General features: G+C 49.3%; 1 protein-coding gene across 1 annotated transcript; it reads right to left on the bottom strand.

Annotated features, from left to right (window-relative positions):
- Positions 1–50,026: 50,026 nt before the first annotated feature.
- On the bottom strand, positions 50,027–134,479 carry FAM78B (family with sequence similarity 78 member B). Its single transcript, XM_026517271.3, has 3 exons — positions 134,167–134,479; positions 62,269–63,197; positions 50,027–53,057 (listed from the first exon to the last, which is right to left on the bottom strand). The coding sequence occupies exons 1-2, from the start codon at positions 134,427–134,429 to the stop codon at positions 62,675–62,677; spliced, it is 786 nt and encodes a 261-aa protein (XP_026373056.1). The 5' UTR covers positions 134,430–134,479; the 3' UTR covers positions 50,027–53,057; positions 62,269–62,674.
- Positions 134,480–143,480: the final 9,001 nt, after the last annotated feature.

Raw genomic sequence — 143,480 nt, 5'->3', positions numbered from 1 at the left:
TCTAGTGTTTTGTGGAAGGTAGAACTGGGGAGCAACGAAATTGGGTATTTAACTGAGGAGGTTCCTATGCAAAGTGCTCAGGAAGTAGGTTTGTTCCTCCTGAATGCTGAGAGTGAAAGGGGAAAGGAAAGAGGTGAATTAAAGAAGGAACTTTTCAGCAAAAGGGAACCAACATTTGGAGATTTGGAAAATTCTCAGCCTATCCATATTGCAGAAAGTGAGAAAGTTTGTGAAGAGAGCAGTGTGGCTGAACAACCATTTGATAAACAAATCATGGGTGTGACTCATGGACTTAATCAGCCATTTCAACAGAAGCCAGGAATAGAGCTGGGATTATGCCAGCAAAGACACTGCCAGTTTGAACTAAAGGGATAGAAGAAATGTGACAACATGAAGGCAGATTGTCAGCCTTCTTAGATCATGTGGGACAGGACCGTAGAGCCAGTCATTGGGGAACATGGGCTACTCTTCAGGAAATAGGAAGGACTTTGAAGGTGATGGTCAGAGATGATCAGGACTACCGCATGTGACAAATAAACACCCAGTTTGTGGTGTTTCGTGGCGTTTTGTTACAGCAGCTCAAATAGGCTAATACAGTCATTTACAGCTTGGAAGAGGGAAGGTGAACTCCATACAGCTGGTGGGCCCTGGGCTTTCATCCTGGTCATTTTCACTGTATTCTCTAGAGCAAATCAACTATTCATAAACTGCCACATTTCAACAGCTGGATTCAAACAATATATTTCTCTGCAGAGCCATTCCTCACTCTTACTGGATTTAAGGCCAAGACTTGTCTCATAGGCTAGAGGAAAATAACAAAACGTGGGCCCCTGATGTGATGTGTGTGTGAGCAGAGGACAGCACATGGGGTTTCACTGAGCTGACCTTTCAATTGATGCAAATTAATTGTACCCTTTTTATCCCCAAGTTCTGTCTAATGACCATGATGCTGGGAAATGCTGACCTAGCTGAGATCCTGAGGCCTCCAGTAATGGAAAAGATGGACATGCTGAGATTACTCACTGTTTCACTTGTATAATAGTGTGTCTGTTGGGCCTCCTGTTGGTCAACTTGCTGAACTGATCATTTCTGCTTTTTGGTGGGGGATTGAAGGGATGACCATTTTAGGATTTCTCACTGTCTGTCCTTGGACTAAGAGGTGTCTATGACTAGTGAGAGCCTCCCTGTTTCCTTTCCACCAGCCCCACCTTCCCATTCCAGATCCATCAATGTTGGCCTGATCTCACTAGAGTAATGTCATTGGTGAGGGGCATTCACCATGCTCTCTCTGTTGGGTCTGGAGCCTGAAGCACAGCAATGGATCAAAGAAGCAAGAATTATACACCTACTGTGCTCTCCTCCCAGCAAGGCACTGTGAGGAATAATAGCTATCAGTTTATAGAGTGTTTGTGTATATATGCAAATGTGCATGCCAGGCTCTGAGCACTTAAATTAATTAATTACATGCATATTCTCATTTAATTTTCACAACTCTGTGGAATAGGAATGTTATGCCCAATTTACTGATGAGGAAGCTGAAGCTCAGAGATTTTGAATAATGTATTTGAGGCCATTCAGCTAGGAAGAGGCAGTACTGGGATGTGAATGCAAGTCTTGCTGACTCCAGAGACCTCTCCCTTGACCAGTTTGATGTCCTGCCTCCCTGATACTAAAGTAGTACAAGCCTTGGTCCTTGCCCACAAAGACAGACACTGTGCTAGTTTTTTAGACTCTTAAAGGGTAAACACCTGCAGGTTCTTATAAAGGGAAGTGGTTTAACTGGACACCGAGAGAGTTAGGAACTAAAGAAATGCTTCCAGGGGTCAGTCTGCAGGGACCTGGCGTTGGGAGAGGTGTTGTATTGTACCACATGGCTGCAGGCCTGCTTCTCAGAGAGGGGTTGTGACATGGGCAGATGCCCTGCAAGGTGGCTACTGAAGAGGACACCAAAGTACCCGGTGCTCAGGTAGCACTCGTACTTCCTCTGAATGGAGGCTCAAGTTTAGAAAAGAGGAGTCGTGGAGTCCTGGAAAGTTCTTAGTGATCACTCGGTATGACACTTCTCATTTTACAACTGATGGAATGCTGGTTCAGAGGAGGTGACCTCTGAAAAGTCACACAGCACGTGTTTGGGAAGCAGCCAAACAGGGTAAGAAGCTTGAGAAGGGGCCACACCGAGACAGGGCTTCAACCCCAGGACCGTCCTCAGATGAGTAGCAGGGAGGTCCAGGAACCAGTCTCTTGAAAGACAGTCCTTTGGTTAGACCTTCACCAAACTCTTCTCACATTCTAGAGACATAAGTCAGGGCAGGAGGCAGCTGGTTCTCTGCCCATGAAAGAGTGTCTACAGCGTTTGAGCCACTCCCTGGTCACCTGCAAGCAGTCTCAAAAATCACTTTGAGGTGGAGGGCTGGTGATGGTGTGTGTGTGTGTGTGTGTGTGTGTGTGTGTGTGTGTGTGTATGTGTATGTAGAGGGTAAGGACTCAGGCTGGGAAGGAGGCAGCATAGCATAGAGAAGTGGCTAACGGAATCAGTTCTGGGAGTGGAGACGTCTGTGTTCAGACCTGTCTTGCCACACGCTGACACTTAACCTTACCGAGTCTAGGCGTCTTCATCTGTAAACCTGGAGTGCCACTAGTGACTTCTCACAGTTGTCATGAAGGGTGGCTGAGATCATACGTAAGGCCCTAAGCACAGTACCTAAGTGTTCAGCGAATGGTTTTGCAGAAATATCAGTTCAGTTATCACAGGAGAGTTTATGAGCTGACATCCTAATCCCAGCCACCACTGCACTGGGTTGGGAAGGACCTCCCCGCCAAGGGTCACAGCCAGTCATAGCAGAACACTGATCTACATGTGCTTGCCCTGAAACATAGTTAGAATTCAAATAGTACAAAAATGTGAAGAGTGGAAGGTACGTCTCTCTCTTACACTATAGCCAGGAGCAAACTCTGTATCCTCCCAGACATCTCTGCAGCTGATGTGTTTGCCTTTGGAATCTCCCTACATCATTATAGTATTTTTTAGGGTATGAGTGGAGAATACTACCTGAGACTTTTGGCATCAGGTCAGGTGCCTCCTCTCTGAAGAGCCCATGTCTCCCTAGATGGTGTTCATCTAGGAAAGACTGGCTTTCCCTTTTCTCCCACGAGGAGGGTCACTGGGACTTCCTGTAAGAGCAGTTGACATCAGACTTTGGAACACTGAGAAGAAATCCAGGCCCTGGGGCAGCCCCTTATTCCTGCTTGTCTCCTTCTTCCTCAGTGTAAGGACAAAGCAGGCCTAGAAGCCCAGACCTGTATGAGATTCTAGCTGTGTAGATACAGTGTCAGAGAGAAGAGTGTGGTTTAGAAATCTGTGAAGTAGGATGAAGCAAGAACTGACAGGCTTGCTGCTTGGGGCTAATGGCAGAGAAAGACAGATGGACTCATGGGAGCATTTGTATAGATGGCTATAGATTTCTCCTGATTTAATTGTCACAAAATGACAAGAAGTAGGAAGTAGGTAGCTATGCATGCTACAGACAATGAACCTGAGGTCTTTGGAGAGGTGAGGAGATTTTGCAAGGGTTGTCCACATGGTAGACCCATTGTGCATGCCCTAAGCATCCCACCTGCTTGCCACTTACTCAGCAGCCAAAGATGCTTGGAGGGTGAGGAAGAATGTGTTTTGCAAGAGAATTGTTCACCTGACCAAAGTGGCTTTAAAAATTCAGGGATAAGGAGCAAAATACCAGACTATTAATTGTTAAGTGTAGAGAACAAGGGTCCTGACCCTGAAGGAAGGATAGTGGAAGTGTATAGCTATTGTAAGGAGGGAGAAATAGGGGTGTTTGACACGGACAATAACTAAGATCTCTTGTACAGATCTAGTGATATGCAGGACACAGAGAATCAGTAAGGAAATTCTAGCATTTTAACAAAGAAAGATCGCAGAATATCTCAGATACAGAAACTTGATGAAGAAGCAAAAGTGCACGTATAGCCTGGGGGAGACTTGGGGGCAAAGCGACCCCACAGAGGGGTCCTGCATGAGTTCAGATATATAAAAGCCTTACGTAAAAGAACAATTGCCAAACAACTCGGAAAACACAACAGAAGTATGAATATACAAAAACCATATCAGAGTAGGTAAAGCCCAGGATGAGATGCAGCTTGCAGAAGTTGTTCTGGACCAAAAACAACAAACAACAACAACAACAACAACAAAATTGAAGCTACCTCTGAAGCAAGAAACTGAAAACAAGGGCTTAAATGCTAGGCCAGGGCTTGGAGCCAATAGGATGGTGTAAAAAGATGATGGAGAAAGCAGTTGGTTTTGCTTCTGTCTTCTCTATCAAGCAGGATGACCTTAAAACTGCAAAGGGTAGAACAAACATGATTAAGAGGAATTGAAATCTAAGACTAGGTCAAGGAATTGAAATCAAGACAGGTCGAAGTGATAGTACAAAGCAGCTTTAAATGAGTTCAAACCCATGTGAATTACTTCCAAGGGAGCTGCAAGAAATTGCTGATGTGACCATAGAAATGCTGCCCTGAACTCTGAAGAATCATGGAGAATGAGGAGGCCACACAACCGTGGGCTTCCTTCTCTTTCCTAAAGGGAAAAGTTAGGTTCCCAAGACTTGATACTGGCACTTGGCAAGATCCCAGAGCATACCATGAAGTCGAAACAGTGTGCCTGTGGATCTGGCATGAGTTCACTGAAACAAGGCGAAGTAAGTTGAGGTAACCACAAGACCTCTCTTTGGGATGGGAACTAGAATGGTGGATGGGAAGAGCACATGGTCAGAGATGGGTGCTGCTCCTCAGAATGAACCTGTAAATGAGAAGAAGGAGTGTGGTTTGAATGATGTCCCCAGGAGGAAGCAGGTTGAATGCCCATTCCCAGAATGTGTTGGTAAAGGGACTGATGGTGCTGGGGTCTCTGAGAAGGCTCCATGATGAGCACTTCCCTTCCCCTCCTGCGTTCTGAACAGAATGGAGAGATATAAGACAAGAGAGTCAGCAGATGAGAGCTGAAACATCATCTTTATTAGTGATAAAGCCTAAGTTGAAGGACTTAGCTTGGTGTGAGAGCCAATTAAACCCCTCAACTGAACAGACCTATCCATTCAGCCACAGGCAGCATGGACCCCATGAGAAGCACCTCTCTTCCCCACCTACATTCTGAACATGGTGAGATAGAAGACAAAAGAGTGAGCAGATAAGAGCTAAACATCATCTTTATTAGTGATAAAGGCTAAGTTGGAAGACTTAGCTTGGTGTGAGAACCAATTAAACTCCTCAACTAGGCAGATCTGTCCAGTCAGCCACAGGCAGCATGGACGAGAGCTGGCCTCCTGGAGAAGAGCAATGAGAGGTGGGGGATGGTAGGAGTGTCACAGCCACACATGGACAGAAACAACAGGAGCTGGAAGAGGTGTTCCCCCCACCCCCCAACCACCATGTCATTCTTTAATTCTGTACCAGTCTCACTGTGACTTCCATTTACTTGTCTTTCTCCTTCATCAACTACTTCCCTCAATCACTTCCTGGCATATGGAATGTCCTCCATTAAATATGGAATAGCGTAATGTTTTTTGAAATATTAACTGATTTATTTTTCATTCGTGGTAAATCTTGTTTGTTCCTAGTTCCTACTTTCCTCAAGGGCCTCTCCACATTAAATTAATAGTAGTCATTGTTCCTAGAGAAAAATAAACATGGCCTAGACAAAAGAATCACTGCTTAGTTTTGCTTCAGAATAACATTTGTTGGAAAATAGAGTTTAAGTCCATAGCAGAGACAGCAGTCTCAAAACTGATTTGCAAGAGCCAGGCTGACAAGACGCTGTTGGCATCCAGAGAAATAAATGTGGCCTATTTTTATTTATTCGGTTTGCAAATTGGGTAACTTGAACTTGAATTGTTCCTTAACTCAGGGTATCAGGGATCCCAGGCCTCCTGGGTTAGTTTGGTTGTATGAAGCACTTTGCCAAGATGGAGGTGGAGGATTATGTTCTCCTATAGTTCAGCTGAACGAGGGTGGGGGAAGCTAGCAAAAAAAACCCTTTGCTTCAAAATCATATCCAGTTAATGGTGGAAGCTTCCAGGTTGGAATTTAAGCTCTCTTGGTATGACCTTGGGCAACCTGCTTAACCATTATGAGTTGAATGCTCTGTCATGGCTCCCTTGACTAGTGCCAGCCTGCCCAAATCAGTAGCTGTGGGCACATGAATCCAGCCCCAAACTCCAGCTTAGGGAACCCTCCAGACATTGACTTGTTGGCATCCTCTTCAAATGTTCTCATGAAGAGGGTCCCCTGGGCCACTCACTCTCTTGGCTGGATATCTGTCTTTTCTTGGTTAGCCTAGTGGGATTTGGCTACCTTATATCAATCAGCCTGTCACTTTGGTTCAGGCCAGATACCCTTACAGAATAGGCCCAAAACCCAGCAGGTTTCCTTGGACGCAATTAGCCAAGCCACTAGGGCAATGTGAGCCAGGCTTTCTGAATGCTCTGGCTTCTGCCTTTCTAGGAGGGAAGTCAGACAATTTATAGGACTGTCATGAAGAGTAAGTAAGATTTTACAAGTGTCTGGCACTGTGTTTGGTATATAGTGGGTGCTTACGAATGTTGGTTCCCATCATTTCATAGTGCATTCCAAGGGGCTGTCTCAGTGAGGAGAAAGATGATGGCTTTTCTTATTTAAAATTCATAATTTCAAGAGAAATGGAGAGCAGAGAGAGCCAGTGTGGGAGAAGGGCCGGAGAAGCAGGGCATGTTGCTCTTTACCTCTGCTGAGATGTATCTCATAATAGCTACTTGGCCCACTGACGCTTAGTCACTTAATTCATAGTCACCTCCATTAGTCACTGCTCCTGGGCTAATTCTTATCACAATTATGATTCCTTTGCTTTATTTTTAAACCCAATCTTACTGCCATTGGAAAAACCAAGTTGGAACCCAGCAAAGCCAAGTGGGCAAAACCTGCAGGAGAGATGAAATCCTAGGATCAGAGGGACTTAATCAGTGAAGGTTTTTGAAAGTAAAGACAGGGTTTTATTGAGTAGGAGATTAATTGGGAAGTCAAAGGAAGGTAGGCTAAGCTTTGGTCATAAAGAATCGAGCAGGGCACAGACCTTGATTTGATGTCCATAAGCGAAGGGTCTGATGGAAGAGCCCCAGGCCAAGCTCTTTATCTCGATGGAGTTCTTCAAGGTGGACTCACATGGTAGGGCTGCAAAACTGACACTGAAGGATGTCAGAGGGTTTCTGGAAAACTCGAAGAATAATGTTAATGCTGCTGTCTTTCTCAGGTTGGGGGAGGGGCTGGCCATATGGGTGTGAGACCTGCACTGTCTACACTCAGAAGGAGCCAGGCTCTTGGTGATGCTCTGCTGTTACCGTCTTGGAATTTGTAATGATTTTATCACTGAACCTGTGTTTTGTAAGAAAGTCTGATGGTACAAAGGAGCACATATGTGAGCAGAGACGATATGCCAAGCAGCATACATGCAAGTGTAAGCCAAGCCTCCAAACACGGCAGACAGTGGGCAACACACATGCTGAACAGTTGGCCTGACCATCTCCTGTGCATGCCTGGGGCAGTCCAGGGCACTGAGGCCAGACGGGCGGTGATGATTGTTGCAGCCACAGTGGTGGTGTGTGACTGTGGGAGACAGGAGGAGCTCCCCGTTGGCCAGTGCTGGAGTCTGCAGTGGGAGCCTGTCCTGGTGGCCTCTGCGCAGATATTAACTCTGTGCGCCTGGTAAGGAACTGCAGGCACAGGCAGTAAACTTTGTGAGCAAATTATTACAGAATAAAAGCGTCCATATGGGCATTGCAATAAAGCGTACAAGAGAGCTATTACAATTCTTCAAAGACTTTAAAACCTCTGGGTTTGAAAGCTGTTGCAGCATTGCAAAGTAGACATCCACAGGCTTTGAAATAGAAATTAAATTTAAAGATCATCACATTCAATGGAAAAGAACCATATTTTCTTTTTTTAAAAAAAGATTTTATTTATCTGAGAGAGAGAGAGAGCGCGCGCGCGCGCGCGCGCGCGGGAATGGGGGAGGGGTAGAGGGAGAAGCAGGCTCCCCACTGAGACATCCCAGGGCTCAGTCCCAGGACCCCAGGATCACGACCTGAGCCGAAGGCAGATGCTTAACTGACTGAGCCACCCAGGCACCCCTAGAACCATATGTTCATATGATGCTTTGGATGAACCAATTATTAATGAAAAAGACATTTGATAAATTATTTTTCCCTTGTAATTGAGATCCAGCCATATAATGCATGTGCAGACATTTTGAATGATATACAAACTATGATGCCACTTTTGGTTTGTTGTACATCTTCCATAAGTTACAAGAAATGTCATAGGAAACATTAAAATACCATTGTATAAATTTGTATTTAAAGTTAAATTCAGACTTACACAAAACTGAATTATATGAAAAGTTAAATCTTTTTAGAAAAATTATTTTGCAAGAATTATCAGCTCTAGATGGACTAACATTTCTATTTTGAAATTATTTATCAGAAATGCATCCCAGTGTTGTCACAGCTTGTAAAATACTCTTAATAGTTCCAGTAACAGTTACATCATCAGAAAGATCCTTCTCAAGATAAAAAAAATTACCAAAAGTTATTTGCAATCTTGCATTTGCCAAGAGAGACTATTCAGAATAGTCCTACCTAAAGCAAAAATGAAGTTGCTAAAAGTATAAATTTTGATAACCTAATAAATGAATTTCTAGTAAAGCAAGCCAGAAAAATCTCAACCAAGGTATTACATTAAGATTGTTTATTAATTTATATTTATTATACTTATATTTAATTTATATTTATTAATAAATAATAAAGTATTTTTTAATGTGTTATGTAAAATTATGATGCCAAAATATTAATTTTGTAATTTATAAATTTATGTTATTCACATATCGCTATTCTGCCTATAATGTTTATAGGTAATACAATATTTTTAAAGGAGAAAGCTTTATATTCTAGTACCTTTAGTTGCACTCCCCCCTGCTTTTTGAATAAGGGTCCCTGCGTTTTTATTTTGCACTGGCAGACGAATTATGTAAATAGCCCTGCTCTGAGGGCTACTTCTCAGCCAGCCTTAGGACTCATTGTGGAAAAATGATCACTTTTCTCATCTGCTTTGTTAAAAGTCTTGAGTTCATTCTTATAAAAGAGAAAACTCTGGAGATTCTCTCGGGGCAACAGGTGGCCTCCTTCTCTGAGGTGAACACCAGGAGCCAAGTGGTCAAGAGCCCATTCATTCACTGCTGACTTGCCAGTCCTATTACATGGCCTGGCACAGCTCAGCAAATGTCAAATGGAGGAATTGTGAATGCCATCGTCAGAATGGGGAGGCTGAGTTTCAGAGAGTGTGGGCACAATATTCAAGGTCACAGAGCAATGGGGGTACGGGTGGAGTGGGGAGGGGTGAACTGACTTGAGACCTGACGAAAACTAAGGTATCCTGACTTATTCACGCGTGGGATTTTCACGTTTGTTCCTCAGAACACTAATTCTGGAGACGTTAATGGGCAGTCATAAAATCAGTACAATGGCAGAGCAGATTTAGGAAATGCCACATTAAATAAAAATAGATGGGTTTTGTTTTGTTAAATGACAGTGTTATCCACATTGTTAACATTCCAATGTGCATTGTGATTTTCCAAGAAAAGAATATACTATGTAGTCTTTCTTCAGGTTGACGACTTTATTTGGTCATCACTGTTCCTCAGACATAGCCTGGGAAGTGATCATCTGGTATCTTCCTTTTTGGTTTCTTCTAGGTGGGGTCTCTAGCAAAAGACTAAAAAGCGGTGCTGAAATCCTTCAGCAGCCAAACTCTGGGACCCAAGCTGGAGTGCCAGATTAGCTTTTGAGTCTTGAGCCAGGCAACATGGTGCCGGGGGAATGAGCATGGACCCAGAGCCTGGGACCCCAGTGCTTCCCCTCTCCTTAGCTGTGTGATATTGGATAAGTCAACTCACCTCTCTGAGTCAGTTTTCCCAGCTCTAAAATGGCAACAATAAAACCTATATCCTGGGTTACGGGAAGCTTAAATGCAATAACATATGTGACACAGTGGAATATGAGACCTGGCACTTGATAGCTGTCCAGTAAGTACTGGATCTCAAGTTTCTGAAGCCAGCCTATTTTCACTGGTAGGTGTTTTGCAAATACTTCCAAGGTGGCAGAATCATTAATTCAGATGACATCTTTCTAGGAGACCGACCTAGAGAATGGGTATAAATTGGTATAAAGCATGTTACTCTTATTGCAGTGGGGGTGGGAGGCAGAGTGCAGGGACATTTTCCAGAAACTCAACCTCTGTTTCTAACTGTCTACTTGGCAGTTCCATTTTGATTTTGAATAAGCATCTCAAAACAAGTTTCTTGATTCTTTGCCCTCAAAGCTGAGGTTTCCCCCGTCATTCCCATTTCATAAGGTGGCTCCAGTATCCACCCAATTGCTTATTAGGTTCCCACTCCGAGAGCCATCCTTGACTTCTCTCTCCCTATCACTCCCCACACAGCCAGCAAGCTATGTCAGCTCAAGTTCAAATCGATCCACTCCCTGCCATCTGCAGCACTGTCTCCTATTTCAAGCCATCGTTACACTTGACCTGGTATAGCAGATAATGTTGATATCCACTCTTCTCCCTCAGACTTGGTATCCCAGTGCCTGAGGGCTGTCCTCCTCCAGTCCTGAAAGGCCACTCTGCCCACCTGCTGTAGGCTGGAAGTGCTGGGGAGTTAATACCCACTGCCCCATAAAAGCAACCTCAATTTTAGGTGTGACTATTCTGAGGTGTGTTTTAAAGCATTTCCTGAGATTCTCTGACAGATAAAGCTTCAGCTATTTACATGGTAATGGTTAATAATGAGCCCTTTGTTGCTTGCCTTCCCTTCTCTGTATCACTTTCCCACAGTCCTACCAAGCTATTGCTTCTGGGGGAACCCAAACTAAGATTGTGTTTTGTTGAAACAGCTTCATCTCTCCTACAAATCCTTCTCTGTATATTAGCCAGACTGAAACTCTAAAAATGTGACATGGATCATGTCTTCCCTTCTTATAAGTCTTTGTTCATTTCTCACGCCACTTAAATTAATATTCTCAATCCTTCCGATAGCTCAAAATGGTACAGATTCTGACACCATTGCATATCATCCTTTCTCTCCTTCATTTCACTCCAGCCACACAAGGTTATTGTTTGTATCTTGAACTTAACAACACACTTCTGCCTGAGGCCATTTGCACCTGTTCCTTCTGTCTAGAAAATGGATTCTAGAACTTCAGGGGCCAAGCTCTCTTTTAAAATTCCAATCCCAGATTAATATCATCTCCTGTGAGAAGTCATTCTAAAGTAACTGTACCTTCCCTCCATGACAACTGTTTCCAGTTATCTTGATATCTGTGTATTTACTCTTTGTCTTCCCCTTCTATAAGGCCCCTGCTGTTAGGACAAGAACCTATGTGTCTTGTTCTTGTCTTCAGCACCAAGGACAGGGCTTAGCACTTAGCACCGACTTGGTGTGTATTTATTGATGCATGCGTGTATGTACAATATAATATCTCATTTGTCTTTATGTCAAACGATGGCCCATCTGTTAATAATTATCATTTGTATGAATTATAATTTTTTTACTTAAAACCTATTTAATAATTAGAAATAAAACAAATAATCACTAATAATGAACAGACTCATTCACCCAACAGTTATGGAATGTCAGAGATGGACCAGGCACTGAAGATATCAGATGAATAAGAGAGTCTCTAGTCTTTCATGGAAAAACTTGTGACATAATTGAGAATAGAAAACTGGAGAAGCAGAAGTTGTCTTATGTCTAACAACCACAAAAACAGCAATAGCGACCCCCCCTCCCCGAGGATGATTTTCAGTTTTTCCCAGCACATTCACTTCACTGTTGTGGTCAGTCCTCATGGCAGTACTATGCTTCAGGCAAGGAGACTAAAACTTAAAGGGGCGGAGAGCCTTGCCAGAGCTCAGGCAGCTCCCGGGAGATAGCAGTGGGACAGGAATTGGATTTAGAGATTCCAGAAGCCAAGCCTCTCACTGCATCTCCTGCTCACGCACAGCCAGGGCACAGAGCATATGTCCCTCATGTGCTCGTTGTTGGGTGGAAGGATGCTTACAAACACCATAGGGAGCATCTTCTACATGGGAGCCCCTTGGGTGGCTTGACCAATAGATATGCCATCTGCTGCTGCTGATGATTGTCCAAAATTATCTGAGAGGTGATTGGCTTCTCGTAAAGCAAATTTACTATTGGTAATGACTAGTTGGGGCAGGTGCACACCTGCTAGGTAGATAAGTTATGTTTTTGTGTATTGTTAGTTGAACTCATTAATGAAATACGTTGGTAAAATAAATAATATGTGTAGTCCGATAATGTGTGCGCCTGGTGTAGTAAGCCAATCTTAAAGTAACAACTATTGAGAACCAAACTGTTTAAGGCATAGATTTGCTCTATTTGAGGACAGGGAATTAATAGATTTCTTCTTCTTCTTTTTTTATAAATACTAGATTGACCTTTGCTTTACAAAGTTAAATCTGTGATGTAGCATTTGCCTTTCTATCTAGTGCTCAAACAAAGCCCTGCCACATGTTTGCGTGGGCTGAGAATGGTATTTTTTGTGAATCAGGTAACATATACACTACAAGGCAGGGACACAGGAGAATGTAGAGAAGAATGTACCAGGGCGAAGTCAGGTGGAATCAGAAAGGGCCATTTGCTCGCTGATTGCTAGGTGAGATATGAAGGTGAGGATAGGTGTGGGAATTTAACTCTTTTTGAGGGATGAGATGCTACAGTGGAAAGTCAGTGTGCTGTCCAGAAAGGAACCTTACACTGGGGAATTACATGCTTCTCTGGTTCACTGATCCCTTTATTTAGAGGGGAAAACCCCTTAACAGTCCCTACAGGCCACCTGGTCTATCACAAACCTCACCCAAAAGAAATGAAGACCAGGGACTGTTTTGGTCATCAAAGGATGATGTCTTGCTTTCATTAAGTGTGCCGTAAAATATTTGCCAGAAATACACAATCAAAGGATCGTTGGACTCATAGAACTGTATCTATTCCCACTCTTTAGAGCCCTAAGAGATGTAGGGATTTTCCCAGAGCCCCACAGAACCAGGCCTTGACTCTGCCTATTTTCCTGTCCAGCTCCTTCTTTCATATCACTCTCTCTTGCTTTGCAGCCCTTGTCTGTCCTCATAGAGCATGCTCATTTGGGACCTATGTGGTCCCAGGGAAGCCAGAGCAAATTCCCTCCTCAGTTTTCTGGCTCTGGATGCACTAAGTCAGGTAAATAATTGCAGTCTTTCCCAAAGAACACAGCATAGAGCAGGTAGAGTGTGTTACATGGTGTGTCTTGGGGCATTCTACCCGTCCCAGGCATTCCATTTATACTGCCAGGTGTTGAACTTTTCTTGTTTTTATCCATAAGCCTAAATTGAAGGGGCTCTGTGTCAATACTGGCGGACAAAGTGACTTAGTGCTACAAAAATTTAGAAACAAGAGAAACAGGAGAAACAGGAATGCCCTCTGAAAGGTTAAACAGTGGAATGAGCATGTCCTGCATAAACAGCATCCCCCTCCCCCTCCTCCTACCTTCCCCTTCAGCCTCATCTGCCAGCACTTTGCATCCAGACCTCAACCAACATCTTTCCACTTGCTGTCCCTATCTAGGACATGTTCCTCCTTCTGCCTGAGATACTTTCCTTCCCTTCTCCCCCTTCCCTTCATTCCTTCTCTTGACTGGGTCCCATATCCCTGGAGGTGGACACTGTAGGGCTCTACCCCGATCCCCTTTTTGGAGTCAGTACACTCACCCCCAGATGCTGGGCATGGCAAAAACTGCTGCAGCTGTCACTGAGATCTGCTTTGAGCCACAGGGAACCACCTCCCCAAGGTCGTGCCCCTTCCCAGGGGCAGCACACAGCCAATGACCAGCTGGTTTGGGAATTCAGGAGCTTAGCTCCCTTGCCTCAGTTCGGGCCTGCTCTGCAAGGCTGTCTCGGCTCCTGAGTCCAGCCTCACCTCTGGCCAGCTTCTCCCTCTCCCAACCCTGCCTTCCTCATTTTCTCACACCTGTATCTCCTTCGAGAACTCTCCACTCAATTTTCTGTACACACCTGTCCATCTTAGTCTGTTTCCCTGAAATCCAAGCTAAGACAGTTGGTGTCAGGCATAGTCCTCAAAGAAGATACTAAAATGCCATCTTGGAGCTCCCACTAACCAGTCATCTGGCAACGAGGACCTCAACACTGATGGCAGGAGGAGGAAGGAGGGCCCCAGATGTGTGCAGCAGTGCAGTTGTCAAGCCTAGGATAGGATACTCATGGAAGGGGCTGCATTGGCTCATGTAGTATCTTGGGCACCAGAGAGGTTTGAGGGCAATAGTAACTAGGAGAACTATGGAACTGGTGTCAGTCACTGAATGCCATTGTTTCATTGAAGAGAGATGATGGCAGGCTCAGAGTGGGATTAATCACCAATTCTAGGCAAAATGTGAGAGCCAGAGGCCTCCTTGGCAGCATTTAAGACAATCCTAATCTCTGTAGAAGGGCCAGGAAGAATGGAGAATCAGGCTCAGGATTCAGTTGGAGGAGGAACAGATCTTCAGAGAAAGATGAATTCTAGCCCTGGCGGGTCTGTAGTGCCAGAGTCAGGGCCCTAATAGAGAAGAGAGTGGTCCCTGAGACTCAAGAATGGGAAATTTGGGTAGATGCAGTTGGGAATCTTCGGCTTACAGATTCCCCTGGAGCCACAGAAGTGGCCCGCTCCCCTGTTGGGTGGATGCTGATGATCACGTGGAAGCTTCCATTGAGGCAGGTGTCTTCCAAGATGATGCTTGTGTCTCTCAGAATCTACCTCCAGCTCCTCTCTTGGCAACCAGACCAATCACAAGGGCCAAATCCCAGCACAACCTCACAGAGGGTATACTGGGCCCACTAAAGAGGAGAGGGACTGACTCTACACTGAAGTTGCTGTGGGTCTGTCTGACGTGTACCAGTAGGAGCTGGAAGACTGCACTTGGGACTGAATCCTGAGGTGCTGGGTCAGGGCACCAGAATGTAAAGTTGGGTGAAGAGGTGTTTATTTAGATACAGGAGCACTCTGAAGGGTCTTCTCAATTTCAGAGCTCCCTGTAGGATCACCTGAAGCTCAGCTTCTCTCTCTGCCCAGTTATACCATTGTCACTTCCTTACAGATCCTTCAGCCTTCTCTAGGTGACCCTCTAATCAACTTTCTCATGCAGCTCGCCATCCCAGAGTCTGTTCCAGGTTCTCTTGTGTGCCTCCAGTCCATTCTGTGCTTCCTCCATTGTAACACTTGTTGCACTTGCTCATTCTCCTGCCTCTAGTGCCTACCGTAGTGCCTTGAGCCCTGGCATATAGTAGTAGTTGCTCAATTAGTGATTGATTGTTGAATGAATGGTGAAATGGATATGAGTTGGAGAGATAGAATTCCTCTCAGGCCAGAGTAAGACCTAATGGAAATAAGGACCATATCTAAAGAAAGAAGGGGGCTGGGCCGCCTCAGAATAATAATGAAAGGCAAATCTTTGAACAGTGCCCATCCAAGCAGCATACAGGAGGAGATACCTTAGCCATAGAATTTTGCTTATTCTGATCCCATTAAGCAAGGCTGTGTCTAATGTGGAGATGTAAGAAAAAGTCGTGGCCACTGGTTTTATAGAATTTCCATAAGGTAAGACCCTGCTATGGAAGTAGGTGCCTCAGAGGCGACCTTAACCTATTGCCATTGCACATTCGATCCATCTAACACCTTTTTCTACTTCCAGGCTCAATAATAGCTCCAACTGTGGTGTGGTTTCCCACATAGGTCTCTCCCATTGGTCATGGGGACCGACGTATTCCAGTCCATGGAGCTGTTATAATTACTATTATAAGTGAGTGAACTTACATTCTGATTTTATACAGTGAGTCTGTTCTGTCTGTACTGGCAAGCCATGTTTCTGGCCCTGGGAGGGCCAAGGCCAGAGCCCGGATTGCAGGTGAACTCACTTAAGTAATGATGCACCTTTCAACTATCCATGTTGACTTTGGGGATCCTGTTGGCTTTTTCCAGAGAATACCTGAGCTCACTATATGCTAAGAACCTATTCTCTATTTTGGGATTTCCATGAAGAGTAGGGCATGGACTGGTCAACTTCCTTTTCACCTCCAATAATATTACCTGGTGCTGGACTCCTGGTCATTATTTAACAAAGACCAGATGAACTAGATGTCCCTACAGTACATGGCGTCCCTTGGAATGAGGAAGTTCCTACATCAGGGTGACTGGTGGACTGATGAGGAGGTCTCAAGGGAGTGGGTCCTCTGCAGGATTTCATATTGGATCTGGGATGCTTATTGCTCTCAGGGACCCTGGGAAGGCAATTTGGGTCTACAGGAGAGCTGTGAGCCTCAATTTTGGAAATACTGGTTAGAACTAAATTTGTTTCTTATGGCTTGGAATAAAATCATTTGTATACTTTATAAAATCCTTTGTATTTGTATGTAGGATTTGTACATTTGCTCCATTTTACTTCAGGAGAAACGAAGCTTAAAATTACCATCACCATAATCATGATCAAAAGTCTTTGGAAGCAACTAACTGTTCTCTCCTCTGACTATATGGAAAATTTCACATTGTAATCCCCACTCTAGCGCAAGGATGGTATTATGTCAGACCATGGCAGCAGCTGAGACATATTGACCCAATCAATGTATAGGTGTTATACTTCATGATTTTAAGATGTACATTTTTTTCACATATATCATCTCTGAAATTGGCATAAATCTTATATTCGATGTCATGTCATAGTTTAAACTGGAAACAATTTTTCTTTCATAGTATTACATAAAATTATGATGTCTTACAATTGATGATGTCTTAGATTAAATGAAATATGGGAGTAAAATTTTACACAGCATTCTTGGTTGAGGGGAAGCTAGGAATTGCAATTTTTTTCCTCATTTTTGTCTTTCATACGTTAAATATTTTGTCTTATGGGGCGAAAGATAATATGAAAGGAAGAAACACTTCTCAAAATAAAATTAAGAGGAAGACAATCACTGCTCCGGGATGAAGGGTGCTGGCCTTCTTGCTGCCACTGCTCTCACCTGGGGAATGCCAATCCTGTGTTTACCTGGATCTTCCTTTACCTGGGTGTCACAAGGAACCTTTTTATCCCTTCTCTCAGTCATAAAACCTTACCTCTCCTGTCTCCTAGCTTCACAGACTTGGCCAATCTGAGCAATAATTCCATGAGTATACTCCATAGCAGTTACTGCTAATAACTCCATGGTTTATCCTTTTCCCTTCCTTCTCCTGAAACATGTGCATTTTGATAGTGGTTTACTGGAGTCATATACTGTCAGTCCAAGGGAGCAGCTCTCATGGTGGCCCTTAGAGGCACCAGTGACAAGCTGATAGAAGTCAGGTTTTAAGTTATAGCTTCCCTAAAATCACATAATCTATTATGGGAACTCAATTTCTATACTGCCTTGTAATTTACAAAACATATATTGGCAAACATTTTCTTTTTTCTTTTTTTTTTAAGATTTATTTATTTGAGAGAGAGAGAGAGAGCAAGCGAGCAAGCATGAGCATGAGCATGGGGAGGGGCAGAGAGAGAAGGAGAAAATCTCAAGCAAACTCCTGGCTGAGCATGGAGCCGACACAGGGCTCGATCTTATGACCCATGAGATCATGATCTGAGCCAAAATCGTGAGGCAGACACTTAACTGACTGAGCCACCCAGGCACCCTGGCAAATATTTTCTTATTAGAGGCTTACAAAACCTGGTGAAGTAGGCAGGGTAGACTTCACCACTGTTTTTCAGATGAAGAAGCAGAAGACTGGAGAGATGAAGTGTTTTGGTCAATGACACTCTGTTGGCTAATGGAGGAAATAGGACCAAAACCCAGATATTCTGATTCTGGAGCCATTATTCCTTTTTCTAGGAAAGGGACCCCTCCATACAGCTGCTTCCCTTGCCTCTGACTAGATGGGCTTCAAAGAAGGCTAGATTATTCAGAGCCTGGTAGGTTAGGTCAAAGGTGTGTGTCTATCCCAAGAACCCTGGGAAGTCATTGAAAGATTTTAGATGGGAGAATAAGATGAACAGATTTTTGTTTATTTGTTAAAGAGCTGTCTGGGTGCAGCGGGGAGAATAGATTGTGGCAAGGCAGGAGTGGTAACATTTAGGAGGCAGTAGTTCAGGCAAGAGATGATGGTTCTTGGTCTAGAACCATGACAGTGGAGTGGAGATGATTAGAAGGAATTCTGGGAAGTTGGTGGCTGGAGCAATTCTCCTACTGCCTTTCTGTCTTAGCTCCAGTCCAACTACCAGCTGGAGGTGTGGTGTTCTGGGAATAACGTTCAGATTTCTGGGCACATCAGGAGTACATTGGGAGATAGAGGAAAAGCCACAGGGCAAAAAGTAGAGTTATTACAGGGAGCTTAATCTATGGAGATCCACTGCCCATAGAAAATCAGTGCCAGCCTGGTGTGGTTCTAAGAGCACCTGCTGGCATACCTGCTTCTAAGGAGCTGAGGAAGAACTGCAGCAAGGACTGGGCTCTTCCATCCCTGAGAGATGTGGTCTTTATTGCTGAGGAGATGAATTGCAGAGACCTTTCTCCAAAGGTTTCAACAGGTGAGAGACAACTCGTCACCTGGGTCAGGGGCTGCTGTGCTTTCCAGTGCTTCCAAATTCATTGCCATCCTTGATAGGCAATGACCTGGGTTCTAAGAACAAGCTGAGAACTCACAAAGGAAAATGCAAGGAGCCCAAGGATTTGCAACAGCCACAGAGAGCAATAGTGAGTAGAACATTCAGAGAGGTAACTCCTTTGGAATAAAACTGGTAGAGGAGATAGATATCGATCTTAATTTAAAAGTAATACAAGCACTTAAGGAGAATCGTATAACATTAAAAAAAAGAAAGACCTCCTGGAATCGGGGAAAAAAAGAGAACCAAAACAAACGACAGTTATAATTTTTGAATTTAAAAATTAAGGAAGGGATGATCACTGTTGAAAACAATATTAATGACCTAAAAGTTCAAGTGAAAGAAATATCTTAGTACAAGATCAAAAATACAAAGAGACAGAAATCATGAGGGGAAAGTGAGATTTGGAGAGCAGATACAGGAGACTTAACATGGGAATGATAGGAGTCTGGAGGAGACAAACTAGGGAGAGTTTGGTGATCAGTGCCAGCAGGAGTGGATGGAGAAGAAATGTCAAGCATGTCTCTCTCTTGAGGCTTCTGGTTTGGTCAGTTGGGTGGACAGCAGTGCCACTACCTGAAATGGGCTGTCCTGGAGGTAAAGTGGGCTGTGGGAAAGCAGGCAGATGGGGGAATGATGGGTTCAGTTTAAAAGTATTGAGCAGAAAGTGTGTATGGATACAAAAGTGGAGACATTGAGTGGCTGTTAGTTATGCGTTCTAGAGAAGAGTTGTCTGAGATGGAGACAGATTTGGAAACCACCAGCCTATCATGGCAGATGGAATAGAAGGCAGAGACAAGAGTGCCTTGAATGAGAGAAAAAGAAACTGTCAAGAGACAGGTGGCCATGTGTTTGTTCTCTTCTCTCCCTTTCCTTTGTACTCCCCACTTCTGATGCCGCACTGTGCCTGCATTCCATTTCCTTTCTTATCACATGACATGGGACTTGGTGAGGAAAAGGGAAAGAAAGAAGGAGAAAACGGAGAAGGACTTGAGGAAGTCATGGGAGGAGTGCCTGGAAATGGAGAAGCAGTGTCACATCTACACAGAGTTACCAGGTTTGATCTCCTGAGGAGAGGGCTGATCTGTGAGAATATAGTCTATCGACGGGAGTGGCTTCACAGTGAGGTTCCATGGACATAAAGGGAAAGGTGGAATTAGCATTTATTGAGCAACTACTATGTACGGGGCACTGGATATATTCTTTAACATTCACTCTCTTATTTAATTTCCTCCAAGAGCCTTATAAGTAAGGAAAGTGAAGCTCAGAGAGGTCAAGACACTTCCCCAGGTTCAAAGAGTTGGTGGCAGAATTGGGTGAATCTGTGCAACTCCAAAGCTCTTGCTTTTTCTGCTGTACCACGAAACATCTATACAGGAGAGACACTGGCAGCCAGGAGATTCAGATTCTGACCCGTATGACTTTACTTGTATTTTCACTGGGACTCTATTATCTCAGGACTTTCAAAGATTTACCTTTTCTCTTCACACAGAATTGAGTACACACAGCCAGCCTGACCTTTCAATCTGGACTGGTTCTTCCAGGTTACTGGCCAGCTTAGACAAAGGGAGAAAAATGAGCTATAATTCTTTCTGGGAGTCGAATGGCTGCTTCCTGGTAAATACTTAGAAAATCAATCCTCTGTGAATTAAACTCTTTCATCAGCTATCAGCCAGCTTCTAAATCATTGATAAGACGGAAAACCTCCCAATTCATTGATCAAAATCTTGAGGTTTTATCAACTCAAATAAAATAAAAGCAGTAACCTTTGGGACAATACTCAGCAGTTACTCACTTTGAGAGAAGAAGAAATTCTTGCTTTCAACTTGGAAAATGCCTGATATTCTCAGGATTGACACAAATGACGCTTCTTCTAACTTCATGTATCATCCAAAAAAGCTACTTTAACAAGGTTTCTTGTAAGTAGAGCATACTGTATTAGGTGCTGGAGAGTCAGGGGAGTAGCAGTTAAGCCAAAGTGCTAGATTTCTAGGATCATCCAGATTTAAAATATTCACTTATGTGGCCCTTATCAGCACACTGGAATCTGTCAGAAATTTCATCCTGACTTTAGTTTGGAAACTCAGGTTATTATAGGCATATTTTTGTAAGTTTCCTGAAGGACTTGGCAATTATCTGAGGGTGCCTGAGCATGCATAATATGCACGGGGCGATCCTATTCAATTCAGCAAACCTTAAAGGAATGATGTTTAGCCACATGTGCTAGGCACTCAAGTTAGAGACGGAAGGAAAAAACATGTGGTAGGTGTTTGTTTACTGCCCTATAGTAGGCAAACTGGTAAGGGAATAGAAGCTGAGCTTCCAAGTAAAGATAGGAGACTGAATACAAAACTTTATCTCCTCTCCCCCAAGACCCCTGAAAATAATATTAAATCACAAAAAAGTTATTATCTCTCTGCAATAAAGAGAGGGATTTCAGCACTTCCTGGAAGATGGATAATAGGTGGAAAAGGGGGTACCAGATGAAAGAGAGGAAAGGAGGGGCTCCAAGGAAGGGGAAATCTTAGATGCCCACAGGCACTGGAAGGACATCAGGCGTAACAGAGGGGGGCGTGCTATGTGGGTCTGTGAGGCGAGGAAGTAACTGCAGCTACATACAGAAAGTCAGCCTCTCCCTTACTCCCTACACTGAATGCCTAGCATCGAGGCACATATTCCCTCAACTCAGGCAAACACACACCCAAAAACAAAAAATGGGAATTGTTAGAGAAATTAAGTGAACTGAAAGGCAGATCAATCAATACAGGAAGCTCAACATCTGATTCCTAGGAGTCCCACAAAAAGAAAGCAGATAAAATCGAGGAGAGAAAATTGTCAAAGAAATAATAGACGCAAATTTCTGGAGTCAAAGAGTAATGCCTCCATATTGAAAGAGCCCGCCACATTCCCAATGCCATCAATGTAAAGTGACTCAAACCTGGACTTGTTATCATGAAACTTAAAACTGAAGGAGCTCCTAAAAGCTTCCGAAGAGGAGAGAAGCAAACAAAAACAGAAGGGCCACAAGGAAACAAGAAATAGCCTGTCATCTCCTTCTCATCAGCGACCTGGGATGCTGGTAGTCTATGGAGACATGTCCTCAATGTTCTGAGGGGAAAAGAATTTTAAACCTAACTTCCTGTATCTCGACAAACTAATAGTCAAACGTGAAGGTAAACTTATTTTTTGACTTGTAAGTACTGGGAAATAGCATCTCCCATGCATGTTTTCTCTGCAAGTTGCTTGAGAGGGCTCCACATCTGAGTGTAGGGCTCCGTTAAGACAGGAGATGGTGTATGTAGCCCTGGAGAGTGGTGGAGTCCATTCAGCAGGCCTGGGGTGTGGCTCAGGAGATTGGACTCAGAGAGGCCTTTTGAGGGGGAAAGTTGCCAACTCTATGGTATGATTATATGGTATGGTATCTTTTTTAAAATAAAGATTTACTTATTAATTTGAGGGGGGCACAAGTGGGGGGAGGGGTAGAGGGAGAGAATCTTCAAGCAGACTCCCCGCTAGTGCAGAACTTGACATGGGGCTCGATCTCACAACCATGAGATCATGACCTGAGCCAAAACCAAGAGTCCAACACTCAACCTACTGAGCCATCCAGGCATCCCTGGTATGGTATCTTTTCTAATACACCAGTGGTTTCGTTGAATCCCAGAAGTGTTGATATGCAGTATTTTTTTTTTACTGTTATTTAAACTATATTCTGATTTTTATTGTGATTTCTTCATTGGTTATTTAGATGGTATAGTTCTTTCTTTCTAAACATATGGAGACTTCCTGTAATCTTTCTGTTATTGATGTCTGGCTTTATTGCATTATGGTTAAAGATACTCGGTTTGATTTCTATCCTTTGAAATGTGTTGAGACTTGCTTTATGGCTTAGCATATGGTTAATTTTTCTAAGTGTTCTGAGTGTGCCTGAAAAGAATGTGTAATTTGTGGTTGCTGGGTGCAGTGTTCTAAATATGTCAATTAGGTTCGGTTTGTTAAACATGTTTTTCAAAGTTTCTATATCCTTACTGATTTCTGCCTGCTTGTTCTATCAATTTTTGAGAGAGGTGTATTTAAACATCCCCCTGTTTTTATAGGTTTGTTTATGCTTTTAGCAGTTTAGTTCTTGCTTCATTTATTCCTTCCTTCCTTCCATACTCTTTGCCCTCATGTACTCTACGCCGGGCCTCATGATAAGGGAGCAGACACAAAGACATGGGGCACTCACAGTTTAGAGCAGGAGACCTTACACAGAAGGGGCATCCTTGTCAGCATATAAGTTAGATCTGGGTTTGCGGTGTCTGCAGTGTAAACCCATCACTGTAATCGAATGTAATAATAGGGTAAAAATAAAATGAGTAGGAGCAGAGAGGAAGGGATGGTAATTCCACCTGAGGACATTAAGGAAAAATTTCCTGTGCAAAGTTTTGGTGTATAAAGGAGTATTTCCTTTTTTTTCCCCCTCCAAGTTTTTATTTAAATTCCAGCTAGTTAACATACAGTGCAATATTAGTATCAGGTATAGAATTTAGTGACTGATCACTTCCATACAACACCCGGTGCTCATTGCAAGTGCCCTCCTTAATCCCCATCACCTGTTTAACCCATCCCCCTCCCCCCGCCCTTGGTAACCATCAGTGTGTTCTTTATAGTTAAGAGTATTTACTTGGAAAATTCTCTTACATGTAGAAAACCTCATTTCCCGAGTGTGTTCTATAATTGAAGTCCTAAAATACACAGATGTCTTATAGAGATCACCTAAGTTGAACGAACATTGATTGGCTCCACATGTTTGCTAGGCACAGCTGCTGCCCTGAGGAATTTGTGGTATAATAAGTGAGACAAATAATAAGTAAGACAAACCGTATCTCCTATGAGATAATTCCATATATATGTAACAGAAGGCCTGGTGACAAGACATAGCTTCTGTTGTATTGAATTATTCTTTTTAGAGAAATATTGGTCCCTGGACCAGAAAATTCCAGGCATCAAAAACCATTTACAAGGGAAGGCAGATAGCTTTGTTATGCAGAACACTGCAAAATCCTGATGCTCACATGATGGGACTTTTTCATTTACTTTCAGAACATTTCCATTCATCTTTCCAGGCTTCTCATCCTTCTGAAGAGAAAGAGAGAGAGAGGGTGAGGGAGGGAGAGAGAATCTCTTATTTTAAAATTAATTCCACTTAAATGGTTTAAGATGGATCTTTCAAAATAGAGGATATGAGTTACAGGAAGACAAATGTGTACCTAGTTATGGGACACACACCGTATGTCTTTCCCCCAGTCAGAGTGGCTGATTCTGTTGGCCTGGCTTCAAGATCACAGTCAGACCCAGATCAAGAGGTGCAAGACCAAGTCTGCGGTCCTAGCCCTGCCTCTTGCTAGATGTATGACCACGGGCAAGCCATCTGTGTGACCCTCTCTACCCACACCTGACATACGGCCTAATAGGGAGTAGATCCTCAGTGAAGTTGAACTAAGTATCTCCAAGTTTATTTTCTATACCTGGAACACAGGACTAAGTGCTGCTGTCAGGGCAAATTAAATGAGAGCACAAGACAAAACTCTGTAAATGATGAAAGGCATTACAGATTTGAAAGGGTTGACTTAATCCATACATGCTCATGTCAGCTCTGAGTTGGTTTCCTCATCCCTAAGAGATTTCTAATGAAAGCGAGTCTTCTTGTTGTCATTGGTGTTATGAACTTAGGTGAGGTCCATGGTATTTTTCGATGGAGGGGGATATTGAAAGAAATAGCATACTCTTTAGAGCCCCGATGAAATGAATGGAAAACAAACCATCTCCACCAATAACCTTAGTGAGGACTAATGAAAACCAAGGGTCATCTCTGACTCAATGATCATATTTTCTCTCTGGTCCTAACCTGATTTTGTTATTGAATGTTCTGGAGCCCTCCTCACTTATTTAAGTATTATGACCCTTTACTTATGGGCTTCAAGATATAATTATGGTCTCCTCCCCCTAATAAAATGAGAGGTTTTAACTGAATTAGCTCATCAACAGCCCCTGCTGAAGCCTGACAGATCTCTTTTTGGATGACATGCACTTGATAACAGTAATTCCAGGGCCCTTTCCTTCCCCCACACTCACTTTCCTGTGCTGGATGAGTGATAAGAAAACCTTTATGACATCCTCAGATAGAATGGAATTAGTGCTACTTATGGGTCTGCCTTCTAGAGACCCATACTGGATCTAATAGTCTTGGAAAATTCTTTGTATGGATGGAGCCAAAGGAATCAGCTTTCTGAGTGGGTGGTATAGGGGGTTTGATCTGGAGACAGGCAGGAAGGTGGGGGCTGAGCAGTATCTTCTTGAGGTTCCCTGGGAGAGGTATGCAGGTGGCTGCTACACTATACAGTTGGGGGTCTGTAAGTCCTTCTGTGAAGGGAAAGTCCTAAAGGGGCCACCAGTCAGAAGTCAGTTTCCTAATAGGGCTGGAAAAAGCAGATAATTTTTCCGGCCTTGGGCTAGGAGTGATGGTATTGCAATGCGCTGGTTGGTGGGGCCGCAGGTAGATTCTGGTGGTGGACGTGGCAGCAGTGAAGGTTGAAACTGGAGAGCCCCAGTGGGGAGGTGCTGCCAAGGCAAATATTAAGCAGCTGGAGGGCAGTGGAAGGGATTTTTGAATCTACCATATGGCCTTCTCCTTACAAAATTCACCTTCCACAGATGCCAGTGCTTTTGAAGCATTCATAGAAACAGAAGGAACCTGCATTCCAGCCATCAAGGATACTGATGAAGTGTCCTTCTGTTGAATCAATGTAGTGATTCTTCTTTTTGTGGGTACATCCTCTCTTCTAGACTTTCTGCTAAAGGCTTGATAAGCATTATTGTGTTTTATAATTATTATAATCCTTCTGGGCTAATTACTATTTATAGATAAGGAAATTCAGGCTCAGCATGGTTAAATAACCTGACCATGGTCACACAGCTCATTTCCACTTCACACAAAAGAAAAGGCCCATTATTCATTTATTCATTCCACAAATTCTCCTTGAGATACTTAGTGTGTGCAAGACAGAAATTACCAAAAGCTCATCACCTGGTTTCTTTCAGACTTAGCTTCATTTCTTTCTAATTTGTTCAGCTAGCCTAAGAGCTCCTAGACAGATAGGTATTAACATTATTTTGAAAAGCCTCTAGGGAAGAAAGTTTCTTATGTTCTCTTGGTAACTGAAGTTTCCCAGAACTTCCAAGGATTTCTTAAGGCTAACCTAAGACCCTCTTGCTACAATTGAGGCCAATTCCTTATGAGGAGATGGAGAGCAACTAGAGCCAAAGGGAAGTCTTTGAGAACAACCTGCCCGAGAAGGAAGGTAGACACAGTGAGATGGGGCCACAGGGTCAAAGAATATTAGTGCTAACTGGAACCTTAGGGGCTAAAGACTCTAATTTCCTACTTTACAGGAAAGAAAATGAACCTAGAGAGCATGAACAATTTCCCCAAATTACTGAGCTATTTAGTGGCGGAGCTAGAACCAGAGTCTGAGGCTGCTTATTTCCAGGGAGGTAGAACATTGTGAGAGAAAGCTGGAACTTTTTGAAGCAGACAGGTCACAGTTCAAACCTTGGCTCTGCGTTCCCTAGCTGTGGGACTAGGCAGGTTTTGCAGTCTTGCAGAGTTGGTGCCTTGGTTTTCTGATCTGTAAAATGGAGCTGACATCTACCTCATAGAGGTATTGTGGGGATTAAATGAGATAATATATGTGAGTCCCTGAGGTGAAGTAGTCTGAGGTATAGTAGTAGGGGCTCAGTTACTAACCTTCCTTTCCCTATCCTGAACCCAGTCTTTTATCTGCTGTATTAGTTCATGTAACAAATTACACCAAATCTCAGTGGCTTGGGACAACAGTAATCATTGATTACTGCTAACAGATACTGTCAGGCAGGAACTTGGCAGCCACTTCCCTGGGTGGCTCTGAGGTCACGTCAGTTTCCACTCAGGTGTCAGCTGGGGCTGCATCATCTGAAGGCTTGACTGAGGCTGGGCTATTCAACATGGAGGTGTCTAACTTACATGACTGGCTGTTGGCTGGTGGTCTCAATTCCAGACTACATGGGCCGCTCGAGTGTCCTTACAACATGGTATCTGAGTGAGCAAGCCAAAAGAAGTGGAATCTACACTGTTATTTATCATCTAGCTTTGAAAATCATACCCTTCTGTTGTGTTCTATTGGCCATGCAGGGCTAGCCCCGATTCCCTGAGGGAGGGAGCCACACAAGGGCACCAATCCTAGGAGGTGAGAACCACTGGGGGCTAGCTGGAACACTGTCTCACGGATGAGGTTCTACTTCTAGGTCCACAATTGTGCCAAAGTGTCATTTCCTCTCTTCTCTTCCTGTGTCCTCAGTGTTGAGTTGATACAATTCAATAATTACTCCTGGCTTCTTGGGGCAGACAGGGTCTGTGCCCCCCTCAGTGTCTTCTGGAGTTCTGAGAATGCTGTTTATAATTAGCCAAGCAATAATCCCCACCGCTGAGCTAACTCCAAGGCTCATCTGCTTGCTTCTCTGGAGGTTTTTAAATAGACAGGGATGTGTTAATGACACAGTACATTATCTGTCTGTTACCGTTTTGGCAGGCAGCGTGGAAACGTGACTTTTTTAAGGAGGAGTTAATCAGTATTTAAAAAGCAGCTCCTGTGGCAGAGGCATGATGCAGGTATCAAAAGGCTGCCTGGGAGGGCTGAGGTTTCAGAACCCTGGGCCCTGACATCATGCCCTTTGAGTCGCTAGTGGGCATGACCAGCTGGGCTCATTACGACTGACATCTTCCCACTTCCTCTGCACTTTGAACACATTCAATCTGCTCCCCAACTCAGCATCATTCTCACAGAGGAAGCCTATGAAGTGTGATTGCTGCTTTCTTGCTGATAACTCTCGAATCTATTTGCCCTGCCCCCTACCAAACCTATTTCCTGAGCTCCAGAACACCTACTGCTCATTTTCATTTGGATGTTCCACAAGCATGTGGTAAACTGAACTCCAAACTTCCTTCCCACCCAGACTCATGAGTCCTCCTGTTTTCTACCTCAGTCAATGGCACCACCATTCTCCCTGTTGCCCGAGCCAAACACCCAAATACTATGGTGCGATGATCAAGATTCGGCCCAGGCTGAGTCTCAGCTCTGCCGTTTACAAGTTGGGTGGCCTTGGGCAATTGGTTCCACTTGATGTCTCAGTTTCTTCTTGAAAACTGGAGATGATAATAATAGAAACAATCCAGGAGGACTGTTGAGGGAAGTAAATGAGATAGTTCCTGCCTGGCATACAGCAAGAACTCAATAAGTGCTCTAAGAATCCTTAAGTTCTTTGCATTCCCTGTCCTAAACATTTCCCGAAATTGTCAACATCTTTCCATTCACCACCCCCCAGCCGGGGTGACCATGATGCTCAGCTGGACGAGGGCTTCCTGATGTGATCTCTCCTGTCAGAGAGCTCTTTCAAAAGTACAAATGTGAGTGACATCACGTCCCTGCTTAACCATGACCCCTTTGTTCTTAGGATTTGGGGCAAATTCCTTACTTGGACAGAAGGCTATGCAGGCTTTGCCTCTGCCTGCCTCTCTAGCCACATCTCCCCTGCCTCTTACTGAGCTGCTCTCAGTCCCTCTGATGGACCCCACCATCTCTTACCTAGCGGCCTCACACAGGTTTTTCCCTCTTCAAAGAAAAATTTCTCTGTCAAGCCCCTTCTCAGCATACACTATGGATCTTATTGTTGAAAAAGAAAGGGAGAGGCAGGTAGAGGTGAATGAGATCAAGGTGTTTTATCTCTTCCTTTCAAACTACTCCTCGGCGTTCAGTAGACTCAAGGATGTAGGCAATGTTCGCCTCCCAGGTGTCAGCTGTCTGAAGAGCTGTGGATGGAAACTTTCCAGCCAGAGCTCGAGTGTCCCCAGGTGTGTCCCGTAACACCTCCAGTTGCACCCCGTTGCCTGGCCCTCAGTTCCTTTCATCCTTTAATCCCAGTGACACATCACTCTGCTGGGAAACTGTTTGCAGACCTGGACTGGGTGGGCCAACCTCCCTTCACTTCCTCCCTCAGTGATGCTGGCTAATCTTCCCTCCCCTACCTACTCCCTCCGTGGATTAGATTTTGTTGAAAGTACATGTCATCCAGCAGAGACCAGGCTCCCCTCTGCACCCTCCTTGCCTGTGGAGTGCTGGGTGCTTAACAATGACGTGTTGGATTAACGTAGGAAGGGTTGCTACAGTTTTCAAGTATCTGTATGCTCCGAGTATCTGAAAGACCTCCAAAGCTTCCTCTTTGCTAATAGTTTACTCTTATTTGCAGAAGCAGGTGCATAAATCAGATTCTTAGCTTGAATATGTTTGGCACTTCTTTGAAAAGCAAACAAACAAACCAAAAAACAGAATTCCTGTTTTCACCCAGCAAATATTTATTGAGCATTTCACATGTACAAGGAGATGCTGGAGATGCAGAGGTGAATGTGACATGGTCCCAGGCTTCCTATTATCATGGAATTTCCAGTCTGGAGTTAAATAAGGTGCTGAAAAAACATTTGTTGGGTGGATGAATAAATAATGAATATGAGTATTTAATTTAAAAAAGCAAAGCTTTTAGGGGCCTCTGGGTGGCTGGGTTTGTTAAGCATCTGCCTTCAGCTCAGGTCATGATCCTGGGGTCCTGGGATCGAGCCCCGCATTGGGCTCCCTGCTTAGTGGGGAGTCTCCTTCTCCCTCTGCCCCTCCCTCCCGCTCATTCTCTCTCTCAATAAATGAAATCTTAAAGAAAAGAAAAGCTTTTAAACTTTGTAATTGCTTAGAACACCTTCATGTGTGGCTACTGTGCGGTGGGAAACCTAACTTTAAATTCATTTTCTTCATTCATTAAAACTATAGTTATTGAGCATCTATTATATATTTTTAAGAGATTTTATTTATTTATTTAAGACAGAGAGAAAGAGAGATGGAGAGAGAGAGAGGAGGGGGAGGAAAGGGGACAAGCAGACTCTACACTGAGCCCGGAGCCCAACCTGGGAATTGATCTCAGGACTCTGAGATCATGACCTGAGTTGAGACCAAGAATCAGACACTCAAACAACTGGGCCGCCCAGATGCCCCTCTATTATATTTTCAGCACATGAATATCTGCTCATTTCTGAATGGGAGCCATTAACCCCACCCAAAATATTATGGGCCTTTCAAGACCAAATGAAATGTCAACACAGAAGAGCTATTTGCAATGCAGATATGAAGTCACCAGCCTCTATAATAAACTGGCTGATGAAACAAACCCCAAGAGCTTCTGGTGAGAAGATCAGGTTTAGCAGTTTTAATGAATTACAAAGGCAGTGAAAACTGCTTCTAATTTGTTTATCGTCCATGCCTGAGGTCAAGGCATCAATCTGTACTTGGGCCGGACTGCCAGAGTGCTGGCCCTGTTTGTAAACCAACACATCTGCCTACAGAACAACGATTTTTAACCTTTGTGGGGGACACATTGCCTTTGGAGAATCTGCTGAAAGCAGTGAACTCTGTCCCCAAGAAAATGTAGGCCCAGCGTGCTTTGCATTCAGGTCTAGGGATGAGTCCCTGGGAACCCAGAGTCAGGGTTGAGGTCTCTGGAGCAGAGTCACATGTCTGATTCCAAAAATGATTCCCCAAAGCTTGCTTTCATTCCTTTGGAGACGCAACCTGGGTATATATGAGGGACTTCGGAAACCGACGGAATGCTTAGGTGCATTTGGGCATATGTCTGCTGTGGTTCCAGGAGCATGTTAGGAGCACCTCGGGAAGGGGCTGCAGCCCGGGACCCAGCATTACAAAGAAAAACTTTCTCACTGTGTCCATTACATTGCAGCTGGATCTTGTCTGCTGGAGCACAGAGACCCAGAACTGAAACCCAGAGAGGCCTTTCCGTGGGCTCTGAGGGGGATCCTGGGTGTCTGGTTAGGGCTGGCGATGAGCAGCACCTGGGGGCGGGTTGGGCCGCGGTAGGCCAATAGCCACGGCCTTGCCGTCTATTCTCCTGGTGGTCTCTCCTGTAACGGTCTTGCTCCTCACTCCGAGGGGAGGTGGGAGAACACCATCCTCCCATCATTGTCAACAGAGATCTCTGTGTCTTTGTGAGTCAGGACCTTTCTCTCCCAAGGAGCCGGGCGCAGTTTCCTTGAGGGGCTGAGCTAGAAGCTCATGGAAGGGGGACGGTTTCTCCATTTATCTGACTCCATGTCACCCCAGGTTCCTTCTCAGGGGCATTAGGGAGTTTGGGGACCCATTTCCCCGAGGTCCTGGTGGAGGAGGAGTGCCTCAGGAGGATGCGGTTCGATGCCAGCCCAGCCTGTTGGTTGCTGTCTCAGGCAAACCCCCCAAGCCAGGTCTGGCCCACCCCTCCTCCCGGACAGACACAGCGGGCATGCCGGGCGTGGGTCAGAGGTGCACAGACATGTCAGTGTTTATTAAAAACCCTGGTTGCTCCATGCCTATTTGGGTCTGAGCCCTCCTGATGTCCTTCTGTTTCCGAAATCCCTAGGAGTTTCCAGGGCTGACACGAGATGCATGGCAGCTTCGGTGACACGCTGCTCCTGGCCAACACTCTGACACCTCACTCCAGGTGGGGGACCTCGGGCCAGGGCTGGTGAAGAGCTGCTCACAGCTGGAGCTGCGGGGCCAGGGCCTGAGAGCGTGCCCACCCGGACCATGCTGCCCCAGGCTTCTAGCTCACGGTTCATTCATTTGCTTCCCAGGGTTTGACAAAAACCCAGCTTTTCCACGGCCAGTGTTGCATGAAACTGGCTGTTTGAAATATATTAGCAGCTGCTGTTATATCCAGCTGGCAGGGTGCCAGGGAAGGAAATTAAACTTTGCATCTCCCCAGCCCTCCCTCCCCACTTCCTACGAAACCATCGATTCTGTTCAGAGTGTGCCCGGGAGTGCCAGCTCTTGCCATGCGCCAAGACCATGGCACTTGGATTTCTCGGAGAGTTCAGATATTCATTTAGCCCCTGCCAACCCACTGATGGGCTCTGAGATTCTAATGTTCTTCCAGAGAAGGGTCGTCGCCTGCCCAGTGTCTGACCCTGAAGTGGGTATAGCCTGTGGGGAAGATGGAGTGGGTGGTTGCCGAATCTCAATTTGGCTTTTCAGTGACAGAGAGCAAATAATTTACAAAAGTCAGAAAAGCTATATATGTCAACAGTTTAAGAAACCAGCATGTGAAAAATAAGTATGGTTCTATTTATTTTATGATAATAACCTGTAATCTTTCATTGGGAGAGAACACAACGAATGGACTGTCTTCTTATGGAGATACTTCCCGCCCCGGGCCCAAGGAGCTCTGCCCCTCACCCCAGCCATTTTACCCAGACTGCCTCTCGGCTCATGTCTGGGGCCAGAAATGTAGAAGGCCTTTCCTAGCCACTGGGGAGCTCACAACCCACTAGGGGAGATAGCAGACCTGCTCCTCATCTCCGTAACACAGGCCGTGATGAACACCCGTGGAAAAGGAAGAGTCTCTACAGTGAACATGGTACACAGCTCACAGCTGGTCCCTTATCCAGCAAACACTGAGCTCTTACCATGCTCCAGAATGCTTCTTGCGCTTGAGATTCAAAGACTAAAAAAGTATTTCTATCTTGGCGGAATTCACAATGAGTAGACAGGGAAAAACATGACTTTCGTAGAGAGAAGATAGGTTCAGGTCTTGGCTCTGACAAGACACTTCCCCACTCTGAGCCTCTGTTTCCTCTTTCCAACAAAATGGAGGCCGTTGAAGACCATTTCAAAGGGATGGCGAGGCTGGTGGACATGAGATAAGGCATGCGAAGAAGTTTTCTCAGGAAGCAGTAAAGCACTAAATGGGAATTGTTCTGAGACAGCGCGGTGGGTTGCGAGGGGTACACTAATTGGGACCCCTTGGTGGTCCTCTCTCCTCAAGACCTGACTGCTCCCCCTGCTGGTGCTCCTCGGGATCCTGCCGTCTCAGGACTCCCCACTTCTGCTTCTCTGCCTGCAGGACTGGCATTTGCAGGGGATGAGGCCTCCTATCTGTAGAGCTCACCCACCTCTCCTCCCTGCCAAGCATCTGGAACCCTGGGCGGAGGGGTTGCTACCAAGATGTGGTGTGATATCTGCTGAAAGCTTTGCACCTAATTTATTTGTTTATTATTTTTAAGTTTTATTCTGGAAAATCTCAAACATATACAAAAGTAGAGTATCATAATACAAAAGTATTATGAACCCTAGGTACTCATTCTTCAAGGTCAACAATTATCAATACATATCCGGTCTTGTTTCATTCATAACCCCACCTACGCCTCTGGTCCCCTGGATTCTTTTAAAGGAAAGCACTTAATACACACACACACACACACACACACACACAGACAGACACACAATCACAATACCACTATCACACCTAAAAATTTAAAGATCGTTCCTTAATATTATCAAACATTTAGTTGGAGTTCACTTCTCACCGACTATCCCAAAAAATGTTTTTGTGGAGTAGATTTCTTCTAATCCGGATCCGAACCAGACCCACACCCCGTGCTGCTATTTAGGCACGTGTGTGCTCCCCTTGTAGGGAGGGCAAAATGGTTTATGCGGGAAAGGGAGAGAGTGGTTGCAGGACCAGCGTGCTCCAGTGCACGCAAGGCACGGAGCACGAGTAGAGAAGTTGACTTTGGAGAGGCGTAGAGGTACTTTCCCACCTGAACACAGGAGGAGGCAAGGGTGTGTGGTCTTAGAAGCCGGCAGTAGGTAGGTGAGGTGATGCTTGTCTGGTCGCTTCTGTTTTCTCAATGAAGTACGAAGATAGGCAAATCGCTTTGGGCTGGGGAGAATCTGAGGACTACTCTGAACCATCATCTTCAAATCATAGGTAAGAAAAGCAAGACCCAGAGAAGAGATTTGCCTAAGTTTCCCTGGACAGTTAATAACCGGCTTAAGAGCAGAACCTGGATCTCCCGGTTCTGAGTCCTGTGTTCTTTTTACTCTGTCAGTCAACAGGAGAACATGTCTCTGGTTTCCCTCTAGAGATGGTTGGCTGGACTCTGGTGAGCTACCAGGGAGGTGTGTCCCTGGGGATTATTACTGATGTTTCCACAGTGGCTTTGGTGAGTCTGGATATTGGACTGCATGATTTATTTATTTGTTTATTTTAAAGATTTTATTTATTTGTTTGAGAAAGGGAGAGCGAGAGGGCAAGCATGAGCCGGGGGAAAGGGGAGAAGGACAGAGGGAGAGGGAAAAGCAGGCTCCCCACTGAGCAGGGAGCCTGATATGGGGCTCGATCCCAGGGTCCCAGGGTCATGACCTGAGCCGAAGGCAGACACTTAACTGGCTGAGCACCCAGGAGCCCCTGGGTTGCATGATTTAAATCCAAGAGTTTGGTGAAGGAGGAGACTCACAATTACAGAATTTCAGACTTAACGATGCACCTCTAGGTGCCTACAAGATCCATGTTCATTACTAAGATATCCCCCAGAGCCCCTTACAATTCTCCAGTAAGTCATTGCTCAGCCACTTTTTTTTTTTTTTAGTTGAGAGAGAGAGAGAGAGAGCGAGAGCGCACAGGGGTAAAGGGACAGAGGCAGAGGGAGAGAGAATTTTAAGCAGGCTCTGTGCCGGCGTGGAGCCCGACACGGGGCTCGATCTCACGACCCTGAGCTGAAATCAAGAGTCAGACGCTCAACTGACTGAGCCACCCAGGCCCCCCTCAGCTACTTTGTTTTGATCACGTGCAGTGACTGGGCGCTCCCCACCTCTCAAGCAGTGAACCCTACTGTGGGACATCTCTAATGGCAAGAAAGCATCAGGCTAATGTGGGGTTGAAATCTGCCTCTGTATAATTTCTACCCACTGAGTCTAATTCTGCCTCCGGAGCTGTACAGTGAGACTCATCTCCCTCCTTCTTGACAGCCTTTCAGTTACTTGGAGCTTCCTCCCAGGTCCCCCTGCTGAGAAGTGACACTGCTTCCGAACCTTGAGAAGCAGAGCTGCCCCAGAACAGCAGCCTCACCCCAAAGCTTGGAGGGCCAGATTCTCTTGAGAGCTCAATTTCTGTTGCTTGTTCTGCTGGATGCCAGGAAGTCAACTCTGCTGCTGATCCCATTTTCTATTTCCTAAAAATGCTTTCTCTTTTCATTTCAGTGCCCTGGGACCTCAGTCAGAGCTCTCTGGTACACCCCACTTGTCTTGCCTGCACCCTCGCACGTACCCCAGGCACAGTGCAGGCAGGGCCGGCTTGCTCCTCCTTCTTCCGTTAGAGTCCCACAAGGAGGTCCAGGGCTCCACGCCCCAATCAGGAGGCTTCTCCACGGACTCACTGATGCATTACCGATAGGAAGTCTTCGGCAGGGAAGGTGGTGATGCTTGTCAATGCGGCAGACACGGGAGTAGAATCTTGTCTGGAATCCCGACACTTATCCCTCACTATTTGAATTCTTCCCACACATCAAGGTTCACCCTCAGACCTTCCTCCTCTGTGAAATCTTCCCAAACTGCTCTAACTGATGCCAACTTCCCCTTTCTTGGGAATCTTCATCTAACAGCAGTGGCATATAGGTAGGAGCCATCCTTACCTGTGGAGAGGAATATTTTAAGACAGGGATTGCTTTGAGTTACAGCAGGGATGGTAATAAAAAGCAGATCTTCTTTTAGTCCATCTATTGTTTGTAAATCCTCTGTGCACAGTGCACCTCCTCATTGCTCGCCTGGGAACGGATGCACCAGCGCACCCCACTTTGGTGCGCTGCTGCTTAACAGTGACTTGCAGCTTGCCGTATGGTTTCTCTGGTTGTCGCATGAGCCTTAGTTTTCTCCCCCAACCCAGGCATCAGCTGCTGATGGTCGGGATGAGTCTTACTAATCTTAGCCAGCCCTTCTGAACCCGGGCACGTTCTCGTGGCTTAAGGAGTAACTGCCTGATTTCGCGAGTGAGTAATTCGAGTGGGTCCCCATTCCCAGCATCCACAGCAGAGCATTGTGGTTCTCCTCTCCCCTGGAATCATCCCTTCTGACTGGCTCAAGGAGAAGAGAGATGGGAGTGAGTGGGCATTCGTGTGTATGTGAAGGGGGAGGGAAGCACAAGGGGAGAACCCTGCACGCCCACCACGCCGGCTGTGGGAGAAGGCAGAACTGGAATGTTTTCTGCCCCACTGGTCTGCACCTACCCAGAATCCCCCACTCTAATCAGGGGCAGGAATCCTACTTTTGCTCTTCGTCTCTCATCCTTCCCCCTCCTCACTCCCACCTTCCTTTTGTAATTACTCTGATGGGATTTCAAAGACTAGAGCATCCCTTTCCTGACCTCAGCAGTCCATATGATTTCATTTTGATTTTGCTTTGGCTGAGCCCTTGACCTATTGTAATTATTTTCCCAAAGTGCCTGCAGTCCCCGGTGCACACAGCTCATTATCTGCAGAGCCATGTACACAGTGATCTCTCAGCCCCTGTGGATATGGGGCTCTGCAGCCCTCGCCTGTTGGTTAAGTCCTGGAAGCTCTGGCTGGACAGCTTTGAACTTCCCATTCAGGGTTTTGGCATGGGGGAGGTTCAGTAGGGGCCCCGTTCCTTCCGGGGGCTGGCTGGCAATGAGTAACGCCCAGTAATCAAGAGCACCCTTTTCCTGGATATTCATTCTGACCACATGGTGGCTAGCCTGCTTTCTGGGAATGAGGCCACCATGGGAAATCATTTCATTCAATTACTACTCAATTCATTCCTTCAGCTATTCAACATCTTTTGAGACCCTACTGCATGGTAGACATTATGCCAGGTGCTATGTATCTGATGAATGAATGAGACACGGCCTTTGCTTTCAAGAAGCTTGGTCTAGTCAAGGAAATGACAAGCACACAGGAGAGTCTTATATGCTCTGAGAGAGGCACAAATCAAAATGCCACAGGAGTTCACACAACAGTAGGGGAAAAGCACTTTTAAATGAGGGGACAGGGAGGTCTTCTGGGGAAAGGATGTGGTTCAGTTGGACTTAGAAGATGGGTTTAATTTGGCTATTGGGAGGCAGAAAGTAGAAGCAGCCCGTTGTGTGAGTAGGTCTTTAGGACTTTCTCCTGAAGGCCTATCAGGGGACCCCAGGTTCCTCAAGGCCAGTGACAAAGTGTCTCCAGAAACCTTGCTAGCCCCCATCCTCACTCCCTCCCATCGGAGCAGTGATCCTCTGGAGACTGGCGCTCAAGGTCACATTTGTGAAGTGTCATAGGTTTATGGCTCCACAGTCTTCTTTCTGGACCATCTCACAGAAGCTGAGGAATTTCCCCACTTCCAACTTCTGCCACCTCCTTGCTCCCCTCTGTGCCCTCTCCAGGGTCTGGATAAATCACTCTAAGTGTCAAAGATTCTGCCACCGTAGACTGAAGGCCTGAGAAGCGCACCTGCCGTGTTCCCAGGCCTGCCACTCCCCGATGCTTCCTCATCTTTGTTCCTTTGCTTAAGCTGATCTTCCCTCCTTCCCCTTCCTCCCAGGGCTGACTCCTTGCATCCTTCTAGACTCAGCTCCAGTGCTGCCTCTCCCTGGGGACCCCCCTCTCCCCAAACTGGGATGTGTTATGTGTCTCTCTTGGAGCTGCCATCAACGCCTCCGTTGCTCAGAGCTGTCTGTAGTTGAACCTATGTACTGTTGGTTCTTTGTGGTCAGGAACTCTTGTTTTTCCATCACCAGTGCATACATAGTAAGTACTTAACTGGTGTTTGTTGGATCAAGAAATGTAGGCAGGGTGCTCTATAACGCAGATGCTCTGCAGTGAATGTGGATTGAAGAAAAGGACTTTGTATATTTTTCTTAAAGCTGTCATGATATTTATTTATTTATTAAAAGATTTTATTTATTTATTCGACAGAGATAGAGACAGCCAGCGAGAGAGGGAACACAAGCAGGGGGAGTGGGAGAGGAAGAAGCAGGCTCACAGTGGAAGAGCCTGATGTGGGGCTCGATCCCAGATCGCCGGGATCACGCCCTGAGCTGAAGGCAGACGCCTAACCGCTGTGCCACCCAGGCGCCCCGCCGTCATGATATTTAAATTATGTCACTGCTGCGGCCATATTCTGGCAAGCCAGGAAGACCAGGAACTGGGCTCAGAAGTGGGGAAAGCTTATGCGGTGCGACGGGAGGTGGTAGTCTACATGGCCTATAGACCTGGCTGCTGGGAGACCTTCTGGGTGAGATACTTACCCAGACGTGTGGCCTCGATAGTCTTCAGGAGGCCAGTTGTTCTCCAAGTGGAGTCCCCATACTCCATTAGTATCACCTGGGAACCGGTTGGAAATGTAGCTCCTCAGACCTACCCTAGAGCTACTGGATCAGAAACTCTGGGGCTGGGGCTCGGCCATCTGTGTTTTAACAAGTTGTCTAGGTGATTGAGACATGCTGAAGTCTGAAAACCTCTGGCCCAGCTCAGCACTCTTTACACTGTGCTGTGTGTAAAAATCACTTGGGGGAAATTATTTAGAGTGACGATCCCTCGGCCCCATTGTAGGAGCTGTGATTCAGAAAGTCAGAGAAGCCCAGGCGTGTGCACCCCGGGAGAGTCAGGATCCATCTCCAGATCCAATGTTCAGTTCATCCACGGGGCAAGAGATGATGGCTGAGGTCGCCGTCACAGGGGCTGTCCTCTGGTTCTGGTTGGTGAGGAGCTGTTGGTACAGTGAGTGGCAGAAGGCGGGCCTGGGGAGCAGGTGCTCTGCCGGCCTTCCGGTTGGCTGGGAGAGGCCCTCAGGGGGGAACCGTGATGACCGTCCTATGGGACAGGACCCGGAAAGGAAAGGGGCCGGAGCCCGAAGTGGGACAGTCTTTCCCCAAAATAGCCTAGAGTGGTACTAGGGGGAGGGCGTAGCACTTCTGCCCCTTTAAACACCCTTGTAATTTGCATTTAAAAATAGAAAGAAGCTCATGAATAATTTGTGAGTCATGAGCAAGCCCCTTCAAAATACAGTCATGAATAAAATATCCCGCTTTCCCGCCTCTAATGGCTCCGGCCTTTGATGTTTTATTGATGGCTTGCCTGCCCTGAGTGCTGCCAGGCTCTGGGATTAATTCGCACACTTGGGCCCTCGACCCTCCCAGGTTGGTGGGTTTGCCCTTGCTTGCTTGTTGGCTTGCTTACACATAAATATAGCACCCTGTTTTAAACGGTTGGAAAGGGCTGCCTCAGATCTCTTTGGAACAAGAAGCGTAATTACAGGACTGTGGGAACCCCTGCCCTGGCCTCGGAGAGGGTGAGACCTAAATCACCAGAAGCCGTTGTTTGTAGCAAGGTGAACACTTGGAGCAGGTGCAAGTGTGTCTCCCATGTTACTGCTTCCTAGGAAGCCATGCATAGACAGAGGACATGAAGGAGCTATAAATAATAATCCCCTATAGCTTGCATGAAGAGGTGCCCTGGAGGCATGTGCCCCATCTAAACAGAGGTTCTACATTCCCGGGGGGGATGGTGTGTGTGTGTGTGTGTGTGTGTGTGTGTGTGAGAGAGAGAGAGAGAGAGAGAGAGAGGAACAAAGGTGGAAGCCCCAGCAAAGGATTTGGAGGCGGGGCTTGGCTTTGCATCCTACCGAGGGAGTCTAGACACCTGCCAGGGACCCTACCTCTAAGCAAGTCCAAAGGACTGCCTTGGATATATGTTGCTGTCTACACAGGCATAGGAAAAAGTGGGGTAGGTGAAGGAAGGCCATTTCATGGCCTTTTAAAGTAAAAATGAACAAACCAACCTTATAAGGAGAAAAAATTACATGGATGAAGAGGATGCTGGTAGTGAAGTTCCAGGTACTGGATATCCTGACCAAGGGGAGACCCCAGCTTCCCCGAGGATGACCTGGATGGGCTGGGAATTCACCCTGGGACAACAGGGAGCTGAGGTGCTTTGGGCCTGTCCTGGGACAGAGTGACTGTTGGAGGTTAGACAGTTTTGGGGGTGGGAATGTGGAGACCATACCAATGTCTTTGACTTAGGTCTTGGGCCATGTCCCAAGTTTGTTGAGAGAGATCACTGGAAGAGTGGAAGAGTTGTAACAGGTGGGGACAGAGCCCTTCAGAACCTCAGCCGTGTCAGAGTGGACAACTGTGGTCATCCAACTAGGGATCCAAGTCTGGTGTTGATGAGAAGAGCCAGGGGGCACTGGGAACTGAGAAGCAGTTGAAGGCATTCAGGCCGGGGAGTGGGAGTGCCTCGACAGCCGGAGACCACAGTGGTCAACACGGAGACAGCATGAGCTCCCTTGGATCTGGCTGCTCTTTCCTACCCCTTCTCCCCCATTCTGTGACTGACCATGGAGTCCTGGGATAGAGTCCCCGGGCTAGTCTCCCATGGAGAGTAGCACACTGGTTCCCATCAACATACAGAAAGAGGGGCATCTGGGTGGCTCAGTTAGTTAAGCATCTGACTCTTGATTTCAGCTTGGGTCATGATCTCAGGGTCATGGGATCAAGCCCCACATTGGGCTCCACACTGGGCATGGAGCCTGCTCGGGATTCTCTCGCCTCCCTCTTCCCGCCGCCCCCATGCATGCATGTGTGTGCACATACATGTTCTCTCCCTCTCTCTCTCAAAAAAGTTAAAAAATAAAAATGATGCAGAAAGAGGTCATGGAGTGGAGGCAGACTGAAGCAATGAGGGAGCACAATCCTTGGTGGAAGGAAGAGACCAGGGCAGACAAGGTTCATGATACCTGCACCCCCCCCGCCCCAGTGAGTCAAGGCAGCGAGGTGGTTTGGATCAAGTGAGTTCTATCCTGGGGGGAGGGGTGGACAACACTAGTACTAGACATTTGACTGCTATCTGCTAGCAGACTGTCACAAAAATATAAAAAATCCTGAGGACTAGGATGTAAATGGCACCCCTAGAGCCATGTAGTATAGAGTATACAGCAGTCCCAGGGGACGTGGGGAGGGGGCTCGTCACCACTGCCGCAGGCTGCCCTTCCAGGGGCAAGTGTATTTGAATAGGATCAAAGCCACATGCAAAAGGAAATCATGGCATTGCCCACTGGGGGTAAGGACTAGGTATTTTTAGGGGGTCTCTTAGTCTGTTTGGGTTGCTCTAACAAATTACCATAGACTGGGCGGCTTGTAAACAACAGTGTTTATTTCTCATAGGTGGCTGGAAAGTCGCAGATGAGGGTGCTGGCAGACTCGGTGTCTGATGAGGGCTGATTCCTGCTTTATAGACAGCCATCTTGCTATGTCCTCCCATCGTGGAAGGGACCAAGGAGCACTGTGGGGCCCTTTTCACAAAAGGTCCCATCCCATTCGTGAGGCTCTGTGACCTAATTACCTCCCAAAGGCCCTACTTCTTTTTCTTTTTCTTTTTTTTTAAAGATTTATTTATTTATTTTAGAGAGGGAGCACAAGTGGGAGGGGCTGAGGGAGAGGGAGAGAGAATCTCAAGCAGACTCCGTGCTGAGCACAGAGCCCGATGCGGGGTTCAATCTCATGACCCTGAGATCATGACCTGAGCCAAAACCAAGAGTTGGATGCTTAACCAACTGTGCCACCCAGGTGCCCCAGCCCTACCTCTTAATACCATCACATTGGGAGTTAGGATTTCAACGTACGAATTTGCAGGAGAAGACAGACATTCTGTCTATGGAGCAGGGAGTGGGGGTGGGTAGGTGTGTATGCTAACAATGGGGTTCCTTGAGGCCCCTAAAGAAGACCATGAGTGTCACTAGGTGCCACCCACACAAGAATACAGCCACGGGGATAGAGGTCTTTACTGGTGATCCAGTTCATTCATGCTGCTCATTGGACCAAGGGTCAATGCCAGTCTCTGAGTCTAGAGCCAATATTCTGGTGTGAGAGTGTTGATTTCGAAGTGGGTATAGAACTGTGTGTGTGTGTGTGTGTGTGTGTGTGTGTGTGTGTGTGTGTGAGAGAGAGAGAGAGAGAGAGAGAGAGAGAGGGAGAGAGAGAGAGGGAGAGAGAGAGATTGATTAAAGGAGAGAGAGAAAGAGAAATTGTGCTTGTAGCCTTGAATTAAGAGACACTTGAGCGCCAAGGAGTTCGCAGGAGGTGAGAATAGCTAATTGCTGTCTTGTCATCACAGTCTGGGAGATAACCCCGAGCTAGTTAAAGCTGAGACTCAGGAGAGGCAAACACCCCAGAAAAGACAAGTGGGAAAAGAGGAAATGTTTCCAGGCCAGAGGAGGGAGGAGATGGTCCAGTTCCTCCTCATGCCTCTCAGCCAGTGTTCAGCAGAGCATCCTTCCTCCGGAGCCTTCTCCGCCGGTCTTCAGGACACGTACGGCAGGCAAGGAGGTGGCCCAGCCACCCCCGCAGTCAGGTGGCTGGGAGTCCGGGCTGCGTTACTCAGTGCCAGTGAGCCCCAGCTTCCTTGCCTATAAAGCGGTTATTCCGTTACTTGGCAGGGTTGTCGTGAAGGCGAAACGAGGGGTGTTTCAGCATTTGGCAGCTGGTGAGTCCACTAAGCGTATTTTTCAGTGCTTCTTGAAAAGGAAACACACAGCGACGAGATGAATATCAATGTAAAATGTGGGAAAGTCTCTCTATATTAAATATGATGAATTAAAACTTTTTGAAAAGGTATTACACATACATAGAAACCAAATATGGCAAAAGGTTATGTTGAGAGAGGTAGGTTCCCCTCTTTCCCTCTTCTTAGTTCCCAGGTTCCTTCTCCCAAGAGGTGATCAGGTTTTACCCTCTTGTTGTGAGGGCTGTGTTTCAGAGCCCCCTAACTTCCCCCTTGTGCTTCAATCATCTCAGCCTCCAAGATTTTCTATGCAGCTTTGCTTGCCTGGGAGCCAGTTTTGCAGAAAACAGGATTTGAAATGTCTAACACAGATAAGCATTCTCCACATTTGTTCTACAAAGGATTTGTTTCCTCACGCCCTAGTGCCCCAGACAAATGCATCTGCCTCGCTGGCACCTTGAATGGCCGCTGGCGTGTTTCTGTGTGATGGCCAAGAGGCAGGAGCCAGTGCATGCGGTGTGGACAGACGCCACATGGAAGGGGGCTGGCAGGAGGCTGTGGCTGCACCCTGGCTGCCACCCCTTCTCACTCCATTGTGACCCACACTGGCATTTGGCTCCTGAGACACAGCCTGTTGCAATGGGGGCATTTGTGAGTAAACCCTGGGCTTTTTTTTTTTTTTTTAATTTAAGATTTTATTTATTTATTTGACAGAGAGACAGTGAGAGAGGGAACACAAGCAGGGGGAGTGGGAGACGGAGAAGCAGGCTTCCCGCTGAGCAGGAAGCCCAATGCGGAGCTCGATCCCAGGACCCTGGGATCATGACCTGAGCCGAAGGCAGACGCTTAACGACTGAGCCACCCAGGCGCCCCCAAACTCTGGGCTTTTGAAGTAGCAACTACCGCGGCTGAAGTCTCACTTTGGCAAAAGATAGGCAAGCAAAGCCAGTGAAAATGCCCTCTTTCCCTCTGGGTCCCCACAAATGGCATCGATGTAGATTCCTGCTTAGGTTTATCGGTTGGCACTTAGCATCAGTCGTGGGCCCCCCCTCTCCCCCCACCACCAGGGAAGGGCCAAGCCAAGCCCCGTGACTCCTGCTGGGTCCTCACGAAGACTGGGAGCTGGGCTGTGTTCCATTGATTCCAGCTCTGGTGAGACTCTGCTCCACCCCAGGGATCTCAAGTCCCAGGCCGATGGGGAATGGGATATGCAGGCCTGTGCCAGCTCACCCTGATGCATTGGGAGAGTTTCTCTGAAAAGGAACGGTTTTTCTCCAGTGTAGGTGCTCTGTCTGCGAGGCTGCGGTTACTGCCCTCAGAGCGCTCGGTTCTAAGGAAAACAGTGATCCTAGAATGTGCCAGCAGCTGGGGCGACCGAGCCCTGCAGCGGGGAGGGCGGGGGTGTGTGTGGGGAGGATGAGCATTTGCACAGGGGCAGCTCGTGCAGAGTTGCCGAGAGACTAGCAGGACCTGTGCACTGTTCTGGCTAGACGTCCACGGTCTTTCCACAACCCCACGTGTCCCATACCTGCTTCTCCTTAGTACTTCCTTCCTTCCTTTTGCCAGCATGAACTCAGCTCCATCAAAGACCCAGGAATTACTGAAGAATTTTCATGGGGAAATTGCCTTCCCAGCCAGGACATCCTCACCTCTGACGAAGACTGGTAGGCAGGGCCAGTTTGGACACAGTAGGGCACTCAGATGAGCTCCTGGCAAGCTGGGTCTGAAAGACAAGGCTCATTCCACTCTAACCCCAGTGGGCTTCTGTAGTTCCTCAATCATGTCCATTTCTGGCTCGCTCTGGCCTCTTTGCACTGCTGGTTCCCTCTTCCTGATAAGCTCCTTCTCTAGGTATCCGCTCAACACCCACTTCTTTCAAGTCTGTGTTTAAATGCTACCTTCTCTGTGAACCTCCCTGACCATCCTATCTGAAACCCATCAGTCTGTATTTTCATTTCCTGCTACATTCTCCTCCAGAGCACTTATCACTAACGTAGCCTCTATTTTGCTTATTGATTGTCTGTATTACCTATCACTGCGGCCTCCAACTAGGTAAGCTCCTGAAGGAGCTTGTTCACCTTGTTCACCACTGGGTCTCCCACACCTGAAACAGTGCTTGGCACAAAGCAGGTGTGCCCGGCATGTTTGTTGAATAAATAATGAAGGAATGGGTATTTCTGGGGCTGAATAATTGGCTGAAGGGGGGCTCATCTTGTAGCTATGCTGGGGGTGCTGCATGGTGGTTGTGGGCCGCAGGAGAAGTCACTAGGAAACTCTTTTGCTTGGTTTCCAGCCCCTGCTCCCTTGACTCTGGGGCCCCTGTCCTCTTTCATAGAGGATTCACATCCTCCTATCAGACTCCGGTCACACACCTCCTCTCGGGCTCATCTGGGGCCTTGGTACTAAATAGGCAGTGTCGGGCTCCTCTTCCCATCCCCTACAGAGGCAGTACTGCTGGGAGGTTTGTTCAACTGAATGGGCCCCCCACTCCCTGTTCTCTGAGGGACCGCCTCATCACAGGCAGTATTTCCCTAGCGTGACTTGACAACAGAGGTGTTAAACAGGGATATAAGAATGTGCTTGTTCACAGCCTCTGGTTTCTGCCTCTGTGAGTTCACTAGCAGGGCTGTCTCTCCCTAGAGGGAAGGAGGCAATATGGACTTGGGGTCCCTAGTCAACTTTGTTGCTGTTTCTCCTCCTGCTTTGGCAGCTGCTTCCCTGCTGCTGGGATCCCAGGCTGTGTGGTTACTGAGCAACTCAGCGCCCCAGACCCACCACCCCCAAGTTCTGTTTCCTACTGAGGGGCGCTGCTCCTCCTGGGATGGGGAAGCTCTCTTAAAGCCATGGGATTTGGGGGATCCTTATAACCATCAGTTTAATACATTGGAATTCAGAAGAAATAGCCCAGGTCAACTCAGAAATGCCCAGGGACAGACTCTCCAGCCTGCTGTGTTTGCTGCCACCTTATGGACCCCTCTGTTTGGGGTGTGAGAGGCGTGTTACGAAGGGAAGAACAGCTTCCCACCAAAGACCGTTTTTCACTCTCGCAGAATCTTTTTTTTTTTTTTAAAGATTTTATTTATTTATTCGACAGAGATAGAGACAGCCAGCGAGAGAGGGAACACAAGCAGGGGGAGTGGGAGAGGAAGAAGCAGGCTCATAGCGGAGGAGCCTGATGTGGGGCTCGATCCCAGAACGCTGGGATCACGCCCTGAGCCGAAGGCAGACGCCCAACCGTTATGCCACCCAGACGCCCCACTCTCTCAGAATCTTAACAAAAGATCCCTACAGCTTCGATTGGATCCCATTTCTCTCTGTCTTTCTTCAGTGATAGGAAAATGATTGGTTCCCATCATCTTCAATGTAGATAATCTCGCTGGAGTGAACAATTGCCATACTTCAGACAGCACTGCGGGGTGGAGACACAGACATGTTCCAGAACTTTGCGGATAGATTCTACTTAAACGCTTTTGTGTCTTTGTCAGGCTATGCACATGAAGTTTTAGTTTGGAAACTATGCTCATCGTGATTCTAGCATCTCCCACATGCTTCTTGCTTATTATGGGGCCTGTTGCGTCTTCCATCTTGGTTCATTCTCTATCCTTCCCCGTGAAAAGGAGACTTGCCGCTTCCCTCATGCTAACCCTGGGCTTATCAAGTATCTTTGTGTTTTTGGTGGCTTTGTTCCACTTCCCTTGGCATCTCAATGGCGAGGAACCACAGAAGCAGGGAAGGGACACTTCTGTACACCCTCCAAGCTGGGAGGATGGCTGAAGAGGCTACTTACCATCTTCCCTTGTTGTTCTAAAGTCTCTCACCCTGATCGTGGGGAGAGGAGAGCAGGCAACCTCTGGCAGCTGAACCGCTATGAGAATCCATAAATTGGATTGCTTAACCAACAAATATTTCCTTCTCATAGTTCTGGAGGCTGGAAGTCCAAGATTAGGATGGCCACATGGTGTGGTTCTAGTGAGGGAGTTCTTCCAGGTTTCCTCACATGCGGGAGAGAGAAGGAAAAAGAGCGGGAGTGAGAGCAAGAGAGCACATGCAAGTGAGTGAGCTGGGGTCTTTTCATCCCTTTATAAGGGCACCATGCCCATCATGGGGGTCCTTCCAGTGACCTCATCCAAACCTGATCACCTCTCTAAGACTAAAATACCCCCCAAGCCTATTTACCTCCCAGGCTCCAGATACCATCACTTTGGGTGATATGCATTCAACATATGCATTTTAGGGGACATGCTCAGTGCATGGCACACTCCTGCCTATAGTTTTTATCTTCTAAGCTTTCCCAGAAGCTGACCTCAGTCTTACTTACTAGCTTAGACTGATGGGCTCAGGACCAGCTGTCTTTCAGGCCAGCGTGACTCTTGCTCTCTGCTCCATCGTGGGCACTCTCCAATGGCTGAGATAACAAAGGGAAGCCAGAGGCCTGGGATGGGACAACAAACCCAACTGGTTGTTCATCGCCACACCCACACCCCTGGGATCTGTCCCACGAATGTCTTTTTCTCCACACAGAGTGCTCAGAAGCTCCTGGCAAGGACCAGGTCCCTGTGCTTCTTCACACATTTCATGTAGTTGTGCCTGCTTTCATAGAATACCTACAAGTGGGCTTGCTCTGAGTCCAACTGGAATCAGATAATTAGTTTACAGACAGAAAATATATACTGTTTTAATTTCTCCAACTTGAGTAAGGATTGCTTGGGGAGTTGTGTGCAGCATGCTGTAAAAATAACTCCTTTTAATTATATTTATTTACTTAATGAATCACACCGATAGTAGGTAAGTGGAGTGTTGAGGCAGCCTATGGAGTTGCCCAAAAGCGTCATTTGTCCCATACCTTCTGATTTATCATGTAATTTCATATCCAGTCTTATCTTCTGTTTGCAGGGAACTTCTTGAGGTTTTGAACACCTAGTAAGAGGCAATGCTGGGTCTCGGTTTTGAATCTTTGGGCATCGTTTTTCTTTGAGAACAGTGTCTTGTGCTCTTTCCACATGCATCGGGAACATCATGCAAGGGAGTCAGGAGAGTGTCCTTGGAATCTTCACCCTGGCGCTTAGTAGCCACGTGGCCCTTGGGGGCCACTTCACCTTTCTCAGCAGCAGTCAGTGAAGGCCCCATGAGTTGCCCAAGATAGGAGACAATCAACCTGAGACTGCCTTGGAACGTGTGAAGTGTAGATCTCAAGCCTTCCCTGGCCCAGGACACCTCCTGACGCATAGGTTAAGTGGGAGAGGCCATACTTACTATTGTTGTTATTAGTAATGCAATTGGTGGCTGCTGCTTGGCATATGGCCCAGATAGAAAGCACCTGGAAGCTGATCTTCCTGAACTCTTGATCCCCCTTCTCTGTTCTTTTCCCCTCCCATTGAACCTCTCACCACATAACATACAGTTTCCTTATTCATTATGTCTGTTGCCTGTCTCTCCCTCCACTAGAATGGCAGTTCCAGGAGGGATGGGTTTTTGTCTGTGTGATCCCCAGGACTGCTCAGCATCTAGAATAGTATCTGGTACATGCTGGTCACTTAAGTATTTGTTGAAATAATAAGTCTCTTGCTCTGCAGATCACTTCAGTGCTCTCCTTACTTATGCAGATAGTGGCTTCAGGGAGCGGGCAAGGCAGAGGTGGGTCTGCTTGCCTGGCAAACCTGGGCCTTTCTGTAAGACAGGGAATGAGAGCCAATTCCCCTTCCCCAGGTTTGAAGTTGGGACACCGTGGGGATCTCCAAGGGATCCATACCTGGGCTTAGAGCAGGGAGAGCGCTAAGGCCACAGGGCTTTAGGCTGTTGAACTGGGTGTAACACAGAGGCTTAGAAAGTTGTGAGGAAGGTGGTTGCAGCACAACATGGGCTGGATTTTAGGAGGGCCTCCGGTCCTGGCAACCATGGCATCGTTTTTCTTTGAGAACAGTGACTGAGCAAAGTATGGCGTCCAAAGCTGTACCAGGGTGGTAACTTGTGTCCTGGGCATCCCGGCAGCCGTGGGCTGCCATCTGCCCTCAGCTAGTGGGGTGGGAAGGGAAGGCAGGAGTGGAGTAACATGATCGTGTTCTTTCGGTTTGGTGTTTCGGCTCTCTTTGGGATGGTTTCAGGACACAGGGTTCCTGAGAAATTGGGGGTGGGTGGGCTGAGGAGCCTCAAGAAGCCATTACTGAACTCTCTGGAGCAGGGGCTAAGAAAGTTCAAGTAATTAATTTGAAAAATAAAAGAAATGTGACCATATTTGTACCATAAGTTGATTAGGCAGGTTGTACCATTTCTTCACATAGGTAACAATAAATACATCATTTTTGTTTGAATATTCTGTCTTTGTTCCCCCAAATTTCTTCTTTAAGTGTGTATGTGTGTATATTTTAAATCAAATACATCGTTGTTTCCTTTTCTAAACTGTTATAGAGTTTAACATAGAATTTTATAGTTTCTTTTAGTGAGAAAAAAATACCACTAATTTTCAAGTTTGCCTCAGCTCTCACTATGTTTCCAACCCTCATTCATACATTCGAGCTTTATAAATGTATACACACGCACACACACACACACACGCACACACACGGTGTGTTCAGCCATTGCATTGTTTATTTCTTAAATGAATTAGGAAAAAGTGCTAATTGCCCTTTCACACAGGATGTACTTCAGATTATGCTTTTTACTGGAGAAGATGCAGGAATCCCTTTTCTAAAATGTGCCTATAAGGCTGCTTCCCATAGAATTACGCATGTCCTGCTTGGCTCACTTGGTGGGGAGGGCGTGTCCCAATTATAAATATGTATGTTTAAAAATGTACCCCCCTCATCCCGTGAGATGCATGATAGACAATTTTTTTCCCCTAGTAGTGGAAACTACTATTTACCATTCTTTGAGTATCTGGGTCTCCTTCTTGCTTTTCCTCTTTTGAATGGTGTGTGTGTGTGTGTGTGTGTGTGTGTGTGTGTGTGTGTATGGGTATGTGAGAGAGAGAGAGAGAGAACGAATATGAATTTTTGACTGCTAGCCCTCTTACAACTGCTGACCCCTCAGAAGGGACCCCTCAGAAGGGTCCCATCTCTTGTAGCAAATAGCCGTGATAGCTCTGAAGAAAAGGTCCGGTGGAAAGAACAGCTGTTAGACCGATGGCACCAAGCACTTGTCAGCCAGGTGCTGGCTTCCGGCAGAAAAGCAGGGTGAGGAGGCGGTGGGAGAAGTGGGGGTGGGGGGCCTGTGGCCGGCCAGGGCTGGAGAGCTGTGCTGCTCAGTCCCTTCCCACCCGCGGAGTGCTCAGAATCCACATGCATGTCCAGATCTCCATCCCAGCTACACTTCCCGCTGTCACGGAGATAAGGTCTGACCATTAAAAAACGCAACTCAAGGGAGAGAAGGCAGCAACATCCCAGAAGCCTTAACTACCTTTGGGAGCTCACACTCTTCACGTTACCTTGTTTTAGTAGGATCCTAGGTGGCAAGGGTTGAGCTAAAGGGAAATCATTTAACAAAGGCAAAGCAGAAACTGGCCAAAGGGTGCTCTAGAGAGGAGTAGTGGTGGGGAGGGGATAAAGGGCCAGGTTTGCCCTCTGCATTTCTAGAATGTTCTCCTTTCCCCAGTTTCACAGCACTAAGTTGGCCTTAGCCCACCAGTTGTCCTGTGGGCAGGACCCTTGCATCTGCTCTCCATGCATCCCAGAGCTTCTTATTCTGAGGCCTCCCCCAGGCTTTAAAAACAAAACGAAAACACCAGCCACTGCATCTTAAAGACCAAATTAAAGAGAAAAGATACTTTGTTGTTGTTGAATACATACTGTATTTAACTTTTTTTAATCCCAGAGAAGTGAAATGCAACATCTGTTTGAGTTTATGTAACATCCAAAGACTGACGACTCAGAATTTCCTAATTAAAGTCATTTTTTAAGGCACTCTGCAGAACCAGCTTTCGTCTCTTCCTCGGGGGGCTTTTTCTCCGAACTGCAGCAGAATACCTGGTTTCTCTTTCTTCCAAGCGATACACACATGCTCATGCTTTTCACCTGCTCTTTGTCCAGACAACACCGAAAAACAGCACAATTCCAAAGGGGAAACAGTGAAGGAAGGAAATACATTTGTTGGAGGGGGCAGAGTGGGGGCACAGAGAGGACACTTTTGAGGAAATTAACTGATGGGGTGGTAGCAGAAAAGAGAAGGAGCAGAAGAGAAACGGAACAGGATGGGGTGGGCCAGGTGGCCGGCGGCCAGTAAAATATAGGCTACATTTCCCAGTGAGGTTTAAATTAATTTAGCTGTTCCTTCTTCTTCTTTTTTTCATTTGTAAAGTTCAGGCCAATATAAGGGAGGTATGTCAACATTCTGGAAAGTGTACGTAGGTAAGTGTGCTTGCTTGTGCTCATGTACTTATGCAGGGTTGATCTTAGAGATAGGTATGGTTTGGGGAGGGGGGCTCTAAAAAGCTCCCCTGATAAAAAATAATCCCCCTTACTGGCCCAGTGCTGTGCCTGAGATACCCACCCTTAGAGCCACTCCTTCGGATTAAGGCATTATCTGTAGCCCCAATTAAAACATAAAGGTCACCTGGGAGGGGTAACACTCAACTCTTTAGCACCCACTGACTGAACTGTCTGTCACCTATCAGAGAGTAGGACCCTGAGAGATGGGACATAGGGCAGGGACATTCTGGCTAATGGGGAAAGAAGGCTTGGTGCTATGGAGCGCAGGAGGGGACAGGCTAGGGAAGAGGGTGTGTGTGAGCTAGTAATCGCCCCAGGAGATGATTCAGATGAGGGAAATCAAGTACTAAAAAAGCCTCTTCCCACATCCCAGGTTTCCTTAGGCTGTGTGTGTGTGTGTGTGTGTGTGTGTGTGTGTGTGTGTAACAGTGTATATATTACAACATTCCTGTGTATGTATATAGCATGGGCCCATTATGAACATGGTACATTTCTGCGCATCTTGATGGTTTATATGCAGCAGACGCACATCACACACACACACATTCACACACACGTTTACTCACACTCAGCAATGGAGATCTTGTAAGTGTGAAGGGGGAGACGGCTCTTCTCAGCCATTTGGGATTTGGATGCTGCGCAGTTGTTCGGGGAACTGGCTTGGGGTAATGAGACTCCTTCCTCTGTTACCAGTTGACCCTCATTCAGTTCAGGTGGTTCTGCAGAAATAGCCAAGGCTTGGGTTATCAAGACTCAGCACGGGCCTTCCCATCAGAATTGGGATTTGGAGACATCAGTGTCACCGAAGTGCCCTTTATACCTTTGGAGTTGGGGAGTCTGGGGCAGGTGGAGAGAGAATCTGGCGGGGAGTGGGTTTCTATTCCTAGAAAAGCTGGACACCGTTTGAGAGCCCCTGGGCCGGGTGCAGGCACAGCCTCGGGGTGCAAATGGTGGGACCTGCCACATCTCCAGGGATCTACTCAGGTTGGTTGACCTGTTGGGTAAGCTTGAGTGAGGAGGAGGGACTGGAGAGATGGGAAGAGACTTCTCATTCTCTGGTGGCCGCTCCCATTCTTGGCGAGGCAGAAAGCTCCAGAAGTAGAGGATAAAGGATGTGGATGGGGGGAGGGACGAAGGGAAAAAACACTAGAAGTGCTTCTCAACCCTAGCCTCACATTCGGGTCATCTTTAAAAACACACGTGCCCAGGCTCTAGCCCCAGATTCTGCTGTAATGAGCTGGGTGGGGAGGGGGACTGGGTATGGATGGTTTTTAAGCTCTTCTGGCATCTTTAATGTGCATGTGGCCTTCGGAAGGCGGCACCAGAGCAGAAGAAGTCTAGATCCGAGGTGGCCAGGCTGCAGCTGACTGGCCATCCCCCACCTGAGCACACAGAGCAGGGGAGAGGGGACTGCTGTGAAAGGGAGGGGAGGGTGGAATGCTGGGAGCTTCTATTTGGGTAGTAGAACCTCTCTGCTGATTTGTGTGCCTTTATCGCCTCACTAGAGCTGGTGGTTTCTAACCCCACTTCTGGTTGAAAATCTGGTTGGGGTGGAAGTGTTTGGGCACAGAGAGAGAATGTCCCCCCTCTTTTCTGTGGCTTCAGAGAGGAGTAACTCACTGTGCTCTATGGGGCAAAGAAGACAGATTCTGGGGCTGGACGCCTCAAAGATGGGAGTGGGTTTTCTGCTGTATAATAAATACATATTTCATATATGAATCAACCAGTAAGCAAGCCAATCAATAAACCAATAAATAAAACAATGCACACCTCTTAGGGTGGCTCTCCCCTCACGCCATCAATCCTGCTGACATGCACTTTGCCCTTGGTCACCTGAAGACAACCAGCCTGGTCATGCTGGGGAAGCAGGACTGCTTTGGCCCTGGCTCCAAGGGTCAGAGAAATCTCGAGAGAGTATCAACACTGGCCACCCATGTGGAGAAGGGAGGAAAAGGGGAGATAGGCATTCCCGCTGTTTCCCACCCAAAAGCGTAGGGAGGGAAGGCAAGAGTTTGGGAACCAAGGCTGGGCCATGTGAGGTGTCTGAAGTCCAGGCTGACCAGCTCTTCCGTCCTGGGCAGCTTCACTTTAGAGGGTTGGGGATGGACTTGAGATCTGGATAGACCCCATCTTTCCACACAAAAAGATACAGCAGGCACAGCTCCCACTTCAACACAGCCCACCGAGGGCCAAGCAGCCTGCCCAGCCAGTCCATGGGGAGTGCTGCATGACCCGTGGTGGGGTAGGAGGGGGTACAGGTCAAGGAATGGAGAGGAGACAGGTGGAATGGCACTCGTTTTAATGGGAAATCAGCTGTCCAGGTCCTCAGCTTCTAGAGCCACCAGCCATGGCTCATTTCCTCCTCTTTAGTCTCTGCTGTGTGGTTCTGCTTGCTGGACGTGCCTTGTCCTACTAGGTGACCTGTATGTGGACATGAAAACATGTAAGTAAAATGGGCATTAAGACAGTGACCAAAGAATGTCATTCCTTAAAAGCAGATGTTTATAATCTGGGCTTTATCAATAGATTTCAAGGGGACAAGGACCCTGCAATTTTATGCAAAGTTATTGGGACTTATTTACATATGCATTTCTCTGTAAAGATGGTCTGTAGCTTTTATGTGGGTCTTAAAAAATGATTAAAAACTTAAATAATATTAAGGGAATCCAGATTGTCCATAGGTGTAACCCACCAGCAAGGCACAAAGGGATCTAAAGAAATGGGTGGGCATTCCAGAGCCCCTCATCCCCCACCCCATCCCAAGGCCTTGTTTCTCAGCATATGAAGGCACAAGGAGATTTGCAAGAACTGCTGATTCACCAGAACCCTGTGGCTTACCCCATATTCCTGTGCCTGGGCTCACACTCCAACTGCACTAAAATATCTTGAGTGTAGGTCTATGCTACTCAACTTGCAGTTGTCAGTCAGTTTGTCTCTTTAAGACAACTTGCTGCCACTCTTTTTGTGTGTGGGTGGGTATTTGTATATATCACTTTATGTAATAGTTGTGGTCCTAAAGAAGGAGGTGAACTGAATCTTTCAAATAAAAAGAGTATTTTTGAATGTGTGGAGGGAGGAGTTGCCCTGAGGTAAATCCAAACACCAGACATCTCCTCTTTCTTCCCTGATCATTTTTTCTGCTTTGTGTCTTTGGACTTTTGATATACTGGCTTTGCTTACAGGGACACACGGCTCTAATGGCAGAGCAAGTTTTTCTGAGAACAAAGGAATACGGTTGCATTTTCAGAATGTCTGCATGGTTTCGATTTCAGGAAGAAAACAAATCCCCAATTCTTATAGAGGTTGTCAGATAAACTTGTTTCAGTTGTTTGAAGTTTGCAAACAACCACATTATATGTACAAATGGGGACTTAATAGCCTAGGTTCCTCCATACACCCTGTTCTCTAGCCTGGCTGTTGTGCTCAATGCCTGGTCCCTGTCCTGCGGTGAGTGGGTGGTTAGAGGTGCTGCTGGTGCTGGGCTTTGCCAGCCCTTGATACCTTGCATGGCACAGAATGACTGATGTGGGGGATGATGGCGGAAGTTGGCACATGACCTGGGCACTTGTGTGCGGAAGCTTTAAGGCAACCTCAGAGGCTGTCTGCTGCTCATGGACCATAGTGGACAGAACCCTGTGTGCAAGAGTCACATCATTGTGACGACTGCTTTATACAACCACTATGTTCCTTATTATAACATTCATACTATGTTAACTGTATTCAACTTACTATACAGTACATGTGCCTTTGGGTTAGTGTAACTTTTGTACAGGAAATATTTTAACTGCGTGGTTGAGTTTTGTCTCTCAGTTTCCCCAAGGAAACTCTGCCAGTGTATTCCCACAAGCTTAAAAACTTTGAAGGGGTGACTGTAGCACTGAGAACAGGGCTTTCTTCCCCTTTCACAGATGAAAACGTGAAGATGCCTTGCGTGAGACCTGCAATTTAAAGTCCATTCAAAAGGGCCAGTCTCCTGGTCCCAGCCACCACCCTGAGCATTTGAAAGAGGGAGCTGACTTGGGAAGTGCCTACTTCTTTCCTGAGGAGGAAAGGACAAGATCGTTTTGAATCCAGCTGAGTTTAGAGCTGCTTATTCTCTTGCAACAAAGGCCCTATTTCCTTTCTGATGAATGTGCCCAAAGAAGGCATTTTCCTTTGTTTGATTTTGTGAGTGACTGTTGGGAGCAGGTGTTTTTCTTTTTTTTTCTGTTTTCAGAAGACCCATGAAATTCTTCAGGTGAGACAGCAGGTGAGTCTTCGTCCCTGACGCGTGTATGTGTGTGTGTGTGTGTGCACGAGTGTGTGTATGCACACGAAGAGCTAGGTGGTGCGGCGCCTCAGTCCCTGTTCATCTGATATGCATATGCAGAGCCCTTCTTTCTTTCCTAATTAATTAGAAGTAATAGCTTTCTATAGTTTCTGGTACGTGAGGGAGTGAAGTGGGAAATAATTTAATTGGCTGTCTTGCTTTCAAAGCCCAGTTTAATGAAATAGTTCTCAGCCTGAAGTGCATGTATTATCTTTCCTGTTATTTTTCCAATTAACATTTCATTGGATCATGTCTGTGTGGAATATTCTAATTGGTTTGAAGGGTGGGGGTGAGAGGACAAGAGCAGATGGAGAGATAACCAGCTGTTTCTCCTGTCACCAGAGCCCGTGCATGTAGGGATGAGGCTGTAGGCTTTCCCTAGTGCCTTTCCTTGGAAGAGATCAAACAACGCGACAGAATGCCGCTTGTCACCTCACCCGTCCTCACCAAGTCCTCGGGCCAGAAAGGCGTCTCCCCCTCACAGGCAGACTAAGGGAGCGCTTACGAAACTTCGGGGGTTACTTGTGATGTGTGGCGCCAAAGGGGAGAATGAGTGGTGCCCAGAGCTTCCTGTGAGCACTGTCTCCCTCTGGGCAGAGACTCTGTTTAGTCTGGCGCATAATAGATGCTCTGTATAAATACTTGCTGGAAGAGTTAGTATCCCGAAGGATCTCACGGTAGCCACCCCCGCCCTTCCTTCCTGTGGAGAAAGCGCATAGAGGGTGGCACAGAGCAGGGCTGGGAGCAGGGTGAGGGAAGCCAGGCGTCCAGGGCAGACACCAAAGGGCGTTCACGCTCAGCAAGTGCAGAGTCGGTCTTTGCACAAACCTGCGCCAAGGGCCTTCTGAAATTTGTACACCCTGGGCGCCTTGGTTGGTTCATCCTCATCCTGAGCCTGGCCTGAGGCAAAGTATTCTGTCCTCCTTCCTGACTCCTCCCTGTTCCCAGAGACATGGGGCCTCAGCCAGCCTGAGACCAGCCCCACACGCAGCCTTCTTGCCGTTTGAATGCTTTGCATGCATCATCAGAGGCCCTCATGGTCCCCAGGGATGTGTGAGGGCAGCTGGGCCACTGCTCTGGGTCTCGGCCTTTGCCCCTCAGTGCTGTAATGCTAGTCTCTTCTCCCTTCTCTTGGCATTTCTGACCCACACTCACTGGCTTTAAGGACTGAGCCACATGTTTTGGATTAGCTAAGGACCACTGGGAGCCTGGAGGCAGGGGAGAGGCTCCTGTGTGTGGTCATGTGGCCTGCGGGTCAGAGGCCTGGCTTCATATTTATCCTGGTGAGAAGAGCGGGTGGGTTCTCTTCTGGAACACTCCCCAGCTGGGCAAGATTACCTCTCTCCTCAGAGGGCCTGAGGTGCTGGGCGCAGCTGGGGGAGAGGCGCAGCGGTATGTGGGGCCAGGGGTCTTTGGGAAGCAGGTCTGAAGCAAGCTGTGTGGCTGGTCCAGGTGGGACCATGTGGAATGGGGCCGCAGCGGGCAGCATGGGCAGAGAGAGGGGCCTTGACCAAATATGCCTGCTGTGTGGTGGGACAGCCTGGAGGGTGGAACATTTGGAGAAGTATATCCTTCCTTTGTGTGCACTCTCAGAGCCAAATCTGTAGTGTGACCTCCAAACTGTGGAGTCCTAGCCAAGATCTCGGGTGTCAGAAACTGTGTAGAAACGGGACAGTGGGAGATCCACCCCTAACACTATATATATAATTATTTCCCTCTCTGTATCAGTGGAAACCCACAAAAAGGTGTGTGTTTGTGTGTGTGTGTGTGTGTGTGTGTGTGTGTAAAATTATTATTATCATCATTTTCTGCCTCTGTATCTCTTGCCTGAGCTCAAGACAGGAAAGGTGGGAAAGGTGCCCCTGCCCCTGGCTGGCTTCTCTGGGCGGCTTAAACCAGGCAAAGTGTGCTGGAATTTCAAGTCTGGCCCAGATCTGATGTTCAGCCTCCTTTCCTGTCCAGAGTTGTAGCTGCAAGTTCTGCCCAGAGCTGCTTTCTACAGGGCTATGTAGTGGTCTCCTTTCTTTTCCTGACTGCCAGGGTCCAGGCCTCTCCAGCAAGCTGTTTGGGGGCAGGGAGAGCTCAAAGCCCACCACCCTCCACTGAAGCCAGGCTTAATTGGCGGGGAGAGTGGGTTTCCCTGAAATGATTTTGGACTGCCCAGCAGATGGAACTTGAGATTGTGCAACTAGCACTGGGCCCTGTGATTCTACTGATGTAACAATATCTTACAACAGGCAGCACGTTAGACATTTTGGGAGTGTTTCCAGACATCATCCCACTGTGTCTTCCTGACTGTGATGTTGGCTGGGTTGTATTAGTGGCTCAGTTAACAGAAGAGGAAATGGAAGACCAGGTGAATTAAATGATTTGCGCAAGGTCTGTTCACCAGCTGGATCTCAAGTCACTCTGAGGTCCTGGGCTCTGGCCTCCTACTTCAGAGCACCCAAATGGGCCTCCCTTCCGATGAGGAATAGGAGACAGATCACCTGAAGGCACAGAGCCGGGGATAGCTGAACCCAGACTCTTCTGGAGAGCTGATTCTGTCTTGTCAAACTGCATCCAGGGATCAATCAAAAGGATCAGTCTGCATTCCTGCAAAGACACCCTCTCCTAGTTAGTCAGCCCTGCCCAAGGAACAGCAGTGGCTGGACACACAGAAAAATGCTTGCATTGAATGAGGGAGAGAATGTTTTGTGAGAATGGAGTGCAGGTATGCAGCCAGAAAACTGAAGCTCAAATCCTCCATATACCACATTAGAGTGACCTTGGACAGGTCACTTGACCTTTCTCCTCAAATCCTTCATCTGTAAAATGGGAACATAGGGCAGCTCTTATAGGATCGTTGAGAACAAAATGACAGAATCTCTGTGTCTTTGCTGTGTAAGGTGTAACATACTAATCAAAGGGGAGTTGTTGTTAATAATAAGAATAGAAAGATTAGGCCAATACTGAGATTTCCTGTCTGCAACAGAGCTCTTTTTACTCTGTGGAAAGGACAGGAAAAACCCTTTGTAAACTGTAAAGCACAGTACGTCTGGAAGGAATCCTTAGTGGGACTGAGGTTAGCTGTAGGATCCATTGTAGGAGGGAGCATGGCCACCGCCCTAACTCCCCAGATGCATTCCGGCAAAAGTGTTTGAGGATGGCCAAATAACCTTGACTGTCTCTGGCCACCGAGCTGGCAAATCTCCTGCAGGCCTTCTAAAGGCAGATGTCCTACCAGGGAAACTGGAACCAGATGTACTCAAGATCTCAAAAGAAATTAATGGCAATAAGACTCTGGGGTAAAAATATCTGTGTGCACTGAGCTTGCTCACTCAGCGCCCTTCCTATCTGAGGATCATTTAGGCTTAATTATAGAGTTCAGGCGTTCATTGGGTTTTTGATTAATTTTCTTTTCAGCTTGAGGAGTGTGTGAGTGTAGTGAGTCCCTGTGTGTGTGTGTGTGTGTGTGTGTGTGTGTGTGTGTGTGTGTGTTTACATCTTTCTCTGCAACTCAGTTGGGAGCTGGCTCTGGTGATGTCTAATTGTGCCCTCAGTTCTAACAAGAACGTTCGATGTGCCAACCAGAGCTCGGAAAGCCATTGTGTGCATTGCCTCCGCCCCAGGGGCCTCTCCTGCCACGGCGAGGGATGGCGGCTGGCAGGGCCTTTGCTCAGCTGGGTCCTCAGCTGTGGGGTGCACGCTCTCCTCCTCCTTTTGTGCTTATGGGGCGTTGAAGGGGCTCTGAGACCAGGGGGAGCAGACTTCCTCCTCTACTAATGACCAGGGCTGTGTTAAGAGCTGCCAAGTAACAGCAGCTCCCCAACCCTGCAGCCCCCGACAGGCATTTTTGGGGCCAATCTCCCTGGAGATTACAAGGTTCTCTGCCTAAGAAAACAGTGTTCGTCCTCTTATTTTTAATACGTCCATCCAGTAGTTGGTATGGACTATGTGGTTGTGGAGGTGAGAGTGTTTTGCTTTCTCCCTTGCTTCCTTCTCTTTGGTGCCCTCCGGGCAGGGAACACCTGGGGAGGCCCCCACAGTACAGTGTCCTAGCATGGGATTTGGAGCCAAATGGCCCAGTTTGAATCCTAGTTCCCGACATTTCCTGGTTGTGCGCCCATGGATAAGTCACTTAACCCCTTTGGATCTCAATTTATTTTCTCTAAAATGGGGACAGTAATATCAACAACAACATTACACTCCCCGCAAGACTGTCTGGGGAAGAGGCATGCGAAGAGGCATGTAGAAGCCATTGGTAAAATACTCTATAAATCACAGTTCTCTTATTTTACTGCTCAGAATTGCTGCTTAGAATGCGATTTTGCCCTTATCATTCCTAGCACTAGGAGATGGGGGGGTTGTAAACAGGCCCATGGAATGGGAGGTGGAGAGAGAACTAGCCTCCAACCTTCCCATGGGCCGTGGACCAAAGCACTGACCTGGGAATAGAAAATCCATGCTGCAAAGGGCCCAGATTAAGAGTTCAATCTCAAAACAGCTGTCATGGATAAGAGGGAATCTGGAATATTCATTTTTTGACATAATGGTAATGAAGATTTCACCCTATTTTTTAAAGGAAGAACTCAATTGTCTCTAGTGCTGGGAGGGTGATTGGTTCAGGGTTGGACACAGGAGAGGACTGTGGGTCTCAGGTCAGTGCGCCCATGCTGTGCTATGAGATTTGGGAGACCCAAGCTCTTCTCTTGGTTCTGGTGCTAATTAGGTCTGTGACCCTGAATAGATGGGCTGATTTAACTGGACCTCCATTTCCTTGAGACTGTGGAAGAAAAGACCTCAAAGGTGACTACATTTAAGATCTATTACCTGACAAAATGCTCTTTCCCACATGGAATTAAAAGCTTTTGTGCCACCAGAAACCATTGCATTATGTGTGTGTCCAGAATTCAAGTATAGTCTTAAGACCACCCAACTAAAACCTGATCAAGGCATGGAATGAGCCTCTCTAAACTGATGGCCTCTGGCATCAGACCCCAGGGACTCTCAGGGGAAGAAAAGCCTGGTGGGAGGATGAGGTGACCGCAATAGAGGTTTCCAGGTGAATTCTCTCTTGCTGGAGAGCCTTTCATTTGGCAATATCCTGTCTAAGCTGAAAGGTAACGATCTAAGCATCACAGAAAGAAAAGGGATTGTTTCCTTGCAAAACCACTTTAACTTTAAAATAATCGGCTGAAGGGCAGTGGAGCATTCTTCCAGGCTCATTCCAGAACGGAGAGACCCAACTTCACAGCTCGCAATAGTATCACCAACAATAATCATAATGTGTATTTGCCCAAGGGCTTTTACCTTTTATATGCACTTTCCCCTCTATTTTTCTCATTTTGTTATTACATAATTTTCCAGAAAACTGGCCAGGTCATTTCTTTTCAAACTCTGAAAAGTGCGAATTTTCAGCAGGAACAAGTCTAGCTATGTATGCTGCCCCTTGGTTTCTACAGATATGCCCTTGAGAAAGTTATGCTGTACGTAAATGTAATTGTGGGAGTCATATCTTGTTTTAATGGATGGGCAAGGGGAATTTAAAAACAGAAATCTTGTACAGGATTTTGTAATGATGTAGCGATCATTTCTCATTAATCAGTTTGTTGCAATTTTGGATTTTTAAATATCAGGTTTTCTTAAGCTAGGGCCACGTGGGTTAGATTCCAGGATTGGTGTCCTAGCATCCCATAAGGGTGGCATCTAATTCAATCAGAAGGAGAGTTTGTTGTGTCGGACGTCAGAGTGGAAAATAGGCAGCTTTATTTTAGCCATGGAGCTCTTTGGAGCCCCCATAAAAAAACAAGGAAGCATGGGAAGGACAGTGGAATCCAAATGTAACAGCTGAATTATTTTTAAATGGAATGTCTCCAGGTCTTCTGTGAGTCACTGATGTGTCATTAATGTGCTGTTATAAATAGCTCAGCTTGCCATCAATAACTAATCTATAAGAGAGTAGCTGGTGGTTGGGGTGTGAGGTTAACGCTACATGATTTCAAATGGATCTGTTAACCCTCTCTTGTAAATAAGCACCATCCCCTAGGACTAGAACCTGAAAGAAATTAGACTTAACTGCATTTTTAATAAAAGTAATAAAAAAAGTCCCCCTGGTTTTCCTTCTCCATTCTCAGACTCTGGTAGAAGACATCATTGGAGCCAACCATAGGACTGTAATTACTCTGAACTTCAGCTCTTTCACCTCTGAAATTAGGCTGCCAGTGTCCATCCATAAAATCTACAATGACATTGTGACAGTTTTATAATTATTTTGCTTGGGGGATTTTGAATGAAGAAACCGTGTGTGTGTGTGTGTGTGTGTGTGTATCACAATTCGCATGATTGAGAATAAATTAAAGACTCTTTTCTGGGTGTTGTAAGCTGGAAGACTGGGAAAAATCCTTATTGTAAAGACTGGAGACTCTTTGAAAGTTGGATGTTGGCCTGACTAAAGGAAATGTCTCTTATCCTTGATGGTTAGATCTCAGCCGTATAGTCTTGCATAATGTGAGCAGCTCAGATTTTCATTGAAGAGCTCTGAAGTTAAGCATTATGAGGCACTTCCTCACAAGTGTTCATGCAGTTAAAGTTGAGCTTCTGTGAAATTGAGCTAAAATAAACATATCTAAAGTGTATGTGCCGGGCTACAAGGACATATGTAGGGACTGCTGGCACATGTGTTGGTCATGCTATCAGCATCCTGGTGTGTATGCTTGCATGTGTGCATGTATATACATATGTGCATTCTGTATGTTCACATCATTCAGAAGCTAAAAAGACCTCAAAAGAATGAAAATAGTATTCTTATTTGTTAAAATGTTCTCGAAATCCTACATGGATTCCATGGTTTATAAATAGTTATCTTTTTCTAAATTTAGGGCTGGTAATGGGAACAGGATAAGCAGCTGTAAACAAAATCATAATTAAGGTTTCACCAAAAAACATGGTGAAGTCCCCAAATATCATAGCTTCTGCAGGATACAGGAACTGTCTATCCAAATACCGTGATAAAGGATACTCAGCACAGTCAGATTTTGGAAAGAGGTGGGTAGATGGAACCATTGAGGGCACCGTCTGTCTGTTCACATCAGAACCCTGGACAGTTCCCAGGAGACTCCCCTTCAGAATGGAGCAAATGTCAATATATCTCTAGTTCTCTAAGTGTACCTTTCATTCCACTGAGTATGTTGAAGATCTGATTGTCTACTAATAAATTCATAAGTATTAATTTGTAGTAACAACTTATTCCTCCTTCTCCCCATTCTTTTCACCGCCCGACTTTCATTCCACCTCCTTCCCCGAGCACCCTCCAGTCAGACAGTGGGACTGTCTTACAAACACCTGGTGTGGATGTTTTCACTTCCACTTCTAATTGGTTGGGAAGCAGCATTTGCCACAGGCACTGTTTAATTTTGTTTCCATCCCCTGCATCTCACAGGAAAGAAATGGTCAGTAGTTCGGATAAAAGAATCATCCTGGTCAGCTCCAAAATATGGCTACTTGCATGGTAATCACAGCAAGTCTGTCAAATCAGTGATTTCTTTATTCCTAAAAGGAAGGGACTTTTCCTAAGGATTATGGTTCTACCGCCCAAGAAGCAGCCCTACTCTTCATAAGTGGCTGCAAAGGCTGGCAAACCAAGAGGTCTGCTTTGGCTCAGAAACTCAGTTTGGCTCCTGCCACCCCTGGCAACCTCACTGCGTGTCATAGCGTCATGTGCTCCACACACAGTCAGGCCAGTCTGCTTCTACTTAGGAGGGATCACAACCAGAGGTGGTCCTCGTTTGGGCCTCCACATGAGGACCTGGGCATCGTTGGCATTAGGTTTCACTAGTGCATTGGGGGGGATGGGTTCCATCCGGCTCAGGATCCGGGGCTGCTCCTGCTGAGTCCTGCCCACCAGCCGGGCCCGTTGCCCCAAGAGCTGAAGAGGGTCCACCTCAATGTCCACCCTCATCCTCCACTTGATGGTCTGTAGAATGATCTTCTCCTTCGTGGTGGTATTCATGGCCACCAGCCAGGTAGTGAAACTTTGGTCCCTCTTGATCCTTGTGAGCAGTGGCACATTGCTGTCACTCACTGGCACTGCCCACGTCACACTTGGGTAGAAGTTGTCATTCATGCTGACGGAGAACCTGGAGATCTTGTTGGTGGGACCAACCAGGGTCACAGTTTCTGTGGTGTTCCCATACCAAGGGTAGCTCACCCCATCTGAGTCACTGATGGCTTTTACTCTCCCTTCCCTCAAGTCAGGTAGTTCCCAGCTTGACCTGGCAAAGCAGAAGAGATGCACAAGAAAAGAAGAGGCTGAATGAATTTTTCAAAAGCTGGAGAGGTGCCCACCACTTACTAACACAGTCAATTTGGGCAAAATGGGAAGTTCAGAGGGGAATTCAGGTCAGAAAGTTCTATGCTGTGCTGCTTCAGGATTAAATAGGGACAAATCAAAACAACACAAAGATTTAAAAGGAATACAAAAACAAGTTAAATAAAATCTTAGCTGGTCCAGCTGGAAACAGGAAGCTCAGAGAGGCATTTGTGAACCCCACAGAGGAATCAGCTAGTTGGGATGGTGGAACTGTAATTAGCTGGTTAGAGGCATTCCATTGCAAGAACCATTTTCTTGGGAAGTATGAGTGTAAGGTTTGTTTGTTGGGAAGAGGTGGTGACAGTTTGATGTACTTGGAAGGAAGTCCCAGGAAGGTACCAGGAAGGAGGGCAAAAGGAGGCACAGTTAAGGGTTACATCAATTTCCCAGAAAAATCACAGTAGTAGAATTTCTACTCAACAAAGAAGGTTGCTTAAATTCCAGTCATTGGCCAATCTAGCACTTGGCAAACAGACATAGAAACTGATAACACAAGGAGATCGTGGTCACCTTGGAAACCACTTCAATGCAAATGTTGTGCCGTAGGCTGGCATACATAGTCTCTACTGTGCTGTTCTCCCACTGACTTCAGGTCCAGCCTGGAAGTCCAATTGCTTAGTTTAGCAAAATTGCCATTCTGGACACTTTGCTACTCCTTCTGGCTGCCCCTGACCTTAGCCCATGTCACTCTCCTCTGCTCACCACCACCACCACCACCACCACCACCACCACCATCATCATCATCATCATCATAACTGATACTTATTGAACACTTGCTCTATTCCAACCACTGTGCAAAGTACTTTAACTATGTTATCTCAGTTAACATTCAAAATGTTCCACAAGATAAATGAATTTCTATTTCTATTTTATACACGAGAGGATGGAAGTTTAAAGATGTTAAGGTCCACACCAAGGGTTCTACAGATTGTAAGAGGTGGAGTTGGGAGTTATCTGCCTCTAGAGTCTGCTTTTGACCACTATACCTTACCACCTCCTGGTTCTGGAGAAAGCCAGAGTGGAGGGGACTCAGGTTGTCCAGTGTGCTTACAGCTCCCAGAGCGGCTATGGGGGAGTTGGATTGAATCCAAAGAGAAGCAGAAGTCTGGTCAGCAGAGTCCAACTATGCATTCTCCATATATCCACTGCTGGGACTGGGAATGATTCTCAGTGATATTGCAGAAGAATTTAATAATTTAAAAAAATGAGATGCTCCACTCATCAGCCAAGACGTGTAGCCTTGTTTGATATAAAGTTCTTCCTTTTATTAAGTGACGGAAGATCCTACAGGGCTTTATACGAATGGCTTAAGAGAGAGTTGCTTTGTCAACTGATGCAGAAATGTCTCAGCATCCTTTACCATCACACGGGGACATGGAGACACTAACTGCTGCCCCTGGCTGGCCCCCACAGCACCCCCTGTGCTAGTCATCCCCAGTCTGAAGAGAAGGGCAGGCAGGGCTGCCTGGGGAGGAGGTGAGCCCACAGCTGCAACAACCATTTCTCTTGTCTCCATGCCCCCGGTAGCTGCTGAGAGTACCTGCAGTGTATCATGATTGGCAGAAATGAAGAAGAGGAAATGACCTCAAGTAGAAAGTCAGAGAGAGCCCATTTTGCTGCACATGCTTATTGTAGCTGTGCCAATGAGTAGCTCCCTGATAATGCCACAGCCATTTCTTACTGTACAAAGGGGCGTAAATGTTGTTTGAGCGGGATAGAATCATATATGCATCAGAAGTCAGATGAGACCCAGTCTGCTTGTTGGGTTTATGAAGTGGACACACTGGAGTCAGCTACTGGCCCCCAGCCAAAGTGTGGAGACAATTATTAAGTCACCAGGCATTTACTTTCTGTGTTGCCTCAACTCTGTTCTCCATTTAGGTTACAGTGACTAGGCCTGCTTTGGGTTCCTTTGGTTCCTTTGTGGGACGGGAAGACAAGCATTCTTGGCAGTATAAAATTGTACTTGTTCTCCTGTCTTAGACACAGTGCCAGCTGTGGCATATTGGTTGGCGAATTTTTTATTCTGGTTGATTCTTGGGTTTTGATTCTGTTATAACACTGTCCTTTTCAGGACTGGCTATCTTACTGGTTGATTAAGATACTTTGTCTAAAGAGTCTTCACAGTTCATATTTTTGCCCCCACCTTCCTGTCAAGAGCTATATAAGCAGACTTAAGCCCAGGGTTCTAGAACTCAGTCATGTGAGAAATTGACAAAGCTTAGTTTGGTGCCAGATTTTCTGCAAACAGAGATAATACAATAAAGTTGGACTCTTGTGCCTGTCTTGGGAGAGAAGGAAGATACCCTTTTCTTGGAGGATTCTGTGGAATAGAGAAAACAAGCTTCTTAATCATCACATCAAAACAAAGGCACCTGGCTGAGTGTAGCCAATGGGCGTGGTGACCTTGGGAGGCTATGTACTCAGTCTATCCACATTGCTGTGACTTCTGACACTGCTCTGTTGGAAATCCTTTGGGTCCATGCTCCCATGGATATATCCAGCTCTTTACAGGTCTCAAGTTACACTATAATTATTTGTTTATGTGTCTGTTTTCCCCATTAGATTATGATTTCCTTGAGGCTTGGGATTGTGACTTATTTTCAAGTCATTAGTATCTTGCACATTGTTGGCATATAGTAGATCTTAATACATTTTTGTCGAAGGAATAAATATTTTATTTGAATCACTTTCATGCCTCTCTACCTGGAGCTTGGTAGAGCTTGTATACAACAAAGTGCTTTATCACAGTTTTACCCTTTATATATTCCCTCACCTTTAAAAAAAAGACTAACATCTACTACCTATGTATTCTATTATTAGAATAGCACCATGCTTAACACTGAAAGTTATTTATCCTTGAGGGGGAGGCAGACAAGCCACACACAAATAAAAATGAATGAACTGGTGGATATAAATGTATTTAGTGACTGTTCATGTCATTATATACCTACATACAAAAGTGAATGACACAGACTTGGAGTGATACAGGATGTTGGAGACACGGACGTCCATGTAGGCTATAGAGGGAGAGCTTTGCAGAGGAAATGGGATGTGACCTGTGGGAACAGAGAAAGGCACATCCTGGTAGGAGGTTCTACCATGGGCAAACATGTGGCCTTAAGCATGAACATGGAGTGTCCAGGAAACAGAGAGACCACCTGGGAAGAGTAGAGACAAGCCTGGGTGGGCAGGGCAGAGTCAGTCTGTGAAGTAGCCTTTAATAATAGGCTTAGGCACTGGGGCTTCATTCCAGGGCTGGTGGGACTTTTGAGCAGGAGATGATGTACCAGGAAGAAGGGTGATGTAAGAAGGAGAATTAGAGGGCCAATGGGAGGGAACCTGGATGTTCAGGAGCTTTTGCCACATTGTAGGTGATCTTTAATGAGGCTCCCATCTAGGCTGGAAGGAACAGAGGGGAGGGGCTACATGTGAGAGATACTACAAAAGTAGATAATTTTATGGCTTGGTAACTGATTGCCTATTAGAGACAAAAAGAAGGGATAAGGTAAAACACTCAGAAGAGCCACGCACAGTTGACTGGTATGTGTAAAAAATCATTCTCAGAAGTATCAAGGTGTGGTCTCACAGCCTCTGACATTCCACACCCATCCCTGGACCCACCTGGAGTGGTATTTCCAGGTGCAAAGCCCTGACTCTTCCATGGAGGAGTGAAGATGGAGTCATGTTTGTCTTTGCATCTTTGCCCAGAACACAGTGGCTGGCACATGAAGCACACGCCTGATCTCTTCCTCACCATCCTTTGCTGATTCTGCTTCATCTAGCACCTTTTACATTTGGAAGGTGCCAGGTCTCAGTCTTTGGTCCTCTTCTCCTTTCTATTTACTCACATTCCCTTGGCGAATCCAGTCTCATGGCTGTTAAATACCATCTATATCCTGACAACTTCCAAATTTCTATCTCCAATCTGGATTGTTCCCCTGAGCTCCAGATCCACATATTCTACTGCCCGCTTGCCAACAACTTTGGAGTCACTCTTGACCATGCTCTCACATTCTACGTACTATTGGCAAATCCTGTTGATGCCATCAAAATCTATCTAGACTTGAACTCCTGCCCAACCATCGCCTCCATTGCCACTACCCTAAGCCACTCAAGAAAAGCTCAAGTTCTTAAAAGGACCTGTGTGGCCCTACATGATCTGGCTCTCCATTTCTTCTTCTTCTCCTTTTTTTTTAAAGATTTTATTTATTTATTTGATGGAGAGAGACAGCCAGTGAGAGAGGGAACACAAGCAGGGGGAGTGGGAGAGGAAGAAATAGGCTCCCAGCAGAGCAGGAAGCCTAATGCGGGGCTTGATCCCAGGACCCTGGGATCACACCCTGAGCTGAAGGCAGATGCTTAATGACTGAGCCACCCAGGCGCCCCTCTCCATTTCTTCTTGACCATCATCAACTTTTCTTTTCTTCTTGCCCATTCTACCTCTGTGCTGCTCACTGAGCACGCCCAGCAAACTCCCACCTCATGGCCTTTGCACATACTCTTCTTCATTTTATCTGCAGCATTCTTCCCTCAGGATCTTCAAGGCTTGCTCCCTTGACTCCATTATTCCTGGCTCAAGTATCATGGTCTCAGTGCAACCTTTCCTGTCAACCATATTTAAAATTGCAACTTCCTGCCCTGGCACTCCCCATCCCCTGATTCTGCTTTATTTTTCTCCACTGTCTAATATGCTATATTACTTATTTTGCTTATGGTCTCTCTCCCCTCACCCCACTCCTTAGAGGTAACCCCAATAAGGCAGGGATTTCCTGTTTTATTCACTGCTGTATCTCCAGTACCTAGAACAGCGCCTGGCACATAGAAGGAGTTCAAAATTATTTGTTGAATAGGTAAGAATTGAAATGATCTTAAGTGAAAGATAGGAAGAGACTGAGTTTCAACTGGGAGGTGCTGCTTTTGTGGAATTGCATCATCGGGTCGAGAGCTTAGGAGAAAGTCAGGGCTAGAGATGTAAATTTGACAACTGTCTGCATGGAGAGGATCTGCTGCTGGTGATGGTGAGATCACTGAGGATGAAAGAGACACCTTTCCGAGACAAGATGGCCAGGAGACAAAGAGGAACATAAGAAGCAGAAGAGCCAGCAAACAGGGACAACTCACTTCCAAAGTCAAGAGAATTTCAGGAGGCCATCGTTGCCAAAAGCCACATGAACTGAAGAGAGTGGGATTAAGAAAAAGCCCATGAGATTTATTAATGATCAAGACAGCAGTGAAGATATGCTGGTGGAGGCCATCCTGCAAGGGGTTATGGAGGGAATGAACAAACACAAGAAAAAACTGGGAGTTCAGATAATTCCTTCAGGAAGTTGGGCAACAAAGAGGAGGAGCGAGTGAGGCGGGGAGTTGGCCGGGCAGAGCGGGCTGAGAACAGGATTTCTGGAGCCAGGCTGCCTTGGCATATAAACCGAGTGCTACCCCCTACTGGCTGTGTCAGTTAGGCAAGTCACTTGCCCTTGCTGTACCAGTTCCCCACCTACAAAATAGGACTCAGTAATAGGATTTACTTGATGTACTTGGTGTGAGCATTAAAGGAGGTAATGAATGCAAAGTATGTAGCCCTGTGTGTGGTACAAGTAAGTGAGATCTGACTTTAGGTATTAGTAAGGAAGAGCAATGGGGGCAGGATTGGGAAAGAAGGAAACTAACAGCTACTGATCCTCCCATGGGCAAGCACCTGACCGTGACCATAGGAGGCAGGGATGCTGATATGCTGGTCACACACAAGGAAAAGCAGCTCAGAACGAACTGTGCAAAGTCCTATGGATGGAAGGGCAGCACCAGGATCTGAAGTCAGGTCTCTCTGACCCCAAACCCTGCTTTCTCTCCTTCACCACACTTATGGGAAAGCTCCTTAATCTTCACCTTAACCTTAAATGAGTTCTTCACCTCATTTTTTCTCTACGAAGTCTTTGCTGTGGGGAGTGACAAGAGCACTGACACTGTGCTCAGGGGTTTGGGTGTCAGCCCCAAGGTGACAGCTGGCTGGCCCCAGACAAGCTGCTCTGGTCAGCCTCAGTCTCCTCGTGTGTAAGATGGGAAGGAAAATAACTCCAGCCTCCTGACATTTCAGAGCTGTTACAAGGATCATCTGGAGTGATGGTTTATGTGAGCAGATACTTTGTAAACTATAACACGCTAGTATCTCTTTCCCCTCCTTCTCCTACAACCCTCTCCTGCTGGTGATAAACACAGTGTTTTCATTTTAGACCGTCAGTCATTGACCCAAAGCTTACAGCTAATGGACTCACCAATGGAACTAATAATGAAAACATTGATTATTACAACCTTTATGCTTTCTGCATCCCATTTTAGGAGAAAAAGGCACATCTCATTTAAACAAGCTCATGTGAAGCATTTCATTCAAATAAGTGGTCCCTGGATTGAGGTCCAGGTTCCACCCAGGCCCAGCCAGTTCTCCCAGTGCCCACAAGAGCAGAGCAACCTCTCTGAAGGAGTCCTGCTTTGCTCCCCCTGAAGCCTTGTGGCCACCAAGGGAATGGGGGGCCAGCAGCAGCATTCTTGAGGGCAGGAAGAGGCCAGGTGTTTAGGGCCATTGCTGACACTGATGTCCCCTGATGGATGGGTGGTTTCAAATCTCTTTCAAGCTCCCAAGGAGGCTTTGGGATCCAAGATGACACTGCCCCTCAGCCTGGGTGAGAGGAGCCTCTGTTTGACCCTATGCTTTAAGGGACCCACTCTGGTATCTTCTGGCTGTGGCATTTGACATTGAGCAAGGAGCCTGTGGGGCTAAGAGGACATGCCCACCTGAAGCCTGTGCCCCTCCTTCTAGACCACAGTCTGGGTATCTGGGATCTCAGTATCCCCAGCCCATACGGTCCCCAGAGTGCCTCCAGGGTCGATGCAGATGTTTTCCTTGGTCTGTCTTCCTAAGGGCAGTCTGCTCCACCTGTGTCGCTTGGCTGTTTGTTGAGGGTGCACATGGAGTTTGGACATGTTTGTTAAGTATCCTCACGCATATGCGTCATGGTCCATATCTCTCAGTATGGTAACAAGCCAGGGTGGGAAGAGGAGTGGGGCCAGCTGGGGGTCAGCTGTTCCTGCGCGGCTACACTCTAGCACAGAATTTTGAGGAGTCCAAGAATTCTAAATCTAAACCTTGCTTTCTAGGTTGTTACAAAGATGTATCTGTCAGGGTAGGAGGATAGAACTGATGTGATTTAGCACTTAGTCTGACTTACACCCTTAGCTTTCCATTAGTTGACTTAGAATTAAAATTAATATTTAGAAATATTTAGAAATTAATGAAAATTAATGTGTAGGCCTTCATCTCTCCTTGGACACTACAAATGTTGGGGACAGGTGGAAATCTGGAGCCCTGTAGCTTTGGAACCCTGGACAGCTCCAAATCAGAATTTTCTTTTGGTTTGTGTGCTTTTATTCACATCTGTTCAGTCTTAACATTTACAAAGTACTCTCAGAAATAGCTTTGCACCCACTTCTTACATCAATCTCATGAAGTGGATATCATTCTACTTTCCATTACACAATAGGGAACTTGATCAAGGTCATACAGCTAGCGATGGGCAGAACTGAGTTGCAAATCCAGGATCTGATTCAATATTACATTCTTTCCTCATGATGACTCCCTGGTACCAAACTAGTGGTCCAAAGGCTCTGAAAAAATAATGATAGTAGTCATGGGTGATATTAGCTGATGGACACTTGCTTTCACATACCAGTTGTTAAAATATTGAAACATTTTTTTAAACTGCTAAACAGACACCCTCTACCCTCCCCAAGTGTCTCCTCCCTAGCTACCCAGGTTCCTGCCCAGGGCCCTGGATGTCTCTGAAACCCACCAACCAAAGGGTTAATGCAGGCTCAGAGACCCAGCTCCAGCTCCAAGGCTGGATATCATCCCTGATCATATCACAGGCACTGCTCTGAGAGTCTGTGGTCTGCCCGTAGCTGAGCCTGCTCTTACAGGAAATTGGCTGCTGTGTTAACTTTACTGCACTCTGATGGTGGGAAGGGGCTCCTGCCTTCTCTCTTCATCTCATGGCTCAAACCTATGGCATTACCGCTCAGAAGTGTGGAAAATTAAAGAGAACGTCATGTTTTTCTGAGGATTCGGGCTTTTCTCCATCTAGTGCTGGGAAGAGCAATTGGTGCCACGTCCCAGAGAGTCTGCGGCTCAGGGTCACTTCTGACTTGGCAAAGGCAGTGCCCAGCACCTTCGCGTCCCTGAAGGCCCTCCACATGAGGAGCTGGAAGTAACAGCCCATGGCTGGTGGGCGTAGGGAGAGGAGAGGAGGAAGAGAAGCCCCTTTCAAGGAGCAGGTGGGGGCAGGGCTCAGGGCTGGGGAGAGGGCTGTGGTGGGAGGTGGGGGAAGCAGGAGTGCAAAGCCACTGCCCTGTGTCACCTGGTGAGTCCAGATGCCCACGGCCTCTAGGCAGCCTCTCAGCCTGTTCAGACACCAGTCCCAGCCCTGGCCCTGGCATGGCTCCCGATTCTCAGATGGTTTGCACCATGATTACAGAGTAAGTTTTAAAATTAGGTTTTTCCTCATGCTGCACTGTTTATGTCAGACTCCAAGAAGCCTCCCACCTCCTCCTCCGCCCCTTCCTTTCTGACCACATCCTTTTTTCTTGGCACACAGGGAGGTATTTTTTTTCCCACAGCAGAAAAGACAATTTCCAGTGTTTTTAAAGAGCCCTCCGTGTTGGGAGAGGCTCCCTGTTTAAGTGACATGCTTCCCTTGCAGCCACACTCATGTTCTGTTTAGACTGGGTTTCACTAGCATTAGAGACACCTTCATATTACACATTTATCCTTCTCTACTGGGAGGTCAGTTTCTCTGGCAGACCCCCTAGCGCAGAAGGGTTCTCAGAGGCCTCTGCTGGCTTGTTTATATTCGACAAGCCTGAGGTCTTGGGTCGGTGGCCAGTTTTCTGGGTCACGTCTGAGGATGGTTCACCTCTGACTCCAGTTCTGAGCTTCTTGGAGCAAAGCACCCTTCCCCACAGACAGCTGCAGGCCAGGGTAGCTGAAACAGCGAGTGTCCTCGCTCACGGGTGTGGGGCAGGCGTTCAGGCTCAGGCTGTGTCCTGAGGGAGTATGGTGTCTGCTGTCTGGGCACAGGCCCTGTGCTAGGCAGTGTGGGGGTCTGTGCCCAGCCTACCTGCACTCAGAGGCTCCTCACCTCCTCCTGTCCTTGGAATGCGGGTTCCACCTCCCCCTCCCAAGGGCTGCTCCAAGGACACAGCGTGGAGTTGTGCTGTGGCACTAAGACCATCTGGCTGGTTCACAAGTGCCAATGTCCAGAGTTGCACAAAGGTTAGCGTGAACTCCCCCCCCCCCAACCCCGGTCCCGCATACTGCCTCCCCAGGTCAATGGCAGCCACCCCTCAGCCTGCTCAGTTCTGATCCAAAATGCTTCACACTCATGATTTGCAATCCTGTTAACTAATTCATCACTTCCTGTTACGGAATAAATACAAAAAAATTTTTTTTAAGTAGTTTCTACACCCAATGTGGGGTTTGAACTCATGCCCCAAGGTCAAGAATGGCATGCTTTTCCAACAGAGCCAGCCAGGTGCCCCAAATTAATTATTTTTTAAAATGAGAATAAAATAAAAATAAAGGGAAAGACCCATAATCTTGTGATCATAGGTAACTACTTTTAACATTTTGGCATATCCATCCAATAATGTCTTTCTCAATTTTAACAAGGAATCTGTCTGTAGTAGCAAAATCCCAAAATGAGAGGAAGAAAATACCTGTCCACCTTCCCTCTCCTCTTGTCCATCATTTGTCTGGCTTCTAGGAATGAAAGCAGACGATTCAGTTGACTGCCATGGCTGTAGTGTGCAGCGCCCCCCCCCCCCCCCCAGCCTCTTCCAGCACCTTGGGGCAGAGCTCATAGACAGTGCTGTCACATGGAGGCACTTGTGCTGATGGTTGGTGGGATTTTTAGGGCCTCAAGGGGAAGAAATCTGATTTCAGAAGAAAGAAATGCAGTGGATATGCCCTAGGGATGAGCTGCTTCGCCCAGAACATAGGACCCCACCCAGTTGGTTTTCCTGGGGCTCCAAAGACACTGGGGACACAGGCTGGCTGCCCTGAATCCAAGCTGGGCCTGGGGCCCCACTCACTCTCCCCTCTGGGGTTCTGTTGTCATCCTGATTAAGTCTCTGGTACCACCTGCAGCTGGGGAGCCACTGTCGCTTCTGACAAGTGGATCTTATCTGGTTGTCATGCTTCCAGCCTATGCATTTGGGGCATAAGGAGACATGGCTCCTGCTGTCACTCTGCCTGGTGCCAGCCCCAAGCCTGCCTTTCCGGGAGCTCCTATGATCTAGAATCTAGCTCCCGTGATGATAACAGGCCTCCGACCCTGTGAGCACCCAGACCTTTCTTTGCGTTTGTTCGTTCTGTCCCATCACCGACTGGGAGGAGGTGTGGCTGGCCTATTTCTTTCTGTGTTATTCAATGAGATCCCTAGTTTGGAATCTTCTGGTGCATCCCTAGAGGAGGACACCTTGGGGTCCTCCCATTTCCCCAGTTTCGGGGAACTGACAGCATGGCACGGCATGCTCTGCAGTCTCTTTGACTTTTAGCAGAGAACATCTGCAGCTTTTACTATTGTTTATAAAGACACAACTGGTTTTCTGGGGGCTGAATCTCATGATGGCACATGCATCTGATGGAGATGGGGAATCCTGAGGATGGTTGGCAGGGGGCCCCGGGCAGCCCCAAGGAGGAGACAGTCTCTCTGCCATCCCACCCTGACATCTGGACCTAATGCCGTTGGAGACTGGGGCCAGAACTCCGAATTCTTCATATTTGTTGGCCTAGATAGCGGTTGTGATTTCTTCCCAGCTGGTTTGGGAATCATTATGGGGGACAGTTCCTCAAGGTCAAGGAGATACTGGTAATGACATGATGGCTAAATCTTCCCCAAGATGAACAGGAAGTCACTAGATATTTACGAATGAATGAATGAATGAATGAACGAATGAATGAACCAGAGCAGAAGTTAAGGGGCACCACCAACTCCAGAGTTGCCTGAGCTTCTCTGATCCCAGCCTGGGGAGGAGAGATTGCCACTTCCCACTCCTGCCCACCCATCAGCTAGCCCGACAGAACAGCCCACAGGGCTCAGGCCGCTTTGGGGGACCAGAACTGGGGAAGTAAGTAGAAAGGCCAACAGACCAGGGGAGAGGCTGAAAAACCCTGGTCTGGGCCACCAAGCCAAGGGTGGGACTCAGGAATGACCTGAGGGTCTGGGTACCAGGGGTGGAGGTGTCAATGCAGGGTCTGGGGTACAGGCTCCTTGGCCTCAGTGGTCTAGTGGGGCTTTCAGGCTAGAAACTAGAAAATGAAGTCAAAGATCTCGTTATTGGAGCAAGAACAAGACCAGAGGAGCCAGACTGAACACAACAGCTATGGTGACAAGGTAGAAATCAAGGCAGACAGAGGGGATGCTCAAAAGTCAAGTATTAATACTGCTATTACCTGTAAGGGTGGCTGATATTTACTGGGAGCTTCCTGTTTGCCAGGCATTCCTGATACTTGATACAGCAACCTCAAAGTAGGCATATGTTATTCCCCTCCACTATTTTTTTTTTCCAAATAGGGCGGTGAGGCTTAGGTTAAATCATTTGGTAAAGTCACAAAGCAAGCAGGCAGCCGACCTGGTATGAGCCCGACTCCAGCACCTGTGCCCACCTGTGGCTCAGAACCAAAGGCTGTTGGCCATCAATACTGACCTGAGTGCCCTGACCCGCTTCCCTCTCCCCCACCCTCCCAAAGCACCGGTTCTCTACAGCTGAGGCATGTCCCTGGGGGAGGCCTCGTGGCAGAGGGACAGGGCTCTGCCGGGTGCTGCTGGCCAGCTGCTGGGAGCACGCGTCTCTCCCCAGCACTGGGCAGGGTGTGGGAGGGAAGGCGGAGAATGGGGATGTGCCCATGCCCTTTCTCCCAGCTGCCAAGCACTTCCACTTCTGCTTCAAGGAAATCCCCGTTCCCAGCGGGTCATACCCAAGCGGGGAGCGGGAAAGGGTGGGGAAGGGTCAGGTTCCTGAAGCAAAGCAGGGGGTGGTGGTGCAGACACAGGGACACAGAAGGGACGAGGCTGAGGATGGAAGTGGTGTGGGCTAGCGGCACCGGCGCTTAAAATCAGAGTTTACTGTTTTCATTAACTTTCCACTGTGTTCTTCACATGCCACATTTCATAGCACGCTGAGCCGGGCGGCAGGTGTGGTGAGTTACCAGCACCAGCTACGCTGGGGGCAGACTGTGTGCGGCTGCTGACGGCTCAGCGTGTGTCCTGGCGACAGGACCGTGAAAATGGTTTATTAGACAGGTCCCTGCTTAGCACACAGAAGGGGTGCCTGTCTGCCGGGAAGTGGAGGTGGACACATCGGTGAGCACAGAGGAATTCACATAGGTATTACCAACCTAGAGGGGCAGAGAGATTCCAGAACACGTTCCCCCAGTGCTTGGTCCAGGTGGGATGCCCCTCAGCTCTCATGGAGGTACGTGCTTCACACACCTGCTCTCACGTAACCTGTAACGACGCTACCAGATGGCTTCTATTATCACCACCCCATTTTGCAAAGGGGGAAACTGAGCCACAGAGAGATGAAGTCACACTGGGATCAGGCAGCTCATAAACCATGGAGTCAGGATTCACACCTCGGTCGCCTCTATGGCCCAAACTGAAGCACTAGGCTCTCCAGAGATGGGAGGAAACTACCATTTCTCAAGCTCCTACTATGCTTACCATGCCCGGTACTTTCTACAAGTCAACTCCTTTGGTCTTCATCACCTCCTTGTGAAGGAGGCGCGAGTAGCCCTGACTTACCAAGGCAGCAACCCACACTGAGAAGTCAAGTAGCTTGTCTGTATTCTCCTAGTTGGGAAGTGGCAGAGCTGGGATTTAAACCCAGGAGAGACCCCACACTCTTTCCCCTGCACTGGGGGCCTTCCACTTGACCATGCTGTGTTTTCGATTATAAAAAGTTACATTATTTATCTACCCCCGCCCCCCCATCTGCTTTCCTTCTTAATCGATTAACTCCTTTAACACATAATTTTTGCAGTTCTTCTGCGTCCCAAGCCATGGGCGGGGGAGGGGACACACCGCTGGCTGTGGCCTGGCTCCTAGCGGGTGTCAGCTCTATACAAATGACCTGGATGCGAGGAGGAAAGTGAGTAGTGCGCTCAGGCCAGAGAACGACGTTCCGGGGTGCTGGGGATGCCGGAGGGCACCTGTTCCGCAGTATTTTAGTCTTACTGATGCTCTTGTAAGATGGGCTGTTTTCCTAATTTCCTTTCGAGAGTGTTTAATACTCATGTGTACTTAGAAACACAGCTGATTTAGGGAGCATGTGTCAGCTGTTGTGTCCTGCGCTCTGGGGAAGGTGGCTCTGCAGTCAGCCTCCCCCCATCGTGGGGTCCAGGCTGCAGGCGCTTTGAGCCAATGCTGTTCAAGCTGTTGGTCACCTCATCAAACCCCCAGGGGACTGGCTTTTGCCCCTGGATGGATCATCTCTGCTCTGAAGATTCTGGCCTCAGTCCGAGGGCCAACAGGGAAGCTGACTCACAACAGAAACCGCTGGCACCTCACTCTCTTTAGATGTTAACTTGAAATCTGGAGCTTCATGACTCTTCCTGCCTTTGGGAGCCCGTCAGAGCTGTGTGAACGAGAAGGAGCAGAGGGTCAGCCCTGCACACCGTGCTCCCCTCGGGCATCACTCTCTTCCCAGGGAAATTTCCCTCTGCTCTGCAGACCCTGCCTGCAAGGCGCAAAAAGCACTGGACTTGACGTCAGAAGATCCGGGCCTGCATCCCAGTCTGTCCCTCGGCTACACAAACCACCTGAGCTGCACCTGGTTCCCCTCGGCCTGGGCTGCCTGAGTGGTAAGATGCAGACAGTAACGCCCCCACAGAGCAGGAGCCACGGTGTGGGTTACACGGGCAGTATGCCGAGGGCTAGGTTTTATGCCGGCTTCTTCCAGTGACATCCAGCTGTGGCCAAGCCATTTCTACCCCACAGCCCTCTGCGAAGTGCTTCTTGACCATCCCGGCTCACCTGACTTCTGGAGGGCTCTGTCACCTTTTCCCATGGCACCCAGCCACCCGGATCGGAGGGGGGAGCAGAGGAGGCAGATGCTGGCTCGGCAGCCTCCCTAGCTCATGACTCTTCCCATTATAGGTAGAATAAATTCCAGGCCCCCACTTTCTCCACTCACCTTGCCTAATCTGGCCTCTGGCTCTCCCCGCAGCTCCCCTGTACTCTCAGTGCTCCGTCCCACCCGCTTCCCCTGTAGTCCTGAAACATGCCAGACTCTGCACTGCCCAGAACCTAGGCACATGTCATCCAGAAAGCACTTTCCTCTGCTGTTTACGTGGGTAACTCAGAATAACCCTTGGCTCTAAGTGCCAGTGGTACTTCCTCTGGGACCTTCCCTGATCTGCATACACCCTTCCTCCCCCAACGCTGAACTAAACTAGGTTTCTCTTACAGAACTCCATGCTTTTCCTGATTCACAGAATGTATCACCATTTGCAATTACATATGCATGAATGTGTTTGTGGTTTAACGTCCGTGTCTTCATGCGGGCTAGAACACACAGACTCAGGCTACCAGCCCAGACGGAGTACCTGCCACACTGGGGCACATGGGGGGATTTCATAAGCATGTGGGGTGGGGGGAGTGAACGTCTGCAGGAGGTGAAAGGATGGAGAGTATTGGAGAAGGAGTGGTAGGACTGATTGCCTGAGAGGGGAGAAGGATGAACATGGTGGGGCGGGCAGGGAGAAGGCAGAGGGCTCAAGAGATGAAGGAAGCCCGGTGGGAACCCCTGGTAGTGACTGATCGAATTTAAGATTTTGGAAGAGCAGTGTGAAGGATGGTCTGTTTTAGGGCTCCCAAAAGGGGTAGGTGCTCCCTTCTGATGGGGTGCAGCTGGGGCATCCAGAGTGCTCAGGGACCTAGAAGGACAGAGCTCCGTGGAGGGGCCCGTGTTGCCCACGCCTGCCCTCCAGGTGTCCGAGGGATACTGTGGGAGGCACAGGGCTCTTTGAACATAACTTCAATGGGGATTGAACAGCAGCTTTTCCTCATGGGCTGGAGCCCTGTGGTCAGCAGTGCTGCGTGGACTCCAAGACTCGGCTCCCACTGTTCCTGAGCTGCACTGGGGCTCTTGGTCCTCCTGGCAGCAAGTATAAAGCCAAACAGCAGAGACAGGGATGGAAAGCCAAACAGGAAACTGCTAATAGCCACTTGCAGAAGTAGCTCTTTTTAAATACAAAGGTTCGTACCAAGGTCAGTTATACAAGGCTCCTCCTGTCCCTCCCAAACCCTCCCATTCCTAGAGCCTACTTTCTGACCCCGTGCACTCCTGTGCGTTGAAAGATGTTAATGTGAAAACCGAGGGACCGAAAATCCTATTCCGCATGCGCCACAGTTCAGCCCTGGAGATAATGCTCCCTTTTCCAAGCCAGGACCCCGCAACCATCTGCCCATTCACCGATGCAGGAACGAGCCCAGCCCTTGGACAGGCACAGCAGTGCCCGGCCACTGAGGAAGACTGGGCTGAAAAGTGAGTCACAGGGGAAGTCGGTGTCATGAGCCAAACGTGGAGGCCATGGTGATGATGACAACAGGACAAGAGCCTCCCAGCCATTCTTCTATGCCTATACCTGGTCCCACCAAAGGGATGTCACCCCGATCAAAATCAATAAAGAAAAACCGCCTCAAAGATACGGCTTCTTTTAAATTTAGTTCCATGATGTCTCGAGCACTTGCCACGTGCCTGGCGCTGTCCTCGGTACAGGGGACACTGAGACTGAAGACAGGGCTGTTGACATCCCAGGCAATGTTGACGTTATTTGGGGGAGGACAGGCCTAGTGGCAGATCACTTCAATGCAGCGTGGGATATCTGGGGACAAAGACATGTCATCCTAGGGGAGGTAGGGGAAGCATGAAGGCCAGCTGGGGAGAGGAGCAGGTGGTGGCGGTGATGACAGCCAGCGCTGATTGAGGGCCTGCTCTGTGCAGGCATCCTTCCCGGCGTTTCGCATGCATTCACTTATTAATCCTCACAACCACCCAGTGCGGTTGGAAGTAGCACTGTCTCGTTTTAAATGGGACCGAGGTTTGGGAGGTGAATGAACTAGCCTGGAGTAATGTGGGAATTGAACACGCCCCGTGTGGAATCCCGGATGACGAATGAGTGGCAGAGGAGGGAGCAGCGTGCCTGGGCAGAGAGGGCACGGGAGGGAGCTTCTGAATGACTTGAACATAAAGTTTGGCCAAGAGTGAGGGAAGACCGCGGCTCCTGGGTGGCTCAGTGGGTTAAGCGTCGGACTCTTGGTTTCGGCTCAGGTCATGATCTCAGGGTCTTGGGATCAAGCCCCGAGTTGGGCTGTGCCCTCAGAGGGGAGTCTGCTTGAGATTCTCTCTCTCCCTCTTCCTCTGCCCCTCCACTAGCTTGCGCTCTCACTCTAAAATAAAATAAATAAATCTTAAAAAAAAAAAACAGAGGGAAAACAAGGTGGGAGGGGAGGGGTGGCCTTGTGGGGCCACGGCGGTGTGGTCGGGTTGATGCAAGGAGGTGGGCTCTCAAACATAGCTCTTTGTGGATCCCCCACTTCCCGCTGCCCTGGAGATGCTCTGCAGATGTTCGGTGACTGACCCGGTGGGAAAATCACCATAGCCAAATACCAGCACTTTACACTTCACGAAATGCTCCTCAATGACCCCTTTAATCCTCACAATAATCCAGTGAAGCTGATGGTACGTCCTCCATTTTAGAGCAAGGAAACCAAAGCTCAGAAAGGTTAAGTGATTTTTCTTAAGGTCCAATAGTGAGTAAATGTCGGAGACTGGTCTCGAACCTCCATCTGCATTCTGTATGTTGTCTACCACATTCGCCCTGCTCTCGTGGAGGCAGGATAGCCGGAGAACCCAGAAACTGGGGTGCACGTGGTTGAGCTACCATTTTTTCTGAAACACAAAGAGGATGGGAGACTTAGGAACCAAGATTCTATTTTTCTGATGACTTTTCTAGATCCTGGCTCTCAGGAAGAGTCTCTGTCCAAACTGCCTGTAATACACTTAGTAAACATGAGCCAAAAATAATTAGGTAATAAGCTGCCATCAGTGCTAATTAGCTATGCCAATGGAGGCGAGCACTGGTGTGTGGGGAATAAAGAGCATTGGGAAAATGTCCCTCTGATGGTGGGCCCCACTCCTCCTCCCAGAAGGGGATCCCAGGCTGGCTGCCCTAGATGCAGCCTGCACTCCCAAACCTGCCTGGTTCTCTCAACCCTTTCCAGCAGGGTCCCCTGTAAAGGGACCCCTCGGAGTCGCCAGTCCACTCCACCGCCCGTCTACCTTCTGCGCCCAGGTAGTACTGCTCTGCCCCTCCCGTAGACGGTCTGTCATGGATTCAGGTCTGGTTCTCTGCCTATTCACTACCTGTTGGTCTTTGAGCTTCGAGCTTCCTTGAGCCTGTCATCTAGGACACAGACCTCAGTTGTTCTTTACTCCATGCTCCTCAGGTGCAAGCCAGCCTTGCCCCCTAGAAACCAGTCCTGGCCCTTGGAGCCCCTGGGAAACAGGCTCTCCGAAGGGAGTTTTGTGTATGCAGCATAGCTTTGATTATAGGCCCAACTGTCCCAAACGTCCTCCCTTAAATTTGGCGCCATCTGTCTGATTATTTTTACATGTTAAGGGGAGAGTGAAGAGGCCCTACAAAGTGTCATTCTAATCCACATTTTTGATGAATGAAGGAATGGTGGCGGTGATGACAGCCAGCGCTGATTGAGGGCCTGCTCTGTGCAGGCATCCTTCCCGGCGTTTCGCACGCATTCACTTATCAATCCTCACAACCACCCAGTGCGGTTGGAAGTAGCACTGTCCCATTTTATAAGTAACTTTAATCCTGCAACGATGCCCATTTTACAGAAAAGCACCTGGATCTCAGAGACCTTCTGACTTGTCACTAAGCAGCCATGTTAGGAGCAAAGCCGGGCCTCTACGAGCCCCAGACCTACGCTCCTTCAAGTCCAGCTTCAGCTGGAGTTAAGGATCTGCCGAGGAACAAATATACTGGGGCAGCAACTCATTAAAGGAGCCTTGCAAAGAAGCATTTCGGAACCAAAAACTCTTGATGTAACATACAAATGAGCGCCTGTTCATTTTTCCTATTTTACAAGTTTCTTTAAAAATAGATACTCGTTTTTTAAAGCGGGGCACGTCAGTTTGTAAGGAAAGACCCAGAAGAGGTACTGGGTGGGAAGGGGTGGTAGGAACGCACAGCCAGGTGGCGCCTCAAGTCTGGTTGTAAATGGCGGTTGAACGGCAGCGCAAACATGCAGATGGTCATAAATTCTCATTTTTATGCAGCTATTCCAAGTACCTGCCCTTCCCATTACTTTTACCAAGAAAAAAGGGGTCCGATCGTTCCCTTTTTTGCCGGACCAAAAGCAGAAGGAGAAAGAACCAGACAAGCATGGCATGCCAGGCCCTATAGGACCCCCACGTTAAAGCCAAGGGTTTGCTTCCTTTTATATAACATGTCTTTCTGTCCCTTCCCACATGCAAAGGTTCTAAGACATCAGGCCTGTGCTGAATTCACGGAGGATAGACATGGGAGGAAAGTGTGTCAGAGCAATTCTTTGCAAAATAAGGCGATCCTGTTCTGCAGATACTTCGCAGGGGCTAGGAGTTGGCAGGCAAGAGGGTCACAAGGAAAGTGTTCTTTATTATTTTGTTAAAGAAAGCAACAAAATTAGCAGACAAGATGAGGCTCTGGAGGTGAGGCAGGCATTGATTTTTAGGGAAGAATTGATGCATCCTGATTGGCTGGGATGATACAAGGTCGGGGGGGGGTGCGGGGGGGGGGCTGGGAAGGGAAACTGCCTAGTCCTGGGAACAATGGCAACTCCCTGGGGAGAGAAGGGAGCACAGGGACCAGGTGAGGGGGCACAGGAAACAGAGGAAGAGGGTCCAGGGGACCAGGGGAGAGGGGTTCTCGGGGAGTGTGAACAAGTTGTGTGTGTGTGTGTGTGTGTGTGTGTGTGACTTGAGGCCACACTGAGCCAGAGTTTGGGGAGGAAGCAGGAGGTTGGGATCAGGGCTGCCCTCACACAGGAAGCTCTGAATGCAGCCCCAGAGAAGAAGCTTTCTAGGCGGGAGACGGTGAGGAGCAAAGTGCCTGTGGTCACAGCCAAGAGAAAAATGGTGGCCGCTAAAGAGCGGGAACAGGAGTGCTGGGAATCTAAGTCACATGGGCCCTGATGGAGCCCGAAGCTGCAGCCAGGAGCTGGGGGACAGAAGCGGAAGGCCCCCACCCTGCTGTGGAGGGCAGATGTGTCCCGTGCTCCCTGTAGGGACCCACCTCCATGCCGTGGCGGGACCTCTCCACCTGGAGGAGCGTGTGCTACGCGGGCATCTGCTCTCTGACAGAGTGTGGCCGTGGGCATCTTCCAATCAAGGTGGGCCCAGCAGAGCCCTTGGCCATGCTGCACTGGGGCTGACAGTCTGGCCCCATGATGCCCCGTTCGGTCAGGGCGGATTTCCCTCTGCTCCAGTCTATACCTTCCTTAGAAAACAGTGCAGGTGTGTCCTGTAGACGTGGGGACAGAATGTGCCTTAATTCTTCTGCTGTGAGCATGCTGGCCCTGTATGGACACTGCTGTGAATTAAAATGGCTATGTATTCTGGAGGGAACCCTGAGAGTCGCAGAGGATGGTCGGGGACGGCAGAGGCTGACAGGTGCAGGAGAGGGACAGGACCTCTGTTGCAGGGACAGCAATAGCCACAGCAGTACTCGTTGCTGGGCTTATGCACTATGACATGCCAGAGGGTGAAGGGCATTCGATACGCTTTTCCCCATAGCCACCCTTCTGCACAGTGGATGGTATTAGATCCATTTAATATATACGAACATGAGAGCTAAAACCACCTGTCCAAGGTGATGAGTCAGAGGTGGCCAAACTGGCAGGCCACTCTGACCCCCCAGACGCTCCTGCCCATCCTCATGAGGCACGGCGAACTCCGTCCACCTGCACCCGGCCTCGCGGCGCCTGCAGGAGCAGCCAGCTGGCTCGCACTGCCACAGACAGCCATGTTTCCCCCTTCCTGAAGGGCTTGCCCAGGCCCTGTGGGCAGGGCGGCTTCCTTTCCTTTGAGCACCGACAACTCAATGACAGGCCCTCCGACTGTCCCAGTCCCACAAGAGGTGGTAGGCCAGCACAGCTGGGGTGACCAGGCCAGAAGCACGGGGCTAGAGGCACGCCCAGGCATCACAAGTGCTGGTGCTGGCCCACGGTGTGGGTGCATCTGGTGGTGTGGACCCTCTTCCTAGCTTCCCAGTGCTGCGGCATGGGCTGTCAGAGCCACCGGGAGGGGGGTGCGGAGGGGCTGAAGCCTGGACCTCCATGCACGATGTCAGGGCTGCCCTACCCCTGGCCCAGGGCTCCTGAACCCCCAGGGACCCCCCAGACCCCCTCAGTCAGGCATTTCCTCACCCCTGCTGAGAAGGGGGCAGGGGGAAATGAGCAGGGAACTGCCCAAGTGATAGATACAGTCAGTAATGCACAGACCCTCCCAGGAGACAGTCTCTGGGGCTGGAGCAGAGGAGCAAATTACTAACTGTTTTGGGGGGTGACACTCCCCCAGCAGACAGGAGTAAGATGCGAACTCCTGAGGACCAGTGACAGAATTAACACAGAGACGATCAGACCCTAAACGCAGCAAGCTGCAGACGGAAATGAAATTCCCCATCTGGGACTGGCAACACCTAAAAATACGGAGCTGTGGTTCTCGCAGGAATGCTCAACGGCCCACGTTCATTCGAGGATGGCTTCTGGATTATGGGTTAGAGTAAATAAAGAAGATCATCTAAGTAACATAACCATAGGTTTTTAGCTTAAAATGACATCTGGTACCGACATACTGTCTGTCTCTAAGAAACTCAAATTGCCAGTCGTCCTGGGAGCCTCTGCTGCTCTCAGCAAGTTTTCATCCGGAGTTCTTCTGCCTGGTGGGAAAGAGCTCAAGTGTGGACTTCCAGCCCCCCTTTGGGCCTCCGAGTCTCTGTGGTGACCCAGGAGCCACTGCTGGGGACAGGTGGCCGTCGCCGGCACATGGGCTGGCGGCTCTGGCAGTGGCCACGAGCTCACCTGCTCCCACCTGTGGACTGGAAGCCCAAACAGCCCCCAGCACATCACCTGTCCCCTCCCCAAGTGGAACGGCTTTAAGCGCGCCACTTCCCCGTGGCTGATCAGTGGCAGCATTTTCTCTGGAAGGAAGGAAAACCCGCCCCGCAATCAGTCTAATTCCTGGTTCTCCCGTGTCTGCGCCACAGGACCCAGGGCAAGTTCCTTCCCCGCTTTATGCCTGTTTCCTCATCTCAGATGGGGACGCAGGAGAAGAATACTTCGGACCAGCCCGAGAGGCCTGCTTTTACGTTCTGCTCCTGTCCTCACCCAGGCGGCCTTCCCCAACCCCCCCAATACCACCGTGGCGGGTCAGCCTGCACCCCACTGCACGCTGACCTTTGCCCCAAGAAGGCAGCCCAGTTGCCAGGGAAACCAGGCTGGAGGCCAGAGAAGATGAAGAGCTGTCTTCAAAAGGAAACGAGCAGGGCTTTATCACTCGCCCTGGGCCTGGGGGTCATGAAATCTCGACTTCACATCCTCCTTCGGCACAGCTGGGCATCTTTGAAGAGTCGGGCGGTAAGAGACTGTACGTGCTCTCTTGCTTCTGCTGTTCTGGACACTGGTCATTATCTTTCCTTCCTGTGGCCGAGGCCAGGGCACGTGGTGAGCAATCACAGGCGCCTTCCCTCCCCTGTGCCGCTGCCTGAAGCTGAGCTACTCATTACCGCCCCCACTCCTTTCTTGCTCGGCCAGTCACTGACGCCGTGAGCAAATGTCACGAGCACATTGGCTGCTGGCTAGGCCGGCATCGGTCACTTCAGACTCCGTGACGCTTGGAACCAAGTCCCACAGAAAACCCAAGCAGGGAGTTCCCAGTTTGGAAGAGTAGAACTACAGCCCCCAACTATGAGAGACATGGCTTCTGACACCTCATGTAGCAGGGCTCAGGGATACTGTGAGGAGGGAGCCCGAAGATCCACCGGGATGACACGGTCCTAGGACAGGTGCAATGTCCGAGGACCTCTGCACAAAATACTGGGCATTCGTTGTAAGGTGAGCGCGTACTAACACCATAGAGTCATGCTTTGGAAGGTCCTGTGCGCCCTCACTGTGAGGAATAACAGAGAAACCCGCAAGGCTCCTGCTGAGCAATGGAGAAAAACAAAGCGACCGGTATGAACTCTTTGACAACCAAACCTGGAGGGTAGAGAGTTAAAGGCCTCTGTGGGAAGACCAATGACAGGCCATTGTTGACAGGGATGTCTTGACCATTCCAGAAACGCTGGCCTTCTCCTTTCATATGTCCCCTAGATTAAGCAACTGCAAGGTCCAGGTGGCTGGGATCTGTCCAAGGAGGGCCCGGCTCAGTGCACCTGCTGTCCTCTGCATTAAGAAGATCCTGCACTTATGAAGTTTGTTAGAAGTAGGACTCTCTCCAAGACTGATGGGCAGGGAAAGGAAGGATAGGGTTATAATGGGTTCACATTTGCTCTCTGCACCCCAATAAATGGGCCTCTGCTTTCAGAGGTTGGCTGTCACTTGATATGAATGATCTCACCCGTGCAGAGAGAAAGCCAGAAATCTCAGACATGTCCAGGCCTACTGTGACAGAGGCCCAAACAGCTGGCAGCCAGCGAGGACACCCTGACTGTGAGGCTCATGTACAGTGTCCCTGTTGTACCTGTGGTCTGTTCTGGAAATGTAATAAGTCTCTTGCTTTCATTAGAGGTAAGTGGGACTATCACTTCTTTTTGGCCACCTGCAGTGGTGGAAAATTCATACTCACAAGATCCAAGAAAATGTCTTTACACGTCAGGCGACTATCAAGTGCTTACTGGTCTGGGAAGCCTCTTGCACAGAGCTTTTGAGGGGACCAGTGAACGCAGGTCATTAAAGTTTGCAGCCCAGCTCCTGGTACCTAATGGGGGGACTCAGTGAATGTGCAATATTATCTAATTTCCTGTAATACTTGAAATATAACCAGCCAGAGAGCTGGGCTCCTGGCTTCCCAGAGGCTAGTTCATTACCTGTGGCTTACCATTCTTTATTGCTCTCTGGCTAAATTTCCATCCAGGTTGTAGAGATTTTGCCTAGGAGAATATAAATTGAGTTCAGAAAGTTGTATGATCCAGGTTCTCATGGACTGGATTAACGTCGGGAGACAAGGCTCAGCAGCCTGGCCTTCCCTGGCTGTAACTCTGCCGTTCCGGGCCCCCCTGGCACGGTTCCTTCTGTCTCACTTCTTGGGGTGACTCTCTCCACTGCCTCTGCAAATCCCTCTCAGCTGAGTCATTCCCATGTTCAGAATGTATTTACGAGGGATTAGTTTTCGTAGTCACTGATGAGTTTCGTAGTCATTTCTGTTATAATGGATCCACAACCCTGGTCCCCAGACAGGCACAAAACAGAGGCAGGTAGAGGGAAAATACAGGTGGGAGCCTGAAGCAGGGTTCCATGGAGCCCAGCCTGGTGCTTTGCTCCTCCTCACCTCGTGCCACCCAATTTCTATAAAAGCACGGACCTGGTTTTTTGGGTCCAGAGTCTGAATTAGCTGAGGAGAGGAACTGTGGAGCCGGAAAGGGCCCTTTTCCCTGAGAACCCTCCAGCTGCTGTAAGACCCGGCTCTGGGCCCCCATGGCATCGCCTCCGCTGAAGGAGCTGAGGAAAGACTGTGAGGGCAACCCAACGTCCTGGAGCTCGCTGATGAAGAGCAGAGCGCCTACTAACCCCCCAGTCTGCACTGCCCGCTGCAGACGTCCCCCTCTTCAAGGGGTGGCTGGAATACGCTGGCTTCCCTGTCCCCCAAGAGGCCGGCATTGCCCAGCTCCTGCCCTCAAACCAACCAGGGAGGGGATGCGGCACCAAGGCCCTGGCCCACCCGCAGTTCCACGAGTGCGTCCACATGCCAGGCCCCATGCTCGGCACGCTGGACGGGCACCTCATTTCTCTTTGTAACGATCCTATGAAGTACATACTAGGGTTACTCCCACTTCACAGATGTGGAAGCTGAGGCCCAGAGAGGCTATGTCCTTTACCCACAGTCATAGCACTAACAGGTGCAGAGCTGGGATATGAATCCAAGTCACTAGACTCCAAGTCCGTATTCTTGGGAAATCCATTTATTTATTTATTTACTTATGTATTTTAAGATTGATTTATTTATTTTAGAGAGAAAGAGAGAGGCACGCACGCACGCACACAAGCATGGGGAGGGGCAGGAGAGGGAGAGAGAAAATCCCAAGCAGACTGCCCTTTGAGCATGGAGCCTGATGCAGGACTTGATCCCAGGACCCAGAGATCATGACCTGAGCTGAAATCAAGAGTTGGATGCTCAACTGACCGAGCCACCCAGGCGTCCCTAGGAAATCCACTTAAAATGCATTGTTAAACTAAGTTACAGAGATGAGAGATTTTTAAAAAATGTTTTCTAGTCAAACTGAGGGCTTCAGAAGGGAGGGGCGTGGGGGAATGGGATAGGCTGGTGATGGGTATTAAGGAGGGCACATATTGCATGGTGCACTGGGTGTTATATGCCAGTAATGAATCATGGAACTTTGCATCAAAAACTAGGGATGTACTGTATGGTGACTAACATGATATAATAAAAATAAATAAATAGCAGAAAACAAACATCAAAAAAAAAAATAACACTACAGAAACTAACGTAGTGAATGAGGCTCAGCTGTGCCCCATCCGAAGGCCTTCCAGGCCTCGATGGTCAGCGGCCCCAGACCTGCCTGCCTTGTCCTGGCCGTGGTTGGGAGGAAGGGGCGGGCATGGGGGCCATGGCGAGCAGGCTGGCTTCACCCTGGCCCTCCGCCTGTTTTGCTCTCGGCAGTGGGATGCATGTGCAGTGGGCCCTGAGTTCATGGCCCTCCCCCAGCAGGGTCCTGCCCCCACAGCCGCCCCGGGAGACCACGTGGGGCAGCCAAGGGAGACCCGCTCTGCAGGGTGAGCAGACCTCCCTTACTTGTCGCTGTTATGTCCAAATGATGTCACTGCTCCAGCCTCAGTCTCCTGAAACAGGGCTAGAAGCTACATTGGACAGTTATGAAGATGAAATTAAATGTGTGATGATAAAAGCTATGCCAAAGCTTTACACACACTGGCAATTAAGTATGTAACTAAATTTATTTTCATCAGGGTGTGAAGGACCATTAGGATTTACCTTCCTGCATTTTTTAAAAAAAAAAGATTTATTTGAGAGAGAGATAGAGAGAGAGGGTGAATGGGGGCAGGGCTAGAGGGAGAGGGAATCTCAAGCAGAAACCCCAGTGAGTGTGGAGCTAGATTCTGGGCTCAGTCCCACAACCCTGAGATCATGACCTGAGCAGAAGTCAAGAGCCAGACGCTCACCCGACTGAGCCACCCAGGCGCCCCTGCCCTCCTGCATTTTAAAGAGGGATTTGATCAAAACAAATGACTCTCAAATGAGCGGACTGTTGATGTGGCCTCAGAAAATCCTTCTAGCAGGTGGGAGGGCTGGACTCACCCCCCACACTCCCACCCCCCAGAGGCTCTGGCCCTGTCGTGCCATTCTGGCTGGCCTCCCCTTCATGCTCATTCAGGTGCGCTCCCCTCCAAAGCCCTGCACAGGAAGGAGCTGGTGTTTCCCTGCACAGAGGGCTCCTGGACGGGGGATACGGAGATGGCCTGTTTGCAGGTGGGCACAGCTCCGAAACCATATGCCAAACCACAGTCATCTCTGCCGTGTGAGCTGGGGAAGCCAGAGGAACATACCACCTCCAGCAGGAGCAGTGTCGGGATCCAAACCGGGGTGAAACCATGAAGCCAAATAGTGGCCAGAAGGAGGCAGCCCAGCAGAGTTGGTGACATGGTGCCCACGATGGCATCCACCAGCCTGCGGGTACCTGCTGGTGTGCGAGTTCTTTATAGAGCAAGATATGGGACAGTAACTAAATCAAACAGACTCCGTTTATTCTTTCCACAGTAGCCACAGGCCTCCATGCACACTCTGTGCTGGGCGCCTTCGAGGGTACCATGTATGCTGATAAAAGGGCATTTCTCTTGTACATCAGAATTTGGGAGGTGCTCCCATCGGCATGATCGAACTGGATTCTTGAAGCAGACCAGTACCAAACGTAGTCTAATGCCCATCTCGTGGCTGGGAAAGTAAAGTCCAGGGAGGAAAGGTGTCCGGGGTCGTCGTCAATGGCACAGTGAGGGTGAAGAGCCACTGGTCCTTTTGGTCAGTCAGTCACAGAGTGGTTGGAATTTTTCAGAATTGATTTTGCTATAGATCTGCCACCTTTTAGAAAAGTCTGGCCATGGAGGCAGAGGGTCCAGGGCCCTGAGAGAAGTGCAGCCTCCCCAGGAAAGTGGCTCCTCTGACAGGAGGAGAGGCAGAAGGTAGAAAAGGGAACTTGTACCTCCTCAGACTGTTCCCCTCCCTTCTGCTCAGCAGTGAGTAGCCTGGGGCCTGCTCACACTGGGCACTGGGGAAACTGAGGCAGCCTAGCGGCCGTCAGTCACCCCGGCAGTGAGCTGCTACTTTATGCTCTCATTTCGTCTCTGCGATACCCCTGTGAGGAGTCGACACCACCCATTTCACAAAAGGCAAAAAGCAGGTGAGGAGCCGGAGGCTGAGTCCTGCTCCTTCACTGCCCGGTAGGTCACCAGGAGCACAGCCGGCTCCGGGGTCTGCCCACCACCCAGCCTCTCCCTCCCGTTCGTTCTCGCTGGCAGCGCTCTGGCTCACTGAGACCCCGGTTTTCTCTCTCGTGCAATACTGCAGTCGTTCGTTTAACCTTTGTTACAAATACATACGTCTGTGTGTATATTTCGTGAGCACCAGCAGTGGCCTGGGCTCTGCGCTGGACCCGGGGGAAGAAGGACGAGCATGGCACAGGGCCTGGTAGGCTGGTGAGGAACAGGACAGGAGGACAGGCTTCCCTACCTCGTGGGGTGAGCGCTTTACGCCGGGAGCGATCCAGCTGCCGCGTGAGCGTGTGGGAGAGGCGCCGGGCCCAGCTGGGGGAGGTGGGGGCCGTGGTGTTCAGGGGTCAAGCGAGGCTCGGGACCTCTGTGGCGAGTTCAAGCCAACCAACGTCCTAATGACCCCCTTTTGAAAATGGAAATCTAACCAAACAACTCCTTTTCTCAAAACCTTTCTGTGGTTCCCTATCACTGACAGAAGGAAGCACGGGCTCCTTAGCAGGCCTACAAAGTTCTCCCACACTGCCTATACATATACCTGTCTCCTCCATAATGGCAGCACCCAGAAGGCAGGGCCTGGGTCCAGTTTAGTTCTTCAAATCCAGGGCCCAGAACAGGGCTGCTAGATACGAGGCCCCCAAGGAATTTATTATAAAAGAAAGAATACATTCCTGAGGTCTGAGTCATTGTCCCCAGAGAGAAGGTCAAGTCTGCTTTCCCTTGGGTCTCATGGTAGGAAAGGCCCAAGCCCCCCGTAGTGTTGGTCAGAAGAGGAGGGTAACAAGGAATGAGATGCAGCTCTGGCCCCTCTATTTCCTGCGGAGAACCCTGTGAGGCCTGTGGACAAGAGGGAGTTCTTCCTACCCCTTAACACAGAGGAGTCAGTTTATATGTCCTCTGAGTGCAGGGTCCATGGAAACTTCTCTGTATGAACTGCCCCTCCCCCCAGTCCTTCACATTCCATGCCTAGGAGCCCCCAGCCCCGCACAGTGCTCTGCACACACCAAGCATTTAGCAAGTTTCTGTGTGAAGGCTGAGCCCTCTGCACTTCCAACCAGGATGGGGTTTCTAACAGAGACAAATTCTCCTGTACTAATTTTCAAGGAGAAAAGAAATGCACTTCAAGCAAGAAAATTGGGTATCTGGGAAGGTTTCCAGCCAGGAGATTTCCAGCAGGACTTGAAAAAACCTAGTCCATCCTGCATTATAACAGAGAGGGGTGAGGAGGTGACCTTTACTCATCCTTTCCCCAGCTCTGTGCTCGTCACCACAGAAGAGGTGACACGCAGCCTGCCCAGGAGAATAGAACAATGTGGATTCCTTCCTTCCTAAGTGTAACGTAGCTTCTTTGCTGTTTCCTCCCCAAACTCTGTGTCAGCCAGCATCTTAACAGTTAAGACTGTGTGTCTGACCCATGTCTATACCGGGGGCTCCCGACTCCCAGGGAGATAGTCCAGGTTTATACCAGGGGTTCCCCTCAGCCTTCATTTGCTAGCATAGAGATGGTAGTTTTTAAATTTTGGGAGGAAGGATGAGGAGTGAGAGATCTAGGAGGAGCACGCAGTACTAGCCTCCTCTCAAGATATAGCCACAAGCCGCCTTTGGTGCCTTAACATGACACACGTGGTTTGTTCATTCATTCCACAATGTGTCCCGAGTGGCAGAGACTGTTCGAAGCTCTGGGGTCACACCAGGGGACAAAACAAAGTTCTGCCCTCAGGCCCCTGAACAGTTCGAGAAAGAGCCAACAAACAAACAGGATACAGGTAATGAGGGGTGGGGGCTGCTTTGTAAGACAGGTGTGGGGAAGGCCTCTTTGAGAATGTTGTCACACTGTCATCTTAAGCAAATACCTGAATGAAATGAGACAAAGAACCACATGGCTATGTGGAAGCAGAGGGGCCAGCAAGGGCAAAGGCCCTGGGGTAGGAAAGCACTTCATGCATTTCGGATCGGCTTGGGGAAGGTGGGTGAAGTGAGGCCAAAGAGGTTGTGGACACCGTGCCGGGACGGATCCGTTGGGCCCTGGAAGCCACGCCGAGTGAACTCTGGGTATTTATTATGAATCTTCTGTTCGCCAGGCGTGTCCTGGAACCTGGGGATACTAAGATGAACAGGTCGTGGCCCTCGGTTTCACACAGCTTAGGATCTAGAGAGTGATGACAAACAGAGAGGAGTCCAGAACCCCGCAGTCAGTGCTGGGGGGGAAGAGGGTGGGGACACGGAAGGCCTTCGAGAGGAGAGGAGGCCAGAGCTTGCAGGAGCAGCTGTGAAGCAGGCTGGACGTCAGCTGTGTCCCAGCCCCACCTCAGTCAGGTCCCTTGAGCTCTCTGAGCCTCCACTGCCTTGTGCAGAAAATGAGAATAACAATACCCCTTCTCTAAAGAGAAAACGAGGCCCCAGGTATGAAAGTGCTTGGAAAACTGTAAAGCCCTAGACAGATGGAGAACCCGGCTCCTCTCCCGCCCTGCTGTTCTCTCTTCCTCTGCACTCTGTGATGCCGTGTTAGGGCACAGGTGCCTCTCTCCGTCCTCCTGGAGCCCACCGGGGCTGGTGGCTCAGTGCGTGGGGGTCCAGAGCTGGGCTTCTCGGCTGCAGGCTTGCCATTGTCCGCATCCACGAGGGGGACGCTGTGCCCACAGAAGCCTGGTGTGGCTCTGACCAGAGCTGCGTTTGTCTGTAGCAAGAGGCACTCAGCCAGGAAAAGAGAAGAGCCTGCACTCTCGGTAAAGAAGGTCCATTTGGGAGTAAACTGCCATCAGCAGACAGGCACGGTCATAGCTGAACACCAAACGAGCCCCCATGAAGTTAGACTGAAGTGCGTGCCACGCGCCCTGTTCCCGAGTTAAAGAGCGGCTCATCTCCGGGTCCCTTTAGGAAGAGGACTGGCCTTTCGCTAAGCCCACGGCCTGACGCGTTTCATCAGTTGTGTGTTTTCTGCACAGTTGGCCTCCAGTAAGCTCCCCTCCTCAGCGGAACGTCCACACCTGACTCATGGGTCACATATTGCTTTTGTTCCATCACTCTGAGCACCCCTTGGGCCTTAAGACTATCTGGAGAAAGGGGGGATGAGAACAGTGGACCCCAAGGTCCCATGACCCTTCATTTCTAATGGTCGCACCCTGCCATCTCTCCTGGCCAAGCATCTGCCGTGTCCCTTGGATTGTATCTTGACCTCTGCCTTTTCGTGCTCTCCTTTGGCTTCCCTCCCCAGTTTAGGGAAAGTATCTTTGTCCCCGGGTAGGATTCTTGCCTAATTTTGCATTTTGTGAAGCCTGCAGATTGCTCCCGGGGGGCCATAATACAACAGCAGAATAACAGACCCCCAAATCGCAAGTTTGCCTTTGTTGCTTCAGATAATCAGCCCTTGCAGTCGAGGCAGCCCCGACACCACATTTCCTGGTCAGCGCAAGCGGCTCTTTTCCCGTGTGCTAATAACATAAGCATCCATTTACTCCCACCTGAGAAGTGCGGTTCCGAGGGCCTGTTTCATCCCAGTCTTAATGGCACTGATTTTTCTACAGATATATGCTTTCATGAGCATAGATTCTGTCGAGAAGGCAGTTAGCAGTTTTATTCATGGCAGGAATGGCTGAACTGCAGGTAAATAGGTAGGTTGAAGGCACTGGGGGTCTGATTGGTCTGGAAAAGAGATTTAAAATACTCCAAGGGTTCTCATATATTCTAAACCTTCTTCTTAGATGAATGGGGGCCCAGGGGCTAGAGGGGGTTGAGCCAAGTAGGGTCCGAGAGAGCTGGGAGTGCAGCTGGGATGGAAAGCTAGGCAGTCAGCACCATGGGAGCACTCACTCCCAAAGGCTGGGGAGCACTCACTCCCAAAGGCTGGGCGGGCTGAGCAGACCGGACCGAGGCAGGTGGGGAGGGGTGTGGGGCCCAGGGACGCCAGGCCAAGCATGTACTGGAGGGAAGGAGGCAGAGCTGAACAGGTTCTCTGAGGCAAGTGTGCTGGGCTCTGCAGCTCATCTGTGGGGATGAGGGGAGGAAGAGAAGGCAGAAGGAAGGAGCTCACCCTTGTAGCGGGTGAAGCTACAAGGACGTGGAGTCTGCCTTCACCGCTGGAGGGGCTTGGGCAGAGGGGGCCGCCCTCTGAGATGATGGGCCCTTTGCAGGCTGTGGACTACCAGGGCTCAGGAAGGGGGAGAGGGACTTCCAGCACGTGGGGCTGGGGCACTCTGCGATCCCGAAGACCCCTTGGAATACTAAGAGTCTGACGTTCCATGAAATTTTTATCAAGTATATCCCAAGACAGTCATTTAATGTATAATTTCAGTTAATCACACAGCAAATAAAAGAACCAACAATTTCATATTCTAATGGGTTTTATGCCTTCATTAGATAAAACATATAACTTTATTAAGTTAGAAAAAAGCTTATTGGATATGTTTACTACCTTGACCGTGGTGACGGTTTGTTTTCATGAGTGCATGCAGATGCCCAAACTCATCAAATGAAATATTAAATAGGTGCAGTTTTTAATATATCAATTATATCTCAATAAAGCTGTTAATTTAAGAAAAAAATGTTGTGAATTAAAAAAAAAAAAAGAACCTTATTGGTTCTCTAATCCCGGACCTAGGGCCTGCGGCCTCTTTTTACAAATAAAGTTTTATTGGAACAGCACACCCACTCATTTACATATCGTCTTTGGCTGTTCTCATGCCACAACTGCAGAGTTGAGTAGTCATGGCGGTAACCATATGTCCCATGAAGCCCAATATATTTATGATCTGGCTGTTTAGAAAAAAAGCTGGCCACCCTTCTACGTAATCCAATCCCCCAATTTATAGGTAAGAAGACTGAGGCTGACAGAGTTCGGTGACTTCCTTTAGGTTGAGCAAATTGGTGGCTGAGAAGGGACAAGAGCCACGACATCATGCCACTTGCTCATTTTACAGACACAAGGCCTGAGGACGGAGGTGAATTGATGGGCCCAGGGTCACTCACGTGACCCCAGGATGGGGCTCACTCTCTGAGTTCTGATCCCACAGGGCTGGCTCCCAACTGCTGTTCCAAGAAGGCTGAGGCCTTGGAGGGCAGCAAGAGCTTCTAAGACAAGAACTCATCTGGCTCCCCGATTCCCTCTCAGCATTAGCATTCACCTTCTGTTAGCCAACAAAAGGACACATTTACAACTGTCTCGAGTTCAACTTGAAAACCCTTTTCACAGGTTTCCAGGGAAATTACTCCAAGCGGCCCTGATGGGTTAAAATGATTTTAACACACCCAGTTGCCTTCAGTTCCTTCCGTGGCATCTGCTACAAACAGCAAAACACATGAGTGCCTGATATTTATCTTCTTTTGAGAGAAGAGATTCCAAACGAGAGAATGCAAGGGGGAAAACCACCCTATCTGCCCACAATCATGTTTAAAAGAACAAACAACCAATCAGAGGTCCAGGTTGGGCCTCTGTGTTCTGTGTGGGAGATTTCTCAGAGCTACGAGATCAGTCGACCGCTCGAATGATCTACGTTTGTCCAGGAGAGTATCAATTGGAAGCTGACCTTCCCTATCTCCCTTCTCCCCGCTGCATCCCCTCAGAGGGCAGTTCTCCTCCTTACCATTTACAAGCCTTTACGTTTTCTGCATTTCCACTCCTATCACACATCTCTCCTGGACAGAGAGCGATGAATATTCATGGGAGAGATTAAAGAACCTGAGCATTCCCCACATAAGTGGTCAAGAGAATACAGTGTGTGCTCTCAACAGCCCCAAGAGACCCCCCCAAGCCTTGCCAAGGCCATACATTCCACCCATGCATGGTTCCCTGAGCCCACAGAGCTCCTGACCAGCTCAGACACAAGCTTGAATTTCAAGGGTGACATTTCCCAGCCAAGGGAGGAAAGCCAAGGACCAGAGGGAAGCCACTCACCAGAGGCAGCTTTGCATGGGGCTCAGCCAGTGCACCCCCTGTTACTTATGGCTCTGCACTCAGCCCGCCCTTCTCAGTGGAGTCAGCAACTCATGGCTTACCGAAGATGACAACGGACGTGTATCACATGCACTGGGGCGGTGCTGGCAGTCAGAGAGGGAGAAGGTCCTTGTCTTTACATTTTTTGAGAACCGTGCTGAGGCTTTACCTGGGCCACCTGTTTAAATCCTCACACAACCAAAAAAGTCAGCGTTATTATCTGTATTTTATACACGCAGCAACCCCAGCTCTGAGAAGTTAAGCGCCTGGTCCGAAGACGAAGACGCACAGGAGGGAAGTGAGGGAGCTGGGCTTTGAACTCACGTGTGTCTGTGTGCCTTCCCTCATAGCATGCCACCCCCAAAGTCTGGGGACGGTCTTTCCCTGAGACTGCTGGCCAAGGTGCTGCACCCATTCAGCGGGGTGCCGGGCGGCCGCGGGAACAAGGCTGGACACACAGGTGCATTGAAGTGCTGCATGTCGTGTTGAAATGAGAGCACGTTGGAATGGCGAAGGTCATTGGGAGAGGGGAGGCAGAGGAGGGAAACAAGCAAAGAACAAACCGGCTTTATGTGGAAATACAATTGTGTATGTTAGTGTGAATTATTGGGATTGATCTTGGCTGGTAAAAGTGCACTCTGTCCAGACAAGTGTGCTCACTCAGGCCTCAGGGGCTCCTGACGAGGGGGGGGGGCATCCCTGAGGGCCACGGCAAGGGCTGCCCAAGACAGCAAAAATGCAGGCTTCCAGCAGCCCCGGAGTGAGGCGGGCAGGTGAAAGCTGTTTCCTAGAGGAGGGGTGGGCGGTGAGCGGGGGACCTCTGCCGGGAGCTCGCAGGGAACCCAGCCTGGCTCCGGAACCCCCGGCCGCATCTGTAAACATCACTTATCTTGTTCTCTACAGCTAAGTCTCCAATACCTCTGCCTTCCATCTATTTGGCCCCAGTTAGCGGAGGGAAGAAGCGAGGATGGAAATCAATACAGCAAGGCAGACACATCCCAGAGCTTCAGCTCCGACGAACCGCTCTTGATCTCACGCCTCACCGCAATTATCACCACCAGGCCCACCTCGAAAATGGGTCAGGTCTGGAGCAAGAATAAACAAAGCCCACATGCCATATGAGTAAATATTTAAGAGTTATAAATCAAGCCTACAAACTGCTAGGTAAAAGAGATGCTGTTCTCCTACCTTGGCTACTATACGTCATCCTATCTGGAAGATCAGATTCCAACTCGGAATTTTCAGGCAACACAGAGTTCTGTGTTGGACCTTGGTGGCAAGGGATGACACACCCGTGGACATGGACGTGGACCTCGTGGTCGGGGAGGGGCCAGACCCACATGGTGGGACAGCGAAGTCCCCGGTCCAGGCTCCACCCACACCCTCGCCTTCACGCACTGGGGGCCTCTGAGGATTCCCAAGGCAGTGAACGCCACCCCCAGGAGGCTGACCTGGGGCGAAAAGCTCCCCATGGGTCCTGGAAGCAGGTCTGAGGCTGTTTCAACAGGGAATTCTGGGGTCCTGGGTCCCTGAAGCATGGCCTAGAGACACGTATGTCTCCTTGGCCATCCAGAACTCCATGCCCTGTGGAGCACAGGGCCCTATAAAGCTACGTGCCATGTATTAACAGGTGTCCCAAGCATTTTACATGGGCTAATTTATTTAATTCTCATATCTCCAGGAAGTAGGTACTATTCTTGTCACCATCCCACAGCTGCGGAACCTACGACACACAGCGGGAAGCCACGTGCCCCAAGGTGACAAGTGATGGATGGAGCCAGGCTGTCTGGCTGCTCCATCGACTACCCCGCGTCCCCTCGTCACGTGGCCAAGTTCACGTGTGGCGCATGTAAGGCTCACGCGGTAGCCCCCTAGAGAGTCACAGAGCCCTCAAGGCAACTCCCAATCAGGCACAATAGAGCACCTGCTGTATGCTCGTGGCCGGAATGTCTGTGACGGCTCTCTGCCGCGTCCCCATCTCTCTGACTGCTGGGCTGAACCACAGGTTAATTCCCAGACCTGGGAGGCAGATTTGCTGAGGCATCATCGTGAAGAACGGGAAGTGAGTTAGAGGATGGGTTTGTGTGTGTCCTGCAGCCAGGAATAAGGGATGGAATCATCCCTCAGGGAGGGAATAAGCCTGGTCCGAGGGCATCTGTGGGTTGATGCCATAGCTGATAACCGGGAGAAGGTCGCTCTGCCAGGGCACAGATCCGCCTGAAGCGTGAGAGACCGAAGAAGGCACGTGGATGAGTGAGGTTTCCAGCACCGGGTGATGGTAGCTGCCCTTGAACTGGGAGAAGGTCCAAGCCAAAGGAAAGGAAGCTACTGAGTCTCATCTTAGAAGCCCAACCCACCTCTACCCAAATCAGATAATAAAGGGGAAGGAAAAACCCCACGAGTGTGATATTTACAGTTTGTAAAGGGTGTCGTCCCACATTATGTCAGCAGGCTCTATCTTAGGCGGAACAGAGATAGCTGGGACCCACTGACAAATGGTTAAAAATCGGTCCAGAGGGGAGAATCATCATGGATCTGAGTTCACATCCTCCTTCCCTCCCTTAGTGGCTGGGTGCTGTTGTGTGTGTCATCCTATCTTCCTGAACCCTGGCATCCTCCCCTGTAAAATGCTGACAAAGTACCTACCAGGATTACAGTGAGAATTCAGTGAACTAACATTTGTAAAGCCTCTGGGACATAGAAGGTACTTGGACAAAGCGCCATTTCCCCCCAGAGGCCATCCTGGGAGGCTCTGTCCTCCTGCTGTGCTCAGGATCCGGGTGCAGGTTGGTCCCAGCTGTGGGAGGCCGTCTTTTGTGGGGGGAACGGAGGTCCAGCCCAGAGCCCTGGGAGGAAGGTACAGAAGCAGCAGAGGGCAGGGTCTGCTTTTGGTCAGGAACCAAAAAGGTGGGAAACCAGACAAACACATTTAAAAGAAATCCCTTTGTGGCCGTGACAGCAGAGCTGTGGGGGCTGTGCCCAGCACCACAGTGACAGTGCAGCCCAAAGGGTCTCCTGCATGGGGAGGGGGGCACGGGACACAGAGCCTCTCACTGTCTCTGCTGGCTGCCCACTTCCTGCTTTCAGGCTTGACTTTCGAGGCCAGGCCTCTCCCACACCGTAGGCCAGTCCAGGGACTGCAGGAGGTCCGGACACACCAGCGTAGACACAGCTGACAGGCAGTGTCTGACTCTGGCTGCTCTTGGTCGCCTCAGCCTGCCTTCTCTGTTCCTACTTCAAGTCATCTCTACACCCAACGTGAGGCTCAAACTCTCGATCCCAAGATCAAGAGCCAGCCAGGCCCCATCCTTCTCTCCTGGACTCAGGCGGCCCCTAATGGGTGTCCCCTCTAGACTCTTTCTAAGTCATCTTCACAGCACTGTCAGCGTGGCGTCTCTCAAATGCACAGCCGACCCCAATTTAACACCTGCAATAGCTCCCTCGCTGCTCAGACGATGAAATCCCAGCTCCTTAGTGTGGTCTATTAGTCAGGAATGTTTCATTTGCAAATGTCACAAACCAGCTTGAGAAAGCTTGGAGTTTTTAAAGGGTCTGTTGGCAGGATACTGGGAAGTTCCCAGCACAGAAAGAAGAACTAGAGGAACCTGGGCAGTTCCTGGGATCTCTGGGGCCGGGACTAGGGACTCCTCCCTGGGGTGGGGCCTCTGGCCAAACACAGCACGAGGGGCAAGCCCAACTTTCCCAGCCTGGCTCCCAGCCTGGCTCCTGTGGAGATCCCAGGGGCGCGTTATGATTGGCCAGCTCGAGTCACATGCCCACCCCTCGCGCCCTCTGTGGCCTGTAGGATGGTGGGGAGGGGACTGGTACTTGAGCTACACTTCAGGGCCTACCAAAGTGGGGAGAAGAATGGGATCTGGGCTAAAAGAAGTCAGAAGGGTAAAGACAAAAGCCCCCTATGATCTGACCTCACGGTCAGCTTAGCAGCTCACTACTCAGTGTCCCGCCTGGACCCTTACATCATAGCAACACCAGTCTCCTTGCACTTTCTAGCACATGCCATTATATCTTGCTCATGGTTTCACACCCCCTTCCTGGAATGTCTATACCTTCTTTGCTTGGATAATGCCTACTCATCCTGCTAGATTCAGTTCTTTGTCACCTCTTCCAGGAATCCTTCCTAGAGCCTTAGGTTAGATCAGATGTCTCTTTCTGAGTGCCTAGCACACCTGCTCGTCTCGACTGTACTTACCACATAATGACAGTACCCAATAATAATGATAATGATGAAGACAAACACAGGTAATGTTTACCATGTGCCAGGCACTGTTCTAGGCAGCTGACACGCTGTAATTCATTTGCTCCTCACCACAACCGTATGAGGCAGGCATATAATTGGTCCCCATTTTATGAAGCAAAGAAACTGAGGCACAGAAGCTAGATCATGGAGCTAACAATCAGCAGAGCCGCGTTCAAACCCAGGACCCACAGCTCTGAGTCTGTGGTCCTAACTACTGTGTCCAGAAGCGGCTCAAAGGGCTGCAGTCTGCCCTGCTGGGCTGTGAGCCCCCAAGGGCAGGGACAGTGACAGACACCATCATCCTCCCCTCCAGGCAATGAGAGTCCACACTCACAAAATACTGTCTGACAGAATCGAATAGAACTTTCTCTGTGGGGTGGCAGAGGGATGAAGAGGGAAGGAGAAAAGTCTACTTGGAGCTCAATTTTGCAGACCTGTGGAAGGCATGGGGTCAGAGGCCAAGCTGCCTGTGTCCTGGCAGACCACCCAGGCTGACCAGAGCCCTGCTGCCCCCCGCCCCCCGGCCCTTTCTGCGAAATGCCTCTGGTGGACTCAGCCACACTTCCTTTCTCTGCAACTTGTCTCCATATTCTTGAAGCGAATTTGACTTTCTCTGTGGTTAACTGAGACTTGCCTTGTGGCATTAAAGGAGGCTTCTACACTGAGCTCTCACAAATGCACTTTTTCCAACATAACGTGATAAGGCCAGTGTTGGGGTGTGCAGTGCTGGGGTGATTTTCACCTGGAGCTGTGGCATTCCTCAGTGTAGCTTTGCTTTCCCTCGGTTGCTAGCCCAGTGGGCAGGCAGGCCTCTGACTCGCTGCCTTTCCTAAATGAGCTATCAAACGTTCCCTGACTTGATTTCTCCAGTTGTGTATTGAAGCTGACTCTAATAACTCACCTCAGTGGGCCATGGGGCTCAATAAAAGGGCCTACTTGTCTCTACTAGGAAGGCAGGTAGCAAGAAGGGATTGCAACCATAACGGCGGGTCATTAAACATGGCCCGTGTTTCCCTCCAGTAGGACCTGAACCCAAACTACACCCCAGCAGCAAATTAATCAATACTAAAGTCAGATATGATGAGAGTGGCCTTTTATTGAGTCCTTCCTACGGATCAGGCTTTGAGCTAAACTATTAACACCTCTTATCTAATTTAATCCTTGTCAATCTGTGTCAGTCCTTTCAACGGTATGACAAGCACCGTTTATGCAGACTCTGTCCTGGGTCCCTGGGAGGCAGCAGTGAACAAAACAGAGATCTTTGACTTGTATACAGACAGCAAGCAGCAGACCTAGCACAAGTACACTATAAGGTAAACCACCAAGTAGTTGGGGAAAATGTGGATAGAATAGTAGAGCTGGTGAGCGGCCGGGAGCGCTGGGGGGATGGTCCAGGTGGGCCCCACCGAGAAGAGGCTATTTGAGCAAAAATTTATTGGAAGTGAGGGAGTCGGCCATGTGGCTATCTGGGAGAAGATCATTCTGGCAAAGGGAATGGCCAGTGGGAATGGCCTCAAGGTGGGACTGTGCCAAGGGTGAGGAGGCGGGAGAGGCTGGGGAGGTGTGGGGACAGGGAAGATGCGCAGGAGAAGCAGTGGGGGGCCACACCGTGTAGGCCCTTGCAGGTCACGATACAAGTCGTTTTACAGAAGAGGGAACTGGGGCAGAGCAAGGTAATGACCAAGGTGACATGACCTGTAAGTAGTAAGTATCAGAGCTGGGACTGACCCCAGGGGGTCTATATCAGAGCCCAGGGGTACATCCTGATGCTAGATACCCCCTCCCCCTACACACGGCAAACCAAAGCTGCTGCTGCTGCCTTTTTTTTTTTTTTTTAAGATTTATTTATTTGAGAAAGAGAGTGCACTCGTGTGCATGCGAGTGGGGGCAGGGGCAGAGGGAGAGAACTTCAGCAGACTCCCCACTGAGCATGGAGCCTGACGTGGGGCTCAATCTTACGACCATGAGATCATGACCTGAGCCGAAACCAAGAGTTGGACACTTAACTGACTGAGCCACCCAGGTGCCCCAAACCAAAGCTTCTTGTTGTCCTCCCATGTCAACCAAGTTAGGCCTGATGGGACCCAAGACTCAGAAATTTCTGACAAGTACTGACAGTTCCTCTTTCCTGTCCTACCTCCTTCCCCAGCTTCTTGGAGCTGTAGTCACTGACAACCCATCTCTGAGCTCAGTCCTGCCCCAGGCGGGAGACAGGACCTGTATCAGTAGGCTCCGCTCGACCGCCACCAATCCAGAGGGGAGCTGGGGATTTTCCTGAGACTGTGGAGTGTCGCCCCATTTGTCCCCACACACGGCAAGTCCACATTCCACCCAGGGGGCCAGGATCTGGTATCCCGGGTGTCCCCAACCTTGAGTCTCCACGGTTCCTCTCTTACTGGCTAGGGCCCCGCTGTATGCGCTCAGAGCTCCACTTAAAGCATTAGACACACATTAGGTGCTTGAGAAATGGTTGTTACTGTTGTTACTAATAGTACAATGGGATTTGCTGCCACCAAAAATGTATCAGACAAGTCACGCTCCTCTGTGCACCCCAGTCTTCCCTGCAATACGGGGTTAATACCGATGCTAGTTTCTGTCACGGCAATGGCCTGGGCCAGTACAGATGAAAAAGCTGGTCATTTGTGAAAAGCTATACCCATGGAAGCCACTGTTTTCAGGCATCAGCTGGAGAACAGAGCAGAGAAGGTTTCGGGCTGGGTCCCACTACCCACATCCACAAACCAGAGCCTGGGGGACCTGGTCCTCGGGCCTCCCCTCCCACTCTCCCACCGGGAGCAAACCAGGTACGGGGCTGTCAGCCAGAGTGGCCGAGGCAGGACCGCCTTCGTTCCTGCGGTGGCCCCACAGAGGCACGCAGCATCCCTTTGGCTGATTAGCAGATAAATATTAATGACTAAGTATGTATGTAGGGTAGAAGATGGATGGGTGTCCTGGGAGCCATCGCTTTGATTGTCCCTTCTTAGATGCATTTAAGGATCTCAACGTGATAACTGTAGAGAGCTGGAACGAAATAATAAAAAACGTGGGGGGAGGTAAAGCAAGGTCCAAGGGAGGAAAAATAAACCCGTCGGGTCACCCGCTGAGAGGACACGACGCAAATGTGACTGAGGTGGCCCTGGGAGGGCAGAAGCCTTTGGTGGCGATACCCGCTCGCGCTCCAAGAGTCCCGGCCCCGTTTTCCTGCTGGGGGTGTGAGCAGTGGCAGGAAGCCCCACGGTACCGATTCGGGCTCAGAGCCCCTGCCGCGGGCACACTCCAGTGTATATAGACTCAGAGCGTCCTGGTGTATTGTTAGAATATTCAGAAAAAACAGCATATGGCGTATGCTCCGCATGCGATTCTGCTCCTGCTGTTAACTTAGTTAATTCCAAACTCGGATTCTCTCTGCTTTTAAAAAGGTGCTTTGCACAGGGACTAAAGGCCCCAGACTGAGCTCCTTTTCCTTTTTCTCACTGAACATTATTTTTTGAGGGTCACATAAATCGTCCCGAAAAAAATTATAAATAGATCTGAGAAGCCCGTCCACACTGAAAAAACAAAGCATTGAGCAAACAAGCACATGTCTTTTCCCGCAGGAAGTGTGGGAGACCAGTCCAGGCATGGCGCATGGCGTGGGCGCCTCTGGGAAACCCGCATGTTTAATGCTTTTCCCAGGCCGCCCTCCAGGGCCCAAGGTTCCTGATTCCTGGTCCCTCCTCTGCCCCTCCTGTTCCATTAATGGCCATGTCTTTCTCAGGGATCCAGATTCCACATTTTTGTCTCTCTGCCTCCTACCGGTCCTCTTTCACCCTTCCCCAGTCCTCATGGCTCTCGGCACCTTTTCCTTCATTCGCCCTGTGCTCCCCACTCCCACGGCCATCACTCTCACTCAGGCCCCCAGACACCTTGTACTTGGCTTCCCCTCACTCCAGTCCACTCTGGACACTACCACCAAACAACCCTTTAAACACAGCTCTGACCACACCACTCTACTGCTCAGACACCTCCCATGGCTCCCCGTTGCCAACATTAAGGACAACTGGCACAGCCGACGTTCAGAGCCTTCAGAAACCGGCCACCAGGGCTTCTCTCCGGCTACCCTGTCCTCTCACGCTCTGTGCTTCTCTGCCCTCCATCACACCGCTGCCTCTGCTCAGATTACCTGCAGGCTGTGCTGTCCGGCTTCTGCCCGCTGAAATCCCGTTCGACCTCCGGGGACCTCTCCCCAACGTCAGCTCTCCCATGAAGCATTTCCTCTCAGCCATCTGAGCACCTCTTTGCGGGTCTCAGGTATGCGCGCTCTGCATTCCCGTCATTTCTGTGCTGAAAAATTCCTCCCACTAGAATTTATCACCCATGAAAACAGGCACTGCTACTCATCTTCTTGGCTCTTCCCTTCACACACAGTAGATATTAGACACATTAAAGGAAAGACACTTGAATGGCACGAAGTTAAAGCGCAGACATATCAGGTTTCCTGCTGGATCACAGAGGGGTCTGGTTGGCCTGGTTTAGAATACACTGCTGCTTCTTTCTGCTTCTGCATAATTATGGTCAGACTGGAGAAGACCAAAATGCTGAAGGCTGCTGATGGTGGCACCCATGGTGTGTCCTGCATGTGCACACATGGTTATTCTGTGTATCCTGGTTATCCTAGGGGTTAAGGCAGTGGCTCCCAGCTGGGGGGCAATTTTGCCCCGCAGGGGACACTTGGCAATGTCTGGAGACACTTTGGATTGCAACGATGGGGAGGTGCTGCTAGCTTCTAGTGGGTAGAGGCCCAGGATGCTGCTTGACCATCCTACAATTCACAGGACAGCCCCCACAACAAAGAGTGATTCAAGCCAAAGTGTCAGTAATGCTCCTGTTGAGAAACCCCGAATTCCTGTAAAATCGGCATGATTAACCCCGTGACTGAGCCAAAGAAACCGAGGCACAAACAAGTCAGGTGACTTGCCCAGGATAACACAGCTACTTCAGTGGCAGAAATAGGCCCACCCCCAGTTTCCCTGATCCCTGGCCATGTCCTTTCTTCTAGCTTATGCGTCCACCTGCGTGGACAGACACCATGGCAGCAACTCAAAAGCACCAGACCCGACCGAGATCGCTGTTATTAAGCCTGGTGGATGTTTAAGGGACCAAAAGGGCGTGGGCCGGGGTAAAATAATTTGGTCTATCAACCACTCTCCCAAGCCGGGATGCTTTCTTAGAGCCCCTCCAACTTAAGCCAGTGGGAAGCAAAACCAGAGAACCGTCATCCCAGTAGGCAGGGCCAGCAATGCCGTGGGGCCACGCTGGGAAGCGTGACAGGAAATGGAAAATACCTCCCCCTCCCATCCATGGATAACCAAGCCTTCCAGGACACGGTGGCTTTGCTGAGACCCGAGAGCATCACGGTTGGCTTTTTCTGCTCCAAGCGCTGTGATGAAGGCTGGGAAGCAGCCCAAGGCGAGCCACTCTGGGAAACCCGACACCACGCCTTGGTTACTGGATTCCTTGACTCCAGAGAGCAGAAGGGCAGAGTGCTGGCACGGAGGGGGAGGAGGGGCCCGACAGACACAGATGCCACTTTTTCTGAGTATTTGGGCCCGTGTCCCAGAACCTGCCATCTGTGGGAGAGAAAAGGGCTGAAGAAGACTGATGGGCAGAGGGCACTTGGGGCCACGAGCGCTTCCTTAAGTGTCTGCAGGGCCGCCATGCGAGAAGATGCTCTTGGGGGCTCTAGTGGGCGGAACTGAGATTCCTGGAGAAGACAACACTTGGCAGATTTGGGCTCAATGTGAGGAAGAATAGAGAAAACTGTATAAAATCACACGAGGTTCCAAGTCACCAGGAGCCAGGGTAAGCGGCAGGATCTCTAAGGCATGTTGAAGAAGCTCCGACCTGGCTACCTCCACAGTCCCGTCTCTTTGATGAGGGAAAATGCAAGTGTGGTGGCTAGGTGCTAACGTAGGGCCTGAGCCTGTGACCTCGGCAGCACGGCTGTCGAGGACGGGAGACGTGACTTGAAAAAGCCCAGCCCCCCATAGCGGGAGATGTTCAGCTGAATGCGAAGACCCCAGTCTCGCAGTGACAGGGACACGCAGGCATCGCGTTCGCTTGGATCAGCGCCTTTGATTTCAGTTGAGAAGGTTTCTGCTTCAATCCGAGGCTGAAAGTCAGGAAGGCCATAAAAACTCCTCCAAGTACAGTTTTCTCCAATTTTAAAAATTTGTTAGCAGATGTCTCTACAGTAAGAGCAACAGGCTAAGAAGACCGAGCACGGAGTAGCTGTTGCCGGGAAATAAAACTCCTCACAATATGAATATGCTATGTTCTGCAGTATAGTTGCTTTTGCATTACATGGGGGTGAAGCAGTGCTTGGCTTTTCTGTTCTCACTTTGCTACTTAGAGGGATGATTCCAGACCTCTCCTCTCCCCTCAACACTCACAGGGTGAGGACTGTGACACTGGTGTTGACTGACATTCAAAATCTGGCACTGACCCTGAAGTGTGACCTTGGCCAAGTCATTGAAATTTCAAGTGGCAGTTCCCTCATCTGTCAAATAGGGATACTACGACTACGACTACGACTACGGCTACTAGTACGACTTAGCTGTACAGGGTGATTGTTGAGGATGAAATGAGACGTCTGCAACGTGCATGAAACAGGGTATATGCGCGGTAAGTGGCTGGTGAATGTCAGCCCTCATTACAAAGGGCTTCCCCATATGTCATCTCTTCTCCCCTTGTGCCACCATAAGGTGCAGCAGCAGGACGTTCTCCCACCCCTCCAGTGCCTGTTCTCCACCTAACGGTTGTTGTGCCCTCTTGCCAAATCATTCTACCTAATTAGGCAAAGACTCTCATGGTGGGATGAAGGCACCACGTTCTTGCTTCCAGTCACTTTCCATAAGGGAGCCACTATATTAATATATATAGCGCCATCAACCACGCGACCCAGTAAGGTCAGCTTTGTTGCTAACTCCCAGGAAGTATTATGGGATAAGCAGTGGCTGGAGTTACATTGCCTGCTCATTAGTGCGATTGAACAACGCGTCGCGGTATCTGCTGGCTTCCCAACATGACCCATGACAAAAGCGGTAAGAGCAGTTTGTAGGGTGTCCGTAGTACTATTTATGCCTCCTGGGATACGGAAACAGTCTCTGGGGCCAATGTCATGTCACCAGCAGTGCCGGGAATTTGTTGGAGAACTTGCACGTCCGACAATGAGGGAAGGTATGGATGGTTTGTTTGTTAAGCTGGCAAGCCGTTGGCGGGACAGGAGGCATTGCTGACTCTGGGAATGACCAAGTGGCCCTCTTCTTCTCTTTGCGAACACATACCTGCTGGAGTCTGCACCTGGGTTCTTCTCTTGGCTTCATGTATGGGGAACAAGGGCCCAGCTCTGCAGAGCTGACTGATCTAGCAGCTGCACACGGCGCCTGAAACCCCTAACAAGCCCCCTTTGGTCTTCCGCAAGGCAGGTTATGAGAAATCTAGGGAGAGGATGCTTGTTATTTCAGAATTCTAGGTTTAGAGTTACACTTTCCCAAAGATGCACATTAGAGGAACAAGATCGTTAATGAAACAAAAGAACCTGCAATTTGCATATTCCGCCAGCAGGTGACAGCCCTGTGACCCAGACTGGAAGACGTCCGCCTCCTGTGGGATCTTCCCCCAAACTCCATAGGTGTGCTACTGCTATTTCCACGGATTTAGTAGAGTGTATACGATTTTAAAGCAATATGAATCTGCCAAGCTGAGACATCTTAAAGAAAAAAAAAAGAACTGGGGATATCATGTGGGACACTGAATCTGATTTTTATTGGTTAGAAATGGTTTCTGATGCAAACCTCATGGCTGTCTAATTGGAGTGGGTTTTGTAATAGCTGCAGGCTCTTTTTCTCTGCTCACCACTGTTGAGGAGGAGCTCGCCACCCTAATCACACTGGTTTGGAACCCCTGCCTCCCCTCCTTGAACACTATGATGTACTAAGCACTCACTTTATACCAGGAACTGGACGAGACTTCATGCCGCTCACCGCCATCTTGCCACAATCCCACCAGCTCCACATCATCATCTCCGTCTTACTCGGCTTGTGACAGAGCCACGTCCAAACTCAGACTTGCCCGACCCCCACACACCAGGCTCTCCCCTGCATGATGCTCACTTCCTCTACCAGGTTGGAAGAAAAGGAAGATACCAGGGTTTCCCTGATGCTAACAGGGCTTTCCTGACACTGTCCCTACAATGTTCATTTCCTGTCAGAAGGGGCAAGTCCTTTACTTTATCCTTCCTGAAAAATAAGGCAAAACAAAAGAATAAATAATCCAACCAAGAAATGGGCAGAAGACATGAACAGACATTCCTCCAAAGAAGGCATACAAATGGCCAACGGACACATGAAAAAATGCTCCACATCACTCGGCATCAGGGAAATAAAAATCAAAACCACAATGAGATACCACCTCACACCAGTCAGAATGGCTAAAATTAACAAGTCAGGAAACAGCGCATGCTGGCGAGGATGCGGAGAAAGGGGAACCCTCCTACACTGTTGGTGGGAATGCAAGCTGGTTCAGCCACTCTGGAGAACAGTACGGGGGTTCCTCAAAAAGTTGAAAATAGAGCTACCGTATGACCCAGCAATTGCATTATTTACCCCAAAGATACACATGTAGTAATCCGAAAGGGCACCTGCACCCGGATGTTTATAGCAGCAGTGTTCACAATAGCCAAACTATGGAAAGAGCCCAGATGTCCATCGACAGATAAATGGATAAAGAAGAAGTGGTATATATATATTACAATGGAATACTACTCAGCCATCAAAAAATGAAATCTTGCCATTTGCAACGACATAGATGGAACTAGAGGGTATTATGCTAAGTGGAATAAGTCAGTCAGAGAAAGACAATTATATGATCTCACTGATATGTGGAATTTAAGAAACAAAACAGAGGCTCGTAGGGGAAGAGAGGAAAACATAAAACAAGATGAAACCAGAGAGGGAGACAAACCACGAGAGACTCTTAATCATAGGAAACAAACTGAGGCTTGCTCGAGGGGAGGGAGGTGGGGGGATGGGGTAACTGGGTGATGGGCATTAAGGAGGGCACGTGATGTAATGAGCACTAAGTGTTATATAAGACTGATGAATCACTGACCTCTACCTCTGAAACTAATAGTACATTATATGCTAATTAATTGAATTTAAATTTAAAAAATGGGAAAAAAAATAAGGCAAAGCAGTCCCCCGCCCCGTCCCATTCTTTCATTCCAGGCACTCTCTGAATGAGTGTGCATATTGTATTTATTTATAGGTTCCTAGAATTTTCCCACTCATGAGACCTCAGGGGAGCTTTTCATCCAATTCCCGCTCTTTGTGATATGAAAAACGAGGCAAGAGAGGTGCAGCAACACCCTAGGGTCATGCAACAAGTTGGCAGAGGCAGGATCGGAGCTCAGGGGTTTCCCGTCTTATGGCTGGGCTGTAGGACCCCCTACATTTTCCAAATTATTTCAGAGAGTTCTGAGGAAGTGGCCAATTGAAAGAGACCAGAATATAAAAAAAAAAAACCAATAATAACAGAGATTAAACTGTTTAAGCTGGCTTAACAAGAGTGGAGCATGAGAATTTAAAACACCTCAGTAGGTCAGACCAGCATTCACCCCACCTTACAAGGCACCCCTGACAGTGGTGTCACAGAAGGTCATGGGAGAATATGGGAGATGCATTTAGAATGTTAACTTTAAGCATTTCGGAAATGTCCCCTAACTTCCATTTAATAACCCCATTTATATCTGTCATCCACAACTCTCTGAGAGTTCATTCCTGGAATCTATTTATACTTTCAGCCCATACTGTTTCTCGGAGTAACGGGTTTTGCACATTTACTACCTACAGCGTAAAGTACTACTTCCTTTTATTTGGCCTAAAACTATCAAGCTCTCTGGCTCTGCTCAGCAGGGCAGGATGAGAAGTCATTAACATCTTTCACCTGAAGAATTATTTTTAAAGAAGCTAATTAAGTCCACAATGAAAACAGGTATATTACTATGCAAAAACATTAATTAGGCCAATTCTGAGGTTCCTACAAGTGCCCTGAAAGAGTTCAGTCCACCTTCAGGGGCTTACCTTCTCCAGAAGACTTCCAGGTAGAGCCTACTTTTAGTAGGATTTTTCTTTAGACACCTGTGTGGACACGATTTATGGCTGCCCCAGAAGAAAAATGAAAAAAGTCCGTCGAGGGGCAGGGATATATAATCTCTAACGACAGTGTAACAGCAAGGAAATCTTCAAAACACATTCTTTTGTTCTCCAAGTCCAAAACTCTGAGAACAATTCCTTTCTGAACAAAGGGTATATTGGGAACAACTCCAGTAGCTAAGGCTGGGAGATGGGCTAGCAGGAAACACCATCTTGATGGACCATTGCCTGCATTACCTGAATCCTTCTGGATCACCATTTATAATGAAAGCGTGCATCACCCCTTGTCTGTTTCACTATCAATAAGGGATAAGCTTTCATTGCTTTTCTATTCAGGCCAATAGCACAAGACATGCTGGGTGAAGATATTCTCCTTGAAGATTCAGAGAAAGGGCAGACGGATGGCACTGAGTCTCCTTCTGTGGCCAGGCGAGAAAGAGATAGAGAGGCACCCAAGCCAGGGAGAATTCCAAATGGAACAATTTCCATCGTGGCTCCGGCCTTCTGGGTTACCAGCTCCAGCACAGGCCCAGACATAGCACTAACACCATGGCACCTGTCAAATGGGGAGAGGGGTGGTCAGTGCCTAAATGAGTTTCTCTTCCCCTGGAGAGTCATATTCTGTGTGTATTCTGCAAAGATAGTGCAAAGGTTAATCATCCAGGGTATTTTAGAGTCAGTACAGACAAAACGTGTTTTCTGAAAGTTGGTTTTGATACATTAGGGAGGGAGCTAGTCTCCTAAGACCACGGAAATCCCCAGGGGTTCCCGTATTCACAACATGGAGCAGGAAAAATTAAGCAGCATGGCAAGCCTCAGCACTAAATCTTCTCAAGCAGCCCCTTGGAGGGAGACGTGCCCTTCACCAGTATTTTTAGGTAGGCTAAGTACAGTGTCTTCACCAAACTGCCAGTAAGGTGCTTGTCTGCGGGACCAGCTGGGAACTAGCAAACGACACAGAGGATGTAACAGAACAAGGCTGTAAGTATCCTAAGACATGGAGCGAGGCAGAGATTTGATTAAGACTTCAATCTTCTTTCTACCAGTGTCGGAGTTCACAGCATGGCTTTTTCCAAAAAGCGCCACGTGCTTTCCAGAGGACACGTTAATCTTCCCAGAGCCCGGAGGCCGCGGGGGCAAGGGGGGGGGCTGGGGAGCAGACGTCTCACTGTGCGCTGGCCCCCGAGAGCCGATCAGTGGTGCGGGGAACAGGACAGCCTCATCCAGAAGCCCAGTCCTTCTGCTCTGACTGCTGCCGCCTTTCCCCTGCCAGGGTTACTACAAACCGTGACCCTCACTTCTCTCTTTTCCCAGCAGCCTAAGTTTACTGATAAGCAATAATCCCACATAAAAGACTCAAAGAGCACGGGGCGCCTGGGTGGCACAGCGGTTAATCGTCTGCCTTCGGCTCAGGGCGTGATCCCGGTGTTACGGGATCGAGTCCCACATCAGGCTCTTCTGCTATGAGCCTGCTTCTTCCTCTCCCACTCCCCCTGCTTGTGTTCCCTCTCTCGCTGGCTGTCTCTCTCTGTCAAATAAATAAATAAAATCTTTAAAAAAAAAAAAAAAGACTCAAAGAGCAGATAAGAGAGGAAAGGGGCAACAGGCAGATCTGCTGAAAGAAAAAAAGCAATGAGCTCAGGGAGCGTGAGCTTCCCGCCTTCTGCCCCAGGCCCGGGGCTACCCTGCCCGTAATTGGGGTGGTGCGTCTGCTCCAGATCCAGAGGCTGGGCTCCCTTCTCGGGCTCTTTAATCAGCCTCCGCGTGGGAAGAGAACCTAGATGGCTGGTGGTCGTGTGCTCACGTTGCCGGCCTGGCCAAATACGAACACAGCTCGCCCCGCGTGTTGGCACAGTGCCTGGCGCAGAGCGGAAGCTCCGAGGGTCTGCTACGGGAATGCACTCGTACTGCCTTCTACGGTCTAGAAAAGTGTTTGCTTACTCTCTGTCCTTCGCTCCTCAGAACTAGCACACGGGACGGGCCGTTACACTCTAGCCAAACCGAGGAGACTGGGGGCAAGAGAAGGGACCCGGACCCGGAGCTTCTCATTCTGTTACCGTAGTATCTCCAGAAAAGGGAGGTTCTAGGCTGACCTGGCGGAAAGCGGAGAACAGGTTTCTATGCCCAAGATGATTAGAAAAGAACCTGGAGATCTAGTGGAGGGATGGCAAGCAATTTCATTTTCTGTGCCAACTCCGATTTGCAGCAGTGGCTGCTGGCTCCTGGACCGCTGGGGCTGCTCGGTGGGAGGGTGTGCTGTGATCTATTAGCTATGTCTGCCCCAGGCACAGAAAGGGCTAATGGGACCACAACGTCACCTATTGGCTACATTTTCTTTTTCTAGTACACCTATTAATTTTGTAGCTAGTAAAATAAAGTTTATCAGAAAATTAATGCATTCTACGTGACACAGCTGTACCGTAGCAGAGCTGAAATTTGAATCCAGGGCTCTCAACTCCAAGTCCAATACTTTTCTGCTATGTCATGCGCTCTTGGTCCTAAGACCAGTAATGGCTCCATAAACATGAATGAAAGAGTTCTTCCCCCGGCTCCGTTTCGTCGCTTGCAGATAAAAGGAGATAATTCCTGTTTTCTCTATCTCACAGAACTACTGGCAATCTAAATGAAATGCCAGAATCCTAGAACTCTGAGCTCGCAGGCCCGTGTTCTTGCTGCCGCCCCACAATGCTATCAATAGATGTGAAAACACTGACAATGCAGAGCAGTAGTATGGGAAGTGAGGAGTCTGAAGCCCGACATTCTGCTTCAGTTGCACAGGTGTGTTCTGAAAGGGAGGGGGACCTTGGCTGGGGGCGGCGTGCAGTGGTGGCTCTGGCTGAGCCCCACAGAGGGATAGGCAGAGGAGGCAGGTTAGATGCCCTCCCCAGCAGACGTTTGGCATTACTTAGTGAGGAGTGTGAATGTTATTTCGGAGGGCGTGGAGAACCTTAGGCTTGTAAGTAGGAGGATGACATGATCAGATTTATATTCTGAGGTGCCCACTCTGACTGGATACAGAGGACAGGTGGCAGAGGGAAGGGCTTGGGGATGGGAGGCAGGGAGGCCAGATGGGAGGCAGTGGTGCAGGTGAGAGGAGGTGGGGCTTGCACAAGGGGGCAGGGATGGGGAGAAGAGGGTGGGCAGATCTGACAAGGGTTGGGTTAAAGGACAGGACTCGCAGACGCTAAAACAACACCAATGATAATTGTGTGGACCCTTAACTGGAGTCAGGCCCTGTGCCGAGCACTGGGCTCGGGGCCACCTCATTTAGTCCCTCCCCAAACCCTCCAAGCCTCCCGTGGGTAGGGTGGGCAGGATGGGAGGGACTGGAGGCCCCCAGGGCCTGCAGGACAGATGAGACACAACCTGCTAACTTACCTTTGATGAGAATAAAGGAAAGGGGCTTTAGGAAGGAATGAGTAACGATGACGAAAATAGCTGACAAAAGGCTGCAAAGAAATCCTGAACCCAAATTAGTGGGTCCAGCAACCAGGGTTCCCAGGGGATAAAGGGACTGGTGAGAGCCTCCTTCTCATTATTCAGGAAATGAATACTGAAACTCAAAACTGCCTGATAGTCTGTCAGATGTGTGTGTGCACTCTGTGTGTGTGTGTGTGTGTGTGTGTGTAGAGAGAGAGAGAGACTGAGAGACCAAAAGAGGGAGGGGAAGGGGGAGGGGGAGAGGGTGAATGTGCTTTCACAGACCCATGCACGCTCAGGCATTTGGATGGGGGAAAGTGCTGAGTAAGGGAAGGGTCTAGGAATGGCTCTGCTCCTCTTTATGAATGATCTTGACGTGGGTGTCATAGGAATGAAATCAACAGATGGCAATAAATTTGTAGGAAATGAAAGAGACGGATTTAAATCCAGGATCACAAGAACCCTTAAACAGCTTCTATGCAAGAGAGGCCTATGAACATTAAATATTTCCTAAAGGATTAGCTCAGTTCCCAAAGAGGGGAGGCAGGGCTGGGGAGGAGGAAGCTGGCTGTCCTCACGTGGAAGCAGGAAGAATGGGAGCATCATGGGGCAGGCAGAGAGGGGAGCAGAGGGAGGTCTCCCATTCCTCTGAGCCGTGTTAGCTCTTGACAGACAGCGAGTGGGAGGCTGTTTATCTCTCAAACCTCAGCTATTTTCTTCAGTAACAAGGTGTAAACTAACTTTCCTCAGGGCAGAATCTTCAGCTTCAAGGGGGAAAGAGCACATCAAAGGTGGAGAGCCCACAGGCGAAGGAGGGCTCTGCCATTTCTTTCTGGAAGAAATCCCTGCTCTGTTCTCCCCCACGGGACCTCACCCAGAGGCTGCTCTGTAACTTCATTTATCTTCCTACAAAAAAAAGCAACCGTTTCTTCCAACCCCTGCCTATGAAAAGGAGTAGTTTTGAGTTTCTTTGAAAAAGCCAGAGATGGGGTGAGCAGTGGGGGAACTCAACACCGGCTGCTAGACTGGACTCTCATTTCAAAGGCCCACAGCAGACTTTAGTTCCTTGATTCTCAAACTATGCCGAAGAAGACAGGTGGTAGGGGGCCCTCCAGGGTTGAATCTATCTTAGTCAAAGTAAAGGAGGTGACACCTGGAGGGCCCTGGGTGAAAAAGGTGACCCCTGACGAGAGCCACAGACACAGGAGGCCAAGGACTGCAGGAGTTGCCATTCCTGTCTCAGACTCTCATCTTTTCCATCAAGACTGTTTGCAGCATGTTCGTTTTTCCAAGTCAGAGTTGCCTCCTAAACATGGAACCAAGGCGAGACTTGACACTTTGGATGTGTTTCCACCTGTCTCATTAACCTGTCTGAATGGCAAAAAATTGTCCCAGAGCAAGTCTGCTGTCCTGCCTTCCAGGGCATTCTGCACGTTGGGTCCAGATGCCATCATGGCATCAGCACTTAGCTCAGGTTTTCAAAGGGAAAGGAGGGTTTTCAATGGGTGAAGGCAGGGTGCGCGCGCACGTGTGTGTGTGTATGTGTGTGTGTGTGTGTGTGTAAGGGCCTGTGTGATACAGGACACCCACCTCCCTCTGGGTTTCCTGGAGGAGAGCAAAGGATGAGTCAGACGTTTTCTCAAATTCCCTTCCAGCTGCTTTGTGACTTTAAGAGAGGCCACAAAGCATTATCTTAGCAAAAGTCAGCAAAATGCCTGCCTTGGATCTGTATATTGTCAAAGACAAGCTCAAGTCAGACACATTTCTGGCACCAAATGGAGCCCATCTCTGCAAGTTTTCCAAATGAAAGGCGACTGGCTCTTCTAGGTTGGCTGCCCATCAGGCTGACGATCAAATGCAGAACCCGAGGGCTGGAAGGGCGGCAGAGTGGACAAAGCGTGCATCACGAGTCAAAAGCAGCTTGTCTAGTCATATTCCTTGCCTTCTGGCCTTGGACATGTCACACAACTCTGCTGGGTCTTGGTTTCTTCATTTGCAAAAAAGAGACGCTACCGCCCCAACCTTCCTCTTACATCTATGGTGAGAAGCACAGGCAATGTTACGAGCAAAAGCACTTTGTAAGTTTCTATTACCGAGATGAAGGACGGTTATTATTAACATGGCCTGGAAGGTCCAGAATCTTCCCTGAGGACAATTCATGGGAATTCTCTGGGCCTTTAGTTCAATGGACTGATGTTTCACAGTTACTGCTACGGCCACTTTGTTGAAAAGGCTTTTGACCTCAAGGGCCAATGTCTACCTTCTCCACTCTGGGTTTTATATCATTTGGGACCACAAAGCCTTATGTTTATTTAGGATCCTGTCTGAATCACTTTTTGTATCTCTGAATTAAACTTATTATTGGGTCAGGGTGGCACATTAAGCTGATGTTCCAATTCAGAGCCCAGAACGCAGGAGGATGGTAAAGGGGACAGATCGTGGGGAATGGGTCCCAGGGGACATCTCCGTCAACCTCGGCACAGGTGACAGCCTCCTGAGCAGTGGTATGCATTTCATTCTGGTTCACAGGGCCTGCAGTTATCCTGAGGTTCCCCTTGGGAGCTTTAGGTCCTTTGCCTTCCTCCATGTTCAGTGATCAGGTTCAGTTGATGACTTTCGGATGCAGACCCTCTACTCTGTCTTTGTAGGTCTCATCCCCAGCCAAGCATGCACACAAAGCCATCAGGGTTCCTAAAAATTCTGAGCTCATAATCTAATCCAGGGGCTTTGAGCTCTGGGTCTAGGGGTTCAGGAGACAGCTGATCTAGGAGGAGATGAGCAGAAGGAAATCCGTCCTGGGAAAGGCGGTTAGGAAGGAACCAAGTGCAGCCTAGTAAGCGAAGCAGTGGACACAGGGAAGGGAATTTGCTGACAACCAGGACGGGGAAGGAGGGCTGGGCATGAGGTGAGGATGGCCAGAGAAGTCCTAGGGGCTGTGGAAGGTAACACCTGACTTCTTTTACTGGAACGCCGTGGTTCTGGAGAAGCAAAGCAGGCATGAGGCCAGGATAACAATGCCTAGATGACAAGTCCTCCCGTGCTGCTCGTGAAGACCTCTGGGAAGAGAGCCCCAAGGATGAGTACGTTTGAACCTGTAAGGACACTTTAGGGAACTGGTATAATTCTGCCTGGAGAAAAGGCAACTTAATGGTGGTCTTTCAGGGGTCTCTCCCAGTCTATCAGGTTCTGCCTCCTCCAGGCAGGCCTCCCTGATTACAAAGCCCACAGTGGACCCCGCATAGTGCCAAGCACTCAGGTGCTTAATAACACCAGCTGGCTGATTTAGCTGTATGAAGGGGCTGTACGCAACCACAAGATTTTCTGCATGGTATGAGAGATTTCCCAGCACAGCTCCTGGCACATACCAGGTATTCAACGAATACTTGTTCATTTTGTTATTTGTTCACCCATTTTTATTTCTTTTTAAAAAAGATTTATTTATTTATTTTGAGAGAGAGAGAGAGCGAGTGAGAGCAAGAGCAGGGATGGGTAAGGGAAGAGGGAGAGGGAGAGACAGAATCTTGGCAGACTCCCCACTGAGCGTGGAGATGGATGCGGGGCTCCATCCCACGACCCTGCAATCATGAGCTGAGCTGAAATCTAGAGTCAGACGCTTAACCGAGTGAGCCACCCAGGCGCTCCTCACCTATTTTTAAAAACATTTAACAAAAACACCGGGTGCTCACAATGCATCAGGCACTGTTGTAAGCATGTAATAAATGTTAACTCCTGTAATCTTTCTAACAACTCTATGAAGTAGGTACCCCTGTTATGGATGGGGAAGCAGAGGCACAGAGAGGTCTCTGAACTGCCTGAAGTCACACAGCTAGTAATAGCTACGGACAGAGCTACGTACATAGCCTGTGTGTGGGGGCTCAGAGTCTGGGCTCTTTCGTGCTATGTGGCCTCTGTCAAAGAGGAGTTAAGGGCGGTGAGTTTTAGGAGCTGGGTGGCTCTGAGCCCTGTGCCCTTCTCCACCATGGCGCCGTCTCCTTGGGAATCTAATGCTTCACCCGCCGCATGACAACAATGACAACGAATCTCCATCTCCACCCAACTCCAGATCCCATGCAAACCTCACCTGAACTCAAGGCATGGGGTGAGGGGTCCAAAGAGCTGGTAACACAAAGAGCACAAGTCTTTGGTAATTTTTGTTTAAAGAATGTTTTGTTGGCTTACAGAAAAATCCTGAACTCTCTCTCATGCATGTGCAGTTTGGTAAGAATGTTTGCAATAGTTTTGTGATCAGGTGTTCAGATGATTTGCTGTCCAGGCTCTGCAAGCCCTGCTTGGGATCGGGAGGTTGCTTTTCCTCTCTTAGGTGAGGCAACAGTACTAGTAATGCTGTCCTGATACTGCTGGTCAGAAGCATAGCTTCCGAGTCCTTTGAACCTGGAGCCCTTTGAATTCTGGTTCCAGCACCGCGAGTTTGGGCAAATTACATGATCTTTGAAGGGCCTCAGTTTCTTTATGTGTCTCGCAGAGATGATCTGAATTTCAGTGAGTATTAACGAGGCACATCTGGGTGAAACCCCCGGCATGGTATGTTCGTCCTGTGCCTATCGGGTGGCCAGGGAATGGACAGAAGACTGCATGCCAGTCAGATGGGGGAGGCGCAGCTCCGCTCTCTGACAGGCACCACCTGCTCAGGAAGGAGGAGACAACTCATTCGGCCCCTTGGAGCCCGGAGGCCCAGCTGAGAGTGGAGGCTCCGACCCTGTGCTCCCGATACAGGGCCAGTCCCAGCAAGGTCGTTCCTGCGGACCGTCACTGCGTTATGGAGTGTGTTTCTCGGAGGGATATAAGCTTGCATAAAAAATTAAATTCACAGAATTATTATGAAAACAGACATGTTTCACAATAAACTCCATCCTTGGAGGCTCGCAGCTGATCTGCCGCTCAGCTGTCTGTGTGACCTGGGACAATTCCCTTGACCTCTTGTCATACCTGTGCTGCTGCTGGACCTGAGAAAAAGCAGTCGGACTGGGGGCTCCGCGGTCTTTCCAGCTTCTGAAGTTCTATCGCCTTTTCTCTTTCTACCATCAGCTTATCAAAAGGGAGCAATCAATGTGGAATCAGGTGGCAAGTGTGGCCACTTCCTAACCGAGTGGACCTGCCAAATCACTTGTTTCCCGAGCCTGTGTTTTCTCCCTTGTTATACGGACAACAACAGCACGAGCTCTAAGAGTAAGTCTGAGCCTCAGCGGAAGTACCTAGAGAAAAGCACTTTGGTACATAGATGCTCAAGTTCTAGCCTAGCCTTTGGTCACCAGATTCTAGTTTTATGTGACCCCCAACTGCCTTGGGATCGCCACACCCCAGAGCAGCTTGGCGCAGGGAGTCCCCACCCCCGTCCCCACTTCCGGGAGAGTCAGCCCAAGGAGTGCCCGGGCAGTGCCAGGCATGGGTGCCTTCTCAGGGGCCCCTGGTTACGCCTCCAAACAGCACACTGCGTTGCCTCCCCGCTCCCTCCCTCCTCCTGTTGGTCCTTCTCGGAGCCATCTGGAAGAGAAGGCACACAATCTCACCACCTGCCAAGGGCTGAATGCCAGTGCAAAATGAGCCTCAGGGTCAGGCCCAGGGAAGAAGAGCAAAGAAACCTGGAGCAAATCCTTCTGAATCTCTGATGCTCCGGAAGGACACTGCGGTTGGCTGTGCTCAGCTAGGGTCTAGAGGCTTCTTAGGAATGCACCTTCCTCTCCAGGAGAACATCCTGGTTCATCAAGGCAGACTTGGGGCCCTGAAGTGTGTACAGATGGGGACCAATGCCATAGTCACTGAACAGAGGCATTTACAACACTGGAGAGAAACTGAGTCACTGAGACAGCAGTATGCCTTTGTTGGCTGTGGCCAGTGCACCGTACGGGTCTTGCCAGACTCCTTCAATCCAAGATCCTCACCGTGCCTTGGCTCCTCTCTCCACTCCCAACGGGAGGGGTGCTAAGAAACCTCGGGTCTTTTTACCAAAGCGCCTTGCCTTGCCAAGCAGCTTGCTTTGAAAGATATTCCTTCAAATCAGAAAAAGTAGCCCCTAAAAGCTTATTACTTTTTTTTTTTTGCCTTACTTTTGCCTCTAGTTAAGGAACAGAAGAACCTAGTAAGGAAGTCAGAACATAGTTAAGTAAATATCCTGAAAAACTCTCCATTACAAATCTTTTATGGAATCCATAGCTGAGCTTGCAAAACAGATTCCCCAGAGGTCAAACATGAAGAGGAAGCAAAACCAAAGAAGTAAGCAGGCTCAGCCTCGAAACGTGTAAAGCAAACTGGAGTGCCCTTCAGGAAAAGAGTCAGGAACACCCCAGCACGGGGAGACATTTCAACAGACCTCAGTAATGGGTAGAGCGAGCAGATAGAACTTGGCAGGAACTCAGAACATCTGCACAACACAACTAACAAGTTTGAGCTCATGGGCATAAATAGTGACTATCCAGAAGTTGAATGGAGTGACCCAGAGCCAAGATTCTGAGCTTGTGTAGAAGTGGATTTTCACCAAGGAGCCAAAGGGTCAGGGCGATCCATCTCAGCTCCGTCCTGGGTCATGCACGTATGTGGACCAACAAGGATGGCAGGACAGAAGAGACTGAATCGTTGAGACTGGAAATGTTTGCAGGTAGAGCTGCAACAGCTCAGGAGTTCAACGCTACCCTGTAAACAGGTCTGTGCTCTTGAACTCTGGATATACGTAGCCCCTGACCTGTCCCAGTGAAGACAGCCTCACCATCTGCCCACTTCCTTCTCTCTGGCTCCTCTGCTTCCATTTAAGCAGTGATGTTTCTAATAGAATATTTTTTCTATGTCTTTGGTCTTTTGGAGTAGCATAAAAGCATTCCAAAATGCTTCTCCTTTGTGTTTGTGGCAAGTCGTAAATACAAAGGTGAAATTCTAGATCCTAATTCTGATGCCCAGACATTTCAAGAAGCACCAGATACTGAGAGTATCTTAGAAAAACCCCTCTCCACCTCCAAGTGGGGATGGATTTCTCTCTTGGAAGGAAGACCTAAACACACCTGTCTGCTGATCCAGAAGCATCCCTACTCTTCCTTAGTGGTGGTGGTTTGTCCAGCACGGGGGTACCTGGCCTAGGACTCCTCCATCCTGAGTCTGAAGTCACCGCCACACACCACAGAAATGGTGGCGCGATGTGAGCAGAGAGGAAACCATGTGAAGGTCCAAGTGTTCACAGTCCATCCCCAGAGGGTGCTGCCCCAGGTCCTGGGCCCACGCGACCCTTCAGCCATTTGGCTAAAGAGAATCGGCTGCTTAATGGAAAGGTCTGCACAGATCTGAAGGTTAAAGGTCGACAGCTAAGGCTTCTGCGAAAACCTTGTCAGGTGGACCGGTGCTGCCTCTCCCCTTCCGTTCTAGGCCGACGGTTCTAGGCTCCTGCAGGAGAAAGGGGCCCTTGGCTCCCAATCTGCACAATGACCCCTTCTAGGCAACTTCAGGTCTGGTCGTTTGTCTCATCGTGCAACAGTTCCATCTCTGAAAGTCTTCAGCGGCCCCACCCAGATGGTGAGATGCCCTGGGGGCCCCAGGCTCTGTAAAGATGACCTTTCTCAGAGACATTTGAGAGAAGATGAGACGGCAGCCCAGTGCAGGAGGACGCACCTTTACCACCGGGGGCGGAGGAGCACCTCCGGGTGCCTGGCCCCAACCCTCCCTTCCGTCTCAGGCACCCCTTAGTTGGGGCCACTTGGCTCAGCTACCTGACCAGAGGCTGTTACCCTAGGGGCTTTCAGCAGAGAAGACTGAGGGGGCTGTTCTTTGGCATTGGGGTGGGGGTGAGATCGGCGCCAGCCCCACTTGGGTCTCCCAAGTTCACCCCCCCACCCCACGTAAGGCAGGTCCAGACAAAAGGTCAAGAGTTTGTCTGGCCTCACTGGGCAGGAACCAGGCTGGCTGTCCGCACCCCATCAGTTGTCCTCTTTCCCACATCTTAGGGTCTGCTCTGGACACCCAGGCCTTTCTGATGGCCGCCAAGAGGACAAGGGCCATGAACCACGTTCTTCAACTTCTTTCATACCCCATCCCTCTGCGACACACTTCTGCGAGCGGCCTGGCACTGGGGCCTGGAACACCAATCTGCCCCTCCCTGCCCCGCCCACTCTGTGATGTCCCCGGTCCTCTGATCTGGCCTGAGTTCCAGCTGCCTTGCCAGACTTCCAGAACTCTAGTTTAGTTGCCCCTGTAAGTCACAAACAATCTTCTTTATAAAGATTGTTCCATGGCTTTTGAAACCCCCACCCCCACCATCCATGAGAGGAAGAGTGCTGGCTTAGAGGGTATGTGGAGGAGGACAGGGTGGCTCATGGCCTCCCAGGACAAAGGACAGCATGGTCCTCTGGCCGGGAGCCCCTCTGCATTTCTCTGTCCTACCTCAGACAGAAAGAGAGGGAGTCTGACAGAGAGGACCCAGGAGGACGGGGGCCAGGGGCAGGCATCTGGCTAAGGCCCAGCAGTCTGACAGGGTGACTGGCCTGAGATAAGCAGAGGACCAGAAGTCAGGCAGGGAAATGTTGACATGGACACAGAGACAGTGCATGTGGTGGACAGGGACTTGAAAAGGCCACGCAAGCCAACAGGACAATAGTGAGGGGCCCACCTCGGTCGGGAAATCTGAAGGTGCCTCTTCCTCCAGGGAGGGCGGGAGGTGGGTCCCAGTGCAAGTTTCAAGAGGGAGGACCAGGCTGGAACAGGACCGTGTAAGGGGGAGGCAGACTATCTGACATTGCTCGGAATTTCCAGAGTCCTCATGACGGGCAACCTGCAGTGGTGCAAAGACAAAGCTTTGGAGCCACCCGACGGGCCGAGGTGATAGGCTGCTCGGAGGCACACACAGGTCCCTCTGCAGTCCTTCCTCTAGAACCCCCCCCCCCTTAAATCCCACCAGGGGCAAACTGTGTGTTGGCCTTGACCAGCTCGCTTCTGTCCCCTCCACCCTCCCTTCTTCAGAGTAAGCAGCCGCACACTTAGATCATGCCCCTGTGCTAAACGGCCTCAAGTGAGCAGAAAATAAGAGAAAAAAAGTGGAGAGAAACCCAACTAGAAGCCAGACCAGAAACAGAGTCTCCAGGCTGCTAGGCTACCCTCTCAGACTTGCCCCATCTGTTCGGCCCCCCAGGAGCCTCCCAGCTGAGCCCTGCTGTCAGGGGAGGGCTCCCGGCCCCTCACAATCTGCCACCTTTGACACCAGTTGGATCTTGTTTCTTCTCGACCTGCCAGGGGCCATGAAGCTACCTTGCCTGTGTGTGGGCAGCAGGCCAGGGGGCCCATGTATGGCCCTGGGTGCGAGGGGGCGGGGAGGTGGGGGAAAGGGATTCTGAGCTGCTGGGCACCCAGGCAGAATCTCACATTCTCCACACATCCCTCCTCCCTCAGGCTGCCAAACCCTCCCATTTCCTGCCATCTGTGATGGGCGTCTCTGGGGAGACCCTCTCCTTTCCTGCTTGCTAATCACTGTCTATGGACACTGGGAATAGGCTGGTCTCTCCGCTCCCGGCAACTGTGTAGACATCCCTTGGGCTGATGTGAGTTCGTCCCTGTGCTGCCGAGGACCAGGCCCTTCTTGGACTCTGGGCTGCTTCCTCTCTTGGGCAGGTGGCCATCTCTGCCCAGAAACCTGGACCCTCGGCAAACAGGGAAGGGGGCGGTGGGGGCAGGGATGAAACAATAGGAGGTGGTGACCCAGTTACTACTTCACAGACTAGGGGTGCCCGGGGTCGGAAGGACTTGGGTCACTGGCTGTGTCACGGCCCGTCTCTGGGCTTCATCAGGGTCGCCGTCTGTTAAGATGACCAGGGGGCGACATGAGTTCCCACGTTGCCCTAACACTTCGCGACTTATGGATGATTCTGCTGACCCACTACCTGCCCTTTTCTGGGTGTTTCTCTTTAATCTAGACTCTGCTGTGACTGGTAGCTGGTAGCCGTCACTTGCCAGGTAGCTGGCTGGGTAAAGAATGCGAACTCAGGTGCTGAGAGGGTCCCTTGGGTCCAACCCCAAGACCCTGGTCTCATTAACGTCATGTCCTGACCAGCTGAGCAAACCAGCTGGGAGGCGAGGAGGCTGGCAATTTCCAATCTGATTAAACCCTTTGTTCCCCAGGTTTGCTCAGGAAGGACAAAAGCAAGCGTGCAGGCAATATCCCGAACACCCCCACCCATTCATTGGTTCATTCACTCACTCACCCCTTCATGAGGCAGCATGACGTCACAGTCTCTGGCAATCTAGTTTCTAATCCTGGCTGTCACCGATTAGCTGCATAATGCCAGGAAGTCACTCAACCTCTCTGGGCCTCAGTTTCTTCATTTCTAATTCGGGGAAAGCAACAGCCCCACTTTACAGATGTGCACATGGCACGTTTAGCACAAGACGCGTGTTCAACAAATGGCTGACTGTCATTGAGTGAGCTGCTCATGGCCTCATAGGGAGACAGGCAATAGGCAAATACCTGCTCCTTCCTTAAAGCCCACGTATGGCCCAGCACTAGACAGGCTCCCTGGCTCCAAAGGCCACGAAGAAATCTTGGGAGTGTGGGTTTAGTTTTCTGACACTAATTTCTTTAAAAAACGTGAAGGTTATTCATGAACGTTTGAAACAGATTCTCAATTATTTGAGTCCCTTTAAAACAATCTGGTTTTGAATGGAGTCCCCCAGCCTCGGATGTGGAGGCTGTCATTGGGAATGGCTCAGCTGGTGGCCCTTAGGAGGAAAAGACAAGGCAGCATCCTGCTTTCCCAGAACCAGCCTGTCTGTGTACCCTTCCGGCCTCACAGTCCCCACATACCCCAGCGCCTGACCCCAGTCCCCTATCTTCATGCCTAGCCAAGCAACGTCTCATTGGCCTGCTTCTGGCCATTCCCAACTTGCCAAGGTGTGTCTAGGCCACCACTCATGCCCAGAAGCCCCGACCTCCTCAGCCTGCCTGCCCTTCAAGATGCTGACTGAGGACGATGGTTTATTACTTCCCATTAGCTAGACCTCGGACAGCCTCTGAGCGCCCCAGCCTGACACAGGCCCAAAGCCAGCTTGGAAAGGTCAGGCCCCAAGAGAGAGCAGCAGGCAGAGGCTTCCTGAGGCAGGCCTGTCCCCGAGACCCCCCTGAGGTGCCATCAGACACCACGGTCTTATTTATTTCACTTTAATCTGACAGCGTGCACATTTCTCTTTGCTTCTGTTGAATACATTGAGATGTTCCTATCTGCCCTCTCTTGTCTTTAGAGGCCACAAATGCTGACCGGCTCAGAGGTGCCCAATGTGCACAGCTCTGAGGATGACCCCTCTTGTCCCCCGCTCCTGTCCAGGGTTGGCTGACTGTGCACTTGGCACGGGGAGGCACTAGGGCAGGAGTTGAGAGGCCTGGGCTCCAGGCCTGTCCCACCCAGTGCCTGCCAGGGTGCCCTTGAACACAGTCTTTCATCTCTTTGGGCCTCCACTTACTTATGTAAAATGGGAATAACAATTGCCGTAAATATGTGTCATGGTTATCATCAGGTTAATTATGTGAGGTCTTATAAAGAGAAAAAATCCTTTTATACGGAGAGAATAAAGTATATTAATGACAGCAGACATATTAACAATAATTAGACGCAAATCATTGCAGGTATTGGTCCTATCTGTCCACCTGGGCTGTGAAGTCTGCAGCTACAGCTCCTTCCGGAGCTGGAACAGCATGGCTTACACACTCTAGTATCGTCCCCAAGTCCTAGGCTCCTCATCTGACTGACCCAGTCCCCTCAGGGGGGGCCGGGACAGGGTGGGGGGTCCCCACAAGGACGTGGCTGAGTTGCAGGCATCCTGTCCAGGAACTGGAAGCTCTCAGGGTCCTGGATGCTGACCAGAGCCCACAGCTCAGAGTACATCTGGGAGGGTGACTTCTGGGTGGGACAAGGGGTAGCCACCACCCACCCCTGAGTATGAGTGGAAAACAGCCCCAGCGCCCTCTGGGCAAAGCCAGCCTTTCTCCTTCCTTCCGGCTCTGAGCAGGGCTGGGGAGCAGCAGCTGAGCCGTCTGGGACCCATCCATCTTCAGAGTGTGAACGCTTTTCTGCCTGGAAGCCACAGGGCCATGGCCACGACCTCCCTGTTCCTTGAGGCTGATTGAGAGTCATTCTCTAGTGACAAGAGTCACACTCCGTAATGATAACAATAACACGAGCACGGCACATTTCAGTTTGGAGCGCTCTTTCACGGTCTTTACCCCCAGTGATGGAGACGGGACAGATCTCATCACCCAGTGACATGCATGCAAAGCAGACACTGAACTGTTAAGGCATCTGCCAAAGGTCACGTGACTGGTGCTCGAACCCAGGTCTTCTGACCTGAACCCCTGCGCTGGGGAGCCAGCAGCTGTATCTTCAGGGGCACAGTGAGCCGCTGGCTCTATCTGGCTAGCATCCCAGAACCTAATGAGGGAGAAGGGTCCACAAGGCTCACACGGTGGCCTGAGGGGGCCTTGGGAAAGGGATAATAGTACCAGAATTCCCGGGAGGCAGAGGGATGTCCTTCCGGTGAGCCAAGGGTCGTTCTGCCACCAGAAGTGGGTCTTCTTTCTCTTTCTGATCATCTGTCCAAACAGTGATGGTCTGGAGAGTCTGAGGGACGAACAGACTCTGAAGTCCAGGAACTGAGTGGTCTGAGTGACTGTCGTGCGCTGGTGACTGTCATGCTGCCCACCAGGCTGACAGGGGACCCTCAAGGAAACTCCTGGAGGAGGCGGCCCAGGGCTAAAATCTGCAGCCCAGACTGGCTGGCTTGGGGTCCCTGAGAGCTGGGGGCTGCCTTCTCTGCCCCCCACCGAAAGACCCAGTTCTCACTGCTAATGTCTACCGCCGCTCTCAGGGGGAGCCCCGAGACGTCCACACCCCAACCTCAGAACGATGTTCTCTGTTTCCAAAGGAGTGAGGAAACACAAATCGGAGAAAAGCACTACAGCTAGGGCTCTCTGGAAAAGACTAGGGAACTGTAGAGGGACAACGATATTTCACAGAGTGAGTTCTGAGAGCCTCCTTCCTAGGAGTGAAGGCAGTGGGTTAGAAAGAGCAGGGGCCCGTGGTGGCCGGGGCCCGGACTCCTGGCCGGGCTGCTTGCCAGCTCCTGAACCTCACTGCCACAGGAGTATCCCCCCCCCCGCTGCTGAGATTTCCCAGGGGCCGTGTGTTTCATGTCATCTTCTGTTCCTCCCTTCGTGGCCCTTGGGTAGCACTTCTCCCAGACTCAGGAGGCTTTCCTGGATGCGAACAATTCTCCCGCCGCCTGGATACATGCACCCCTCCTTCTAAAACCCACTGCGACAACTCCAGGGTACTTCGCTGATCTGTGAGGCCCGGTGAGAATGGCAGGCAGCTCCCCCCATACTATGTGGGGGATTCTCTGCGGCAGGTGTGTGCGCCCCAACCCCTCCCAGGGACCCTGGCACCACGCGGGCCCTGCTTGTCTGGGGGTGTTCACCAGGATGCTGTTACTGCTGACTTCTCACGACAGCCATTTATAAACGGTGGCCACTTCTCGTGGCCTGTTCAGCGTTAACACATCAGAAAGGGCAGCACCTCTGTGATCTGTGGCCCAAGTGGCTGGATGAGAAGGGAGCTACAGAATCACCCACCTGGGGCCTCTGGGCTACCCCGAGCCTTTCCTCCAGGAGCGCTGCAGTGCCAGCGAGGCCCCAGGCTGCAGCAACCATAACCACTAGGTTTTCTAGTGCTGACGTGAATGGGGCGCCGGTGGGTCCCCACCACAGCAGGGCCACGCCGTGGCAGCATACAGACAGCAGGGTACAGAGTCAGAAGACAGTCCCCGTGCCGCCACTTGCTAGGCATGTGCCCTCGAGTCCTCTGATCTCCCTGAGCCTCAGTTTTCTCCTCAGGAAGATGGGCACATGACAGCATCGAGCTCCCAGGGTCGGAGAAGGAGGGTCAGTCAAGATCCAAGGGCTGTAGAAATCGGAGGGAAGAGACACCTGGGATCTTGTGCCCCACACCAGAATCTGCAGTTTCCTGCCCAATCACCAGCCTTCTCTCTTCACCTGAACACGAAGCATTGGCAGACATGGCCCCAAAGACAGTTTTTGCCTCTGCTGCCGGTGGAAGGTCACGGACACCCTGCTGTCCCCGTCCACCCCATGCCCGGCGTAAGTGTAGCATCCATGTCACACCAGCCATGTTTCATTTTTAACTGCCCCCCAACCCCGGTCCCGACGTCTCCTCCGGTTCCTCCCATCCCCTCCAGCCCCCGAGTTGTGCTGTATCTCCAGTGAGCTTAATGCTTCCTGATAAGACCCGCTAATCCGCTGCCACTCCTCTGCTCCGAGATGGAGAAGATTAGAGGCAAAGCGTGAGGCCAGCTCCCCTTCAAGGGCACTCAGGACTCTCAGGAGGGAAGTGGGTCCTGTAGCCCATCTCACGCTCTAGACCAGGAGTCCCCGACATTTCTGGTGAAGAGCAGCTCTGGCTCCTCTCAGATCATGAGCCCCCCCCAATCCGGGGATGTAATGGGAATGGGGGGGTGGGTGTTGGTGCAAGTGGCCTGGGGGGGGGCTCATCAGATGCCCAAAGGAGGCGTCTCTATGACCGATGAGGGCCACACTCAAAGCCATACTGCACACGCAGGCAGCAGGCAGCCACGGATGAGAAGGGAAGTGCTAGCTTTGGGGGAAATGACCCGGGGGGGGGGGCGAAGTACTAAAGCACCCACAGTCCTGAGATTCAGGCCATGAGTCAGTGATGACACGGTCTCCAGGTTACCTCTCTTTGGGCAGACGCCAAATGCCACCTGATCACAGGTGACGTGAAAGTGAGGCTTCGGTGTTTGCTGAGCACGGTTCCTGGTGCATAGATTTGCATGGAGGCAGAGGAAGTGACAGACGGAAGCCCTGTGCTGAGGAGCGGCAGATCTGCCAGGGTAACGACATGACACAAAATCACAGCAGCCTTAAACTGTGTATGTGCTAAGCGACGGCTGGGATGTCTAGAGGTCAAGAGCTTGATTGGGTTAGCCTTGGGTGTGATAGGAAAAGCTGATTTTGAGGGGTGCCGGGGTGGCTCAGTCGGTTAAGCATCCAACCCTTGGTTTCCGCTCAAGTTGTGATCTCAGGGTCATGAGATTGAGCCCCGTGCTGGGCTCCGTGCTCATCGCCTAGTCTGCTCCAGATTCTCCCTCTCCCTCTGCCCCTCCCCCCTGCGTTCTCTCTCCCTCTCTCTCTCAAATAAAAAAGTAAATCTTTTTTCTTTTTTTTAAAGAAAAGCTGATTTTGAAGAGAGACATGATTTGTTGAAGACGACACAGACTGTTTGAGGTCAGAAAAAATGGCTCATTTATTTTTCAGACGTTTATGGAGTATCTTCTAGGAGCAAAGCACCATTCATAGGGCGTAAAATGGATGTAATACCTGCTTTCATGGGGCTTATATTCTAGTAGAAGGGTCAGGTGTTAAATAAATGTACATTCTTACAAACTGTAACAAGTAAAAGAATAGTGTCTCATTCAACAGAACAGAAGAATCTTAAACTGTGAAATCCGGGTGGCCCCTGAGGAGGTAACGGTTTAGACCTGAATGAGAAGCAGGAATATGCTAGAAAAGGGTGGGCAAGAAAAGCATTTCAGACAGAGCAGCACAAGGAAAAGTTCTGAATTGGGTTGAAGCCGTTTTGTTGTTGTTGTTGTTTTGTTTTTTAAGAAATGGAAACAGGTTGACATGGCTTAAGAACAGAAATTCAGAGACTGAGAATAGGCCTTCACATTGCCGCCTGATTACAATGAAAAGTCAGTAAAAGAGTTTAAGCAGGAAAGTGATAACATCTGCGTTTTGAAAATATGACTTGGCCACTGTGTGGGGAAGAGACTGGAGGGAGAGCAAGAAGGAAGGTGGGAAATTTGGCTGGAAATCCTCTTTTGGAGCAGGTGGTAGTTGACAGTGACCTGTCCTGTGAGGGTCTGAGTGGATGCAGAGTGGTGGCTGGATTACAGAGCTATCCCGGAGACGGGACCAGCAGGGTCTGCAGATGGACTGGACGCGTGGGGAAATATCTAGGATGACCCACAGATGTTTTAGCCTGGGCAGCTCAGGGGCTGGAGGTGTTCTTTACCAAGATGGGGGAAGAGCAGTGGAGATGCAGACTTGGGGAGGGAGCTGTAGTGGCAATCGGGAGTTCCAGTTTGGGTGCATTAAGCCCGAGATGTCTTTGAGACAGCCAAGTGGAAACGGTACCTCGAAACACACACACTATACCGCAGGTGACCGCGTATCACGCAGAGCATCTCCTGCCATTGGAGTGGATAAAATTACGCAGGCAGCAGATCAAATGAGTAATGTCCCGATGAACTGTACTTTGAGGTAACAGAGAGAAACAGCTAGAAAAATAGCATAAAGCTAAAAGATGGGAGTGATTCAAGATGGGGGAAGCTGTCAACTATGCGGAATGTTGCTGAAAAAGTGAGTGTCTCTCAAAAGCATCTGCTGGATTGGAACATGGAAATCACAAACTAAGCCGGAACAATTCTGGAGTGGATAGAAACCGGCTTGGATTGGACTGAACTGGCAACAAAGGTGGGCAGGTAGAGTCAAATTCTCATCAACATTGGCTCAGAAGGAGGAGTAGAGACAGACAGGAGTGAGCTGTGACCGCTTCAAGTTTCCCCCAGGCCAAGGGTCCCCCAGCCCTGGGCTGACCACAGTCCCCTTACAGCTCTAACAGACGACGCACATGGGCTCAGAGGGAGTGGGGAGGGCTTTAGCCATTGCCTGTTCTCCCCCTGACCTCGGCTTCACCTCATTCGTCCTTGACACATGAACCCCATTCTTCATTCAGACCTCACTCAGGAAACCTCTTGGTTGGAGCAGTCTAGCGTTCAAAACTGTTCCATCACAAAGGTTTTACGTCTCTGTTGAAAAGCCCCTGCATGCCCCAGAGGTATGAAGGAAGTATGAAGAGCCTCGCCACACTGGTTCAGAAGACCTGACCTCAACCGTCTCTTTTCCAGGTCATACTGTCCTAGGCCTTTCCCGGCAGACCCTGGCCTGCCTTTGGACCTCATCTCCCACTGCTCTGCTGCTTGAGAGCCTACTTATGCTCTCTTAAGACACCTTATATTTTCTCACCCCCTTATATATTTGCTGTTCTTCTCTTTTACAAGGAGTCCCCCTCCTTGTCTAGCTGAATCTTATCCATTGCTCACATCCAGTTCCAGTCCTTCTGCCTCTAGAAAACCCTGCCTGGCCTCCCACCCCTCTTTCCAGCATTTCTCCTACACCGCTTGGGAGCAAAGGCTTGTTCTGCACGTGTCCCTCCCTCCTTCACTGAGGAACAGTGAAGCTGCCTGCTTGGTCCTTTGCTTTCTTTGCTGGTGCCCAGACCTGAGAGGCGCTTGATAAATATTTGTTTATTGAAGGGATGATTGACAAAAAACCAGAGGCCCTTCATTCTTGAGAGAGGAAGACTTGGATCTGGGCTGCATTTGCGGGGTTCATCAGGGCCAAAGGAGAAATAGAGGACGTAAGTATCCACCAGTCTGGGTTCTATGAAATCAAGCAAGGATGTTCCAAGTCACTTGAGTTCAAGTTCAAATTAACTCCGGCCATCATGATCACCAGATATTTCAAAGGCTCCTTCAGAAACCTACTCGTTCTTGGAAATGTTGAAACTTTAAACCACAAAAGCTCATGTTTTCTTTTAAGCCTGTCACTAGAAGTTTCTTGCCATTTTAAATTGTGGATTTCCTCTGTCAGTCCCTTTTAAAATGTTGAAAAGGCAGCTTTCTAACCTATACCCTCCGATCATATAGTGCTTCGTGTAACAAGAGCACCGCACAGGGGTGAAAATTCAGCCTGTGGGTACCCCCCCTCCCAAGATACTGGATAATAACTAACAGACTGTGAACATGTTCATGCAATATGAGGTCCCATTAAAAAGTCTGCACTGGCTAAGTTTTCAGGGCATAAACATTTTGTGGAGATTTGTTCAATCAAATTGGGGCTCCAGAGTATGCTTAAACATAGCAATTATTGCAACCATGAAAACAGGTGGACTCTGGACCCAGATCTCCAATAATACACTTCGCGATTTCTTGGCACTGTTTTGCTTCCCTACATCAATATGAACACCGAGAATCTTAAAATACTGACAGTGGCAGTTTAAAAGCAAACCTCTTTTCCAAGCCCCAGAGGCAAGAATTCAGTAAGGAAAGGTCAGAGAATAAGTGCCCCTCAGACCCCACACCAGTTCATACCCATTAAAGCTGGTTCCACTGTGGACACACTCTGCCCCAGATTCAAGGAAGTTCAACTACTACGTCTGTTTGTATCTCAACTTGGCTTTTCCTGCGGTAGCATATGTTTTCTTTTATGGAAAGAAATTATTTATTTGTTTGCTTTTGATTTACTGATTCACAAGAGATACAAAGCAACAGAGAGGCCTGGCTGTGTAGTCTGGGGAAAAGTGAGGCTGTTTCTGCTCAGTCCCTCCTAGCCTCCTCTGCAGGGGCTCCAGACTGCAATTACTGCCCCCATCCCCGCCCACCCGGGCAAGGTGCACACTGCCGTCAGGGCCAGGACAAAAGGGAAGGCCTTTGCCTGGTCTGGAGCTTTCTCTGACTTTGCTGGAAATAATGGGTTTCTAAAAGAACAGCTTTAAGAGACCCATGTGTTCAGATATAATCATCCTTTTGAGGGTGTGTCTCTATTTAAATGGCATGATTCACCCAAAATAATATGTCCCCCATTTCTTACATCCGGCTGTCTTCAGAAAGATAAGAACACAGTGAACAGAGGCATATAGGAAGAAACTAGGCTCTTGCACGTCTTCAGTAGGAATGAGCTTTCTCCAGCACTGAGCTTTTATGCTTAAAGAGAAAAGTTCAAACTCTTTGATGGGAAGACAGGGGGAACAAAACAACCTGTCAAAATTTCTTTTAGCACCTATCACTAGTGTTAACTTACATGCGCTCAGAGTGTAGTAAAAAGCCTGCAAGCTGCCATTAAAAAAAGATAGTTTGGCCTTTCAAAATAGAAACTCCCTTGCCCCATATATTCAATGGATGAATCCTGGGAGCTCCAGAGTCTCTGGTTAATAAATGAAATGAGGCTGGATTTCCAGAAAGGGTTTCTCTAGAGGCTGCAGGCTAATTAGGGTACTCTAGACCAACACTGTTACACAGGTAGAATGCAGGCCCCAAACCTTATAGCCACTGTGGTCTCCAACTGCTCAGAGTCTGCTTCTGCAAGAAGGCTGGCAAGGAGTTAAGCAAAGTGAATGCCTAAAAAGTCCTGGACGCGACAGCCCACAGCCTGCAGCTCTGGGGCAGGCAACAAGCTCCGGGTGGTGGCCACGGAGTCGCCACGGTTCTAGGTCTCCCCGCAGCCGCCCAGCTCTGCGCGCACGGAGCGGCGCTGCTGAAAGAAGTTGGAGAGCTCCCAGCTCGCCGACTGGATTCGCCGGTGGGCGCTGGGGAATCCCTCCCGGCGCCGCGATTAGTAAAGTTCTGGAGCAAGTAAGGACCCTGGACAGCCAGGAGACGTGTACTTTCCCCCAGCACAGGGAAAACCCCGCGCCGCGTCAGCCCCAGGCTGCTCGCACAAGGTACCTTCCCGCTCCCCACCGCCGCACAGCTCGTCCGGAGGGCGCCGAGCCAGAGAAGCGGCTCTGCCGGGTTTGCGGCTCCGAATGGAAACGCCTGCAGGCTTCCCGGCCTGGGGCACAAGGGCTCGAATTCAACATCCAAGGGAACAAGGGCAGAACCAGCACGTCCCGCTCGGACGCCCGGGACCTTCTCCTCCAAGCCCTCTCCAGCTTTTCCAAAGGACGCGCGGCAGAGCCCGTGCGCCCCCAGCACTCCACTCCACTCCTCTCTCCACAGGTCCCCCCAAACTCTTCCCGGGAAGCCCCACCAAGCCCAGACGGGGGCCCCGAAACTCCCAGGGCACTCGCCAGCCACCCCCACGCCCGTCTCTCGAACCCTCCTTGTCGCGTTCTCGCCGCCCCGCACCGTCCTCCTCGCGTTCACAGGGAGTCAGAAGCAAACCACGAGAAAAATGCCTTCGCGAGGAGCCTCCCTACACCCGCCCTGTCACTGAAACAAAAGCGCAGGGAGGAGGGAGGTGGAAGAGGAGGCGGGAGGAAGGTTTAGAAAGAGGATGGGGAGAGCGCTAAGAAGGAGCTGAGGAGGAGGGTCGGGGTGGGGAGGAGAGACGGGGCCAGGGACCCCGCTCCGGCTCCGCGCCGCGGGTCGCTTACATGCCCAGGTCGCTGTAGGTGTTGAAGAACTCCATCTGGTTGCACGCCTGGATCCAGCCCACCACCCAGGTCTCGTGGCGGGGGATGGGGGGCATGACCACGCGGGCCGAGGCTTTGAAGTAGGGGGTCTTGTAGCGCAGGACGATGGGCGAGGTCTCCTCGATGCGCGTGGGACACTGGTCGATGGTGGCGCACACATCGTACACCACGATGTTCTCGCGCCGGATCCGCGCCTTGCAGGTGATGCTTTGGATACAGCCCATCCTGCCGCCCGGCGCCGGCGCGGCGCGGCGTGGGGCAGCGCGGGGGCCCGCGCGGGCAGCCGGGGGCGCCCGTCACGCCGGCATGGCGATGCGCCGCCCGCTCCCGGTCCGGCTTAGCTCGCTCCTGGGAACGGGGAGCCGCCGCCGGGCATCCTCCGGGGAAGCCCCCTCCTCCGGCCGCCGCGCGGGGTCCCCGCCGCCCCGACGCCCGCCCGCCGGCCCCCGCCCACGCCCGCCCCCTCTCTCCGGCAGGGCGCGCGGAGCGTGCGCTCCTAGGAGGCGGCGGGCGCCCCCGCCGAGGGCAGAGGGGGGAGCGGCGCTGCGCGGAGCGGTGCCCACCCGGGGCCGGAGCCCCCCGCCCCTCGCTGGAGAGGAGGAGGCGGCGGCGGCATGGAGCCGGGGGAGGGCGGCGGCGGCGGCAGCGCCCGGTCTGTCTGCCTCCGCGGCGGCAGCAGCAGCAGCAGCAGCCGCCGCCGCCGCCGCCGCCGCTGCATGAACCTCTGCACCGCGGCTGCCCCCCGCGTGCAGCGCACCCAGCGGCGGGCGAGCGGGCGGCCCGAGCGGCAGGCGGAGGCGGCGGCGGCGAGGGCGGCGGCGGAGACCCGCTCGGCCGCCGGCCCCGCCCCGCACTCCCCTGCCCAGCCGCTGGGGGCTGGGGGGCGCCAGGGGGCTGAGGCCGGGGGTGGAGGGCCCCTCGGGCCGGGCTGCCCGGGATGTGATCCGCGGAGGAGACTGGCTGTACGCCATGAGTTTTGTCCCTCTCCGGCTGCCGTCCGGGTGGCGGGGGGTGGTGGTGGTGGTGATGTGTAAGGGTGGGGGTGTTTAAAGGGCCGCGGGCGCCGGGGTGGGGCCCTGCACGTGGGGCCGGCGCGGGGCGGGGCTGCGGTAGGTGGCGCCGGGGTGGGCGTGGGGCTGGGGGCCTGGCAGGGCCCGGGTGGGGCAGAGGAGGGCGCCGCGTTCCCGAGTCTGGTGGGAACCCGGCGCGACCGTCTGGGGTAGCCGGGGGGCTAGGGGAGCAGCTGTATCTTAGGCTGGTCGGTTATTTGTAATGTGGTTTGTTAGATTAGAGTTAGGCTTGAGCTCCCCTAGTACCACACCTTGAGGAAGCCTCCAGGAGCGGCTCGTAATGCAGTGGATTTACGTCTTTCCCCAAATGGATTTGCTCTGGAAGCTTTTCTTTTCCACCACCATATGTAGGGAGGCTACTCAAAGAAACCCCTCCGCCCCGTGCCCTAACACCACGTCACCATAATGCCAAGAGTTTTGGTTGTAGCATGGGCTCAGCTTTTACTCATCTCCTGCCTTCATCTAAATCTTTTCTTTCTCAGAAAATGCTTTCAACAAAACCCCACACATTGGGGAATCAGAACAGTGGTAGACTTATCCTAAACACGGCGTTTTGTACGTACCTGCATCCTGGAGACGGGTTGTGCCCAGCACGACCATCTAGCTGGATTAGAATGCTTAGCAGCCTTCTTGAGGTTACCCAGGCTAACCTGTGACCTGCTAAGTAAAAAGGGAACTTGAGAACATTTTTGGAACCTGGCTGGATTTAAACAGTAACTGCTTAATGATACAAGTCCAGGACACCGGTTTGTAGTAAGCCATCTCCCTCATAGAAAGCCTGGAATCTCAGGGACCCACTCTTGTCTTTGCTTCTCCAGAGCACGGCAGGTGGGGGCTGACCAGCGGTTGTCTGGTGAATGAATGAAGGAGTAACGAAAGAACAGCCTCACTGTCATTGTCCTGCAGAAACTGCCACCGTAGATATTGGACATTGTGTACAGTATGACCCAAGCCATGTGTCCGATATTGTGGTCTCATGTACCAAACAGTAAATAATATTTAGCAAATGCTCTTACTGGGCGTCTTTTTACATTTAAAAGCCAATAGCTTTTCTTTAAGTATTTCTTCTGTGATCATTTAACATTTGCAGGATCTGGTGCCCAAGTGTGAAACGCTCTGACTAACAGGCTGCGGGAGGCTGACTACAGTTAGTCTTTAGCTAGGACAGATGTGATGAGTAATTTAAAAGTCGGTTGAGATAAAAGCATTCTTCATCCTTGTTTTAACTTTTCTGGCACCTTGATTCACTTTATAGTTAACAAAAAAGCAGTTTTTGCCTTTTGATAACACGCTTCTGTCACTTTACCACATAGCTACAGATCTCAATCACGGGTCCTTTCATTCGGGAGACACTCACTCACTGACTTGCTGGCAGGAGCCAAGCATTGTGCTACCCACTAGCATTCAGAGATGAACAAGAGCTCCTGGATCACTGAAGATAAACCTGTTAACAAGTTGTTTGTGTAAGCTGTGACACGTGCTTCAATAGTGGTGTGTATCCAGTACTGTGGGAGGCCAGAGAGGACAGCCACTGAGAGATGTAGCCATGGCTCTCTTGGAGTAGTGACATTTGAATTGGATCCTGAAGGTACTGTAAGAGGCTCTCCGAGAAGAGGACAAGAGTTGGGCAAATGCAAAATGCGCAGAGGTGTGAAAGAATGTAGCATGTTCAGGGAGATAAACAGCTCCCAGCCACGGCGTTTCTCAGTGTTAGGCGCCGACCGTGGGAATCTGAATCACTGGCTGGGAACCAGTTATGGATAGGACCCTATCTTGATCTTCAGTGGAAGCCAGTGAGTGCAGGATTTGCATTTTGAGAAAAATTACCCGGTATCCTTTCGGAAGATAGAGCAAGGACGATTTGGAGGCATGGGGTCAGGGTATTGTGATGACAGGTGATTTGGCTCCGAGCTAGGGCAGTGCCATGGGGCTGGAGAGGCCTGGCTGCATTCGAGAGTCATTTAAGAGGTAAAATTGATTTACTTGGTAACTGACTAGATGTTGGGTTAAAGAGTCTGGCCAACTCTGAATTTCCTGGCTTCAGCAATAAATACATTTGAGTTAGTCATAGTCAGAACAAGGAGATAGGACTGGAAGCAGATCGAGGTTGTGTGTTGTCATGCTAAGCTCGAGGAACGTGGAGGGTATTTGGGGGAGGGGCCAGAGTTTGAGTTTCAGTGGTTATTAGGTTCCAGGAAAGAGACCAAGGGAAAAGGGCTCAGTTGGGGGGAATGTAGTTCCTTGGTGGTTTGAGTTACTTGTCAGGCTGCAGTGGCGTGGACAAATACCATCCTTGATCTTCTGGTAGCACACGCTAAGCCTTCATTAACAGGGCAGAGCAATGGCAGCCTCTCCGAACGGCAGAACAAGCATATAAAGGAGAAGATACCTTCTTTCCAAACTTAAAACGAGGCGTTGCTATATCCAGTAGAGTACCAATAAAATATAACTCATTATTCACAGACCTGGACCCTTAACATTCTCACAGGGTTCATCCATGACCTTCCTGAGCCTCCAAAGTCATGAATGTCACCATGACATACCATTTCCACTATAAAAGGCAGTAAAGTGTGAAAAATGTAAGGGTTCCTTTTAGACTCTTAATGGTTCTATAAATAGGGGACCAAGGTGATTTCCAAAGCGACTTAAATAAATTTGCCTTTAAAATAAACTCCTTACTTCATCTGTACCTTATGAACTCCATATTTCCCTGGCTCTGCAAAGGAAAAAAAATGTTAGCCACAGTAGGAGAACGACGACATGGATGTCAAGGAGAAGAGAAGAGCTGAGCTCTGTGGGGCCGTGAATGCCAACTGTCGGGCGTGGTCCATTCACCAGCTAAGTGGCTGGCAAGTCTACTCTGGCGTCCTGACAAGCCATTCAAATTTGTGTCTCAGCAGTGACCTCATGGTGGGGACCTTTCAGATCACGCAGTGGAGACTGTGTTCATCTATGAATATTCAGTTGGCAAATGCCAATGGACTGCTCCATGTCACACGCATGAAAGTCCTCAGAAGTGCCGCGGTGTCTCTGTGCCGTTCTTCTAAGCTCCTCTTTTTCTCTTGGTGTAGTGAGTGTCCCTGCCCCATGAGCATCACCTACCTGCCTCTCTTAGCGCCTTTCATGCTGTGTCATATTTGAATGCTCACACGGATCCCCTTCAGTAAGCTCTTCACACCTCCAGGGAATGTGGCATCATGTCCTGTTGCCCAGTCTAGGGCCCCCCACCTAGGAGCTGCTCAGTAAATGTTAGAATGATTAAAATTATTTTTAATATGATAAAATGTTATTTCCCATAACTTAACTATAAGCTTTGTCTCCTTACCGACAGCAAGCATATATTTTTATCCTAATTCTTTCTGCGTGGTACCTCTGTCCTTCCACTTTTCCCTCCCAGTGTGACTTCTTGGTGGTAAGTGATGCCCTTTGTCTCTGAGCACCATACACCATCTCAAGGGTTATCCACTCTAGGCACCCAGAAAGGGAAAGACTTCAATGACGAGACGTTGATGACAATCATTCCTTGTGAATAACCTCATTCGAGTTTATTCTCGGGGCACAGCACAAATACTCCTTTGTACATCATGCTTTTGATGGTCTTGTGCATGACAGACACCCTCAGTTCCCCCAAGTTAGAGCCCCCGAGCACACGCCCCAGGATGCTGGCCTCTGCCCCTCCTTTACAGTCCACTCCCTCAGCCTCTGTTGACCCCGCGCTCTGTCTTTCCAGAAGCAGGGCGATCTCTGACTTTATTTTTCCTATTGGTTGACTCATTACTCAATGTGTCAAGTGTGCTTTTTAGAAACTCTGGGTTACCAGGGCCTATTTTCTAGTTGACCTTGGCAAGGGTTTTCAGAAACTGTAGAACAGATTACCACAGGTTGTTGCCTCTGGAGCTGTTAAAAATGGAGATGGATGTCTACCTAGCTTAAATGTCCTAAAGACAGGCAAAAGGGTAAATGAATCCTCAAGGTCCAAGAGTTCAAGATTAAATAAAAAACTTGGCTTTTTGGTGTGAGCTCCTCCTACCACTTCAAGTCAGAGTAACCAGGCTAAGCTCGAGAGAAAGTGGACCGTGGCCACGGACTCCTCACAGAAGACGTTCAAGATACGGCAGCTGCTTCACGTAGCCAGTATCTCTCAAGTCTTTCCCACCAGCCTCACATTACCTTAGGCTGCAAAGGCTGTGAAGAAGGGTGCCCTAGTTGCTCAGCTGTCCTGTTGAAGGTCACTCATGCCTGTCTCTGCCATATTCAGAGTCCTTTTCTAGGTACTTCTCTATAGGATTTAATTCTCTTCTCTTCTTTTAATCCCGTGATTCTGCAAATCATGGTTCTCCTCCTAGCTTCTCTGACTCCTCTTGCTTCCTTGTCTCCCCCAGAGTATTCCCAAGGGTCTCTTGTCCCTTACCTGAACTCCCTCAGGGCATTTACCCATACTACTGATTTTAATTATTATTTTCCATGGATGTCGTCCAAGCTGGTCCCTCCGGCCCAAACATTTCCTCAATTTAAGGCCAGCACGTTCATCTGCCAACTAGATATTTCCATTCAGAAGTACTGCCATCTTCTTCATGTCAGTGAATTGGCACCTCTCTCCCTGCAAGCCAGTGTCTCCTTCTGACTACCCCACTTCTGACTGAAGGCTCTTCCCTCTCCATCTTTGCCACTGTCATCCAGCACATCAAGGGAAAACAAATTTTGATCATGATTCTCCCTGTTGTAGAAACTTTAAGTGTCTTCTTGTCACAGATTCACCACAAATTAATGGGTTGGTATGGAAGTGTTCCATGATGGCACCCTTCTTAGCCTCTGCTTCCAACGTACCCTGGGCCTCAGCCCGAGCAGACGACTCACCATTCCCTCAACAGGGCTCCATTCTTTCCACTTCTCTGTCTTTCTTTAAGCTCAGTCCTCGACTACATGTTCAAAGCCCACCCTGCTCCATGACAGTCATAATGATGGTGACTGTGTATGTCTCACTGAGTCCTTACACGAGTCTGGGAGGTGATACTGTTATCCTCCTTTACGGATGGTGGTGTAAGACAAGTAAGGGACCGCCCCCAGGTCAAACTAGTAAGTGGCTGGGCCAAGATTCAGTTCTCCGTCTGCCCACACACTGTGACCCTCTGACTCATAGAAACTGCGAGCACTTCAGCCAGAAATGATCTTTTCACCCCTGAACTCCTACACAGAACACACACTGGACACTGAGTAACACACACGCATGAACAGAATAACAGGGTTTTATAATGGCTTTATAGAAAGAACAAAGGAGAAGGAAGCGTCAAGAATAAATCTAAGACTTTTAGACTAATTACTTAGCATGATAACACCATTTTCAAGTGAATCACATGAGAAGGGGAGAAGGGGAGAGTCTGGTGGGTTGGGGGCCATAGTGACCTTGATATCAGGGCATCCAGGTGTTCGAGTGGAGGAGTCACTGATGGACGCATCTTGTTTGAGTTGTCATTTTAGAAACTATGCCTTAGTGCAATTCCTTCCTTCCCTCGTTTCTCCCTCCTTCCCTTTCTCTGTGTTACCTTCCCTCCTTTACTTTCTTCCAGAAATATCATCGAGCCTTTTCCTGGTGCCGGGTATTATGATGCTGCTTGGAGACAGTGAGGCATATGAGATACTCCATCCTGCTCTTACTTTGTTCATAGCACTCACACTTTTGAAAATACTGTTTATTTACATGTTTCTCTCGTGAATACATTATCATCATCCTGAGTTTGTGTCTCATATTTAATTCGCCTTTGTGTCCGCAGTTGTGAGCACAGTGCCTGGTACGTCATAACGGCTCAAGTGATGCTAGTCAAAGGTAGCCTGGTGAGGAGTAAGAGAAAGGGCGTTTCAGGCTGAGACCAGTGCTCCTCAAATTATACATACAGACGCCCCGAGGATCTTGATAAAATGCAGATTCTGATTCAGTAGGTCTGGGAGGGCCTGAGACTCTGCATCTGTGGCGAGTTTCTAAGTCCTTGTTACTCAGAATGGGATCTGAAGACCCTCAGCATTGGCATCCAAGTCCACGAAGCATGATGGACAGGATGGTGGTAGGAGGCGGCTGGATGCAGCACGTGGGGATGTAGGCATGGGGATTGAGGAAGCTGGCACCAGGGTCTGCAGCTCCCAGGCTCTACATGAGGCAGAGGGAGGTATCGTGAATGTTAATGCAGTTGGAGTCAGGCATACCTGGGTTCTTACCTCCGTTTAGACAAGAACTAACTGTAGAATTTCAATGTCCCTTAGCTTCATTTTCTCTATCAAATAAGAATAGGGAGAACACGATGTCTACTTCGTAGGGCTGCTGTGAACATTAATTACATGTAAATCTCCTCATGCAATGCCCAGTGCGGGGGAGGCGTTCAGTAAACGGTAGTGAACATTAATGCCATTCTAGAGGATGCCAGGGTCAACCTGGGCAGGTGGATAAAACACAATCCCTGCCTGTAGGCGCTTCCAGAGTGGACGGATCATCAGTGTGGATGGGCTCCTGGCTGTATCCTCTCCATGTTCTGTTTTGGTGTCATGACTGGAGGGGATAGGCTGTATATTGGCTGCACAACATGGGACGCAGGTGTAATGACCGCTTGCTGGTAGACCCAGGTCGGTGAACACCCTCAGCAAAAGGCAATCACCTTCTCTGGATTTGCTTTGACCTCAGTCACAGTTCTTCCAGACGCCTTCCCTTCTTCTCCCTTCTCACCTCACCATCGGGTTATCCCGCCAGGCACCCACTTGTGTTGGGAGAGGCGTGTTTCATGCGATTCCTCCGCGTGGGTCAGAGAGTGGAGTTTTGATTCAGGGTGCTGGGGCGGCATTTCAGCGCCAGTGTGTATGCGCGCGTGCTCGTCCTCACCAGGGCCTGGCTGCCCCAGCTCCCGCACCGCGTGAAGGGCAGAGCCCCTGCTTGTTCCCGAGGCTGCTGCCGCCCTTCATCTCCACGCCACCACCGTCCACCGCATCCTCTAGAGCTCTGCTCTCCAAAATGATCTCCACTGCAGCAGAGGAAGAAAATAGTAGAATTTCTATTTTCTGCTTTTCCTGTTAAAATTTCTATTTTTAGAAGGATTTTTGTTTATTTATTTATTTGAGAGAGAGAGCATGCATGCACGGGAGCAGGGGGAGGGGCAGAGGGGAAAGGGACAAGCAGACTGTGCTCTGAGTGCAGAGCCCGACGTGGGGCTCGATCTCACGACCCTGAGATCAGGACCTGAGCCGAAATCAAAAAAGTCAGACACTCAACCAACCAAGCCACGCAGGCACCCCAAAATTTCTGTTTTTATGTATGTCATATTAATGTATGTGTCAGTATCGTGGTGCTCACCCATATAATGTGTAAGTAAATAAATAAGCAAACCTACATGGCCCTTGTTGAACCAGACAGTTGCAACTTCTAGCTGGTTTCCTTGTCTGAATCCCTTCTTTGACATTACGCTGAGAATTATTTTTCCAAAACACCCTTTTCCTTGTTCACTGGCCTGTCTGAAGCCATTCGTTCATTCATTTATTGTTCCATTCATTCATTCATGTGCTGAGCAACTGCCGTCTGTCAGGCGTTGTATGCGGGAGATACAAAGTACCAAGATACTATGTTCCTCCTGGTGGTGAAGAAGATTTTGTGATCTGGCCCCTTCCTGCCCCATAGCATAATCTTCAGCTCTCCACCTCACACGGAGCCACACTAAGACCCACACAGTTTCTATGGCTTTTCATTTTCACATCCCACAAATACGCCCGCTCCGTGAGGGCAGGGAGCTTTGCGTTTTTGTTCACTAATGTATCCCAAATGCTTTGCATGGTGCCCGGTATACAGTAGGCACCTAATAAATATTTATCGAATGCATGAATGCTCAGCTCTTACTCTTCTCTCTTGTGGTTGCCGTTCACATAGCCAGCTGATCTCTTGGGGCTCAATCTAAATGTTCAACCCTGGGGCGCCTGGGTGGCACAGCGGTTAAGCGTCTGCCTTCGGCTCAGGGCGTGATTCTGGCGTTCTGGGATCGAGCCCCACATCAGGCTCCTCCGCTATGAGCCTGCTTCTTCCTCTCCCGCTCCCCCTGCTTGTGTTCCCTCTCTCGCTGGCTGTCTCTATCTCTGTCAAATAAATAAATAAAATCTTTAAAAAAAAAAAAAAAGTTCAACCCTGCACCCCCACCCCGGGACCCAGGGAGGGCTCGCTAGCGTGCATTTATAAAG

The sequence above is a fragment of the Ursus arctos genome, unplaced genomic scaffold (assembly GCF_023065955.2).
Source record: "Ursus arctos isolate Adak ecotype North America unplaced genomic scaffold, UrsArc2.0 scaffold_2, whole genome shotgun sequence".
Classification (NCBI taxonomy): Eukaryota; Metazoa; Chordata; class Mammalia; order Carnivora; family Ursidae; genus Ursus; species Ursus arctos.
This window is presented reverse-complemented; position numbering and strand designations above follow the sequence as displayed.

Coding starts and splice junctions, on each gene's coding strand:
- FAM78B (XM_026517271.3), bottom strand. CDS start 134,429: ATGGGCTGTATCCAAAGCATCACCTGCAAGGCGCGGATCCGGCGCGAG. Junction 63,198..134,166: donor ACCTACAGCGACCTGGGCAT/GTAAGCGACCCG, acceptor CTGCTTTGCCAG/GTCAAGCTGGGAACTACCTG.